Below are 104,371 nucleotides of genomic sequence, written 5' to 3'. Positions count from 1 at the left end.
ATACATAATGTGTAAAAAGAGAAGAGAGAATGGATATCAGATCATTAGAAAATGATGCTGGACGGGTAGTAATGGGAGACAAGGAAACGGCAAATGAATTGCATAACTTTTTTGCATCAGTCTTCAATGTGGAAGACACTTACAGTGTGGTGGAAATTCCAGAGTGTCCAGGGTCAGAAGTGTGTGAAATTGCCATTACTAGGGAGAAAGTTCTCAGGAAACTGAAAGGTCTGAAGGTAGATAAGCCACCTGGACTAGATGGTGTACAACCCATAGTTCTGAAAGAGGTGGATGAAGAAAATGTGGAAATATTAGTAATGATCTTTCAAAAATAACTGAATTCTGGAATGGTTCCGGGAGACTGGAGAATTTCAAAAGTCACTCCACTCTTTAAAAAGGGAGAGAGACAGAAAAAAAGGAAATTATAGGTCACTTAGTCTGACCTTAGTGTTTGGAAAGATGTTAGATTTGATTGGTTTCAGGGTACTTGGAGGCACATAATAAAATAGGCTGTAATCAGCATGATTTACTCAAGGGAAAATCGTGCCAGACAAATCTGCTGGAATTCTGTGAAGAAATAACAAGCAGGATAGACAAAGGAGAATCAGCTGATGTAATGTACTTGGATTTTGATAGGCCTTTAACAAGGTGCCACACTTGAGACTGTTTAACAAGTAAGAGCCCATGATATTACAGGAAAGATACTAGCATTGATAAACAGTGGCCGATTGACAGGAGGCAAAGAGTGGGAATAAACAAGCCTTTTCTGGCTGGCGGCCATGACTAGTGCCGTTCCACAGTGACCGGTGTTGGGAACACTTCTTTTTACATTATATGTCAATGATTTGGGTGATGGAATTGATGGATTTGTTGGAAAATTTTCTGATGATATGAAAAAAACTGAAGAAGCAGATAGTTTTGAGGAAGAAGAGAGGCTACAGAAGGACTTGGGCTAATTTGGAGAATGGGCAATGAAGTGGCAGATGAAATATAGTGTCAGGAAGTGTATGGTCCTGCACTTTGGTAGAAGAAATGAAAAGATAGACTATTTTCTAAATATGAGATGCAAAGAGACTTGAGAGTCCTTGTGCAAGATTCCCTAAAGGTTAATTTGCAGGCAGAGAGTGTGGTGAGGAAGACAAATGCAATGTTTTGATAAGGTGCCACAGATGAGGCTGATTAACAAGGTAAAATCCTATGGTATTACAGGAAAGATACTGGCATGGATAGAGGAATGGTTGATAGGCAGGAGGCAGTGAGTAGGAATAACACAGGCTTTTTCTGATTGACTGCCAGTGACTCATTATGTTCCAAAGGGATCACTTATCGGGACCATTACTTTTCACATTGCTTGTCAATGATTTTGGATAATGGATAATTTTCTTTCAGCCATGATTCAGTGATACCTTCATCACTTCTCACCCTCTCCAACTGTGGCGTAGTCTCCTCCCTCAGCCTCCTCACCGAAGACTCTCAAGCCAAAGACTTGCACTTTTCTCACAAGTTACTTCCTTCTACAAGGCTGCTCCCCTAGAGCAAACCTTGCTTATATTGGCTGATAAACTGACTAATTTGTTTCACTTGCTTACCCCTGCCCATCTTGAAGGTATGTGTTGCAGGCTGGTTCCGCCCAGTTTTTAAATTAACCGCTCCTGAAAACAACAGGAAACAGACTCCCAAGAGCTTACCTTCTCAGCCAATCAATCTATTCTCATAAGGCATGCACCCCAATCCGGGCAACATCCTTGTAAATCTCCTCTGCACCCTTTCTATAGTTTCCACATCCTTCCTGTAGTGAGGTGACCAGAACTGAGCATAGTACTCCAAGTGGGGTCTGACCAGGGTCCTATATAGCTGTAACATTACCTCTCGGCTCTTAAACTCAATCCCACATTTCGTGAAGGCCAATGCCTTCTTATCCACAGAGTCAACCTGTGCAGCAGCTTTGAGAGTCCTATGGTCTCGGATCCCAAGATCCCTCTGATCCTTCGTACTGCCAAGAGTCTTACCATTAATACTATATTCTGCCATCATATTTGACCTACCAAAATGAAACACCTCACACTTATCTGGGTTGAATTCCACCGGCCACTTCTCAGCCCAGTTTTGCATCCTATCAATGTGCGGCTGTAACCTCTGACAGCCCTCCACACTATCCACAACACCCCCAACCTTTGTGTCATCAGCAAGTTTACTAACCCATCCCTCCACTTCCTCATCCAGGTCATTTATAAATATCATGAAGAGAAGGGGTCCCAGATCAAATCCCTGAGGCATACCACTGTTCACCGACTTCCATGCAGAATATGACCCATCTACAACCACTCTTTGCCTTCTGTGGGCAAGCCAGTTCTGGATCCACAAAACAAGATCCCCTTGGATTCCATACCTCCTTGCTTTCTCAGTAAGCCTTGCATGGGGTACCTTATCAAATGCCTTGCTGAAATCCATATACACTACATCCACTGCTCTACCTTAATCGATGTGTTTAGTCACAACCTCAAAAAATACTATCAGGCTCATAAGGCATGACCTGCCTATGACAAAGCAATGCTGACTACTCCTAATAATATTATACCTCTCCAAATGTTCATAAATCTTGCCTCTCAGGATCTTTTCCTTCACCTTACCAACAACCGAAGTAAAACTCACTGGTCTATAATTTCCTGGACTATCTCTACTCCCTTTCTTGAATAAGGGAAAAACATCTGCAACCCTCCAATCCTCCAGAACCTCCCTCAAGTGGTATTGAATATTTCCCCAATCTGACTATGCTTTGAAGTGACTCACAGTGGCTCTGTCGCATCACCATCCAATTGGTCAGGCCAAGAGAGGCTTTTGGAAAGTCTCCGAATATTTTCTGGAATTGGAATTGCCTTATTCATCAGCTGTGGATGATTGTGAATGTAGAGGGTAAAATGAATGCAGAAAAACACAGGGAAATCGTGCAGGAAAACCTGATGTAGTCTGCAAAGAGAACTGTGACTTGGGCGAAGATTTGTTTTCCAGCCAGACAATAACCCCAACATAAAGCCAAAGCTACTCAGGAATGGCTTAAAAACAACAAAGCCAATGTCCCTGAGTGGCCAAGTTAGAGTCCATACTTCAATCCTATTGAGAATTGTGGCTGGACCTGAAGAGGGCTATTTGCTCACAATCCCCATTCAATCTGACAGAGCTTGAGCAGTTTTATAATGAAGAATGGGGAAAAATTGTTTTGTCCAGATGTGCAAAGCTGATAGAAACCTATCCACACAGAGTCAAGACTGCAATTGCTGCTATAGTTGCATCTACTAAATTCTGACCTGAAGTTATGCAATCAATTATTTTGTTTTTAATAATTATAATAAATTCTGTCCAATATGTAGAAATTCGTTTTCACTTTGACATGAAAGAGCATTTTCTGTTGATCAGTGTCAAAAAAGCCAAATAACTTCACTGTGATTCAATGTTGTAAAACAATAAAACATGAAAACTTCTGGGGGGGGGGGGGTGAGCACTTTTTACAGGGACTGTACATAAAAATTATACCAGACTGTGAAAAAAGGTTACAGTTGTTGAAGGAGGTTCAAGTACCTGATGGTTACAGAAAAATAGCTGTTCTGTACCTAGTGGTGTGGGACTTCAAGTTCATAAACATAAGACCATAAGACTTAGGAGTAGAATTAGGAGATCTAGCTCATCAAGTCTGCTCCACCATTCAATCATGGCTGATCCATTTTTTTTATCTCCTCCTCAACCCCAGTTCCCGGCCTTCTCCCCATAACCTTTGAAGCCATGTCCAATCAAGAACCTATCAATCTCCACCTTAAACACACCCAACATCCTGGCCTCCAGAGCAATGAAGTCCACAAATTTACCACCCTTTGGATAAAGAAATTTCTCTGCATCTCTGTTTTGAAAGGACACCCCTCTATCATGAGGCTGTGCGCTCTTGTCCTAGACTCTTCCAGCATGGGAATCACCCTTTCACATCTATTCTATCTAGGCCTTTCATCATTCAAAAGGTTTCAATGAGATCCCCCCTCACCCCACCGTTCAGAATTCCAGTGAGTACAGACCCAGAGCCATCAAGCATTCCTTGTATGATAATACTTTCATACCTGGAATTATCGTTGTGAACCTCCTCTGAACCCAGCACATCTTTTCTAAGATGAGGGGATCAAAACTGTTCAGAATACTTGAGATTAGGCCTCACCAGTGCCTTATAAAGCCTCAGCATCACATCCTTGCTCTTGTATTTTAGACCCTTTGAAATGAATGCTAACATGGCATTTGCCTTCTTCCCCACCAACTCAAACTGCAAGTTATCCTTCAGGGAGTTCTGCACAAGGACTCCCAAGTCCCACGACACCTCAGATTCCTAGATTTTCTCCCTGTTTAGAAAATAGTCCACACATTTATGTTTACTACCAACGTGCATGACCATGCATTTTCCAACATTGTATTTCATTTCCCAATTTCTTGCCCATCCTCCTAAGCTTCTGCATCCTACCCGTTTCCTCAATACCACATGCTCCTGCACCATTAACACTGTAAGTTAGGAAATATTTGAAAATCTTCTCGATAGAATATTTAGTAAAAATACAAAAATCTTGTGGTGTTGCTGAAAAGGGGAAGTTTAAAATCAAATTAATTGTCCTCAGTCAGAAGTAATGTTCATTCCATCAACCTAGGCTGCATTTGAGTTCCTTAGTCAAGGACATTTATCAAACAGTGCTGATGTTACAATAACATAAAAGAGGAAAGGTAAAGTTGTCAAACACATTAACAACAATTTCTGGATCAGTCACATTACTCTGAAAATACAACTCAGCACTCTGTGTTATGAGTCAACCTTACAATCCCAACACAAGTTCCATGTCAGGTTCTCACCGGATGGAATTATTGCCCAGGCAATTCTACTTCTGGAACTTTGTAGGATAATATTGGCCCCAACATCCTGGGGATTCATGTTGCTGAGATAACTTGACTTTAAATGTCAGTGTCAATTTGCGAGATGGACAAGATAAAAAATAACTTCTTCCCTTTCTCCTCTGTCTCCTTCACCATTTCCATCCCCATTCCCTGTCCTGTGGCCAGACTCCTCGATATGCTGCTTGTCTGTCTGCAATGCTCATCTCTCAAGTCCAAAAGTGCTGCTACTGATTTCTCAGGCCTTGCCCAACCTCACCCCCTGACCCAGTTTACCTCCTTCTGATATCCATATTCCTGCTGCAATGTTCTATTGTTTAATATCATCTAGTTCTCAATCCATAGTCAAAGGCCCAATTATCTCCAAAAACATGTAAAAACCTAGGAAGCTGCACTCTAATTCTCCAGGATTGGAATTTGGAGAGTAGAGTCAGCAGCAAAATACATTGGAATTTCTGCATATGTTGTTCATTAATAGTTGAAATATTTCTTACAATGGTAACAACCTGCATTGCCTTAGTGCTTTTAAAAGGAATAAAGTGGAGCTGAATACATTTTGAAGAACTGTATGTCAGAAGAATCCGTGGTCAGTAGAAATGGTTGGATCCAAAATATTCTAACAAGATAAACAGAAATGTTTATGAAGTATGGAGTTTAAACTTCTTCCATGCGACAGCATAGGTTTAAAATGGCTTAAGATAACAAGCAGAGTAGAATAGCTGAAGACATGTAAGGACATTATCCAAGTGTATCAGTTGACTTTCAATGGTATGTTGGACAGAATTAAAACTGAATGGATTAAAGTTTGCTTCTTCCATTGAAAGGTAATTTCTGGACTTCATATAAACATGAGGAGAGGTAATCAGGCTTTTGATGCTGAGATATATCCTAGGATGCGCTGGGACACATCATCAGTGATGTAACCTGGAGACATTGGGTGTTTCTGGTCTTTCACCATCAGACACCCTCACCCAGGTGACCCAGCCAGGATTGATCAGGTACTTACTTGTGTCCCAGCAGCATTGCTCCATGGCTCGCAACCCTTGATCTATAATCATCTGGTGGCTTGCAGAGCAGTCTCTGGGTTGTTCCTATTAGCTCTTTACTTTGCAGCCCCTGTAATGCCAAAGAGAGAGTAGGCTCTGCACAACAAGCAGCCAGAAAAACCACTACACCCAACATTTATAGAGTCGCACTGTGCACTCCACCCCTGTCCCAGGCACTACATTAGTAGCAACTGATATTTAGCTTTCTTACGCTCAAGTGCCTCCTCAATCCAGTCACAGTCAGTTCTACCATGACCAACCGTTTCGAGGTTTCTGACAGAATAACCATGTTAGGCCTCAGTGGTGATGATGTGATGAAGTCAGGGAACTTTAATTGCTTGTGCCAAGATCCTTTTAGCTTACTTTGAACTTTACTAGCATTTCCATCAAGATTCAACCTTCAAGTTTATTTGTCATGTGTACATTGAAACTTACAGTGAAATGCCTTGTTTGCATTAACAACACCCACGGGCTTCCAATTTGGCTCTTAGCCCTTGATCCTCGGCATTGATCCCAGGACACGTCAATCACCAAACACTGGGCCTTGAACTGCAGTGTTACCAATTCATGAACCCAAGGGGTAGTTGGAACTCATTTCTCCTGTTCACATGGAACTCAGACTCCAGAACTCACTTGGAGGTGGGGCAGGAGTGCAGGGGGGACTTGTTCATTCTCTGCTATTCCGACATCCTCACATAGCAGCTCTGAGAAATTGGTACAGGCTGAGTATAACTTATCTGAAATGCTCTGGGGAAGAAGTGCTTCGGATTTCAGATTTTTTTGATTTTGAAATATATAATGAGAAAGCTTGGGACCACAATCATTTCCAACTCTGAGTTTATGTTTCTACTGGTAAACAGTCTTACACTTGTTCATCACATGTTTGTACTTAACAATAAAAATTATTTCATACCATTAATATAATGGAATGTAATGAATGCAGAGTAACAAAAGCAGCAGAGCAGCATCGGGAGAATACCTGAATCAGCTGTTGTACATCAGCAAGCAATAACAGGCTTTCAGTCTCCACCTACACTATTGTGCTTTGATTAAAAAGTTACAGTGCATTGCATTTGCATTTACTTACTTCATCAATTAATTTCTCTGCTGCTTCGTGATCAGCAGACACTTTAAATATTTAGTGCCATGCCTTTTCTTAACTTTCTGCGACCAGCCTGCTGAATATTCACAATTACCTTCAATGAATTCTTTTCAGTTCGCCATAATAGAGCTTTGCTTACTTCATGATCAGAATGCTGTTAAGTGGCACATGGTCACTTTGATGCTGATGAATTCATTTTTTCAATAAACTATATAAACCATATAACAATCACAGCACGGAAACAGGCCATTCCGGCTCTCCTAGTCCGTGCCGAACTCTTAATCTCACCTAGTCCCACCTACCCGCACTCAGCCCATAACCCTCCACTCCTTTCCTGTCCATATACCTATCCAATTTTACCTTAAATGACACAACTGAACTGGCCTCTACTACTTCTACAGGAAGCTCATTCCACACAGCTATCACTCTCTGAGTAAAGAAATACCCCCTCGTGTTTCCCTTAAACTTTTGCCACCTAACTCTCAAATCATGTCCTCTCGTTTGAATCTCCCCTACTCTCAATGGAAACAGCCTATTCACGTCAACTCTATCTATCCCTCTCAACATTTTAAATACCTCGATCAAATCCCCCCTCAACCTTCTACGCTCCAATGAATAGAGACCTAATACACACTCAAGATCTTCAATCTTTGTTTTATGCAGTGTTTTTCTATAGTACGTTAACTTCTGTTCATTATATATGTGAGGTCACTTCTCAGAACTGTCTATGGTACACAGAGAATTGTGCATCAGCTGGGAACCTTCCCAGCACCCTGTAGAATTTTCTATTTATAATGTCATGTCAGTGCTCTAAGAAATTTCGGATCTCAGAGGATTTTGGATTTTGGCATAAGGTGTACTCATCTGTAGAACCACCAATCAAATGAGGAGCGTTGTAGTATCTCTGCCCATTTGCAGCACTTCCATTCAGTTCCACGCAAAGAAATGAGGGGTAAGGTCATAGTTGGAAACATCATAAACCGTTATGTGGACGGTTATCTAGAATTGCAAAGGTAATGGTTTTTGTCACTTGTAGACCTCAGTCAGTTTAGATTGGCAAAACCACCTCCTCCACAATCTTCATTGGCAGAGGAGCACCACAGGGATGTGTATTTAGTCCTCTGCTCTACTCGCTTTACACCTATGACTGTATGGATAAGTACAGCTCCAATACCATCTACTAGTTTGCTGATGACACCACTGTTGTGAACTGTATGAAAGGTGGTGATGAATCAGCATACAGGAGGGAGTTTGAAAACTTGGCTGAATAGTGTTATAGCAAAAACCTCTCATTCAATGTCTATAAGACCAAGGAACTGATTATAGACTTCAGGAGAAGGTAACCAGATGTCCATGAACCAGTAATCATCAGAGGATCAGTAACTTTAAACTCATGGCTGTTGCTATTTCAGAGGACCTGTCCTGGACCCATCATATAAATATTATACCAAAAAAAGCACAACAATGCCTCTACTTCCTCAAGAGTCTGCAGAGGTTCAGCATGCCATTGAAATCCTTGGCAGACTTCTGTAAGTGTGGCACTGGCTGCCTTACTGTCTGGTATGGGAACACCAAGGACTTTGTGTGGAAAATCCTACAAAATGAAGTGGATTCAGCCCAACACTTCATGGGTAACACCCTCGCAATCATTAAGCACATTTACACAAAATATTGTCATAGAGAAGCAGCACCAATTATCCAGGATCCTCATAACACAGGCATGTTCTTTTCTCACTGCTGCCATTAACCATATAACCATATAACAATCACAGCACGGAAACAGGCCATTCCGGCCCTCCTAGTCCGCGCCGAACTCTTAATCTCACCTAGTCCCACCTACCCGCACTCAGCCCATAACCCTCCACTCCTTTCCTATCCATATACCTATCCAATTTTACCTTAAATGACACAACTGAACTGGCCTCTACTACTTCTACAGGAAGCTCATTCCACACAGCTATCACTCTCTGAGTAAAGAAATACCCCCTCGTGTTTCCCTTAAACTTTTGCCCCCTAACTCTCAAATCATGTCCTCTCGTTTGAATCTCCCCTACTCTCAATGGAAACAGCCTATTCACGTCAACTCTATCTATCCCTCTCAACATTTTAAATACCTCGATCAAATCCCCCCTCAACCTTCTACGCTCCAATGAATAGAGACCTAACTTGTTCAACCTTTCTCTGTAACTTAAGTGCTGAAACCCAGGTAACATCCTAGTAAATCGTCTCTGCACTCTCTCTAATTTATTGATATCTTGGTACCATTGGTACAGGAGAAGGTACAGGAGCCTCAGGACTCGCACAACCAGGTTTGAGAACAGTTACTACCCCTCAGCTATCAGGCTCTGGAACAAAAGGGGATAGCTACACTCATTTAAGAACTCTGTTATATTGTTATTTCATGCTTGTTATTTATTGCTATTTATTTATATCTGCATTTGCACAGTTTATTTACAGTTCCTGATGTTTACAGTTACTGTTCTATAGATTTGCTAAGTATGCCCACAGAAAAAGTATCTCAGGGTTGTATGTGGTGACGGGTATGTACTCTGATAACAAAATTTACTTTGAACTGAGAACTTTGAGGTGATATACAAAGATGGGATATCAAATCTCCATGTGTAGCACAGATGTTAAAAATTTGCACATGTGTATAGAAAGAAACAATTCAAATTTTTCTCAAGGAATTTTTGGGTTGACACTCTCCCTCTGCCTCAAAACTAAATACCTCTGCACAAACCATCTTTGGCAAGATGGCGCCAGTGACCAATGGAGACATCTTGCAGACTACTTACAAAACTGTTGGATATTATTTCCCTTCTTCAAAATGTAATTCTGCTCCTGAACTGGGATCAATTGTAGCTTGTAGTTTAAGAATGTATCTTTGTGTGTGGACTGAACAAATTGATCAGGAGATGTGCACAGGTGTCATAGCACAAAGGTTGTCTACTTACCTGGAGAAAAACAACGTCATCGACACACGTGTGCAGAAGGCAGGTTTGCCAGGTCTCTCTGGCTGCTTAGAACACACAAGTATAATTCGACATCAAATATAAACTGCTAAAAGAGAGAAACCTCTTGTTCTTGGACCTAGTCAATGCCTTTGGGTCAGTCTCACATAACCTCCTGTAGGCTTCATTTGAATTCTTCCATGTACCAGTATGTGGTACTACCCAGGTCAAAACCTACTTCTGAGATCTTCAGTTCTCATTGATAACCATAGAGTACAACATAGCCTGGCAGCCTGTGGAGGTAGGCCTAATGGCAGATTGCACCATCTCTCCGCTGGCCTTTTCCATGGCAATGGAAACAATCATTAAAGCTTCTAAGTGAGTAGTTAGAGGGGAATAACTGAAGTCAGGACTATGCCTGCCACCAATTCAGGCATTTATAGATGATTTAGCCATCCTGACAACTACCATCCCATGTCCCAAATGAGAATCACCATTGAAACATCAAATGGACCCAAATGACAATTAGAACAAAGAAGTCTAGCAGCATTTCTAAAGTCAAGGGAAGGCTGGTCGACTATAAGTTCCATGTGGATGGGAAAGTAATTCCTACTGTGTCAGAAATGCCAGTTAAAAGCTTAGGGCATTGGTACAATGTAAACCTCAGTGATACAAATCAAGTGAAACTTCTGAGAGAAGAAATCAGCAAAGGGCTAAAGCCATCGATAAGACCTTGCTGCCAGGTATCCTCAAGCTCTGGTGCCTTCAATTTGGATTGTACCCTTGGGTGTTGTGGCCACTGACTCTGTATGAAGTCCCCATCCCTCATGTTGAAACATTGGAGAGGATAGTTAGTTCCTTCATTAAGATCACTAAGTAGCATCTACCTGTATGGCAAATGAGCTCTGGAGTTCCTGTTGCAGGGCTCTCAGATTATTACCTGTAATCTTAGCTGTTAACTGCATATATAAAATGGCTTCTCTGTAGCATTATAATGAAATGGCTTCTTTGTAGGTAACTGATGAGATAATGCTCTGTTTAGTTGAAATGTTTGGGTTATAATTATTGATAACGGAGGAACTAACCAATGGAAGTGATGTTGTTCTATTTGTACTTGTGGGAACCTGGAGTCAGGCAGCGGGATTTTCAGGAGGGAAAACAAAGAGAAAGGACGTGCTGGATGCGCTCTGGTTGACCACCGAGGATGGTCCCAGGCGGCGGGTCGAGGAGGTTGGAGAAGATCAAATGGTGAACCGAAGGCTTCAATAATTGAGCTCCAACGGTTTTGCATGAACTGATTGAACTCTGATAAGTTTTGGCACCCTTTTCTTTCTATCTATATTGTATCACTATTAATTAACTAGTTCCAGTAAGATTTATAAAGTGTAATCTGTAAAACGTACATTGTGTGCTGTCTGATATTGTATGTGTGAGTTTGTACCAGTGTGCATTACACAGAATCTATGCAAATGGGAGACACGGTTTGGCGGGTGGACGGATTTTCCCCTAGACAAACACAAGCCGATAACCCTAAGTGTTACATTGTCAAGGGGCTGACTGAAGAGTTCAGGTGTGCCAAGGTGAGGCTTGAGATGATTCTGTCAGAATCTGTGTCAGTGTTGTCTAGGATACTGCATCCAGGACCTTAATAGGGAGAAAGTGGTATCCAGAAAGTCAGTAAATCAGGCAAAAAGCAGCACTCAGGTTTGTAGACCTGGTGGGCTAGGTACAATCTGGAAGAGGGGGCCTTGGCACAGGCTCAAATAGGCCCATTTGGCAAAGGTGACAACATAAAAGCAAAGGTGAGCTATGGCGGTGGAGGAAGTACAGTAACAGGAGTAGATGAGGTATGCAAGAGCACTGTCTCAGACAAAATAGGGACAGTAGACAAGGAGGGAAAACGTTGAGAAAGGAAAATTCAGCTGGACAGCCTTATTGGAAAAGTAAGGAAGAAAGATTAGCTACCTTATAAAGGTAGTTTATGATGTTCTCCCAACTCCCAAATATCCAAACCAGTGGCTCGGTGAAGACCCAGCTTGTCCACTCTGTGGAAGAACAGCAAACATCAAGCACATCCTCTCATCTTGCAAAGTGAGCTTCACTTAAGGAGGATGGCCATGGAGGCACAACAGGTCCTCAGGTGCTTGACATCCATTGTGGAGAAGTAAAGGGTGAACAACAAGTCTAAGCCCCATATGACTGGAATGCCACCATCCCCTTTGTCCGGCAAGGACAGTTGGTGTCAGGCATACTGGAGCCTGCTCTTGACAGGAGCCTTGACAAAAGGCTAATATTTCCTCCAGAGATAGCTTCTACCACCCTCAGACCAGATTTGGTCTTGTGCTCCAGCAATCTGAAAGCTGTAGTAATCTCAGAGCTCACAGTACCCCGGGAAAATGTAGTGAGGTGTATGAGCGGAAACATCTAAGAAACACTGAGCTGGCCACAGATGCTGAGCAGTGTGGATGGAAGGTGCAAATTTTCCCAGTAGAGTTGGCTGCAGAGAATTTGTGGCTACTTCCATGGTTAGATTACTGAAAAGATTGGGAGTCCAAGGCCAGGGCCAGCAGCATGTATAAAATAACTCTCAGAGGTAGCCGAGCAAACAGCCATTGGTTATGGATGAAGAGAAGTGATGGCAGCTGGACCCTGAAATGACCCATGGGTGGCCAGGTGTGAAGGGGGGTGCAACTGGGATAACGGGTTGCACTGTTGAGCCCTCTGGAGATGCAGTGGGCTTAAACTGACAAAACATCTAAGAAGGCAGGGTGCCCACCTGATGACCCCTGGGAAGCATCTGCCACCCACCAAGTGGCACCTGAAGATATATATGCTATAACCCGAGTTAGGATCTGCTTATCAAAGGGATTGAAACATCTAGTCCTATGAGCTCAAACTAATCCTTCTAAGTTTGTATCACTTTCTCTGCCTCAAATTCTATTTTATCCCTGTTATGAAAATAGCAAGTATTTGAGGTTACCCTTTCTCTACTTTCATTTCTATTCTTAGGAACGTGGAGAAGAATGTACTTATGCATAACCTTGTCTTAGAGAATATTTAGTTATTAAGCCTCAACAATAATAACCAATAAGGCACAATGAGAATCTCTATTACCTGACAAATACTTTTATTGGTTTAGATAACAACAAGCACATGAAGTTACAAGGCTGAATAACTGTGCATATCATCTTTGGCAAGATGGTACCAGTGACCAATGGAGACATCGTGAAGACAGCTTTCAAAACTGCTGGATATTGTTCTCTTTCTTCAAAATATAATTCTTCTTGTGAGCTGGGATAAGTTTCAGCTATAATTTAAGAATGTATTTTTGTGTGGACTGAACAAAATGATTGGGAGAAGTGCGCAGACACAATAGCTTGTCATCGCACAATGCTGCTAAGAAGATTTTTAAAGCACAGAGTTTCTTTCAGCAGGTGATTTGATTAGGAGAAGAGGGAAGATGTTGCTTAACAGAGTGGTCATTGGAGTAGTGAGAGTCAGAGCAGTAGGGCTTTGGCTCATCGGGACTTCAGCAAGGATGGGCTGAGGCGAGGTAAGGAGGTAAGTTACTTTAAAGTCTCTTTTTCCCTCTAAGTTAAGAATAGTGGGTATGATGGCAAGGCCAGTTATCTGCTCTGTGTGTCAGTTGTGGGATATCCAGGAGACTTCTAGCCTACCTGATGGCCACATCTGCACTAGGTGCATCAAACTGCAGCTCCTTAGAGACCGTGTTGAGGAATGGCAGCTGCAGTTCAAGGACCTTTGTTTTGTTAGGGAAAGTGAGGAGGTGATCGATAGCAGCTGCAGGCAAATAGTCACACTGGGGCCAGAGGAGACAGATAAGTGGGTGACTGTCAGGTGAAGGAAGGGAGAGCAACACACACAAAATGCTGGAGAAACTCAGCAGGTCAAGCAGCATCTAGGAACAGAGTACAGTCGACGTTTCGGACCAAAACCCATTGGCAGGACTGATGAAGGGTTTCGGCCTGAAACATCGACAGAACTCTTTTCTAGATGTGGCCTGACCTTCTGACTTCCTGCAGCATTTTGTGTGTGTTGCTCAGATTTACAGCATCTGTAGATTTTCTCTTGTTAGGGAAGGGAGGGCAGCAGGAAGTGGAGAACACACCTATGGCTGTCTCCCTTAACAATAAGGACTCCATTTTGAGTACTGTTGGACAGGATGACCTACCTGCAACAGTGGCCATGCCTCTGGCAATGTGGCTGGACCTGTGGCCCGGAAGGGTAGGGAATGGAAGAGGATGACAGCAATAATAGGGGACAGATAAGTGATTCTGTGGGCATGAAAAATAAACACCTTCCAGGTGCCAGGGCTAGTGATGTTTCTGAACACGTCCACAGTACGTATCCTGAAAGGGGAGGGTGAGCAGCAAGAGGCCATGGTACACATTGGTACCAATGAGATAGGTAGAAAAAGAGAGGAGGTCCTGAAAACAGATTACAAGGAGTTAGGAAGGATGCTAAGAAGCAGGACCTCAAGAGTAGTAATCTCGGGATTACCACCTGTGCCATGCGACAGTGAGCATAGGAATAGAATGAGGTGGAGGATAAATGCATGCATGAAGGATTAGAGCAGGGGGCAGGGATTCAGATTTCTGGATAACTGGGACCTCTTCTGGGGCAGGTATGACGTACTTAAAAAGGATGGGTTGCATTTGAATCAAAGAGGGAACCAGTATCCTGGTAAGGAGGTTTGTGAATGCTGTTGGGGAGGGTTTAAACTGGATTTTCAAGGGGGTGGGAAGTGAAGAGACAGAGGATGGGGTGGTTGGCACACAAGTAGAGGCAGCTTATAGGGAGTTTGTGAGGAAGGATAGGCAGATGATAGGGCAAAAATGCACTCAGCCTGATGGTTTGAGATGTGTCTATTTTAATGCAAGGAGCATCATGAACAAGGCAGATGAACTTAGAGTGTATATTAATATGTGGAAATATGACATGGTGACCTTTACAGAGACTTGGATGTCTCAGGGGCAGGAATGGCTGCTTAGTGTGCCAGGCTTTAGATATTTCAAAAAGGACAGGGAGGGAGGCAAAAGAGATTGGGGCATGGCATTGCTAATCAGGGATAGTGGTACGGCTGTAGAGAAGGAGGAAGTCATGCAGGGATTGTCTATGGAGTCTCTGTGGGTGGAAGTCAGAAACAGAAAGGGTCAATAACTCAACTGGGTGTTTTTTATAGATTCTTCAATAGTAACAGGGACATTGAGGAGCAGATAGGAAGGCAGATTCTGGATGGTGCAATAATTATAGGGTTGTTGTGATGGGAGACTTTAACTTTCCTAATATTGACTGGCATCTCCTTAGAGCAAGGGATTTTGATGGGGTGGAGTTTGTTAGATGTGTTCAAGAAGGTTCTCTGACACAATATGTAGATAAGCCTGCTAGAGGAGAGGCTGTACTTGACCTGCTATTGGGAAATGAAGCTGGTCAGGTGTTAGATCTCTCAGTGGGGAGCATTTTGGAGGTAGTGTGATCAAACTTTATCTCCTTTACCATAGCACTGGAGAGGGATAGGAGCAGATAATTTAGGAAACTATTTAATTGGGGTTGGGTGAAGTATGATGCTATTGGCAGGAACTTGGGAGCATAAATTGGGAGCAGATGTTCTCAGGTTAAAGCACAGCAAAAGTGTGGCAAATGTAAGAAAAAAAGAAAAGCTTACAAAAGGTTCAAGAAACTATGTACTAATAGAATTTCAGAAAATTACAAGGTTGCCAGGAAGGAGCTTAAGAATTAAATTTGGAGAATGAGAAGGGACCATGAGAAGGCCATAGCGAGCAGGGTTAAGGAAAACCACAAAGCATTTTAGAAGTATAGAAACAAAGACACATAGAAACATGGAAAACCTACAACACAATAAAGGCCCTTCAGCCCATAATCCTGTGCAGAACAAGTACTTACTTTAGAAATTATCTAGGGTTACCCATAGCCCTCTATTTTTCTAAGCTCCATGTACCTATTCAGGAGGCTCTTAAAAGACCCTATCGTATCCGCCTCCACCACCGTTGCCGGCAACCCATTCCATGCACTCACTACTCTTTATGTAAAAAAACCTACCCTTGATATCTCATCTGTACCTACTTCCATGCACGTTAAAACTGTACCTTCTCGTGCTAGCCACTTCCACTCTGGGAAAAAGCCTCTGACTATTCACATGATCAATGCTCTCATCATCTTATACACCTCTATCAGGCTACCTTTCATCCTGCATCACACCAAGGAGAGAAGACCAAGTTCACTCAACCTATTCTTGTAAGGCATGCTCCCGAATCCAGGCAACATTCCTGTAAATTTCCTCTGCACTCTTTCTATAATTTCCACATCTTTCCTGTAGTGAAGTGACCAGAATGAGCACAGTATTCCAAGAGGGGTCTGACCAGGGTTCTATGTAGCTTTAACATTACCTTTTGGCTTTTGAACTCAATCCCATAGTTGATGAAGGCCAATGCACTGTATTCCTTCTTAACCACACAATCAACCTGTGCAGCAGCTTTGAGTGTCCTACGGACTCGAACCCCAAGATCTCTCTGATCCTCCACACTGCCAGGAGTCTTACCATTAATGCTCTATTCTGCCATCATATTTAACCTACCAAAATGAACCATCTCACACTTATCCGGGTTGAACTCCATTTGCCACTTCTGAACCCAGCTTTGCATCCTATCAATGTTCCACTGTAACCTCTGACAACTCTCCACGCTATCCACAACACCGCCAACCTTTGTGTCATCTGCAAATTTACTAGCACATCCCTCCACTTCCTCATCCAGGTCATTTATAAACATCGTGAAGAGTAGGAGTCCCAGAACAGATCCCTGAGGCACACCACTGGTCACTGACCTCCATGCAGAATATGACCCATCTTCAACCACTCTTTGCTTTCTGTGGGCAAGCCAATTCTGGATCCACAAAGCAATGTCCCCTTGTATCCCATGCCTCCTTACTTTCTCCATAAGCCTTGCATGGGGTACCTTACCAAATGCCTTGCTGAAATCCATATACACTACATCTACTACTCTACCCTCATCAATGCATTTAGTCACATTCTCGAAAAATTCAATCAGGCTCATAAGGGACATAAGTATGTGAAGAGCAAGAGGATGAGCCATGTGAGAATACTGAAAATGTGTACATGGAGCCAGAGGAGGTAGTGGAGGTACTTAATGAATACTTTGCTTCAGTATTCAGTTACAGCAGAATTTCAAAAACATTTGCCCATTAGCACTGAGTGGAACAGCTGCAAAAACACAGAACTTCCGTGAAGAGTGGCCATCATGCTGGGTCCAAACTCTGCTGACCTGGCTATGCCATCAACATCGTGGCCTCTGTAAAGAGTGAATACTGACCTCCTCCACATTCACCTCACTGCTTCAGTCTTTCTTGACATTTCCAAAATGGAGTTGATCATGGCCTCATGCCTGATCTCTAGACTTCTCCACGAAGCAGCTCGTACTCTCAATGCTCTCCAGGGACTACAGAGTGCACAAACTGCACAAGCTTCAACAGTTTCTGAAACACGATCAAGACAAAAAGAAGAAGCAGAAGATGTAGAGAAAGTGAAATACTCAAAGAGATTGGCTGTCTGCAAAATGTCGCTCAAGGAATTGCTGTCCTCTGGCTCCATCTTGACTGGATATCTAAAGTTTCTGTGGAAACTAAGGAGACTATGGAGACTCCAAAAAATAACTTCCATTACGAACTCTTAAAAGGTGGTATCATAAAATAAGGTAATGCAACCATTCCAGAAAATATTGATTTATTGGTACAGAGCTATGTCAAGATTATGCAGTTTTACAGATTCTACCCTAGGAAAAAGAACCACAATATCCTCCAAAAACAGTGACACCAATCAAAATAAAGCATGCAATCTTCTGATCAACCCCAATAGGGTAAGCAATTAACTTGGACTGAATTTCCTCCAAGGAAGGTCTTCCATTTGTCTAAGAATGACTACAGATGTCTCAGAAAATCTTCACTCTGCAACAATAATAACTCAGAATAAAGTAAATGTTCAGATTAGTAAGCTCAGCAGTTGCATTGACTATATGCTAATGCTGCTTCTGGCAACCTCTTTCTGCACTTCTTCTGCACAACATAATGAGTAATCCCAATAATCAAACATACAATGATTGCCACTACTACTGCAATCCAAATACTGTGCAGAACCTGTACTTTATTGTCCTCTGGTTCGTTGGACATCAGTTCATCAGGCAGAGGCACAAAGGAAGAAACGCTGGCAACATTGGACATCTCGGAAGACTGATCCTTTTCATCACAAGCACACAAAGCAAAATAGAGTGTGGTTGTGTTTTTAAGTCCTGTACTTCCAACGGCAATTGTGAATGTTTCTTTGGAGCCAAATGGTTGTGGTTTCAAACTTGTCAAATTAACCTGTTCAGCTCCTGAGAAATTGTCCCGTAGCTGCAGCAGTTTCTCGCTCATTCTCATCTCATAGTAGGAGGCTGATTAAGAAAAGAAATAAGGAATTGTATTGACATATTGAACAATATTGGATCAATTGTGAGAATGTGGCGAGTGCACATGCAACAGATCAATCATGTGATGAATTGCTTGGGCCTCCTGTGTTCAGAAGGCTCTGTCTATTTATGCAGGCTTTTGATCTCGGTGGGCCCAGTTTATCGGTCCTTAAGACCATAAGACATAGGAGCAGAATTAGGCTATTCAGCCCATTGAGTTCACTCCACCATTCCATCATAGCTGATTCCAGATCCCATTCAACCCCATACATCTGACCCCTCATCATATCCCTTGATGCCATGACCAATTAGGAATCTATCAACTTCTGCTTTGAATATACCCATGCACTTGGGCTCAACTGCAGCCTGTGGCAGAACATTCAACTTTGGCCCTCAATTTTGATGCTGTGCACTCGATTTCTGGATACCCCGACCAGAGGAAGCATTCTCTCCAAATACACCTTATCTAGTCCTTTCAGTATTCTGTAAGTATCAATGAGATCTAAATTCCAGTGAGTACAAGCCTTAAGCTACCAAATGCTGATATATTAATACCTTCATTCCTGGAATCATCCTTGTGAATCTCCTCTAGACTCTCTCCAATGACAATACATCCTTTCTGGGCCCAAAGCTGTTGACAATACTCCAGGAGCAGCCTGACTAGTGTCTTATAAGGCTTCAGCAGTATATCCTTGTTTTTATATATTCTATTCTCCTTAAAATAAATGCCAACATGGCATTTGCCTTTTTTTTTTACCATAGACTCAACCTGTAAACTAACTTTCTGGGAGTCTTGCATGAGGATTCCTTAGTCCCTTTGCACCTCCAATGTTTGAATTTTCTCCCCATTTAGATAATAGTCTGAACTGTTGTTCCTTTTATTAAAATGCATTATCATACATTTCCCAACACTGTTTCCCAATACATTTCTATCTGCCACCTTTTTGGCCATTCTTCCAGTTTTCTAGGTCCTGCTGTAATCGTATTGCTTCCTCAGCACTACCTATCCCTCCACCTATCTTTGTATCATGTTATGTACCCCTAGGGTTCATATTTTCTGTGGACTATTACTTTAAAATGTCGGGAGAATGAGACTCGCATTTGGACACTGAGCTGTTATTAAGAGAGAGAGAGGCAAAGAATGCTCGGAAAATTGATGTTATGGTTTCTCTGCAAGTTGTTTACCTTTCCATGAGGACACTTGCCTGCTTGTTAAAGTTTCTGCAGAGAGAGAGGAGGGCGGAGCAGGTTGATGGACAGTTGGTGTCCAACATGTGGAGATAAAAACCAGGTCCGCTGTTACACAGGGAGACACGCAATTTCGGACACTGAACAAACTTTGTTGCACCCACAGGAAGGTGGGTTTTTGGAGGATCAATTTGGGGAAATCAATCAGTTGCTCACAGCGTGAAAAGGTACAACCGGAGGGGAATTATTTGTGAGTCCATCCTTGCCTGAGTGATAATTCTACCACTGAAGAATGGTCGTACGTGTTATGGTCATGGTCGGTGACCACAACAGGACTTTGGAAGACAACGGGAAGATTGACGACATCACCTCTCTCCTCTCTTTCTCTCCAACGTTACTCAACTAACTACCTCGAACTGAACTGAACTCCCTTCATCATCGTAAGACTCTATTCATTCAACCCTAGGTTTGAAAGAGCCTAGTTTTGTTCCTATTTCCACACTTATCTGTATGTGTATATATATATCATTGCTAACCTGTTTGATATATTTGCAATTCTAGTACTTTATTGCGTAGTTTACTGATAAACACTATTAGTTTATAGCAATACCAGACTCCAATGTGTTTTCCATTTCTGCTGGTTCTTTAACCTGGTCACGGGGTACGTGACAATTATATGCAAGCTTTGTCACAAAGCCATCAATTCCATTATCCAATCACTGACAAACAATATGAGAAGTAGCGTCCCAATACTGACCCTGAAAAAACTGCTAGTCACTGGCAGCCAACCAGAAAAGGCCCCCTTTACCCCCACTTGCTGCGTCCTGCCTGTCAGTCATTCCTCTATCCATGACAGTATATTTTCTGTAATGCCATAGGATTTTATCTTGTTAAGCAGCCTCATGTGAGGCACCTTATCAAATGCCTTCTGAAAATCTAAGTAAATGACTTCCAATGTCTCTTCTTTGTCCATCCTGCTGGTTATTTCATGAAGAACCGTACAGTCGCTAACGTGACTCAGTAAAAACATTTAATCCATTGTCATTCTTGCTCCATGGACACGTAACACATATGTCTGATAGTCTACTTCAAAGTCATACTGTAACATTTGTTAAATCTTGTTTTATTATCCTGACAAGCAACTTAGGATATTTTACACAGGAAGATGTGCTGATGGTGGAAATCCAAAATCCTGGAGGAACTCAGCAGGTCAGGTAGTATCTATAGAAAAGAATAAAGAGTCAATGTTTCAGGTCAAGACCCTTCTTCAGGACCTGATGAAGGCTCTCAGACTGTAAAGTCAACTTTTCTATAAATGCTGCCTGGCTGCTGAGTTCCTCCAGCATTTTGTGTAGGATATTCGGATATTTTACATTCAACTCAAGTTGTCATTACAAAACAGAACAATGTAATGCATTTTAATGTTGAAACCTTAACTGTTCAACTATTTTTATTCCAGTTCATTAGATTCAGATTAGATTAGCTTTATTTGTCACATGTATAATGAAATACCAAAACATACAGTGAAATGTGTCATTTGTGTCAAATCAAATCAGCGAGGATTGTGTTGGGTAGCCTGTAAATGTCGTTACATTTCCAGCACCAACATTGCATTCCCACAATTCCCTAACCCCGACCATATGTCTTCAGAATGTGGGAGGAAACTGGAGCAACCAGAAGAAACCCACACGGTCACAGGGATTACATACACAATCCTTACAGGCAGGACTGGGAACTGAACCTTGATCAGTGATCACTTGCACTGTAAAGTGATGGGCTACCTGCTGCACCACAACACAGGGAGGATTCCTTGCCTGTAACAATTCCAGCAGAAAGAGAGGCCAACTATACCTACCTTAACTCTCTGGGCCACTGTGTGTGTTAATGTGCACAGGTGTTCATAGACAATGAGTCAGTTTGTGATCTTCAGTACCAGACATTGACTGGAACTGTAGTGTTCCACTGGGATCAGAGTGAACAAAGGCTTCATAAAATGTAAGAGCTGTGAAGATGTATGGCAGAAACTTGAAGGGAAAGACAATTATCTTATCCCCTGTGGTCATTGACTGACTGTGATCTTCCATACTCAGAATGTGGTCATAAAATATGTTAGGGTATATTTTGGGTTCATGATTTATAACAAAATATTAACTTCAGCAAACAATCTTCTGAATATGCATTGTAGATTTAACATAAAAATATAGACAATTATTTTGACATGATGGTGGGAAGATCTAGGCACAAAGTTGTTACATGTAGTTCAAAGAAAGCATAGTAAATGTGGATTTGTTTGTATTGTCCTGCATTTTTCTGTGATCTTTTGCACATAAAATGTTGTGTAGGGTTAGACCACGCAGACCTTCCCCCCCCCCCCCCCCCCAGAATGGTCTTCATTTGATGCCTGCTGTATCTCACTTTGTGGAATAAAGAGACTGCTTCATTTCTACCAGTACTTCTCTATGGTGACTTCATTCCCGCAGCAACAAAATTCACTTCAATAGTAAAGGTACTGAGTCAGGTGCTACACACGCAAAACACTAGAGGAAAAAATGTAAATAGTTGACATTTTGGTCTGAGACCCTTTGTCAGGACTGAGAAGGAAGGGGTAAATGTCAGAATAAAAAGGTGGGGTGAGGGGGAAAGAGGATATCTGGAAGGTGATAGGTAAAGCAAGGTGGGTGGGAAAGGGCAAGGGCTGGAGAAGAAAGAATATGACTGGAGAGGAGAATGGACTGGAGTGAAGGGGAAGAAGATGAGGACTCAGTGGATGTAATATGGAACTGAGAAGTGCAAGGTCAGATTGAGGAGTGGAGGAAACGGTGAGTGGGGGTTGAACTTTGTCGGAAGAAGAAATTGATTTCAAGCCATCAGGATGGAAGCTACCCAGGCGGAATATAAGGTGTTGCTCCACCACTCTGTGGGTGGCCTCACATCATAGGAGGACACCATTGATCGATATGTTGGAATGGAGATGGGAATGGATATTAAAAAGTTTGGTCACCAGGAAGTCCCACTTGTGGCAGAGGTGCTCAATGAAGGATTCCCCCATTAAAATGATTCTCACCACTGTAGAGGAGGCCGTTTCAGGAACAACAGACATAATAGATGACCCCGACAGATTCACAGATGAAGTGTTGCCTGATCTGGAAGGACTCTTTGGGTCCCTAATGGACGTGATTGGACAGGTTTACACTAAGGCCACTTGCAGGGATAAGTGCCTGAAGGGAGATTAGTGGGGAGGGATGAATTGACTAGGAAATTGTAGAGGGAACAATCCCTCCAGAAGTTGAAGATATTTGATCATAGAATAACAAATTCTATTTCCTTTAGAGCCGGTACGGTAGTGTAGTGGTTAGTGATTCTGCTGCTATCTGTAAGGAGTTTGTACCTTTCCCTGTTACTACATGGTATCCTTTGGGTGCTTTGATTTCATCCTATATGCTAAAGACATATGATGGACCAGTAGTTAATTGGTCACATATGAGTAATTGAGCAGCACAAGCTTATTGGGGCAGCAAGGCCAGTTACCATGCTGTACTTCTATATAACTTTTTAACATAGGAATTAATTAAAGTTGCAAACTTTATTTGTTCTTGTTTTTTCTTCCTGGGGAATGTGTTTTAATTGTGTCAACTGGTCAGCAGATTTCCCAACTATTGATTCACTTCATTGCTGGGAAGAAAAATTCCATGTAAGTTATTAAAACACAGGAACATTTACCTGCTCCTTGATCCAGGTCTGCTCCTGGTGCTGTCCACTGCAGCTCAATTTTGTCCTCTTCTATGGTTGCATGAAGATCTGTGACTTTGCATGGTGGAAAGTTGACAGTAGGTGTACCTGGAGGAATTGAAAGTGCTCCTCCTGATTTCACCCTGCTGAAGATACCTATTTGAGCTGCAGAATCTTCATTACTAACTGGAGGCTTTGGAGGATTTGTGTGGATAACACCTACGTGGAATGAAAGGAACTGAAATTGAAATTGGAATTGGTTTATTCTCATCACATGTGCCGAGGTACAGTGAAAACCTTGTTCATACAGATCAATTCATTACACTGCACATTGAGTAGAACAAGGTAAAGTAATGTCAATGCAGAATAAAGTGTGACAGCTACAGAGAAAGTGCAGTGCAGGTAAACAATAAAGTGCAAAATTCTTCCAGAATCTTGTAAACGCCAGCCAACCCAAGCCTTAGGTCATCTTTGACCTGCATAAGCTGTGACTTGAGCTTCCTTACTGGTTTATGGATGGTATAAATCTGGCGTTTTTTCAGGATCTCAGGGATCCTTCCAGAAACTGAAAACATACGAATGACAAGTGGTAGCGAAAGGTTCCTCCTTGTTGTCAGGTTTCCTAGTTTTTCTGTCAATTGAGGGCCCAATTGATTTCCTTCACCTTGTAGCTATTCTATAGGAACATTATGCATAATTTCCTCAGGAAAACTCTCCAGGTCCAAAATTGTTTTCTCATGGTTAATCAAAGTTCTTCCTAACAACAATAAGGAACCCATCGCTACCACCTGTCTTCTCTATATTTCCCCAGTTTTTGGAAGAATCACTAGGATCCTGAAGAAATGCCAGATTAATACCATCCACAAATCTGTAAGGAAGCTCAAGTCACAGCTTATGTGTGTCAAAGATGAACTGGGATTCAGGTCGGCTGGTGTTTACGTGCTTTCTTATGAATGCTGAGCACCATACGTGGGCCAGATGGGACACACAGTGGATGCCTGCATCAAGGACCGCAGGGGATGTATCCATTTGCGTAACCCGGAAAAATTGGTGGTAGCAGAACACTGCATTCGCTATAGCTTTGGATTGAATTCAATGGCACAAAACTACTGTGCCACTTTGGGACAGCCTGGTATAGGAACCATTGAAATAAAACTAGAGGAAAAGAATTTTTGACAAAGATGAAGGTCTCGCTGTAAGTAAGAACTGGAATTTGATTACAAACAAGGTGGGAGAGCAGAAATCTGATTGGATGATATCAAATTAATAAGGAGGGATGAACTATGGTGGTATACTTACCACTGGACTAGACATACCCAAGCATCATACCTGAAGAAGATAGCAGAGTTTGTAATTGAAATGTTGGTTATAATTGATATGTGTACCCGGCTGGAAGCCTGAGAAGTGTTTATTCATCAGGACCAGAAGAGTTTGAAGGGATCATGCCAGTCACTGCCCGAGTAAGCGGGTGGAGAACATGATATATGTCATCGGGTGAGTCCAATATGAAAACACTGGCATTTCCAATTTGACCAATAGCATATTTTCAGAGTTTTACTGTTGGATCCAATGTCTGGGTAACATGGCCTTCACAATGTATAACCATATAACAATCACAGCACGGAAACAGGCCATCTCGGCCCTCCTAGTCCATGCCGAACTCTTAATCTCACCTAGTCCCACCTACCCACACTCAGCCCATAACCCTCCACTCCTTTCCTGTCCATATACCTGTCCAATTTTACCTTAAATGACACAACTGAACTGGCCTCTACTACTTCTACAGGAAGCTCATTCCACACAGCTATCACTCTCTGAGTAAAGAAATACCCCCTCATGTTTCCCTTAAACTTTTGCCCCCTAACTCTCAAATCATGTCCTCTCGTTTGAATCTCCCCTACTCTCAATGGAAACAGCCTATTCACGTCAACTCTATCTATCCCTCTCAAAATTTTAAATACCTCGATCAAATCCCCCCTCAACCTTCTACGCTCCAATGAATAGAGACCTAACTTGTTCAACCTTTTTCTGTAACTTAAGTGCTGAAACCCAGGTAACATCCTAGTAAATCGTCTCTGCACTCTCTCTAATTTATTGATATCTTTCCTATAATTCGGTGACCAGAACTGTACACAATAAGTTTGGAGTGAATGAGGATGAAGGGATGACTTTGACAGAGGTTTACAAGATGATAAGAATCATAGATTGAGTGGATAGCCAGAGACTTTTTCACAAGATGCAAGCAGCTAATACAAAAGGGCATAATTTTAAGGTGATTGGCCTAAAGTTTAAGGGGGATGTCAGAGTTAGGTTTTTGACACAGAGTGTGATAGATGTGATAAAACCTGCCAAGGGTGGTATCAGAGGCAGATACATTATGAATATTATGAACCTGTTAGATAAGCACATGAACGATAGAAAACTGGAGGGTTCTGTAAGAAGAAAGGGTACATTCATCTTACAGTAGGTTAAAAGGTCGGCACAGCATCTTAGCCCAAAGGACCTGTTGATGCACCATCAATAACTCTTGGAGACGAGAGGCGAGATATAGGATTTTATTGGCTGGAAGAAAGAACAAGCAGCAATTGACCACCACACTACATCCTGGAGACTGAGGCTGGGGCTCAGGCTCCAATCGCCTTTATACCGGGGTCTGTGAGAGGAGCCACGGTCAGTGGGAGGAGCCACAGGAGCAGTCAGTGGGGGGGGGGGGGGGGGGGACATGTCCAGACAGGTATATGTAGTTCACCACACCTGTACTGTACTGTAATGTTCTATATTTGATGTTTGGACACACCAGACAGTAATTCATACCAGCCCACATATTGTAAGCAGGCAAAAAGTAATCTGAAAACTGTCCCATTAAACAGGGTAGGTGGCGGTGTGGGGTTTTGCTTTTCCTAATAAGTCATTGGACAAACACAGGTAAAAATGCTGGAGGAATGGGCACCAGTTCACAAAACAGTTGAAAAAGAAGGCAGCCATATCCAGCAGGCAGCCTTAGGAGCGGGCAGCAGAATGAGAGGCAGCAGAGTGAAAGGGCTTTGGCTTAACAGGCTTCGGTGGTAACGGGACGAGGTGAGGCAGTTGTTGATTGCAAAAGGAAGTAGTATGTGTGTGAGGTCAATTTTCTGCAGTCGGTGTCAGATGTGGGAGGATCTGGAGTCTCCCGGAGTCCAGGACGGCCACATCTACACCTGGTGCATCGAGATGCAACTCCTAAGAGACCATGTTAGGGAACTGGAGATGCAGCTCGATGACCTTCGTCTGGTCAGGGAGAGTGAGGAGGTGACAGAGAGGAGTTACAGGCAGGTGGTCACTCCGGGGCCACAGGGGACAGAGAGATGGGTCACAGTCAGGAGTGGGAAGGAGAAGAGTCAGGTAGTAGAGAGTACTCCTGTGGCTGTACCCCTTGACAATAAATACTCCTGTTTGAGTACTATTTGGGGGGGACACCTTACCTGGGGGAAGCGACAGTGGCCGTGCCTCTGGCACAGAGTCTGGCCCTGTGGCTCAGAAGGGTAGGGAATGGAAGAAGGCGGCAGTAGTGATAGGGAACTACCATAGAACCATAGAACACTACAGCACAGTACAGGCCCTTCAGCCCCCCATGTTGTGCCGACCCATATAATCCTTAAAAAAAAGCACTAAACCCACACTACCCCATAACCCTCCATTTTTCTTTCATCCATGTGCCTGTCCAAGAGGCTCTTAAATACCCCTAATATTTTAGCCTCCACCACCATCCTTGGCAAGTCATTCCAGGCACTCACAACCCTCTGTGTAAAAAACTTACCCCTAAAACTCTATAGTCAGGGGGTCAGACAGGTGATTCTGTGGACGCAGGAAAGAAATTTGGATGGTAGTTTGCCTCCTAGGTTCCAGGGTCCGGGATGTTTCTGATCGTGTCCACGATATCCTGCAGTGGGAGGGAGAACAGCCAGGGGTCGTGGTACATATCGGTACCAATGACATAGGTAGGAAAAAGGACGAGGTCGTGAAAGAAGACTACAGGGAGTCAGGAAAGAAGCTGAAAAGCAGGACCTCAAAGGTAGTAATCTAGGGATTAATGCCTGTGCTATGCAACAGTGAGAATAGGAACTGAATGAGGTGGAGGATAAATACGTGGCTGACGGAATGGAGCAGGAGGCAGGGATTCAGATTTCTGGATCATTGGGACCTCTTTTGGGGTGGGTGTGATCTGTACAAAAAGGACGGGTTGCACTTGAATCCCAGGGGGACCGATATCCTGGCGGGCAGGTTTGATAGAGCTGTTGGGGAGGGTTTAAACTAGTTTGGGAGGGGGTGGGAATCAGAATGTGAGTGCAGGGATTAAGGTAGAAGGACAAGGGCATGATACTAAGAACTCTGAGTTGATGAGGAAGGACAGACAGGGGACGAAACATAATTGTAGCCAGTTAAAGGGGTAGAAATGTTTCTATTTCAATGCTAGGAGTATTAGGAACAAGGAGGATGAACTTAGAGCATGGATTAGCACGTGGAACTACGATGTTGTGACCATTACTGAAACGGTTGGAGGAAGGGCAGGATTGGATGATGCAGGTCCCGGGGTTCAGGTGTTTTAAAAGGAATAGGATGGGAGGTAGAAAGGGGAGAGGAGTGGCATTGCTGGTCAGGGATAGTATCACAGCTATAGAAAGGGAGGACGCTGCAGAGGGAGTGTCCACTGAGTCGGTCTGGGTAGAAGTCAGAAATAGGAAGGGATCAATCACTGTGCTGGGAGTAGTCTAAAGGGCCCCAAATAGCCCTCGGGACACCGAGGAGCATATAAGTAGGCAGATTTTAGAATGGTGCACAAAATACAGGGTAGTAGTTATGGGTGATTTCAACTTCCCTCATATTGACTGGCACATCCTGAGTGCAAGGGGGATAGATGGGGCTGAATTTGTCAGGTGTGTTCAAGAAGGATTTCTGACACAGTATGTGGACTGGCTGACGAGAGGAGGGGCTATACTGGATTTAGTTCTGGGTAATGAACCTGGTAGGTGACAGACCTCTTGGTGGGGGAGCATTTTGTTGAAAGTGACCACAACTCCCTTAGCTTCAGCATAGCTATGGAAAGGGATAAAATCAGATGAAATGGTGAAGTGATTAACTGGGGAAGGGCTAACTTTGCAGGGATAAGGCAGGAACTAGCAAGAGTAAATTGGAAACAGATGTTCAAAGGGGAAAGCACAGAAGTAATGTGGGAGAAGTTAGGGACCATTTGAGCTGGGTTCAGGATAAGTTTGTCCCACTGAGGCAAGGAGAAAACAGTAGGAAAAGGGAGCCGTGGCTGACGAAACACGTGAGGCAACTCGTCAAGAGGAAAAAAGGAAGCATATGTTAGATATAAGAAACAGGAAGTAGGAGGGGCTCATGAGAAATATAGGGTAGCCAGGAAGGAACTAAAGAAAGGACTTAGGAGAGCTCGAAGGGGGCATGAGAAGGCCTTGGCATGTAGGACTAAGGAGAACCCCAGGCATTCTATGTGTATGTGAAGGACAGGAGGATGACGAGAACGAAGGTGGGACCGCTAAATGATAAAGAGGGCAACATGTGCCTGGAGGCAGAGGAGGTTGGGGAGGTCCTAAATGAATACTTTGCTTCAGTATTCACAAGTGAAAAGGATCTTGATCAGGGAGAGGTCAAAATAGAGCAGGCCTGTGTGCTGGGCAATGTGGAGATCATGGAAGAAGTAGTGCTGGATCTTCTTAAAAACATTAAGATTGATAAATCCCCAGGGCCAGATAAGATACACCCCAGGTTGTTGTGGGAATTGAGAGAAGAGATCGCTGGAACATTAGCTATGATCTTTGAATCCTCTTTGGTTACAGGGGAAATGCCGGAGGACTAGAGAATGGCAAATGTAGTTCCCTTGTTTAAAAAAGGTAATAGGGAGAAAGCAGGGAACTATAGACCGGTGAGTCTTATGTCAGTGGTCTGCAAACTACTGGAAAAGATTCTTAAGGATAGGATCTACGAGCATTTAGAGAAGTACAGTCTACTCATAGATAGTCAACATGGCTTTGTGAGGGGAAGATCGTGCCTCATGAGCCTGATTAAGTTTTTTGAAGAGCTAACAAAAGAAATTGATGAGGGTAGGGCAGTGGATGTGGTCTACATGGACTTTAGCAAGGCATTTGATAAGATCCCTCACGAGAGACTCATCCAGAAATTCATGAGGTATGGGATAAGTGGAACCTTGGCTGTTTGGATGAATAATTGGCTTAAAGGAAGAAAGCAGAGGGTAGTTGTGGAAGGAAAGTATTCTGCCTGGAGGTCGGTTACTAGTGGAGTGCCGTAGTGATCTGTCCTGGGACCCCTGCTATTTGTGATTTTTATAAATGACCTGGATGTAGAGGCAGAAGGATGGGTGAGCAAGTTTGCGGATGACACGAAGATTAGAGGAGTTGTGGATGGAGCTGTAGGTGGTCGAAGGTTACAAGAGAATATAGACAGGCTGCAGAGTTGGGCAGAAAAATGGCAGATGGACTTCAATCCGCACAAGTGTGAGGTGATGCATTTTGGAAGGACAAACCAGAAGACTGAGTACAGGATTAATGGTCAGTTACTTAAGAGTGTGGATGAACAAAGGGACCTTGGGGTTCAAATCCATACATCCCTCAAGGTCGCTGCACAGGTTGATAGGGTAGTTAAGAAGGCCTATGGGATGCTAGGCTTCATTAACAGGGGGATTGAGTTCAAGAGTGGAAAGGTCATGTTGCAACTCTACAAATCTCTGCTGAGACTGCACTTAGAATATTGTGTTCAATTCTGGTCACCTCATTATAGGAAGGATGTGGAAGCTATGGAGAGGGTGCAGAGGAGATTTACCAGGATGTTGCCTGGTTTGGAGAACAAGTCATATGAAGCAAGGTTAGCAGAGCTGGGACTTTTCTCTTTGGAGCGTAGAAGAATGAGAGGGGACTTGATAGAGGTCTACAAGATTATGAGAGGTATAGATAGGATGGATAGCCAGTACCTGTTTCCCAAGGCACCAATAGCAAACACCAGAGGGCACATGTACAAAATTAAGGCAGGGATGTTTAGTTTTTTACACAGAGGATTGTGAGTGCCTGGAATGACTTGCCAGGGATGGTGGTGGAGGCTAAAATATTAGGGGTATTTAAGAGCCTCTTGGACAGGCACATGGATGAAAGAAAAATAGAGGGTTATGGGATAGTATGGGTTTAGTACTTTTTTTTAAGGATTATATGGGTTGGCACAACATGGGGGGGGCTGAAGGGCCTGTACTGTGCTGTAGTGTTCTATGGTTCTATGTTTCTATGGATGTAAACCAATGAAGACAAAAGGCACTAGCCCAGTCAGACAATTGGGTTAGCATGGACAAGTTGGGTCTAAGGGACTGTTTCCATCCTGTATTGCTCATGATTCTCTGACTATAACCACTGCAATGACAAAGGAAACCTGTGTTGTCTTATTCTGAAATGCCAAATATTTATTACCATTTTCTGTGTATCCTGGTATGTACATGGCGCTCCCATCTGTTCTGTTTGTCTTCGTGGTAGACCCTTCCTTTCCTAATACCCGCACCTTGAAGTTGTATCTTCCATGTCCAATAGCATTCAGGAAATACTTAGAGTAAACCCCATCATTGCTGACAATATCAGCACCTAAAAGTAAGTAAAGGTGAATGATTTTCAGCCGAGGAGAGAATGCAACACTAATAATGCAATTTGGTTAGAAGCTGCCTATAGAAGCTTCCTACTCTCATCTCATTGGTAGTCCATTATGATGTCCTTGGGTCAAGAACAAATTTCTAATTTTATATGTTTTTATTGCTGTCTGGACTTCCAAATGTATGATATATTGAGCAGGATTTATGATAACATACAAAAATGAGAATCTTTTCATTATATTTCTCTGTTCCATCAGATCCACAGAAACTGTGACATCTGAATGAGTTGCAAAATGATCCCAGGCAGACACTATGTGCACACAGAACACAGACACCCGGCTACCCTGAATATTCATCATCGGTCAAGTTCAATGCCTGATTTATTATACAAGGTGATAAATGAATCTGAATCTGAATCACTTCTGAATCTCCCTGGATGGATCGATGAGAAAGTTTCCAAACAGCAGTAGGCCAGCAAGTTTGATCCAGTCAATCACAACCCATAGACGTCTGAAACTAGCAAGTAATTCTTTTATTCTGCCTTCCCGTCCAAATCCATCCTTTAGCATCCAAATTTATTAGCTTTTTTATCTATATGCTGAATAATTCTTTATTTTTAAATAAATTTTTATTCTTCATAATTGTTGAATGTTGTGCTTTGTTGCATGTCATGCTCTGACTAACACACTACAGCAAATTCCTAATGCATGTAAATATATATGGCAAATAAAGCAGGCTATTAATCCTATATTGATTCTTCTCAGCGTTGTCTCAGTTCAATCTGAACAATAATGTAACACACACACACACACACACACACACACACACACACACACACACACACACACACACACACACACACACACACACACACACACACACACACACACACACACACACACACACACACACACACACACATCTAGGGGGATGAAGATAAAGTCCCATTTACTTTGCTGATTTTTTTTATTGAAGTTACGTGAAGCAATATTTTGCTTCCTGTTGGGAATTACCCTCTCCTGTTCCTTTTTTTTCACTGGAACTTGCAGCAAAAATCCCCTGAGGGTGGTAAGTCACTTTGTGTGTTAAATAAATATAATACAGGTACATCTATCTTCCATAATCTCTATGAGCAGCTCAGTTGAAGATTTATGCAACTGATTAAATATTCTTCCTATTTTAGTTGTCACATTGTTGGAAGTCACACCTGGGACAGAATTGTTCTTGGCTTGGCTGCCTGCTCAGACTTCCTTCATCTATACTTGGAAGGCCAAACAAGATGACTGTCTGCACCCCTATAGCTGTCCCACAAGATAGGGAAAGCTCTGTATATCAGTTTGGCTTCAGGGATCATGCCTGAGGTCCTTACCTCACAATGTTCTGATAGCCTTTGACTGGTGTATTTCTAAAACATTCCGATAAAGTAAAAGGATTAGACCTCATCTGCTTTTACATTTTTTTTCCACAGAATTTGTGACCCCATTCAGACAGATGAATCTCTCATTCACACACCAGTCCTCCCTGCCATTGGGTTGTGTTCCAGTCAAGATGGTGCTGAGCTTCGGCCTTCATCGAGATTGTGTCTCAGACTTGGTTGTTTTTGAGGTTTGAGGGGATGGCTTTGGGGATTTGAAGTCAGATTAGTATTTAGGGACAATGATGTGGGGGAGATAGAGGTTGGGTCAGAGTTCAGGTTGGAGTGCTCCATAAGTCAAAGGCCAGAAATCTCTGTGGAAGTCTGTTGAACCTGACACTGAGTGCTTGGTGCAGTAAGCCATTGCTTCATTGAGGTCTCAGCACTGAGGCTGACTCTGGGCTCACTACTATGTGAAGCGATGAGGTGGATTGTCCATCTGACCTTCAGGCTGTCTAAGATCTTCTCATTTGATCACAAGGACATCTTGAGGTCAAATAAGCAGTCAGCCAGTACAACACAGATCAAGGCACCTATAGGTTCAGTAGATCTCCTGGTGGCAGCCGATGGCAAATATCCTTTACATAACCATTTTACTCTATGTCAATAGATCTCCCTCAAACTTATACTTATGCTCACTATATCATTATTCAATTCACAAAAGCTCCAATTCTTTTTCTCATAGAGAATTTTATATGACTTACCTAAACCATTATCTAAAAGCTCCACGTCTTTTTTAGGAGCCGTGGGTGATTCAACAGTGATTATCACACTTGCAGATAAGACTGGTAAAAATCCTTGGGAGACTTTTGCATAAATAACCACTGGAGCAGAGGGATCCTTTCTGATGATTTTTGTGCTGACTGTGACAGGGGGAACATTCTCATCTGCTGCTTGAGATGTTACTGTAACTGTTAATTGTTGCTTATTTCCAAGATTTCTGATACTGTAAGTCCATTTTCCTTCCTGTAAGATGAGTATGGTTAGTCCTATGATAATCAAAGGCAGGAATAACTTTTCAGTGATATTTAAAATCATTACTGTACATATAGAAGAATGATTATCTCTATGTTGGGAACCATTGAGAAAGTTGTGTTAAGTCATTATCTTCAGCACTGTAAAGATACCATAAGATCATAAGTCATTGGAGTAGAATTAGGCCATTGGGCCCATCAAGTCTGTTTCCCTATTCTATCATGGCTTATTTATTACCCCTCCCAACCTTTTTTTCTAGTCCTCTCCATGTCTCCATGTAACTTCTGATGTCTTTGGTAATCAAGAAACTATCAACCTCTTATTTAAATATACCCAATAACTTGGCCTTCACATCCATCTGTGGCAATGAATTCCACAGATCCACAGCCCCACTCCACTCCAGCTTAAAACATTCCTACACATCTCTGTACTAAAGGGACGTTCTAAGTTCATGATTTTGAAGGAACTTTGTGCAAATAAATGTTGTTTGGTAACCTAAATATATTAACCAACATTCTGTTGAATCCAGGCCCATTTCCTACCACTGGGAGATTACTCTTGTCAGTTTGCTATTGAAGAGTGGTGCCAGAGAGAGGAGGAAATTCATTGTATAAAAGAAAAAAGTGCTGGAAATCTCAGCCAGTCAGGTAGCATCTGTGGAGGGAGAAACACAGGTTATGTTACAAGTCAACGACTATTCATTTAAATAATTTCATGGAGTACATAGGATAAAACTTTATTTTTCTATTTTGAGAAAAATAAGGCAGCATCAATGTATCTCTAAATAAATAAAGATAAAATTAACCCCAGTTATTCAGGTCTGAGATGAAGAAGCACGGAGTTAGTGAGATTTAAGGATGTCACTATAAAGGATAGAGTAACTGGGGATCAATTAGATATTGTCTGAGCATGGATATTAAACTCTGGAATCAAAGGCTGAGATTGATGCAAATAACACATCATGCTAGAAGAAGAAAAGAGGTTGAAAAGGTCACAAAGGTGTACAGTACAGAAACGGGCTCTTTAACCCATTCAATCCATGTCAACCATCAACTAACAATTTTCACTAATCCTAAGCCCTATATTATCTTCCTTACATTCCCATCAACCTCTCAAAGTCCCCCTACATTCCCAACATGAGAGGTGGAAATGGGTAAAGCTGTACAACACAGCTGTACAGTGGATACAATGGATTACAGAAACATTGATGATGTCCAACCATTCCATCGGCAGTGAGAAGAGGCACATCATCGAGTGAGCTCAAGATGCCGTGCAGGGAAATTCATCAGGATCCTGCACAGCCGACAATTCTCCTGTCACCAACGTACCTGTAATGTGAGAACCATATACTAAGCAGGAAAATCCACCATCATAGCAAATGGGATGAAAGGGTACAAACTGTCAATTCTTAGACTAAGTGAGACAAGATGGATGTCATCTGCAGTGACTCGACTGACAGACAGGATGAGTATCTTCCACTCAGGTCATCAGAACAATGGCGCACCACATACAGAGGATATAGCCTTCATGATGACAAGCATGCAGAGCCATGATCACACAGGAAGCCATCAGTTCCAGAATCATCACTACTATCTATTATATCTATCACTATCACTACTATCTATCATCACTACTATTGCATTTTGGAAGAACAAACCAGAAGACTGAGTACAGGATTAATGGTCAGTTACTTAAGAGTGTGGATGAACAAAGGGACTTTGGGGTTCAAATTCATACATCCCTCAAGGTTGCTGCGCAGGTTGATAAGGTAGTTTAGAAGGCCTATGGGATGCTAGGCTTCATTAACAGGGGGATTGAGTTCAAGAGTAGAGAGGTCATGTTGCAACTTTACAAATCTCTGGTGAGACTGCACTTAGAGTATTGTGTTCATTTCTGGTCACCTCATTATAGGAAGGATGTGGAAGCTATGGAGAGGGTGCAGAGGGGATTTACCAGGATGTTGCCTGGTTTTGAGAACAAGTCATATGAAGCAAGGTTAGCAGAGCTGGGACTTTTCTCTTTGGAGCGTAGAAGAATGAGAGGGGACTTGATAGAGGTCTACAAGATTATGAGAGGCATAAGTAGGGTGGATAGTCAGTACCTGTTTACCAGGGCACCAATAGCAAACACCAGAGGGCATATGTACAAAATTAAGGCAGGGAAGTTCAGGGGAGACATCAGGGGTAAGTTTTTTAAACAGAGGGTTGCGAGTGCCTGGAATGACTTGCCAGGGATGGTGGTAGAGGCTAAAACATTAGGGGTATTTAAGAAAACAATAAAAAAACACAAAATGCTGGCAGAACTCAGCAGGCCAGACAGCATCTATGGGAGGAGGTAATAACGACGTTTCGGGCTGAAACCCTTCATCAGGAGTGAAATAACATGGGATGGTCGAGGGCGGATAAGAAGTGGGGGGAGGGATAAAGTAGAGAGCTGGGAAGTGATAGGCTGGAGGGCGAAGAAGGTGTCCTGGAGGTGCGGGAGGTACGAGGAAAGGGAGGCCAGGTATCTCCTCATCGCAGAGATGGTCGCTCTCACAGCCTGGCGGGAGAAGCAGCGGGAGGCAGAGTCAATTACATGTGAGTACCTGTGATCCTCTGAAGGTCCAAATTGGGAGGCTTGGAAACGAATCCTGAAGCCCATTGGAGTTAGTTGGTTGCGGAGACACGCACCAAGGAAGGATATGTGACTATAATACCGGGTCTGGGTTAGCATGTGGTCCAAAAGTTTCAGGGCCGAAGAAATAGTAGGTTGGGAGCGGAGAGACAGGCTCTCGCTGAACTCCCGTTGGAGAGAAGATCTGAACTTCTTCAGTGTAGGCATCACTGGAAGAGGCTTCGCAGTAGTGAATTCAAAGGCAACACGAGTGAATCTGCAGATGCTGGAAATAAATAAAAAAACACGAAATGCTGGCAGAACTCAGCAGGCCAGACAACATCTATAATAGGTAATAACGACGTTTCGGGCCTTTCCTACACTGAAGAAGTTCAGATCTTCTCTCCGACGGGAGTTCAGCGAGAGCCTCTCTCTCTGCCCAAAACCAGACAGGCCGGACCAGTGGCAGTTTGCGGGCTGTCAACCAGATAGCACAGCCCTTTTCCCAGTTGTACCGGACACAAATGTTATTTTGGCCTCTATACCATCTGATTCTCGAAGGTACATGCTTATTGACCACCTTCTTCTGGGTCCCTCTGCATGAGGACAGTCAATACACGTTCCCTTTTATGTATAATGGACAACAATGTTCCTGGACAAGTTTGCCACAGGGCTATGCTGAGAGCCCAGTAGTAAATGGAGCTGCAGTACGAAGTGATGTGAATGGTGAATACAGTTGCCAGGTACTAATGCCATTTTACAATATGCTGCTGATCTAGTTCTGGCCTCCAAGACACTGGCTGATTGCCAGAAAGACTGTAGAATTGTTAAACCACCTGGTGGCACATGGACACCGAGCCTCATTATCTAAATTACAGTTCTGCCAAACAACTGTTACCTATTTGGGCTTTGTTCTGCCGCAAGGCACTAGAAGACTTGGTCCTGAATGAGGGTCCACCTCCGCACAATCTCCTACACCAGAAAACTAAAAAAAAACAGATGAATTCCTTGGAATGACAGATTACTGTCGACACTCAGTTCGTGAATACAGAACCTATTATTCTGTGCTATGGGCAACTATACTACAGGACGCACCGTCTTAAATCCAATGGAGCAGGTATATGAGGTTCTAAAGAAGGAATTGCTCCACGCATCTGTCTTGGGCATTCCTGACTACTCTAAATCCTTTCAGTTAGCTACTAATGAAAAGGAGCGATTTGCGAGCACCGTTCTGACTCAGGAACACGGTAGCTTGAAAAGACCAATGGCACATTACACCACCCGTGGTGAGTGGCCTGTCTGGCTGGCAACAAGCTGTGGCAGCAACAGCAGTGATGGTCGAAAAGAGAACGCATTTAACATTGGAACCCTCCTGCACAGTATTCACTCCTCATGCAGTAATGCCACTCCTCAATTCAAAGACTACACAGCACTTCAGAGCAGAAAGATGAACAGGGTTTGCTATTTATCAAAGCCAAATGTGATTTTTCAAAGAGCACCTGCCCTTAATCCAGCCACCCTTGTTCCTATTCACAATGATGCTGAGCGACATGATTGTGTGTTAACTGTAGAAGCTATTACCTTCCCTTGTCCTGATTTGAATTCTACCCCTTTAAATAATCCAGATCTAATTATTTTTTACTGATGTGTCGCTGTGTAAACCTAATGATTTTGAGACACCGGCTGGGTATGCCGCTATGACTCCTCATGAGATATTGGAAGTAGGTTTCTTCCTTTCAAGAACATCAGTGCAAGCATCTGAGTTATTTGCTTTCACTAGGATCTGCATCTTAGCTGAAGGTAAAACTGTGAATATCTATACAGATTTGGATATGTTTTGGCACAGTACATGACTTAGCTACACTGTGGCATCATAGGGGGGGGTTTATTACTTCCTCTGGTAAATCCGCTCAACTTATTAAAATTGCTACAGGGTGTTTTATTGCCCCAGCAGATTGCTGTGATAAAATGTCAAGCCCATCAGTGTAGCTCCGACCCCATGTCACAAGGTAATGCTGCAGCAGAAACAGATGCTAAATCTGCCGCCCTTTCCTGGGAGGCCATAACTGTTTCAATGAATTTACAATAATTTTCACCTGGACCCCCTACCGTAGAGACCTTACTGACTGCACCCATGATGCCGGGGAATTATGGTCGCACCATGATGGCTGCCCTGTTTGTCCCCATAGTCTCCTCTATACCCTTGTTAGACTGTCAAGTGCACGTGGGAAAAGGGGTGTGACACAGCAAATAGGACAGCAGTGGCTTGTGCCAGGGCTAATGGTAGCAGAACAGTGTTAGAACTTGTGAGATTGGACAAAGAAACAATCGGGGGAAGCCTCTGCTAAATTTGATCATCTATTCCACCCCAGAGGCACCATTTATGAATCTGCAGACAGACTTTGTACATATGCCAGCAAGGGGGAAATACAAATATCTGTTAGTAACACTGCACAAGAGACTTATAAATAAGATACGGATGCATGGAGTCAGAAGAAGTGTATTGGCATGGATAGTGGATTGGTTAACCAATAGAAGGCAGAGGGTATAAATGGGTGTTTCTCCAGTTGGTTGTCTGTGGTGATTGGGGTACTGCAGGGGTCAGTGCTGGGCCCACAGCTGTTTACCATTTACATTGATGATTTAGAAGAAGGGACTGAGTGTAGCGTAGCAAAATCTGCTGATGACACAAAACTGAGTGGGAAAGCAAATTGTACAGAGGCTGTGAAGTGTCTGCAGAGGGATATAGATAGGTTAAGTGAGTGGGCCAAGGTCTGGCAGATGGAATACAATGTTGGTAAATGCAAGATCATCCACTTTGGAAGGGATAATAGAAGAGCAGATTATTATTTAAATGCTGAAAGATTGCAGCATGCTGTTGTGCAGAGGGACTTGGGAGTGCTTGTGCATGAATCGCAAAAAAGTTGGCTTGCAGGTACAACAGGTTATTAAGAAGGCAAACAGAATGTTGGCCTACATTGCTAGAGGGATTGAATTCAAGAGCAGGGAGGTCATGCTGCAACTATACAGGGTACTGGTGAGGCCACACCTGGAGTACTGTGTGCAGTTCTGGTCTTCATACTTGAGGAAGGATATACTAGCTTTAGAGGCAGTGCAAAGGAGGTTCACCAGGGTTAATTCCAGAGATGAAGGGGTTAACCTATGAGGAGGGTTTGAGTCACCTGAGACTATATCCTCTGGAGTTCAGAAGAATGAGAGGGGATCTTATGGCAGCATACAACATTTTGAAAGAGATAGATAAGATAGGAGGAGGAAAGTTGTTTCCATTGGTAGGTGTGACTAGAACTAGGGGACATTGCCTCAAGATTCAAAGGAGAAGATTTAGGATGGAGATGAGGAGAAACTATTTTTCCTAGAGTGTGGTGAATCTGTGGAATTTTCTACCCAGGGAAGCAATTGAGGCTTCTTCACTAAATATACTTAAGAAACAGTTCAATAGATTTTTACATAGTAAGGGAATTAAGGGTTATGGAGAAAAGGCAGGTAGATGGAGCTGAGTTTATGGACAGATCAGCCATGATCTTATTGAATGGTAGAGCAGGCTCGATGGGCCAGATGGCCTACCCATGTTCCTATTTCTTATGTTCTTATTAATATTGGACATGTTTTATAAATGGAAAGAGGCCTTTCCCACATGAAAAGATGACACTAGGACAGTAGTTAAATTACTGATGAAGGAGATTATTCCCAATTTGGGATTCCTTGCAAGTTTAATAGTGACAGAGCAACATACTTTATGGGGAAATTAACTAAAGTATTGAGTCAAGCCCTGGGATTCTCCTGTGTCCTACCAACCACAATAATCGGGAATGGTGGAAAGGATGAATGAAGTGCTGAAAAATACTTGAGACAAATAATGCTAAGAGGCCTGAAGTGGCCTGAGGCGCAGCTGATTGCTCTATATAGCTTGAGAACCATCCTATTTCTATTTTACAGGACACTAAATTGACCCCTTTTGAAGTATTGATGGGAGGATGTACGGCCATGGATTCTAAACCCCTTTTGGCTAGTGCCCAAACAGCACTGATACGAACTGATGAGAAAACCCTAGAAAAAGTAAAAGCTCTAGGTGAAGCTATTAGAATAAATCATGGAAAAGTGACTGAGGCCCTACCAAAACCTGGGAGGGAAATACACATCCATTTAAACCAAGTGATTATGTATATATATGAAATCACTGGAAAAACTCTTTCTCTTTCTCCTCGGTGGAAGAGACCCTATCAATTGCTGCTAACTACCTGTAAGGAGATCAAGATGGGTCAAAGCCAATGGGTGTATGGAACCAAGGGTAAGCTGTATTGTCTCTCTCTTCTGGAGTCTGATAGTGTACTGGAAAAGACAGAAAACTTTAGAAAAGAAAATGAAGTGGCTAAAGATATATGGACTTATTAGCCTTATTGCTTTAGCATCTAGACTTGGCTGTGTTTATAATACATATTTAGACTTAGCTTCAGAGTATGCTACCCAACCGGAGACAGACCAGCAATCCGGAGTACGATGAGGAAGCCTGTCTGACTATGTGCTCTTCCCTCCCCTTCACATGAACCCCCTTTTTTCAAGGAGGAGAATTGATCAGAATGATCAAAAAAGGAGGGGACTGTGGAGGATTTTAGCCGACTGGGTTGGGTAAATACCTTTGTGAGACTATAGAATGCGTGTCTGTATTGCTTACTGCCTGGATTAGCAGAGAATCATGGTGTTGCCCTTTAGCCTACTGCTGCAAACACAAGACTATGTGATACTGCCCTCTAGCATACTAATGTACAACACAAGGCTACATGACGTAATTGTAGAAGAAAGTACTGAATACAGAGTTAAACTATCTGCGTGGTTAACAACCTGCATCTTCCTTTAATTAGCAATATGCCTAGTGCTGATCATAGTGCATAATACTACACCATAAACAAAAGGGAGACAGTGAAATTCATACATTTTAGGGAGCACCCTATGGGCTGTCAAGTAAATTAAACTGTGTATATAGTTTTCCTTCATCTGTCTGGTACTAACATATAAAACAAATTATACCTTTGTACCTTTAATGACTTACTGGATCTAAGGATTTCATGAACTTTCTTAGATTATTTATAAAGACTCACCATTTGACCTCGGTTATCAACACGCTTGCAATAATCTATCTTAGTTCCAACGATGTACAACAACATATTTCTGTGTGTTGTAGGCAGAAAAGACACAGTCTCTGGCATTTTTGTGAGAATTGACAAGATGCACAGGATTGACTTTTTTAACTTTGACTGATGTACTGTAATTGACTTTCTGTGTGCATGTATAAAAAAGGCTGTGACCACTGTTCTTTGGAAGACTTGACAATCATACCGTTAGCAAGTCGTTCTTCCTTTATTCATGAATAAAGGTATGCTCTAGTCACTTTGAAGTCCACATCCAATTTACTATTGACCAACTTTAATTGAAATTCCTTAGCAAATTAATTTCCCTAACAATAACACAGCAGAGTTTCACCTTTCCACTATGATCACCTGATGAAGACTGGCTCATGGATGTCCAGCTTCCTCTTCCTGAAATCAATAATCAGCTCTTTGCTACCTGACATTGAGTGAGAGGCTGTTGTCACACCACTCAGCCAAATTTTAATTTCCTTCCTATATGCTGATCCGTCACCAACTTTGATCAGGCAAACAATAGTGGTGTCATCAGCAAACTTCACTGTGGCATTGGAGCTGTAATTTGTCGTCGTCGTGGCTATCCCTCGACTTGAAGAAGTGGCCCACACAGCGAAGATGCCTGTGCATGTATTTGTTTAACGTGTACCTAATGTTGCACTCCAAGAAGCACACGATACTTCACAAATCAACCAACTGATTCCAATGGCATGGAAACCACGACGATTGGAGCTGATGGATTTGTTGCAGCCTTCATCCGCCTTCACAGCCGTTGAGCTCCAAGTAACTTCGTCTGCCTGTTTCACCGTTAAGGTCTTGGTTGGATTGTTCTTTGTCAGGGACCCTCACCTTTGACCTTACTGCCATGGGTGACCCTACCAGGAGCATAGCTCCAGACAGCATCGCTCTCGGGATCTCAGGACCACACAGGCTTCACCACCAGGACAAGGTGACAATCCACAGAGAAGCTGTAATTACCTTCAGCTCATAAGTGTAAAGTGAGTAAAGTGAATGTAATATGATAAAATAAATGTATTGGCGCGTGGCCAAGTGGATAAGGCATTGGTCTAGTGATCGGAAGGTCACTAGTTCAAGCCTTAGCTAAGGCAGCGTGTTGTGTCCTTGAGCAAAGCACTTAACCACACATTGCTCTGCGACAACACCAGTGCCAAGCTGTATTGCCCTTCCCTTGGACAACATCAGTGGCGTGGAGAGGGGAGATTTGCAACATGGGCAACTGCCAGTCTCCCATACAACCCTGCCCAGGCCTGCACCCTGGAAAGTTTCCAAGGCTCAAATTCATGGTCTCCCGAGACTAACGGAAGCCTAAATGTTCAATATTCCAGTTTGATCTGTAAAATAGAAATTGGATGGTAGATAAACAGACAACACTCAATCAGTAAGATCTAAATCAACAAGTCCAAATAATGGACTTGCAATGTTAACAGAAAGTAAAACTAGAAAACACAGAGGAAAGCAGACAGGTCCATCAGCATCTGTAGAGAGAGAAATAGAGATAATGTTTCAAGTACGTAGGAAAATACCTGTGCAGTGCCTTCAATTTCGAGCCGTGCAGTGTGTACGTTCTCTTCTATGATAAAGTCATTGTTTCTGTATACTTTTCCACTGGGGTCACGTACAAATACTTGAGGTGTGGACGCCTCCCAAGTGAACACAAAGTGTGTGTTGTTTCCAACAGTTTTATCGACAACAATTGAATCATTAAACCAACTGTTTTCATCAACACTCCTTCCTGTACTTTCAAGCTAGAAATGAGGAAATAAACATATTATTACAAAACATGTGGTAATGTAAGAATAATTGGAAATTAATTCTCTAAAGTAATTGAACCTCAATTGACTGTTGATTAATGTCACCATCTCCTGATACTAATCCACTGAATGCATCAATTAGTCCATTTCTGTCCTCGTTATCACCGGCTGTAAACTGTAGACCTCCTATTTAATGGAAAAGGAAAAATAATAAATAATTCAGATATTAGCCATGGTTTCCTCTTTTATCCCTAAGTGGTTTTACCCTCACTCTATTTGTCCTCATTTTCATCTCATACTTATGGAACACATACTTCGGTTTTCCTTAATTCTACTTGGCAAAGCCTTCTCACATCCCCTTTGAGTTCCCCTTGGTCCATCCTTAAGCTCTTTCCTAGCTACCTTGTAACTGTAGAGCTCTGCCTGACTCTTGCTTCCTAAACCTTAAGTAAGCTTCTTTTTTCTTGATTAGACATTCCACATCTTTTGTTAACCATGGTTTCCTCAAATTACTACCCTTTCCCTGCCTCAATGGGTCAAACATATCCATGCCACCATGCAAGTGCTCTTACCACTACCCGTAATGAATGTGTACACTCCTCCACATGTCAGCGTGGGTTTCCTCCCACAGTCCAAAGATGCACCAGTTGGTAAGCAAATTATTCATTGTAAGTTATCCTGCGGTTAGGCTAGGATTAAATCCGAGGATTGGTGCATGGCACGGCTTGAAGGGCCTTTTCTGCACTGTATCCCAATAAATAAATAAGCAGTCTTCAGATTTCTGTTGTGCATTTCCTTGAGTACATCAGTTCCCATTTTATGCCCCCAAGTTCCTGCCCAATAGAATCAAAATTTCTCGTACCCCAAATTAGTATATTCCTATTCTGTTTGCTCCTATCCTGTTCAAGGTTATGGTAAGGACAGGGAGTTGTGGTCACTGTCTCTGAAATGCTCATCCACCAAGAGATCTGTCACCTAACCAAGTTCATTACCAAGTACAACATCTAGTATTGCCTCTCCTTTAGTCAGCCTACCTACATATTGTGTCAGCAATCTGTTCTTGATCCACCAAACAAATTCTGCCCCAAACCTTTTTACACTTTTTTTACACCTGGGAGATGCCAATCAATCTTAGGGATATTGAAATCACTCATGAAAACAGCCTTGTTAATTTTGCACCTTTCCAAAATCTGCCTCCCAATCTGCTGCTATTGAGGGTCTATAGAATACTCCCAAAAGAATGATTACTCCATTCTTGTTTCTGATTTGCACCCACACTGACTCAATAGACTATCCTGCCACAAGACATTACTTTCTGCCACTGTGATACTAACACTGATTAGCCATGTCAGCTCTTTTACCTCCCTCCCCGTCCATCTGAAAGATTTAAATTCCGGAAAATCCATTAGCCATTCCAGCCTTTATGACAGCCACGTTTTGTTTAATAGCCACAATGTCATTGTTCCATGTACTGACCCATGCTCTAAGTTCATCATCCTTGTTCTCATACTTCTTGCATTAAAATAGACTCATCCAACATTGTGCTATATCCACTGCCTAGCCTTTCTCACAATCTTCCTGCACACTGCATTTACATTTACATCAACTGCTCCATTCCTGACCTATCCCTTTGGTTCCCATCTCACTGTCAAACTAGAGTAAACCCTCCACAACAGCTCTAGCACACTGACCCACAAGAATATTGGTCATCTTCAGGCTTAAAAAGTTGGTAATATACTACAAAGTTTTATTTCAACTCTGGTGATGACAATGTCCATCCTTCTCTTCAATACACTTATGTGGATATAACAAGACTTTTAGGGGAGTGTGCTACAATGGATGAAGATTAGTTATTGTGTGGAAGACAAAGAATCAGAATAAATGGGTCTTTTCAGCTGAAGGGATATAACTAGACGGTGTGCCAAAGATCAGTTGGTGGACTTCATTTATTTTGACTACGTTCATCACTTGAAGGAGGGCCAGTGAGATCTCCATGGTCTTTTGTAGGAATCACATAAAGTTAACAGGCAGGTGCAGCACATAGCTAGAAAGGCAGTCCTTTACAGTGCCAGCTGTAAGATCAGAGTTCAATTCCCGCCGCTGTCTGTAAAGGGTTTGTACGGTTACCCTGTGACTACGTGTATTCCCTCCAGATGTTCCAGTTTCCTACCTTGCAAAGATATCTGGGTTAGAGTTAGTAAGTTGTTGGTTTGCTATGTTGGCAACTCTTGTGAGCTTCCTCGAGTACATAAAACACAGAACAGTACAACACAGTACAGTCCCTTTGGCTCACAATGACATGCCAACATTTTCACCATTCATACTGAAAAAAATGCATTTCACTGCATGTTTCGATGTTTTGATGTAAATATGACCAATAAAACCAATCTTTCAAATGATTTATTGGCCTTTATTACAAAAGGGACAAAGGTTAGAAATAGGATTTATTACTATAATTGTGTCATCCCTCCTCATAACTCAGGCAACATCCTGATGAATCCCTGCATCCTCTCCAAATATGTTCTCATGCTGGCTGTCCAGTTGCTAATAGTCCAGTTATTTGGTGCTGGTTACCTGTCTTTGCTGAGAGCTGCTCTAGGTTCTTGTCTGCACTTGGCCCTAATGCAATTGTGTGGATTGTGGCTCTACTTTGTTCCACCTCTGTGAAACAACTGTTAATACTGCTGTCCTCTCCGTCTGTAAGGAGAATAATTTCATCCCCACTTGTATCTCCATCATCACCACGAAGTACCTGCAAGACAACGAGTTGCCAACAAGTTGAGTAAAATGTAATCCCTGAAAGGAGTGTGTTAATGAAGTTTTCCAGACCTACCTGAAAGCCAGATCGAACCCCCGCACAGATATTCGTTCCCCCTTCAGTTGTTGTTGGTAGCAGTAGTACAAGATCCCTCCTCGCACTAGGACTATCAATCTTTTTTAAATGTGCTTTAATGCTTGCACCAGAGTTAAAAGTGACAATTCCAACTTGCGATCCTTCTTCAATGATCTGCAGCAAGAATATCTCAGCAGCTTGTCGAAGCCTGCCAATGCGATTCCCCTGTTCACCAACATAAAACACAAAGTATGATGTAAGATTAATCTCAGACCCGTTTAATGGACCAGACAGTGCTGGATACAACTAAATCTTAATGCCATTAGATGTAAACCATGAAGCTGCAACCATTCTGTTGGAATCAAGCTGTTGTTGCAATTCAGCCCCACATTACTGGATGAGCAAGTGACCAGCACATTTACCTATTTGGTAATGTGGGGCTCAACATCCCCAGAGTGTGAAATGTTCATTCGGTGCTGTTTTCCACTGCTGTCTACAACTAAAACTGGGCCAAAAATTGTCTGATATGATTCAATTTAAGGTTGCATATTGTCATTCTTTAGTAAATGTGTATAAAAAATGTGATTGTTTCTTTGGATCTGATACATTAAAAAAGCATAATGATTATAGATGTAAAAGCAATCCTATAAAACAGAATGCTGACTATGTCTGTGTATCGACCATAAGACCATAAAACATTATTCCAGAATAAGCAGCAGAATTAGGCTATTTGGCCCATCGAGTCTGCTCCACCATTCAATCACATTGACCCTTTTCTCCTCACTCAGATGCACTCCCTGGCCTTCTCCCTGTAATCTTTGATGCCATCTCCAATCAAGAAACTATCAAGCTCTCTCTTAAATACACCCAGTGACCTGGCTTTATTGGAGTATAAAAGTATAAATTTACCAAAACTATGAAGTCAGTTTTGAAACTTGCTATTTGCTATGCATGTATCTTAAGAATGTAGAAGACAATGGTGTGTTAATGAGAGGTAGCTACAGAAAGAGCTTGCTATTTGCTATGCATGTATCCTAAAAATGTAGAAGACAATGATGTGTTAATGAGAAGTAGCTAAAAGATATAGATTAGAACATAATTAAGTCACATAATCCTAGGACTATTATTTGCTATGCATGTACCCAATTTGGTAGGAGACTGAAATCCTAAAAATGTAGAAGACAGTGGTATGTTAATGAGAGGTAGCTAAGAGATGTAGATTAGAACATGATTAAGTCAATTGATAGAAACAATAGGGACATGATGTACGTGAGATACGTGTAATACGCAACTATAGATCGATTACATATGCTAATGCAACTGGACCAGGAGATTGCTGGGGGGGGGGGGGGGGGCAATCAGCGACTAGCTCAATGACTGTCTCAGCTTTGATTTGCAAATTAAAGTTTAACCCTTCTTGAAGAATCTTCTGCGTCACTTGGTCATTTGTGAGGCACGAAAAACCACGACAAAATTGGCGACCGCGGCAGGACCGGATAGAGACCCGCGGAAAGGAAATGGCAGATTGGGGACGCTTACCAGTCCTCTAGGGACCTCCACAAGGCTAACAGAATTAAGGGTGCACCCAAACAAAAGGTAAGCGCTTTTTGCCACAATTTGGACTAAGAATTATGTTGGCTTTGGGGAGGTCTTGGAGTCTCAGAAGTGTGGAACCACTGCCAAAGGGTCTCTCCGGTCCAAAGAATCTGGCAGAATTGGGGGTTAACAGAGGAGGCTCAGAGGATTGATCAAGAACACTGCAGTGAGGGTAAGTACAAATAAGTTAATAAGACGTTAAGAAAAAGTCCACGTGGTGTTGGTAAATCCCTGTGGGTACCGCTTCGTATGAAACGAAGGGCTGAACGGGCAGGGAAAGGAAAATAGACTAGGCGTAGAATTAGAGTAAGTTTAGTTAAGAAAAAGTCCATGTGGTGTTAGACTAGAGTAAATAATATTATCCAGTAAACAAACTGTGAATCTCTGAAATACCTTAAAAAGAGAATAACATGACAGGTAAGGAACAGCAGTAGAGATTCTGAACAAAAAATTCCCGTTAATTCAAAATGAGATCACAAAAACTTCAGAAAAATGGGAAAAAAGAACCAAAAACCTGGTTACAAAGTGGCCAAGAGAAGGAACGTTTGATGTAAGTTTGTGCGAAGAAATGGAGGGACTAATTAAAAATTACAAACCAAAAGATAAATCTAAGAAAAGAGGGCAAAAAAGAGAACGAGAAATGGAAGTGCTAAAACTCTTCAGAACGGAGGGGGAAAGGCTGAGGAGGACAGGTAGAATATTGATTACAAGCGAGGAAGACACTAAGGTGCTGGAGAAACAGCCTGTCAGAGAGAGAGAAGGGTACGGTGAGAAGCTGGCTTCGGCTCCGTACCCGGATGTGAAAGAAACAGAAAAGCCCCCTCCCTACAATGAGGAAGGAACCCCTAAGCAGTACCCCCTGCTGACGGGAACAGTAAACATGCAGGGAGAAGTCCAAGTTTGGGATAATGAGGAAGAGAAAAAACAATACGAGAAGGAAAAAGCGGCGATATGGAAGGAGATACAGGCAGAAAGGATAAAGATAGAACAGGTACAGAGAGAAATGAAAGAAGGGATTGAACGGATGAAATACTTAAGAGAGGAAAAGGAGTATGAGGAGTATCGGTTATACTATAGAAATAAGCAGACTAGAAAAGAAAGTGGCTCATCAGGACAGGAAGAAAGAGAAGGTGACTCATTGGAGGAGCAAGAGTTAAGTGGAAAGAGAGAGGATACGAGAATTTGTGGGGAAGAGGAAGGAGGCAGAAACCTAGAAGAGAAGAAGGAGGCAGTAGGGGAGCAACTTGCGGAAGTAGAGAGAGAGCTAGATAAGTTACTGAGAGGGGATTGCCAGGAGAGATGCGAAAAATACTCTAGGGGCCAACCAAGTATTGAATCAAGACAGAAAGGAAGGACTCCACAGGGAGACCAAGGGAAGAAGAGGACCCCGGAGACATTTGTGTGGGAGGCAGTAAAGACATACCCTGAGACAGTTGGGGAGTCAGGTGAGGAGAAGAGCCAGGGCAGGTGGGAAGAAGGAGGGAGAATGATGCCGTTGTTAGTTAAAGGATCAGGACAAGTGCAGTATATCCCTTGGGGATCCTAGGACCTAGAAGGGCTGAAAAACACTCTGCCCAATTTACATGAAGGAGCAGGGAAATGGATTAGAGCCTTTGAAGAAGAAACAGCGGGACGATTATTGGCTATGGGAGATTTGAAGGCACTGTTGATAAGGTTGATGGGAACCTCCAAATTTAACAAACTAATGGAAATGGCTGGCATAGTAAACTCGAATGACCCAAGAACTGATGGAGATGGGTTTGACAGAGTGAGGCAGAGGGTATGGCAGGCCCTCAGAAAGCTTTATCCACCCAAAGTGGACCCCAAAGCCTTAAAAGGGGATCCACTGGGAGACACTGAAAACCCAGCAGCCTACGTAGAAAACCAGTTGAAAAGGTGGAGACTGGAGACTGAGCAAGAGGTGGAGAATAGCTTATTTATGACCTCACTGTTCTGACATAGCATTTTGGATGCAATGCCGCCACAAGTAAAATCCAAACTGGAGGAAGTGGTTGGGCTGACGTCAAAGACCCCACAAGAATTTAGAGACCACGTAGTCCATGCGGTTGAGAAATACCGGAAAGACAAACAAAGGTTGGCTGAGCAGCAGGAAGAGATGCAAAGAAAGTTAATACAAATGCAGCTCGAAGAGCTCAAAAAGAAGGAAAAAGAGAAAAACAAAAAGATGCTGCCAGAAATCACCGGTCCGAGTACAGCCATCGAACTGGACAAAGCACTGCTATATGGAGGGACCGATCATACTGTAAGACAAGGGCTGGAAAACCCCATGCCAATAATTGTCTTTGAGGGAGCATCCCCACAAATGCCCTATCAGGAACAGACTAAATTCAAACAGCCCAGACAGGACTGGAAGTCCCAAGGAGGGGGACAGAGGAGCTATGGGCAAAGGGGACCAGTGAGAAAACAGTGGGAAAGAGAGGGAGAGAGATTGTGCTGGGAATGTAATCAGCCAGGTCACATGAGAAGAGATTGTCCGTTTATACTATGGCCTGTCACACACCAGCAGGAACCGATAAGAAGGGAACTAAAGTTTAGCCAAAGACCAGCCCCCACAGGCCCAAGCGGACCTGTGAACCCCTATGCGAGGAATTAGGGGTGCCCCGAGAACTTGAGTGGGAAGGGACATTACCCAATGATAACAAGGGAGGCAGATGAAGAACCCATTGTTCAGGTTATGTTAGAAGGGCAACTGACACCAATGATGATAGATACTGGAGCCACGTACACTTGTGTACAGCCACAGTATGCCCTTCAGCTTCCCATGTCAGGAAAGTTTATTAAGATGGTAGGGTTCTCGGGGAAAACACAGTTGACACAGTGCACGACTCCAGTGCGGTTGAGAATGGGAAATAAAGAAATTGTTTTGCCGGTGCTAGTATTTAAAGGAACTCCGATTAATTTGTTAGGCAGAGATGCCTTATTGAAACTGGAATTAAAATTAGAATGCTCCAGAAATGGGCTGAGTGTGGAAAGAGCAGGGGCTCAATTGATAGTGCGAGAAGACAAGAAGGCTAATGTCTTTTGGATAGGAGACATCGCAGATCAGATTCAGGAAACCTGGGAGAAATGGAAAAAGGGCGTGCAGGCTATATTACCCAGGGCTGTAATGCCCAAATCTGAGCTACGTTGTACAGTGATTTTTGACGAGACTCAGAACAGGGAGTTAGAGGAGAAATGGCACCTGGAGGTATGTACCCAACAGCACCTGGAAGGGGAGGCTGTGATAATTGGAAAGCAAGGGGCAGCTTTACAAGTTAAGTGGAACACCTTTTTAGAAAAATGGTACAGGATACCGGAGGCTGCGCCCCACATAACGTTGTTGGTAAATAAGGGATATCAGTCTAAAGACTTAGGACCTTTAGTTAAGAGTGCTGAAACCGTAACAGTGTGGAGGAAAATCATGCCAGAGGTGTGGATATCAGAAGACAACAATTGTATTAAAATAATGGTAAGTGTAGATATGGTAGGGACAGTGAGAGAGGTCGAAATAACTCCCCAACCACACATGCCCTTGCTGGGAAAGGAAAGAGGCCAGCAGAAAGATAAAAGGTTAGATGAGTTGCCGTCTATTCTGTGGTCACGGCATGACACGGACGTAGGGAAAATAAAAACAGCTAGTCCGGTGGAAATAAGGCTGAAAAAAGGAGCAATTCCACCCAGGAGACCACAATACCCACTAAGACCAGAAGCAGAAGAGGGAATAGCGTCGACAGTGCAGGGGTTGCTTGAAATAGGAGTGCTTGAAAGAACAAACAGTCCATGCAATACCCCGTTGTTGCCGGTCTTAAAAGCAGATAAATCTAAGTGGAGATTGGTGCATGATTTGCGAGCGGTAAATGATGTGGTAGAGGACTGGCCAGCGGTAGTCCCCAACCCACACACGCTTTTGACTAATGTTCCACCAGAAGCAAGTTACTTTTCAGTGATTGATTTGTGTTCGGCTTTCTTCAGCATTCCTCTAGCAGCCGATCAGTGTCAGTATTTGTTTGCATTTACTTACAGAGGTGCTCAGTATACCTATACCAGAATGCCGCAAGGATTTAAACATTCACCACACATTTTTAATCAGGTATTGAAGGCAGACCTAGAGGGCATGCCATTGGAAAGTACATTGTTACAGTATGTGGATGACCTGTTGATTTGCTCCCACAGCGAGGAACAGTGTGAGCAGGACACTATAACTCTGTTAGAGAAGCTAGCGCGCGGAGGACATAAAGTATCCAAAAAGAAACTGCAATTTTGCACGCAGCAAGTGGAATACTTAGGCAGGGTAATATCCAAGGGAGTGAAGGTGATAGCACCAGATCAGATTGAGGCAATAACTAAGGTCCCCAAACCCCAGACTGTAGGGCAGATGATGACGTTTTTGGGAATGGCAAGGTACAGCTCAGATTGGATAGGAGAATATGCTGAGATTGTGGCACCTTTGAGAAAGATAATGAAAGAAGCAGGACACACAAATTTGAAGAACGGCTCACAGTGGAATGGAGAGGCGGAGATAGCTTTCAATACTATTAAGCAGGAATTGCAGTCAGCACCAGCATTAGCTTTGCCTGACTATGAGAAGGTTTTTCATTTGTATGTATCCAACCGACAGGAGGGTTATGTCACAGTGGTTCTAACACAAGAGACAGGCACAGGAAAAGCAAAGCAGCCGATAGCATACTACAGTACGAGACTAGATGAGGTGGCTCAGGGGTACCCACCCTGTTATCAGGGATTGGCGGCGCTGTACTATGCATATGAAAAGGCATAATCTGTAACCCTGGGCTATCCTGTGACTCTGTACACACACCACAAAGTAGCAGAATTGCTAGAAAGGGGGAAATTTGTGCTGACGCCAGCCAGGATAGCAGCGTACCAGATGCTATTGACATTTCCTGACATAACTATACAGAGATGCACTACCAGTAATATAGCCGATTTTGTCCCTTTAGACTATGAAGGAGAACCCCATGATTGTGTAGGGAAGACGATGGCATTTGCCAAATTGAGAGCAGATTTACGGTCAGAGCCACTAGAGGATATAGATAAAAAGGTTCTGTTCGTAGATGGCTCTTGTTACAGGGATTATGATGGAAATCACGCAGGATTCTCAGTGGTGCAGCAGGATCAGTCGAGCTATAAGATTATTAGGATGGAGTCCTGTCCCCAACCGTGTTCCGCCCAACTAGCAGAAATCAAAGCCCTGACAGCTGCGTGTGAAATGATAGAAGGTGAGAAAGTAGATATCTATACTGATTCGGCATATGCTCATGGAGTATGCCATTTGTTTGGGGCAGTGTGGAAGCAGAGAGGTTTTTAAAAAAGTAGCGGAGATCCCATACAACATTGTCAGCAAATTCTAGACTTAATAAAAGCCATAATGAAACCTAAAGCATTGGCTATAGTAAAATGCCAGGCCCACAAAAAGGGAAATGATGTAATAACAAAGGGAAATCAAGCTGCGGACGAGGCAGCCAGAAAAGCGTCTGGGTGTACGTCAGCTGTCATTGCCCCCCAGGTAAGCCTAACTCCAGAACCTAACGTAGAGGACCTAATTGAAATACAAGGTAAGGCAACTTTGGCAGAACAGACAATGTGGAGAAAAAGGGGGGCCAAGCAGAACCCGGAAGGCTTGTGGAGCACGGAAGACGGTTTGTTGGTAGCGCCCACCCCTCTACTGACGTTTCTGATTTCAGAAGTGCATGGGATGGACCATTGTGCAAGGGGGGAAGTGATAAGGAAAATAAAGAAGGATGGTTTTTGGTCACCTTATTTACAGGCTTCAGTGGACTTTGTCTTGTCACAGTGCGAGGTATGCACACAGAATAATGTTCGGAAGGGAATTACAACCCCAATAGGTCACATTCCTGTACCTGAAGGACCATTTAAACATCTAGTGATTGATTACGTAGACATGATAAAGACAGTGAGAAGGAAAAGATACATGCTGGTAGTAATTGATCGATTTAGCAGATGGGTGGAGATGGTACCTTCAAGAGATCAAGGGGCAAAGACAGTGGTAAAATTTCTGACAAATGAAGTGATCCCAAGGTTTGGAATACCTACAGAAGTTAGCTCAGACAATGGTTCAGCTTTTATCCAGAAAGTGGTCAAACTGGTACTACAGGCGCTGAGGATAAAGCAAAGATTTGGATGTGTATACCACCCTCAGTCGCAGGGCATGGTAGAGAGAATTAATGGAACCCTGAAAGCCAAACTAAACAAAATTTGTGCAGACACTAAACTTAATTGGGTCGATGCTTTACCGTTAGCATTGATGAGTTACCGCATGCAAACTAATCGAATGACATGCCTGACACCGCATGAGATGCTCACTGGGAGGCCCATGCCAGTGCCCCAGTGGAGAGGGCCGTATAAGGGACCTAGCTTGGAACAATTGGAAATAGAATTGAAACAATACATGCAGCAGCTAACTATGATACATAGGTCTATTTATGCCCAGGAAAAACAGAAAGAGCCGGAGACCGTACAAGGGGAAGGACCGATTAAACCAGGAGACCAGGTTTACCTGCGAGTTTTTCGGAGAAAGTGGAACGAGCCAAGAAGGGAGGGACCCTTTACGGTGACTAAGGCATCACCCACTGCAGTTCAGGTAGAAGGACGCTCCACCTGGTACCACCTGAACCATTGCACGAGGGCAGTCCTGCAAGGGCAATCAGGTGAAGTGTCCGAGGTAAGTGATGCGGAAGAGCAGTTAACAGGAGACAGACAGGGGGAACAAGAAGCTGACACTGCACCGCAGGAGTTTGATCAATTAGTAAGGGAAATTTTTGATTCTGAGGATGGGTCTCAAGACCCTCAGGATGTGGTGGTGGATATTAGGGCTTGTTCAGATAATGGGGATGAGCTGGGAACGACCAGTCATGCCCCTGGGGACAAAGCACCCACATACTCCAGTGCAGACTTGGGAACCATTAGTGGGGCAGATATGGAATGGGACTGGTAACCTGCAGAAAAGAAGTTAAGAGGAGTACAACACTTACCTCCTCGCCATGGTTAAAGACACATACTAATCAGTGGTATCAATGGGCAACTTACACGGCAGGAATGATGAAGAGTGTAAGATTCAAAATTAAGATGTGCGTTTCTGAAAGAGGTCTGGGTTAAGGTCAAAGGACAAAGGTGATTTAATTATGTCCGGGGACAAATGTGATTTAATTATGTCTGGGTTAAAGTCTGTAAACAAATGTGATTTAATTATGAATGCAGAAGCCCTGACAAGATTAACTGTTTGTGGAATCATTGAAGTCCTGAGATATGGACTATTGTTTTATAGAAACGTGTAAAAAAACAACTCCAAATATGGAATGGGAAAACACTATGTACCTCCCGAGTCAGGGAGGAGGGGTGGTAAGGAAGAAGGATAAAACCTGCTGCCCTGTAAGGTTCAGGGTTCCCTTCTCTGAGGGGGCCCAGCTCTGCAGAACTGTTAATAAACTTTGTTTCCTTGAATTTGTCTTGAAGCCATTATTCGGGAGCGTGACTCGTTTCTGACAACTTGGGGTGCTCGTCCAGGATCCACACTCCAGCCGTGAGGGGGGCAAGGAAGGACATCGGAGAAGGTGCACCCTGCCGAGTTCGGCAGTCCCTGATTCCTTGCTCGTCGCCCCGCGAGGCTTGAGCGAGTGATATCCGGCGGACTTAAGGAAACAAAGAGGGGTTGTCGAGGCAGTTGAGACAGTGAGCGATCGAGTAATTTCTGTGCACAGGACCCAGGTAAGAAATTAAATTCCTGTAGAGACGTAGTACACAAGAATCGTGGAGCTGCAGGGTTCCTGCAGGTGATTCCTCCTGTAGAGACGTAGTACACAAGAATCGTGGAACTGCGGGGTGCCTGCAGATGATTTCTCCTGTAGAGACGTAGTACATGAGAATTGTGGAACTGCGGGGTGCCTGCAGGTGAATTCCTGGGCGATCGCGGGAATACAGGTTCCGGAATTGGACATTCAAATTAAATTCCTGCAGAGACGTAGTGCACGAGAATTGTGGAATTACGGGGTGCCTGCGGGTGGATTGGAACCGAGCAAGTCCTCGAGATGGGGAATAAGGGGTCTAAGAGAGAAAAGGGTAAAGGAAATCCAGGCGCCAATGATGAAAAATACCCCGGGGTACCCCCTTATAGTCTGTTGGGATGGATGTTAGAAAATTGGGATTACAGGAGGCGAAAAGGGAAGTCAAAAAAAAAATGATACAGTACTGTGAATTCTGGTCCCGCCAGCCGATCCAAGGGTCGGCTGTGTGGTGGCCTAAGTTCGGGTCTAGCGAGGATTGGGTACAACAAGCCCTTAATCTGTACGTGAATTCAAAACCTAACGTTAAACCCGAAGAAAGTGATTATGCCCTATGCTGGTTACCAACGACAAATAGTTATAAATTGAAAATGATAAATGAAGGGGGACAGAAAAAAAATACATGGGAGGTGCTTGACCACCTGCCACCCCCATATGTGCCCCCTACCGCTCCGCAAATCGAAGACCCTGAGACGGAGGTTGGCCAACAGCTGATTCGTGTTGAATTTGTATCAAAGGCATGGCCAGATATAAGAAAAAAAAACTGGAAAAACTAGAAGATTCGAATACTAAACCCTTAAGTGAACTACTTAGGGAGGCACAGAAAGTGTTTGTAAGAAGGGACGAAGAGAAACAAAAGAAGACTGCAAGGATAATGGTCCAGACAGTGCGACAAGTAACCGCAGATAGTAGAGAGAGACAGGGACCATGGTTGGATCGAGGTAGTAGCCAGGAGCAAGGAGGAGGGCTAAGGAAGGCTTTAAGATGTTTTCACTGCAACGAAGAGGGACACTTCAGGCGCGAGTGCCCCAGATACCGACGGGAAGTGCGCTCGTATGCCATGATGGAAGATGAAGACTAGGGAGGTCGGGGGTTCCACCCCTTGGGGATGAATTATCGGCAGGAACCCCTGGTAAATTTAAAAGTAGGTCCCCAAGGGTCAGATACAACCTTTATGGTAGATTCGGGTGCCGAAAGATCTAGCGTAATCCAGATACCTCCCGGTGCCCGAACTGGAACAAAGGTAATGGGAGTATCCGGTATTGGAGGCAAAATAATACAAGTACCTGTTATAGAAAACGTGAAAATTGAACATGAGGATAGGGTAACGGGACAGGACCTACTTTTGTTACCCTCTGTGAGATTCAACCTGCTCGGGCGGGATCTGCAAGTCAGGCTAGGCATCGGGACTGTGCCCAGGAATGGGAAGATAATGGTACAGCTGTTTGCCCTCAGGGAAGAAGACGATAGGAAAATAAGCCCGGAGGTATGGTACCAGGAAGGGAACCGGGGGGGTTTGAACGTCCCCCCTTGCAAATCTCACTATTACCTAACAGTTCACCAGTACGGAGAAAACAGTACCCTATTTCAATGGAAGGAAGAAAAGGGCTGCAGCCGGTGATTGAGGGATTGATACCTGATGGACTACTGGAGGAATGTATGTCACCATATAATACCCCAATACTCCCGGTGCGAAAGCCAGATGGGACTTATCGGATGGTACAAGACCTGCGGGGCCTAAGTGCAGTAGTCCAAACCCGATACCCGGTAGTGCCCAACCCTTACACGCTGATGAGTAAGATCTCCCCTGACCATGAATGGTTCAGTGTAATAGATCTAAAAGATGCCTTCTGGAGTTGCCCGCTAGAAGAGAGCAGTCGTGACATGTTTGCGTTCGAATGGGAAAATCCTACGACGGGGCGGAAAAGACAACTCCGGTGGACGGTCCTGCCACAGGGGTTCACCGAATCACCTAACCTATTTGGGCAGGTCTTGGAGCAAGTACTAGCGGAATTCCAATGTGCTCCAGAGAGCCAACTGCTACAGTACGTGGATGACCTATTACTATCCGGGCCAACACAGGAAGGGGTGCAGGAAGACACCATCAGACTACTGAACTTCCTGGGGAAGCAGGGGCTACGGGTCTCAAAGAAAAAGTTACAATTTGTAGAAAAGGAAGTAAGGTATCTGGGACACCGGGTCAGTAAAGGACAGCGATGCATTACCCCAGAAAGGATAGCTGGAATAACGGGAATGTCACTACCACGTACCAAGAAGGAGATACGCACCAGTTAATTTGCGATGCACTTGATATCGAATGGAAGTACCATACCCCGTGGCATCCCCAGAGTTCGGGACGAGTAGAAAGAATGAACAGCACACTAAAGGCACAACTGACCAAGTTGATGTTGGAAACCAAGCTATCATGGACCAAGTGTTTGCCGATCGCTCTCCTGAGAATACGTACAGCGCCCCGCAAGGATATAGGAATATCTCCTTATGAGATGCTCTTTGGACTGCCATATTGGAATAAAATAGAGGGGTATCCCACACTACAGGGGGGTGATTTATTTGTAAAGAACAATTTACTGGCCTTGTCCCGTTCCTTTGCAGAACTGCGGAAAAAGGGTCTCTTGGCCCAGACTCCGCCGCTCGACTTTGCTTTACATCAGATCGTGCCTGAAGATTGGGTTCTGGTAAGGACCTGGAAGCCGGAGAAGTTACAGCCACAGTGGGAAGGCCCTTTCCAGGTCCTGCTAACAACAGAGGCGGCTGTACGGACAAAAGAAAAAGGGTGGACACACGCATCCAGGGTAAAAGGACCGGTGAAGCCCGAAAGCCACACTGAGTGGACCTGTGTTCCCGGTGAAGAACCGTTGGTGGTGAAGCTAAAAAGGCAGCAAAAATGAACTCTATGTGGACTGTAACATTATTGACTGTAATATATTTGATTCTATATGTCGGGGAAATTGAAGGGAAATGTGACAAGTGCAGAACCGTGGTATGAGTGGGGCAGAGGGTGTTCCCAGGATCCTTCATATCCCACTCGCATGTAAATGACCGTTGTTATGATAAAAGCAGAAGAGTGTTGGGAAAATGGTAAGCCGTACTATCAGGTCTATAATAAAGGCGGTTGGTGGCGAACAGTACTCTGGATGGTGGGAGGTGGATTAATGAGTTTGATGCTTTTACCCTGCCTCATTCCCTGTGTACAAGCACTAATAAGACGAAGTGTGTCACAACTTCAGGCAATAGCAATACCTCAGCACGGCACTGGCATTGGAGCTGTTGGCAAAACAGCAGAGTCAGATGCGAACAGCAATATACCAGAACAGGCTGGCTGTGGATTACCTATTGGCCTCTGAAGGCAGGGTATGTGGGAAGTTCAATCTTACAAACTGTTGCCTTAAGATAGACGACAGTGGAAAGACCGTGTTAAAAATATCCGACAAAATTCGGAAACTGGCCCACGTGCCAGTACAAACCTGGAGATCCCTGGGGAACATGAGTTGGCTAGACGGGCTACTAGGAGGTAGTTGGTGGCGCACCGCTCTCCTAGTAGCAGGCGGGGGTCTAATGATTCTCTTACTTTTGCCGTGTGTGATTCCTTGTATACGAACACTGATCAGGCGCAGTATATTCCAGCTCCAGGCAGTAGCGATACCCCAACATGGGACAAACGAGCTAAAACTTATGCTATTAAAGAAAAAAGTTGACCCTCCACGGGGGGCGGAGGAAGGATGGTGGGCCCCCTGGGAGTGAGAGAAATGCTAGCTGAAACGCACATCTTAAAAAGAAAAAGGGTGGTATTGTAGGATTCAAAATTAAGATGTGCGTTTCTGAAAGAGGTCTGGGTTAAGGTCAAAGGACAAAGGTGATTTAATTATGTCCGGGGACAAATGTGATTTAATTATGTCTGGGTTAAAGTCTGTAAACAAATGTGATTTAATTATGAATGCAGAAGCCCTGACAAGATTAACTGTTTGTGGAATCATTGAAGTCCTGAGATATGGACTATTGTTTTATAGAAACGTGTAAAAAACAACTCCAAATATGGAATGGGAAAACACTGTGTACCTCCTGAGTCAGGGAGGAGGGGTGGTAAGGAAGAAGGATAAAACCTGCTGCCCTGTAAGATTCAGGGTTCCCTTCTCTGAGGGGGCCCAGCTCTGCAGAACTGTTAATAAACTTTGTTTCCTTGAATTTGTCTTGAAGCCATTATTCGGGAGCGTGACTCGTTTCTGACAACTAAGAGACAAAATTGTTACCTGTGCTCAAGGGAAAGCCTCACTCAGCATGTAGTTCCCATGCCTTATAACTCCTCCACCTGCACGTGGTGGCGAAGAGAGCACAGGGAACAATGTGAGCAACAGTGTCCAGGTCCGGTTAGGGCTTGTTTCATGAGGATTTGCGTTAAAGCAGATTCCTGCTATCAAAACTGTATGAACAATGCACCAATGTGCCCCTATTGGTGTATGTTATATCAGGCTTCCTCGCAGTTTGACCAAAACAAGCTTGCCTATCACTGTAATTATAGCAGACCCTGGGCTATAAACAAAAGAAGCCAGACACCTACACTGCAACAGCTTATAATGCAGGACCATCTGAATTATGAATGTTTCATGCGGGTGGGCACTCACCCGGTTGGCCATTTCCGAGGCAACTGCACTCAGACGTGGGATGTAACCCCAGGTAAAAGACACTTGACGGGTTCCCTTCCTCCTGAGGGTGCAATGGACTCTCAGACTATCCCATTAGCAGACACTTGGTGGCTGTGTGGACAGGAAGGAGGTCTGAGATCTACGCTCCCCCTCAGGTGGGCAGGAACATGTACGCGTGTCATGCTGCTTCAGGAAGTTATAATGTCCCCTGAAGTACAGTCCAATGCTAACTTCCCTGAGCAGCGGACTCTGCTACGGCAGAAGAGAAAATATGTCCCGGACCCGACAATCCGGATTGACAGTATAAGGCAGCCGAGAGGTATACCTAATGAATTCAAGGCACGAAATGAGATTGCTGCAGGCTGGGAAGCTATCATACCTGTGATAGGGGTAAGCAAAAATGTTGAATGGATAAACTGTATATACTACAATCAACAGAGGTTCATCAACTACACCGATGATGCACTGGAGGCCTTAGGGCAACAGCTAGATGCAACTAGCAGGGTGGCGTGGCAACACAGACAGGTACTGGATTGGCTTTTGGCAGAGAAAGGGGGTGTGTGTGTAATGTTTGGAGAACAATGCTGCACTTTCATACCGAATAATACTAGCCCAGAAGGGTCTTTCACCAGAGCAATGAATAAATTAAAAAATCTGTGGACGGAGGTCAAACAGAATGCAGGGTTCGGACATCAGTTCTTTGATTGGTTAGAAAGTAGACTCGGAGGATGGGGAGCATGGCTGACTAAAATAGCAATAACTGTCAGTATTACATTGTTGAGCTGTGCGTTTGTGCTGTGCTGTTTTCTTCCTTGTCTCAAATCTCTTGTAGTGCGTGCTGCAACCAAACAATTTCCAAAGCTTGTGGCAATTACTGAAGCAAGCTTAGTGGAGAAAGAAAAACCGAAAATGTATCGTTACAGCCTACAACACCTGCAGGATGAACAGGAGCAAAACGACAGTGTGGGAGTAGATTGTAAGGGCTGCTGAGTCTTTTTCCCTGTCTCAGATACAGAGGGACAGGTTTTTGGCTCAGCGGCCCAGGATAACAGGGAGAGAATACTTTGAGGTCTTGGCGCAGAAAATTATAGTTTAACCCGAGATTTGGGAATAAGTGCTTGAGTTTATTGGGGCTTTTGTGCGTGAACTCTTGGTCTTCTTTCTCTGTGTGAGACCCTCTAGGTCTCAAAGGGGGGATATATTGGAGTATAAAAGTATAAATTTACCAAAACTATGAAGTCAGTTTTGAAACTTGCTATTTGCTATGCATGTATCCTAAAAATGTAGAAGACAATGATGTGTTAATGAGAAGTAGCTAAGAGATATAGATTAGAACATAATTAAGTCACATAATCCTAAAACTATTATTTGCTATGCATGTACCCAATTTGGTAGGAGACTGAAATCCTAAAAATGTGGAAGACAATAGTATGTTAATGAGAGGTAGCTAAGAGATGTAGATTAGAACATGATTAAGTCAATTGATAGAAACAATAGGGACATGATGTACATGAGGTACTTGTAATACGCAACTATAGATCGACTACATATGCTAATGCAACTGGACCAGGAGATTGCTATAAAAATGCAGTGTCCAGGGATCGGGGGGGGGGGGGGGGGACAGTCAGCGACTAGCTCAATGACTGTCTCAGCTTTGATTTGCAAATTAACGTATAACCCTTCTTGAAGAATCTTCTGCATCTCTTGGTCATTTGTGAGGCACAAAAAACCACGACAGCTTCCACAGCTGTCTGTGGTAATACATTCTACAAATTCACCTCCCTTTGGCTAAAGAAACTTCTCTGCATCCCTGATTTAAATGGACACCCCTTTATCCTGAACCTGTGTCCTTTTGTCCTAGACTATCCACCATGGAATCATCCTTTTCACATCTTCACTGTCTAGGCCTTTCAACAATTGAAAGTTTTCAGTGAGATCCAACCTCATCCTTCTGAATTCCAGTGAGTACAGAGCTATCCAACATTCTTTGTCTGATAACCCTTTCATTCTCAGAACCTCCTCTGACACTCTCCAATGCCAGCACATCTTTTCTTAGATGAGGAGCCCAAAACTTTTCACAAATGCTCAAGGTGAAGTTTTACCATTTCCTTATAAAGCATCAGCATCACATTCCTGATCTTGTATTCTGGACATCTTGAATTGAATGATAAGTGCATTTGCCTTTCTCACCTTGCCTTCCACCACTGACTCTACCTGCAATTGAACCTTTAGGATGTTCTGCATAAGGACTCCAAAGACTATTTGCGTCTCAGATTTTTGGACTTTCTCCCCATTTAGAAAATAGTTTGCACATTTATTTCTACTACCAAAGTGCATGGCTATGCATTTCCCAACATTGTATTTGATTTGCCAATCTCTTGCCCTTCTCCTAATCTGTCTAAGTTCCCTGCAGTACATCACTAGTCATTAGCCGTCTAGAAAAGGATTCTTTTATTTCCATTCATGGTCTCCTACCAATCAGCCAATGTTCTAAACATGCCTGTAACTTCCCTGTAATACCATGGGCTCTTAACTTGATAAGCAGCCTCGTGTGTGGTACCTTGTCAAAGGCCTTCTGAAAGTTCAAATATACAACATCCACTGCATCCCTTTTATCTATTCTATTTGTAATATCCTCAAAGAATTCCAGCAGGTTAATCAGGCAATATTTTCCCTTAAGGAAACCATGCTGTCTTTGTCCTGTCTTGTCCTATGTTACCAAGTACTCCATAACCTCATCCTGAACATTTGACTCCTACATCTTTCCAAACACTGATGTCAGGCTAACTGATCTATAGTTTCCTCTCTGATGCCTTCCTCCTTTCTTAAAGAGTGGAGTGACATTAGCAATGATCCAGTCCCCTGGCACCATGCCAGAGTCCAATGATTTTTGACAGATAATTACTAATGCCTTCACAATGTCTACCACTCTCTTTCAGAACCCCAGTGTGTAGTTCATCTGGTCTGGGTGATTTATGCACCTGTAGGTCTTTCAGCTTTTTGAACACCTTTTCCCTTTTAATAATAACTACACTCACTTCTTTTCCCTACACCCTTCAAGATATGATCACTGCTAATATCTTCCACAGTGAAGACTGAAGAAAAATGCTCCTTTAGAACATCTGCCATCTGTTTGGCCCCTTTTACTCTTTCTCCAGCCTAATTTTCTTGCAGTCCTGCAGCTTTTACTTTGATATTGATATTGTTTGCTAGTTTGCTTTCATATTTCATCTTCACTTACCTAATGATTCTTTTAGTTGCACTCAGCAGGGTTTTAAAAGCTTCCCAGATTTCTGTCTTCCCAATAAATTTTGCTTTGATGTATGCACTCTCTTTTGCTTTAGCTTTGGCTTTGACTTCCCTTGTCAGCCACGGTTATACGATTTTGTCATTCGAGTATTTCTTCATTTTTGAATATGTCTGTCCTGCACCTTCCTCATTTCTCCCAGAAACTCACACCATTGTTGCTCTGCTGTCATCCCTGTCAGATCTTCTTCCAATTTACTTTGGCCAATTCCTTTCTCATACCACTGTTATTTCTTTTACTCCACTGAAATATTCCTATGTCAGACTTTGCTTTCTGCCTATCAAATTTCAAGTTGTATTCAATCATATTGTCATCACTACAAAAGGTTCTTTTACCTTAAGCACTCAGATCACCTCCAGTTCATTACATAACACCCAAACTAGTATAACTGATCCTCTAGTAGGCTCAATGACAAACTGCTCTAATAAGCCATCTCATTGGCATTCAACAACCTCACTCTCGAGATCCATTTCCAATTTGATTTTCCTGATCAAACTCTATATTGAATTCTCCCATGACTATCACAGGATTGCCCTTTTGACATTTCCTGTTGTAATCTGTGGTCCACATCCCATATACTGTTGGGAGGCCAACTGCTATCAGGGTCCTTTTACCCCTGCAGTTCCTTAACTCAACCCACAAGGATTCAATGTCTTCCAATCCTATATCACATCTACCTACTTATTTGATGCCATTCTTTACCAGTAGAGTCATGTCTCCCCCCTCTGCGTACCTTCCTATCGCTCTGATACAATGTGGACATTCAGCTCCCAACTACAACCATCCTTCAGCCACGATTCAGTGATGGTCACAACATCATACCTGACAATCTGTAATAGTGCAACAAGATCATCTGCCTTATTTCTTATGCTCCATGCATTGAGATATAACACTATGAGCACTGTATTTGCTGCCCTTTTCGAATCTGCATCCCTAATGCACTGATACACAGAATGAGAGGTGACCTGATAGAGGTGTATAAGATGAGGAGAGGCATTGATCGTGTGGATAGTCAGAGGGTTTTCCCCAGGGCTAAAATGGCTCACATGAGTGGGTACAGTTTTAAGGTGCTGGAAGTAGGTACAGAGGAGATGTCAGGGGTAAGTTTTTTATGCAGAGAGTGGTGAGTGCATGGAATGGGCTGCCAGCAACGGTGGTGAGGGTGGATAAGATAGGGTCTTTTAAGAGACTTTTGGATAGGTACATGGAGCTTAGAAAAATAGAGGGCTATGGGTAAGTCTAGTAATTTCTAAGGTAGGGACAGGTCCAGCACAACTTTGTGGGCCTAAAGGCCTATATCGTGCTGTAGGTTTTCTATGTTTCTATGATGTTACTCATCCTGCTGGCTGCAATTACGTCTTATCATCTGTCTGCCCGTGGGCCTAAAGGCCTATATCGTGCTGTAGGTTTTCTATGTTTCTATGATGTTACTCATCCTGCTGGCTGCAATTATGTCTTATCATCTGTCTGCCCTTCCTGACAGTCTGGCTGCATGGTATCTTTGCTTTAGTCAACACGTACAAACAAGCTGGATGAACTCAGCAGGTCGGGCAGCATCTGTTGAAATGAGCAGTCAACGTCTCGGCCTGAAACATTCACTGCTCATTTCAACGGATGCTGCCCGACCTGCTGAGTTCATCCAGCTTGTTTGTACATGTTGGTTTGACCACAGCATCTGCAGTGTACTTTGTGTTTACTTTGCTTTTGTGCCATCCATACTATCCTGAGTCCCTTTACTCCAGTTCCCACATCCCTGCCAAATTAGTTTAAAACCTACCTGTTACATACACACAACCCTGTAAAAGTATTAGCAGCAATAGAGCACATCTGGAGTCTGGTTTTGCTGTTAACAAAACACTATTTTATTAGTAACTATGTCATATAGTAACTTAAACCAGGTAAATCAAGAACTAATGGTGTTATGCATATATTGAGGTAAATATAAAGTTCCCAAACTTATTCAAGCTCAGGTGGCAAGAGTTACAGTCTTACGATGGTATGTAAGAAAAGTTCAGTTCAAATGCACAGGTTAATTTATGCGAGATTATTGTAATCCAAAGGTGAGTGTTGTGAGAAGGCAATTATGTCAATATTCCACAGATTCCACAACAGCAATACAAAATAACAATAGCAGTTGGTTTTATCTCTGAAGTTGTTCCACTCCACACATGAAGTATCACTGACAGTGATCTTCAACGAATATCCTTTCAACACAAGTGGTACCACTCTCGAATTCAGCTACGGGACATCTCAAAGTAGTAGCCACAGGATACTCAAACAGGATTATCACCAACAGTAGCTTATCACAAAGTGGAGCATCTTCAAGTGAGCCACCACCCAGACAAGGGTCTACACACTGGTAGATTCCACAAGTTTACCCCAATCATACACAACGTGATAGCCACTTATCCAGTTCCACGACATACAAAATAACTCCAACAGTGATTTGTCACAGGGGTGCCTTTCTTCAGTGAACTACCACCCCCAGACAAAGGGTAAACACACACATGGTATTCACAAAGGTTTTCCCCTCACCAGAGAACCCACTTCTGTGGATTAACTATGTGACAATCACACTTCCTTATCCAAACAGAAACAAGCTCACTGTTACGGGCTACTTAGAGAGAGAATACAAACAGTGATCTCTTTGTCACTAGGTTTCTTCTGTTTCAAACCTTCCTCTTCTCTCTTCTCTGCAAACTTCTTCTAGTTGCAGCACTTGTGAGAGTCATTTATCAATACTCTGAATTGATCTCAACTTACCCCTTTTGGCTACTGAAAGTTAAACCAGCAACCGACTCACTGGTGTCTTTCATTGACCGAATCCATCTTGATTCTAACTGTGTGTCTGTGACTGCCCTTGTAAAAAGTGAACAAGCTGCAGAGAAACCATAAACATTCATTGTCCATCAAATAAATCCACCTCTCTATCTCTCTCTCTCTGGAGCAACGCAAACAATGTCCAAAAGTCAATCTCATTTTCCCGGCATTTTAAAGTGACAGTCCACAGAAAAAAATTAACCCTAGGGGTATATAACACTCCCCAACAACTCTAACAAACCTGCCTGTGAGAATATTGGTTCCTCTAGGATTCATGTGCAACCTGCTACATTTGAACAGGACATATATATACATACAATTAGCTTATATATATAGACTGTATGTACATCAAATGACCCTAGGTGCATCACATTGTTTCTGTTCATTAAACCATAGTCCAATGAGAATCTTGTGGTTCTGTTGTTTATGATGTGAGCGTGAACTAAAAATGTTGGTTAGAATTTTAATTTTGTCAGAAACAAGTCTAACCCTCGGAAGGGTCATGCTTCTGTGCTGGTAAACTAATGTTAGCATTAAGCCCCTTGGGCTCTGGAAGGTGAATATCTAGCACAAACTCTGGCAGGACCTTTGGTCTGACCACCTCACTGAAATGCTAACTATAATAGTCTTTGCCTCCTGTACTCTCCTCACTGATCCAACTGCTGCTCCAACTATCCATACAATCTGAGAGAAGCTACAGCTGGTAAGCACTGGCTGCAGAAATTGTCCTCAGTGGCACCTGACTGTTTCCTAATCTCCCTCACCACAGAGAAGGAACATATAGTGTTATTATGTGTGCATAATAAAGAATTTCAGTTCCCAGTGGTCAATGCAAGAGGTTCACCTGGAACCAGAGACAATGATGGTGATGGGGGTTGCATGCCCAGCATTAAGCAGTTCAATAATGAAATATTTTAACATAAAGACACATCAAGTATGTCTTCATTTAAACAAATATGAAGTGACATCAGAAGTCAGAGTGAGCTCTAAACACAGAGTAAATGAATGCTGTGCACAACTGAGAAAGAGACTGTGAGCACAAAATGTGCTAGCAGCAAGTGACAGCAAGAAGCTAGCCAGCGATGTGAGAGCTCATGTTATTCCCAAGGTTCACCAAGAAAGATTCAGGTAAGATGTCTAGACTTCCTGTCACGGATAAGCTATGTCCTCCTGCACCTATGCAGTTTACTGACAATCTAACTGATAGCTTCAAAAGCTAGTAGAGTGTGCGGGACTGATGAAAATTTGAAAACACTTTTTTTTTGCATATATTTGGTAAAGATGCTTTGGACAACTACAACAGCTTCAAAATGATGAGACAGCTTTTACATTAGACACACTGATGACAAAATTTGAGCAGTATTTTTTCTCAATAAAAACATCATGTTTGAGAGATATAAGCTCCCCCCTCCCCATAACCAGAAACAAGGTGTTAGCCTCCATCAATATTAGCTGAGCTTCACAAGCTGAGTAAGTCCTGTGAATTTGGAGATTGGAAAAACTCAGCAGTTATAGACAGAATAGTTTGTGAAATTCCAGATAATGGACGCTATGTGAAAAAGAATTGATGCTGGAAAAGGCTGTGAACATGTGCAGGGCAGAAGAGACCAAATGAACATAAGCTAAGGAGCTGCCCAGGACAAACACAACAGAGGAGCAGTGAACAAGGCATTTCCCAAAGCAATAGCAGAGCAAAAGTACACTTTCAATTGCCAACACAGGAGGAGATCATGTGTTGGTTTGCAGGTACCAGGTGGTTTAGCAAATTTTATGCGTCAACTAGGTTTTGACAGGTGAAGCTTGATGAAGCAAGTTCGAGACTTTGTACTTTTAAGAGACCACAGGAAAGATATCACTTTAAAACTATCCACATCATCTTTGAGGGCATACCTACTGTCAAGACCATGATAGATGACATCACGATCTGGAGTCCAGCAAGGATCAACATGATACACGACTGAGACAAATGCTTGACATGGCACAAAATATCAATTTGAGATTAAATAAATTGAAATGTGAGTTTGGTGTTAAGATGCTGATCTTCAAAAGAGATGTCATATCTGAAGAAGGAGTGAAGCCTGATCCAAAACAGACATCAGCCATTGAAAACATGGAGAGACCCAAATACAAAGAGGAGGTGAGATGTATCTTGGGGCTGGTGACTTACCTGGCTAAATTCATTGCTCGAATGTCAAATGCGTCAGCACCACTTAGGTCACTCCTTGAGCAGCAAAATGATTGAATTTAGTGTCATGAGTAAGAAAAGTGTTTCCAGATGCTGAAAAGAATTATAACTGAAGCGCTCATGCTTAAGTTTTATGACCTGGAAGGATGTACTCTGATCTCAGCTGATTCATCCCATCGTGGCCCTGGAGCAGTACAGCTGCAGCAGCATGATAAAACATGGCAAACAGTGGCCTTGGCATCAAGGGCTTTAACAAGTGTGGAAGCCAACTATGCACAGACAGAGAAAAAGCTTCATACCAACATATATACATGCAAAACGTTAACATCTATGAACAAGCTTTTGAATTGCACCGACCGTAACCCACCACTCTCAATTACGTGCAAACCACTGACTGACTGTTCCATGAGGATACACAGCATGTTGATAAGGCTGCAGAAATATAAGGTGAAGATGATCTACACACTGGGAAAATATATACTTGCTGGTCATGCACTGGCTTGAGCAGTTGACAAGAAACCAAAGACTGACCAAGACTTTAATGTAGATATACAGGCCTATGTTTACATGATTGTCATGTGTAGTCCAGTGTCAGCTGATAGAACACAGAAGCATCAGGGACAGATGAAACAATGAAAGAACTCAAAGATACAATACTGAAAAGATGGCCAGAAGCAAAGAATGGCTGTCCATTGAATATTCGGGGTTATTGCACATGCAGAACCGAACTGTCTGTAGTGAAAGATATGGTCTTCAAAGTGATTCCACTAATGCTGCACAAAGAAATGCTCTGGAAGATACATGAAGGGCATCTTGGTGAGGAAAACTGTAAACATAGAGTTTGTGAGGTGATTCACTGGCCGAGAATGAACCAAGAAAGACATCAGCCAGACCTCTACTTAATGTGAAATACATCCTACTTAAAAACCAAAGCAGAAAGCTGAACGACGTCTGCCACACACTTTACCAGCCAGGCCATACTCAAACTTGGAGTAGATTTGTTCGATTGTAATGGAAGACGTCATATTGTTATAAAAGACCACTTTTTCAATTATCCAGAAGCTGCAACACTGCAACCAACATCCAGCAAAGAAGCCATCACCTTCCTGAAAATATGTTTGTGAGGCATAGAAGTAGTGAAGTAGTAGTAGACAATGGTCTACACTTTTTGAGCTGTGAATTTTCATCCTTTGCCAATTTTTGGGAATTTCAACATATAACTTCAAGTCCATATCACCCAAAATCTAATGGCCTAACAGATAGTTCAGTCAAAGTTGTGAAGGCTGTCATGAAGAAAGCTCAAGATGGACGAGAGGATTTCCACAAAAGTCTAATGATCTACAGAAGTCCCCCACTAAAGAATGGCCTTTCACTAGCCCAAATGCTGATGGGTTGATGCATAAATATTAACCTTCCAGTCCGTGAAAACCTGTTGACACCTAAAGGAGCAGATAAGTCAAATTGGCTGAAGTGAAAAGGAAAGAAATATACTAACAGTATCACAATAAGACTAAGAAAAGCCAACCTGTCTTGAAGCCTAAAGATCAAATTTGAATCTGAGATTCTGGCACGTGATCCATGCAAGGATCCACATTCCTACTAGACCTAAGCAGAGTGAAGGACATCTCTGAGAAGGAACTGCGTGGATCTATGACCATAAGACCCAATCCATAGCTGTGACGCATCACATGTCAGTTCACCAAAGGAGCCAGCATATGTAAAAAATGAACATGCTGGTCAGAGTTCTCAGAGAGGTGCAAATATTAACACAACAACTGCAAGCAATACACCTTTGGAAACGAAGAGCAGATGAAAAAGGATCAGAAAACCACCTCAGAGTCTGATTGAAATATATTGAGTGGATGAAATTGTTCATTACAATTGAAATAGAAATGTTGAACAGTTAAAAATATTAAAGAAAAGAAACTGGCTAAGGAATGTAAATCTCTTTGTTGCAAAAGATTATTGTCCTTTGCAGGTTGTGTTTGTTTTTCTTTCAAGGCGGGGAGAAGTATTCTTATATGCATAATAAAGAACCTCAGTTCCCAGTGGGCAATGCAAGTGGTTCACGACAATGGTGACGGGGGTTAAGCATGCACAGTAATAAAATGTTCTAACATAAACCCCCATAACATATACCAAATATATCCATACTATCCATTGGCCTTAACAGTTGAGGAAAAAGGTAAAATATTACCTTGTCTGACCTCACTGCTGCTCACACCCCTCACTGACTCCCAGTGTTCACCAATGCCAGCACTTTGACATACTGACAGCACTTGGTGATATCTGCACAATTACATTGAAGGGCTGAAAAGTGAACACAGAAAGCTGTCCATTTTATCCAAGCATCCCAGCTTCTAGTTGAGGGATCAGGTTGGATGAATTCACCTATGTAGCTGTTTGGATTGTCTAAAGGTGTGTCCTCAGCATAATAAAGTTTGCTACACTCTCCTAAGTATCTAATTGTTTTGAGTCTCTGTATTATTCATGGCTGGTTAGATAAAAGTTAGATTTTCTTCATATCCACAACTCCATTCAAACATTGACAATCCCCCCCCCCCCCATTTGATTACAAAGTATCACTGACCATTTGGGTCCAAGGGATGGTCCATGCATTAGGGTTATAGTTATGTGCTTTTTCTGAGTGGCACTAAGGATTATAGTTTTGAAGAAATGAAGGGGAGGAAGAAATAACATCAGCTCATGTAATCAGAAATGTAGATACATTATTGATCCTAAAGGAAATTACAGTGTCACAGTAGCATTACAAGTGCACAGATCTACAAATATTAGAAGAGATGTAAGAAAGAATTTAAAAAAGTTACCTCAAACAATCTAACAATCATCACTTCCCTGGCTATAGGTTGACTCATTATAGACCCTAATAGCCTAGGGTGAGAATAACTTCATATAGCACTTTTTGGGGCAGTGCAGTTATTTTAGTCTATTACTAAAAGTGCTCTTCTATTCAGCCAAGGTGTGTGCAGAGGGAGAGAAACATTCTCCGGAATTGCCAGGATTTTTCCAAAGGTCCTTTGTTCTACCACCACCCCCAATACATCCAGTTTGATTCATATAACAGAGCCAGCCTTTTAATCAGTTTATCGAGCCTGTTGGCATCACCCATATTAATGCCATTGCCCCAGCATACCATCACATAGAAGATCGTACTAGCAACAACAGACTGGTAAAGTATTTGAAGGAGAGGCTTGCATACTCTAAATGATCTCAGTCTCCTCAGGAAGCAGAGGCAACTCTTGCCCTTCTTGTATACAGCCTCTGTGTTGGTGCTCACCTCAAGTCTGTCATCCAAGTGCACTCCCAGGTACTTGTAGGTCTTCACCACATCCAAGTCCTCACCATTGATTGTAACAGGGAGCAGTGCAGGCTTAGTCTTCCTAAAGTCCTTAGCTCCTTTGTCTTACTGATTTTGAGCAGCAGATGATTCAACTTGCACCATTTGACAAAGTCCTCCTCCAGAGCCCTGTATTCATCCTCCTGTTCCCCTTTATACACCCAACTATTGCTGAGTCATCAGAAAATTTCTGCAGATGACTTGACTCAGTATTGTATCTAAAGTCCGAGCTATACAGGGTAAAAAGAAAGTGCCCGGTGAGTGCCAATGCTGCTTATAGCTATGTCTGACACACAGCTCTGAAGCTGCATAGGCTGTGGTCTGCTATTCAGATAGTCCATTATCCAGGATACAATGGAAGTACCAACTTGTATTGAATGGAGCTTCCCCCCACCCCCAGCAATGAGGGCTGTATGGCATTTAAAACACTTGTGAGATCAAAAAACACAATCCTCACAGTGCTGCCCTGTTTATCCAAATGGGAGTAGGCTCTGTTCAGCAGGTAAATGACAGCATCGATGACTCCAATGTGCTCCTGGTAGGTAAACTGCAGGGGATCAAGGGCTGATCTGACCAGAGGTCAGATGTGAGCCAGGACCAGCCACTTTAGAGTCTTCATGATATGTGATGTCAGGGGCACCAGATGGTAGTCATTTAAATCTTTCAGTTGGTCCTTCTTAGGTTCTGGGACCATAGATGTTGTTTCCAAAACTGTCAGGACCCTTTCCAGGCTGAGACTAAGACTGAAAATGCACTGGAGAACTCCACACAGCTTGTCAGCACATTCCCTCAAGACCTTGGGGTTCACACCATCGGTCCTGATGCTTAACTATGTCTGAGAATAAGATGGTAAAGCTGCCTAGCTGTTCACTTTACACACATCAGCCAAAAACCCACCCCATCACTAAATGAATGTTGACTCTTAGTCCAACAGGAATGGTAAACCCACTTCAACATTTTGCATAAATTTGAACCAAATGATGACCTTATGATTGTTTCTACACACATAGAGTAAATTAAAGTAAAATGTTATAGACAAGGGACTGCAGAGCTTCGACACTGAGGCTGCTTTCAAGGATCAAGGATTAAGAATCAAAGTTCTACTTTATTTGCCATATTCATTTACATATTTTAGGAATTTGTTCTGGTGTGTTGCTCAGGGCATAACATGCAACAAAAAGCATTCAATAATTATAAAGAATTATATAAAAATAAAGAATTATACGGTATACAAATAAAAACTGATGAAGTTAGAGGTTAAAGGATGGAATGGAATAAAATATGCATAGATAAGTAAATAAGTATCAGCATGCATTTGCAATACCTCTCTTATTACTCTATCTACACAATTCATCAAATGACCTGATCATAGAAGACCTTACCCCCTGCATGCTTCCTGAAACGTCAAGAACTAAGCAAATTACACGGTCCTTGGCCTGTAGAAGTGTGAATGTTGGGATGGTTGAACCAGTGTAGGGCGAAGAAATGCCTCTGAAATCTTCTGACTGGCTGATCACATCCCAAGTGCTCCTGTAACTGCACATTCTGTTCTGCATGTTGGGTGCTTCGGTATTGTGAGTCTTGTCAGTGCAGAATTCAGCCACCTAGAAAACATATAATCTGTTAAACAGATGAGTAGCTAAAAGGAGGTCCTTCCCTGAAGATCACAACTGATCTCTGAGACCTATTTCAAATAGTATGGGGATTAATACTATTTTACCTGATAGTTATACTTCAATCAACATCATAAACAACAGGTCACCTGATCAAAGACAGAAATGTGCCTTTTGACCTACCATATCCATGTAGTCTTTTTCCCTTTTACACTAATCCCATTTGCCCCTATCTGAACCATACTCTGTAAGACCATAAGATACAGGAGTGGAAGCAGGCTATTCGGCCCATTGAGTATACTCAGCCATTCAATCATGGGCTGATCCAATTCTTCCAGTCATCCCCACTCCCCTGCCTTCTCCCCATACCTTTTGATGCCCTGGCTAATCAAGAATCTATCTATTTCTGCCTTAAATACACCCAGTGACTTGTCCTCCACAGCCACTCATGGCAACAAATTCCACAGTCTTACTACTCTCTGACTAAAGTAATTTCTCTGCACCTCTGTTCTAAATGAACGTCCTTCAACCTGAAGTCATGCCCTCTTGTCCTAGAACCTACATGATTCTATTCTATTTAAACCTCTTTTTATGTGTCTAACACTAGGTGTATTTAAAGTGGTGATTGATAGGTATTTAATTAGTAAGGGCATTAAAAATTATAGGGAGAAGGTAGGAAATCAAGTTGAAAAAATTAATCAACCATGATTAAATGGCAGAGCAAAGTCAATGTGTCAAATGAGCTAATTCTGCTCCAATATCTTATGGCGCTATCAGATTTCCAAAAATGTTCAGGATTATGAGTTAAGGAATATCCTCTTTAACAAAACAAGAGATACTGTGTAGTGAATAAAGATGTTGCCTGGATTTCACTATACTTGCTGAAAAATAGAGTGACACAGTTATGTGAAAGATAGTGTAACACTATTACGTACAGTGCAGAAGAACCTAAGAAGGACCCAGGTTCAATTGCCACTGCTTTCTTTAAGGATGTTCTATGTTCTCCCTGTGATCACATGGGTTTTATTCACATGCTCTGGTTTTCTCGCACTTTCTAAAGATGTATAGGTAAGTGGGTTAAAAGTCATGTGGTGCAAGCCCTTTGGGCCAGGAGGGCCTGCTGCTGTGCTGTATCTTGAAATATCCAAATATAAACAAATACATTTTTTAAAAAAGGTCAGACAATCTTGGAGTAGTAGAAGAACATGCAATAGCATTGTTTAAGAGGTATTTCTATAGAACCATAAACTGACAGGAGGTGGAGGGATATGGACCACGTGTAGACAACTGGGATTAGTTTAGATTGGCATGGGTATCATGGACTGAAGTGTCTATTCCTGTGCTGTACTATTCTATGTTCTATCTTCCATGAGTCGCTGCCAGCATCCTAGCAATATCATACATCCCATCCCCCTACTTATTTTCCATCTCAAGGGTCAGGATCAAATACAGATCCATGGAGCTGAGAGGCAGCTGTAGGCGTGTGTTAGAAGTACTTCGTCAGTGTGATGTCCTAAGAAGTTAGTGATTCAGCATGACCTCTGGCCAATTGATCAGGAAGACTGAGTTCTGATCCCACCATAGAAGATGGAAAATATAAATTCAGGAAATTAAATAAAAATGTAAAATCAGAGCTGGTTCCAATAACTGAACCATGAAGTTCCTGATTTTTTTAAAAATAACTTATCTGGTCCACTGAAATCCTTCAGTGAAATAAGTCTGGTATCGTTACCTTGTCTGAGATAGATGTGGCTTTGTTCCAAGACTCTTAGGAGAGACTTAACCCAACACCAATCCCATTTTTTTCTCCCAACTTTCCATCAACAGATTCACCTGCTCACTTATACAACAGGAATAATTTAGAATAGCTCTTTAGTCAACCAACTATATTGGGACATGGGAGGAAACTGGAGGAGAACATGGCAAACTCCACACATTCAGAGACTGAGGTCATGACTGAAGTCAGATCACTGGAGTCATGAGGCTGTAGTTCTCCATATCAGGGGCATTTATCAGAGGTATTACTAGCTATGATCACATCCCATGCATGAATAAATACCATCATATGGCACGAAGGGGTGGATGCAGTTATTAGGGATTCTGACCTACCCTGTTCTGTTTGAAATCAGTAAACATCTGGGTGTCATTCAGGAGTGCTTTAATGACTGAGGAATAAATTCACATTGAAGAATGTACAAGCAGCAGCAGTAATACAGTGAGGTTAAGGTCACTGATGAAGCTTGAGTAGATTTGGTATGCAATCAAAGACTGGCAAATTTATGACTGATTGCATCACTGTCTGGTATGGAGGTGCCATTCCACAGCACTGGAGAAAGCTGCAGAGGACTGTCCATACAGCCAGCTTCATCATCTGCACCATCCTCCTCCCCATTACAAGAAATCCAAGTACATTCTCTAGAAAGCCATCTCACATGTGATGTGGCAATTCCAGAGCAAACGAAAACCACACGAGGATACTCAACAGACATGAAAGGGCTGAATGCTATCACCTTCTACATAGTAAAACAACTGACATATGTGACAAAAAGGTTTCACTCCAAGATGAGCTCAATGTTTTATGTTTGTTATGACCAACAGAACATGGAGGAACCTTCACAAACTCCCACAGTCCCTGCTGACCATGTGAGTCCTTGAGGCCAACATGGGAGCATCCTTAAGGAAAGTGAACCTACAGAGAGTATCTGGCCCAGTCGCTGTACTTGAAGAATAAATTCACTTTAAACTTTGAAGAGAGGATATCTTCAAAAAGTGCTGCCTAAAGAAGGGGGCATTCATCATTAAGAACTCTCACTATCTAGGTCATGCCCCACTTTTCATTATTACCATCCAGGTAGAGGTTCAGGAGCCTGAAGACCCACACTCAATATTTTAGGAAAAGTTTCTTCCACCCCATCTTCATATTTCTAAATGAACATATGAACACTACTTCACTATTTTCCTTTTTTCAATATTAATTTATTTTTATACATTATATTGTAATTTATAATTTTTTTATGTAATGCACTGCCCTGCTGCTGCAAAATGACAAAATTCACAACCTATGTCAATGCTTATAGCCTTTATCCTTGTCCCACCTGGAAAATGGTGCCTCATATGCCAGGGTGCTGTTTATTGACTTCAGCTTCGTGTTTAATGTGATCATTCCCTCAGAAGCTGATGGGTAATCTGGTCTTGTTGGGTTTCAGTACCTCCCTCTATAACTGGATCTTGGACTTTTTGACACAAAGGCAACAGACAGTCTGTGTTTGCAGCAAAACCTCTAGCTCCATCACGCTGGGAACCAGCACTACAACCTCCCCCTCCCCCCCCCCCCCCCAAACCCTATGGCTGCGTGCTTGGTCTGCTGATGTTCACACTGCTAATCAAGTTTTAACGGAGCACCGTTAGCGTGTCCTGACAAAATGCATCAGCATCTGGTACCAGAATTTCAAGCCACCTGACCGCAAGGCCCTACGAAGGATTGTGAGGACTACTGAGAAGATCGTCGGGGTCTCTCTTCCACTCCTCTGAGATATTTATTAGGAGTATGCAAGGTGCTTGGCATTGTCAAGAGTACCTCCCACCTGTCCCACAATCTCTTTGATCCCTACCATTAGACAAGAGGTACTATAGAATTAGGACAAGGACTGTTAAGATGGGAAACAGTCTTTCCCTGTGAGATGACTGAACTCCCTCCTACTACTATGCTCTCATCACTTATGAAATGTCAGTAGCGTTAAACATCTTTCTTTTTGACTTGTGTTGTAAATGCACCTTATGTTAAATGTAGATCTTCTGGAATATATTTTATTAATTGTTAATTTATTTGTGGTAAAGCTACTTTATATGTTCTGAGTAAGTTACATGTACTGTGCTGTGCACCTTAGTCTGGAGCAACATGGTTTTCCTTGGCTGATTATACGTATATACAGTTGAATAACAATAGATTTGAAATTCAAGCAATAAACCTGATTTTAAAGCAGCTGAAGTTAGGTTGGCCTGGGATATTGCATTGACGATGCTCTGCAGCGATCAACTGTGGCTGAGGAACAATCACCTGGTACAGAAATTCATCAACATTCAGAATGCAGTCCGGTGACTCCACTTACATTTTTCAATCCTTGATTATACATTATTGAAGATGATGTATTCTGGTTCTTCTCTGGATAAAATGTACAATATCCATCTGGCAATCCTGTCTTTTTATTAATGGTACAGTCTGAACAGTCACCACCACTGCAAACTTCTCTCCTTCCTTCTACCTCCTTTGAACACCTGAAAGACCAGTGACAAAAATAAATCAGATTTGTTTCTGAGTGATGTTTATATCATTAACCATTGAGTAATTGTGTGCCAGCTTTATTAGAAGAGGTTGAGAATTGGAATTTCCCTCAAGTGGAAGGTATACATAGAACACAGAAGAGCTCAGCCCAGGAACAGACACTTCAGCCCACATTGTCACTGCCAAACATGATGCCAAATTAAACAAATCCCATCTGTCTGCACATGATCTCTACCCCCTCCAATGCCCACCTGTCCAAATGCCTCTCCAAGATCACTATTGTATCTGCTTCTGTCAGTTTCCCAGCAGAGTATTCCAGGCACCCACCATTCTCTATGTAAAAAAATCATAATTCACGCATCCCCTTTGAATATTCTCCCTCAAACCTTACATCTGTGCTCGCTATTAATTGAAATGCTCACCCTGGGAAAAGACTGACAATCTACCTCAGTGCATGTGCTACCGGGCTGCGAGGCAACGATATGATTTGGCGATATGAAAAGATATGAGTCAGCTGCACCTTTCCTCATTCCCTGTCACACCCACTGTTGAACTTGAACGCACGCGAGGTCATCAGTCGTCTAACAGCAGTGATACCCTCGTGTCGGGGCTCACTGGTTGGCCTTCCGGGAAGTGCTGCTGGTACTGGCCTGGAGCGCGGACAGATGGGCACCGTCTCTAAACCTGTTTAGCGCACCGAATGTTTGTGGGGAACCCTGTGCTAAAATATTCACAGACGACCTAATTCGGGCTTGGGTTTCCTAAGTAGCAGAGCCACTACCTCGCTGCAATCTACTGAAAGTTACCCTCGAGCCAAACTTTTGTTGGCCGATAGATCCTACAAGGGGGGTGGGCGTGTGTCCTGTCTCACTCGTCGCTCGGTCGGTCGGTCGCTCTGTCTGGACTGTGACCTTGGCACAGGGACCTCCAGCCCTTACTTTGCCCTCTCACCCTACCCACGATCAGCCACACCTGGCCAAGGCGTCAGGCGGGCGGGGGGCTGCCTAATGAGGCAATGAAGCCCTCAAAACTGCTTCGGCACCTTGAGTCTAAGCACCCTGCACTTAAAGACAAACCCGTTGAATATTTTGAGCGAAAAAATCGTGAGCAAGCAGGACAGAATCAAGTGCTGAGAGCTACGAAAACTAAATTGCGGAATAGACTAGACATAAGGAACCCCCTTCGAGTATCGCTGTCTCCCATCACCCCTCGGTGGGACCGTCTTGTTGCAGGAAAACAAGCCTAGGGCTCCACTGATTCAGTGATATTGGTATGTTGCAATGGTTTTATATGTTCATACAAGGAAAATATGCGCTGTGTATTTAATATTAAATTCATTAGATAAGCCCCTTTAGAAACGAAATTGAGTGTATTAGCCATTTATAAGTGACTTCTAGTTGACTCACCATCTATATTCCGGTCTTGATATTTGCCCCCCGTCGGCCGGTCCGCAAGAATATTAAATTGGTCCGCGGTGCAAAAAAGGTTGGTGACCCCTGATCTACCTTATCTATGCAACATACACACAAAATGCTTCAGAAATTCATAGGTTAGGCAGCATCTATGCAGGGATGTAAACATTCGATGCTTTTGGCCAAGACATTTAATCATGTTCAATAAAGGTGCCCCACAAGACATTGAAGCAGAATTAACCATATGACCCATCAAGTCTGCTCCAGTAATCTATCCTGGCTCTTTTATTATGCCTCTCAACCTTATTCTCTTGCAGCTTTTGGTGTTCTTACTCATCAAGAACCTATCAGTCTCCACTTTTATTATACCTAATAGTCATATACCTAATAGTTGCATGTGGCAACGATTCAACAGATTCACCTCCCTCTGGCTAAAGAGATTCCCATTTATCTCTTCTAATTTCATGGCAATACACACAAGATGCTGGAGGAACTCAGCAATTTTGGTCTCAAACTTCAACTGCTTACTCTTCTCCATAGATGCTACCTGGCCTGCTGTGTAGCTTTGGACTCCAGCATCTTCAGACTTTTTCGTGTTTGTAATTCTAATTTCATGGTTTTGAATCAAGATCCTATCAACATCCACTTTAAATATATCTAATGACATGGTCTCCACAGCTACACGTGGCAATGATGGCCTGAAATATAAACTGTTTCATTTTTGCCACAGATGCTGCCTGACCTGCTGAGTTCCTCCAGCATTTTGTGTGTGTCCAGGTTTTGCCATCCATAGGATCCCTTGTGTAACCTGTCTGTGCATCTCATAGTTTTCTATATTTCTATCTGGTCAACTTCACATAAAATAATCCAAATTTTCCAACTTACATTTATAGATAATTCAGGGAACATCCTGGCTAATGTCTTCTACACCCTCTCCAAAGGCTTCCTTTGTCTGGTGACCAGAACTGCACACAATATTCCCAAATTGACCTATCCAAGCTTTTCTACAGCTGTAACATGACTTCCCAAGAGGTAGAAGGTAGAAACATTCAGGAGCTAGAGGAAGTTGGGGAGGTACTAAGTGAATCCTTTGTGATGGTATCCAGCAAGAAGGAGGACATGGAAGACTGTGAGCTCAGTCTGGGGTAGGTTAATAGTCTCGAGCATTTTGATATCAAGAAGCATGAGATGTTAGGTCTCTTGAAGACCATTAATGTGGATAAATCCCCAGGGATGGTATCTATTCTAGATTATTGACAGAGGAAAGAATGGAGGTTGCTGGGGCCTTAACAGAGATCTAGTCCAAGTCATTTATATAGATCATAAATGACAGAGGTCCCAGCACTGGTCCCTGCAGAATAGCACTACTCACAGACTTCCAAACAGTGAAATTCCTAGTCTATATCCATGATTTATTGCCCTACCATGATCAATCATCTTTCTCCACTCCTCAAGTAACTCCTCCATCACCACCATTTTGGTCAAGCCAATTTTGAATCCAAGCTATATGTCATGAACTCTGCATTCTGGTCGATGGTCTGGTCCATGGAGTTTTCCCCAGTTTCTGTTGAGGCAGCTGATTCTCGTTTGGGCTGGCTTCATAAATAGCTTCAGGATTCAGCCTCGGGCTGTTGGGTTGTTCCTGTCCAAACCCCCTGTCTGTATCCCTTCCCTTCACCTTCCTCCTCGAGCCTTGCCTTCACTGCTGTCAAGTTCAACCACCGGAACAAGATAGGAATTGTCTTTCGTTGATTTGAACTGTTTCTGTGTCCACGGCTTCACTAGGTGGGTTCGGCTGTTTGCCGCTACCTTGTGTTGGGAACCATCTCGTTGTATTCTGCATTCCATGTGTGAGTCCCGGCCCTATGTCCTGTCCCCAAGGAAGGGTCCCAGCTCTGTGTTCAGTTTTCCCGTGCTTGAGTCCAAGGCTCAGTAGGCAGGCCATTTGCTGCTACTCAAATGGACTGTCATTGTTTGTTGTTCCATGTCCAAGTCTAGTCCAAGTCATAGCCTAGGCCCTGCGTCCTGGTCTCGTCCAGGGCTAGTGTCCGTGTCCAGCTAAGCCTTCCCTGCTTCTACATTGCTCTCCCTCAACCTCGTACAGTCCTAGCCACGTCCTAGCACCTTGTCCTGTCCAAGCCACGGCTTTGTGTTCTCATCTTGTCCATGTGCCCCGCCCAGCCCAGGAATACCTTGCCCAGCCCGGTGCTGGGATTCCCTCATCCTGTGCTGGGGTTCCTTTGTCCTGTCCAGGAGTCTTCACCTAGCTCTGGAGCTTGAGCCCGAGTCAAAACCCAGGTTCTGTGTCCTTGCCTAGTCTCTGGCTTGAGGTCCATACCCAATCCTCATCATGTCTTCGCCTAGTTCCGGGGTCCGAGCCCGAGTCAAGACTCAGTTTCTGGGTTCTTGTCCAGTCTCTGGATCAGAGTCTTAGCTCAGGTTCCTAGTTTCCAGTTCCATATCCTGGTTCCACTATCCTAGTCAAGTCCTAGCCCAGGTCCGGAATCTTTTTCTTGTCCAGGGCCTGTGTCACGTCCAGCATCCTTTCTTCCCCACTTTCTTTGCTTCCTTCTCACCCCTAGTCCTGTTCCTGGTTGTTCAGTGTCTGTGTCTTGCATTTGGGTCTGTTCCCATCGCTCCCATTATGACACTATATATCTCCATGAATGCTATGTGTCTTAATCTTCTGGATCAGAATAGCATGAAGGATTTTTGTCAAAAGATTTCCTAAACTCCAGAGCCACACAAAATGTTGTTCTTTCCTGGGAACTTGCTCTACCACCATCAGCACTTTGTTTGTGTGTTGCTGATTAACTAAAATCCATGTGGGCAACATTCACTGCCCTACCTTCATCCGTCATCTTTGTCACCTCCTCTAAAAGCTGATTCAGGTTCATAAGACAAGGCCTATTCTACCCAAAGCCATGCTGACTACTTTATAAATCCGCACTTTTCCACATATCAGTAGATCCTATACCTAAGAATCCTCTCCAATAGCTTCCCTGACATTGATGGTGTCAATGTCTTTAAAGATGGTGATCGGTTGGAGCTTAAAAGAGTTCAGAAGGAACTCAGAGTACAGATAAGGGGGGCAAAGGAGCAGTATAGGAGGAAGCTAGAACAAAAGCTGCAGAAAAAAAGCATGAAGGAGGTGTGGGATGGGATGAAGATCATCACTGGATGCGGTGCAAAGCGGGGGGCGAACATAAGTGGAGATGTGGAGAAAGCGAACCAGCTGAACAACTTCTTCAACAGGTTCGACAGCTCAATCTCATCCTCACCGCAGAAATCCACACCAGGCTTACTTCCCTCACAGGAAAATAGCCACTCACAGGAGACCTTGCCCACGCCCAGGATTACGGCTGCACAGGTGGAAGGTCAACTGAGGAAGATCTGTACCAGCAAGGCGGCTGCACCGGATGGAGTTTCCCCACGATTACTGAGGGCCTGTGCGACTGAGCTGGGAGAACCACTACAGCGTATCTTCAACATGAGCCTGGAGCAGAGAAGAGTACCCAGACAGTGGAAAACATCCTGTATTGTCCCGGTACCGAAGAAACCACAACCAAAGGAGTTGAATGACTTCAGACCTGTTGCCTTGACGTCGCACGTGATGAAGACCATGGAGCGGCTGATAATACAGAATCTGAGGCCACAAACCAGGCACGCCCAGGATCCTCTTCAGTTTGCGTATAAGGAGAAGGTGGGAGTGGAGGATGCTATCATGTATTTGCTGCACAAATCACTCTCTCACCTAGATGGGGTCAGAGGTGCTGTGAGGATTACATTCCTTGACTTCTCTAGTGCCTTTAACACCATCCAGCCCAAGATCTTAAGGCACAAACTAACGGAGATGGGAGTAGACTCTCACATGGTGGATTGGATAGTGGACTACTTGACAGATAGACCTCAGTATGTGCGGTTGGGAGACTGTAGGTCTGACACGGTGGTCAGCAGCACAGGAGCGCCGCAGGGAACCGTACTCTCTCCGGTCCTGTTCACCCTGTACACATCAGATTTCCAATATAACTCGGAGTCCTGCCATGTGCAGAAGTTCGCTGATGACACGGCCATAGTGGGGTGTGTCAGGAATGGACAGGAGGAGGAGTATAGGAAACTGATACAGGACTTTGTGATATGGTGCAACTCAAACTACCTGCGTCTCAATATCACCAAGACCAAGGAGATGGTGGTGGACTTTAGGAGATCTAGGCCTCATATGGAGCCAGTGATCATTAATGGAGAATGTGTAGAGCAGGTGAAGACCTACAAGTATCTGGGAGTACAGTTAGACGAGAAGCTAGACTGGACTGCCAACACAGATGCCTTGTGCAGGAAGGCACAGAGTCGACTGTACTTCCTTAGAAGGTTGGCGTCATTCAATGTCTGTAGTGAGATGCTGAAGATGTTCTATAGGTCAGTTGTGGAGAGCGCCCTCTTCTTTGTGGTGGCGTGTTGGGGAGGAAGCATTAAGAAGAGGGACGCCTCACGTCTTAATAAGCTGGTAAGGAAGGCGGGCTCTGTCGTGGGCAAAGTACTGGAGAGTTTAACATCGGTAGCTGAGCGAAGGGCGCTGAGTAGGCTACGGTCAATTATGGAAAACTCTGAACATCCTCTACATAGCACCATCCAGAGACAGAGAAGCAGTTTCAGCGACAGGTTACTATCGATGCAATGCTCCTCAGACAGGATGAAGAGGTCAATACTCCCCAATGCCATTAGGCTTTACAATTCAACTGCCAAGACTTAAAAACTTTTTAAAAGCTATTATTAATGCTTTTTGAGATAGTGATTTAGATGCATATCATATTTCTTACTGAGTTAAGTATTGTATGTAATTAGTTTTGCTACAACAAGTGTATGGGACATTGGAAAAAAGTTGAATTTCCCCATGGGGATGAATAAAGTATCTATCTATCTATCTATCTATCATGTGTGGCTCACCTGCCTATAATTTGCTAGATTAGCAAATGCTATTCTTAATCAAAGGAACAACAATGTCTATTCTCCAGTTTTCTGGAACTTCATATACAGCTATAAAGTATACAAAGATCTTCATCAAGGCCTCCAAGAAATTAATTTGAAGTGCCTCACCTTGTTGCCTCAATGATTCCATCACTAGATATGTAAAAGGGCATCTGATCATCATATTCATTAAATACACCCCATTGGAGATGGGCCCATTCATGAACAAACGATCGTTCTGTAGGAAAAGAAGTGTATTTGTTCAATACAATGCATTAATTTTTTAAAAGATATTTTGAGTAACAGCACAGTAATGTAATATTCTGTCCTAGTAAGCCTGCACTGCCCAATTAATCCATGCAACAAATTAACATACTAACCCATACACCCTTGGAATGTGGGCAGAAACCACAGTATCAGGAGGAAACCCATACAGTCACAGGAAGAGCGTACAAACTCCTTGCAGTTGTTAACAATACTTTTCAGAATGCTTAGCTATTGGTATGATATCTCTCCTATCTCTTATTTCTTTCTTTTTCAATCTTTTTATTAAATTTTTCAAAGACAGATACATAGTGGTCATAATAGTATAAAGGGAGTGGGAGTGCGTTGTTGGCAATTAACACATGTGAGTAGAAACTATAGGTAACACCAATATAATTGACCTCCCAAACTCTTAATATAGACAAGATGCAAGAAAATAAAAAGATGGAAAAAAAACCCAAATTGAAAAATCAAAAACAAAGTAAACTAAACAGAACTAAAACTAAACTAAACAAAGCTGGGTTATTCTATTATATTAGATAAAATCATTAATGTCATCAACTCCACTCCTCTACTCAAATTAATAAATAATATAAAGGAATTGAAAAAGGTCAAATTGCATTCTATGAAAGTATTGAGTAAATGGGCTTCAAGTCTCTTTAAATTTAACCGAGGGATCAAAGATACCACTTCTAATTTTTTCTAAGTTTAAACAGGATATGGTTTGGGAAAACGATTGAGATGTAGTTGGAGAATTCATCTCTTTCCAATTCAATAAAATAGATCTTCAAGCCATTAAAGTAGCAAATGCAATTATCCGCCGAGCTGAAGAGAGCAGATCAATCATTGGTAAAACAAAAATTGCAGTGATAGGGTGAGGTTGTAAATCAATGTGCAAAACTGTAGAGAAAGTATCAAAAATATATTTCCAAAATTTTTCCAAAAGAGGACAAGACCAAAACATATGAGTCAGAGAGGCTACCTCAGAATGACATCTATTGCAGATCGGATTTATATGAGAGTAAAAGCATGCTAATTTATCTTTAGACATATGAGCCCTATGCACCACTTTAAATTGAATCAATGTATGTTTAGCACAATTAGAAGAAAAGTTAACTAATTGAAAATTTTTCTCCCATTTCTCTATAGGTAAAGAAAGTTGAAGTTCCTTCTCCCAATCATTTTTAATTTTATTGGATATATCTGACTGTATTTTGATAATCATATCATAAATGATTGTTATTAAACCCTCTTGATAAGGGTTTAAGCCGAAATTTTTTTTCGTGATATCGGTTGCATATGAAATCGGAAAAGTAGGTAACATCGTATTCAAAAAATCTCTGATCTGTAGGTAGCAAAAAAATTGGGATCTGGGCACATTATATTTATTAGACAACTGCTCAAAAGACATGAAACAGTTATCCAAAAATAAATCACGAAAACATATTATACCCTTCGTTTTCCATACCAAAATGGCTTGATCCATGTCAGAGGGTTGAAAGAAAAAATAGATATAATAGGAATTGATGAAATAAATTTATTCAAGCCAAAAAAATTACAACTGAAACCATATTCATAATGTATGTTTAATTATTGGATTAAACATTTGCTTATTCAATTTAGAAAGAACAAAGAGAAGCGAAGTCCCTAAGATTGGAACCAATGAAAATCCTTGTGCAGAATTGCATTCAAACTTAACCCATTGCAGACTGACATTAATATCCACATCTTGTGTCCAAAATATTAAATATCAAATATTAATTGCCCAATAATAAAATCTTAAATTTGGTAGTGCCAGGCCGTCGTTCTTTTTGGATTCCTGCAAGTATTTTTTATTTAACCTAGGATTTTTATTCTGCCATATATAAGACAAAATGTTAGAGTCAATAGCATCAAAAAAGGATTTAGGAATAAAGATTAGTACCGCTTGGAAAAGATATAAAAATTTAGGTAAAATAATCATCTGAATAGCATTAATTCATCCAATCAGTGATATAGACAGTGAGTACCATTTAGTCAGTGATTGTTTGACCTGGTCTATTAAAGGTAAAAAATTGACATTAAATAAATCCTTATGTTTTTAGTAATTTTAACACCTAGATAAGTAAAATAACCCATAATCAATCTAAACGGTAAATGTCTATAAATTGGAACTTGCATATTTAAAGGGAAAATTTCACTCTTATTAAGATTCAGTTTGTAACCAGAAAAGTTAGTAAACTGAGAGAGCAAGGATATAACAGCAGGAATGGATTTCTCAGGATTTGAAATATATAATAACAAATCATCTGCATATAATGATAGCTTATGTATTACATTCCCACGGGAAATGCTAAGTATAGTAGGTGAGTCATGAAAAGCAATAGCTAAAGGTTCCAGGGCAATATCAAATAACAATGGGCCAAGAGGACAGCGTTGCCTAGTTCCACGAAACAACTGAAAAGAAGGAAATATGGTATTATTGGTAAGTGAGATTCCGGATTTTAAGCCGCTACTTTTTTCCCACATTTTGAACAGCTTTGAACTTTGCGGCCTTTAAAACGGAGCGGTTAATACATGATTTTTTTTCATGCCGCCTCGTAAACATTTTGCCTCGTAACAGTAGACCAATAAAATTGATGAGTAGTTCACAGAGGTCCAATGAAATTGTACGATAAATCAAGCGCACTTTCACAATTAAATTATTGTAAATCAGTCATTTGTACTCACCCTCATCAACATGGAAAACACTCGAAGAAAAGCATTGTGCTGCCTTTATGGCAGTTACTTAGTTTATAATATTTTCGCTTAGTAATTCATTTTCTAGTTAAAGTTAGAAGAGTTTTAACTATATTTGTTTTCTGTACTACATCGCGGGATGCTATGACGTCACACCCGGTTTCGCGGTGTCTTGTGGGAAAAATGCCGTTTGCGATAAAACGGGACGGAGGGAGGGAGCGCATTACGCGAGCGGCTTTGGATCTGAGCGAACGCTGCTTTTAAGTTAAAGGCGATCAATAACTTTTCCTGGTAGGCTGCAGTATATATATTTTTTACCAGTCGTTAGGAGATATTGGAATGTTGTTCAGTAAAGAAGTATACGCAACGTATATTTAAAAGTAGCCGCGTTACGGGCACGGTTCGAAAAAAAGCATTTGCAATATGTATTTGTTTTTGTTACCATATGGATTTAATTAAAAGTTAAAAAATCCTCACGTGTAATATCTTTCTGTGTAAATATCTCATATTACAACGTGGGACACCTGCGGCCGAAAATCCGGTGCGGCCTGTAAAATTAAAAAATTGATTTTATTTCTAAAATTAGAGCCAGCGGCTTTTAATCAGGTGCGCTCTGTAGTCCGGAATCTACGGTGGGTATAATATATCAATTTAATCCAAGATTAAATCCAAGATTTTTATTCAAGAAATAAAGGCACCATAAAAAGATTGTGGTAATTTACCTATAAATAATGCATCCTTAAAGATTCTATATAACCAAGGAGAAAGTATAGTAGAGAAGGATTTTAAAAATTCTACTGTGTGGCCATCTGGGTTAGGTGCTTTACCTGAATTCATCGAAGAAATAGCATCTTTTATTTCTTGTTCTGTAATAGGAACATCTAGTACTAAACGTTCATTAGGTGATAATTTTGGAACATTCAATTTTCTTAAGAATTCATGCATTATAGTGGAGTCATCAAGAAATTCTGATTGATATAAGGAGGTGTAAAATTCTTGAAAAGATTTGTTTATCTCATCATGATCAACCATCATAAATCCATCTCGTTTACAAATTTTAATAACCTGATGTTTAACCGAAGCAGATTTCAATTGACGAGCCAATAGTTTACCAGATTTATTACCATGTATATAAAATTGACTACTAGACTAATTAATTGATTTTCAATCGAGGATGTTAAAAGTAAACTAAGCTCCATTTGAAGTTCGACCCTCTTTTTATAAAGCTCATGACTAGGAGCAACAGAATATTTCTTGTTGATTTCTTAAATCTTATCAACCAACATACAAATCTCTTTATTATTTCATTTTTTTCAGCCCAGCAGAATATGAAATAACCTGCTTTAAAAGTATCCCATAGAATCCCAATGGAAATTTCTTCCATAGAGTTTGTTGAAAAGAAGAAATCAATCTGTTCCTTAATGAAATTCACAAAGTCCAAGTCCTGTGGTAATACAGAATTGAATCGCCATTATCTAAAACTAGAAGGTGTATCCATTAATTTAATAAAGAGTTTCAGGAGCACATGGTCAGAGATTACAATAGAATTGTAATTGCAGTCAGTAACAGAGGGAATTAAACGAGAGTCAATAAAAAGTAGTCAATTCTAGAATAACTGGGGTATACATGGGAAAAGAATGAAAGCTATCCTTTGGATGTAAAAACCTCCAAATTTCTGAAATTCCAAAATCAAGCATAAAGGAATTAATAAAGGTAGCCGATTTATTCGGAAGTACCTGATTAGACTTAGATCTATCCATTGAAGGATTTAAACAGCAATTAAAATCTCCACCCATTATCAACATATAGCTATTTAAATTGGGGAGAGATGTAAATAAGTGTTTAAAAAATTCAGGATAGTCAACAATTGGAGCATAAACATTAACCATAACCACTTTTTTGTTACAGAGTAGGCCAGTAATGAACAAAAATCTACCATTTGGATCCGAAATTGTTTCGTAGTGAACAAATGAAATTGAAGAATCTATAAAAATAGAGACTCCTTTCACTTTAGCCTGAGAATTTGAATAGTATTGTTGATCCTGCCAAAACCTAAAAAAACGCTGATTATCTTCTTTCCTCACCTGAGTTTCTTCTGTAAAGATAACATGGGCATTCATTCTATGGAATTCTTTGATTTTTTTTTCCATTTAATTGGATGGTTTAAACCGTTTGTATTCCACGAAACAAAATTAATAATCTTATCCATTATAGTAAAACCAGTAATATGGTATGTAAAGGGTTAACCAGAATACAAACTCATGAGCCTTGAAGAGGAAGAAAGGTTCAAGGAGGAACCAGAAGTTACGACATATCAGACATTTCAGTAGTTTCAAAAAAGTCCAGGTGAAAAAATCTAATTTAAGAAAAGAAATACCCCCTTCCCTCACCCACAAAGACCCAGAAATAGGCCAGAGATTGGCCAAGAGATAAGCTAAAGCTAAATCTATCCCATCTCTCCTGATGGCAGCCCAAAAGATAAACGTTTTTAAAGAAAAGCCACCCATAATCCAAAAAAATATGAAGAAAATTATCAATAAAAGAGAACAAGAAAAATAAACTACCGCGATTTATTTAAAAAAGGTTTAAGTCATAAAACAGAGTACTAAAATACTAGTATTTCAAAAAAAAGAGAAAACAAATGCCAATACATGTAGTTGGCTATTTTCACGCATAAACAATTGAAAATAATGCAGCAAGAAAATAAGATCTTATGGGAAGAAGAAAGCAGGACGACATCTTAAAATGCAAAAAAAGAGAGAGAGTGAATGCACCCCCGTTCAAAAAAAAAAGAAATCGAACACCAAAACATCTACTAAATAGTTTCAAAAAATAAAAAAGCAGTATCCCAAAAGGAACAGAAAAGTTAATCTAGAAATACTAAAAATTCCTTTAGTACAGAGCAAAAAAGAGACCCCTCGCATTCTAACTGACCCGAACAGTAAGTTGGTAGATAGCTTGAAAATTTAAGTAAAAGCCAAAAAAAAAGCGGAACCTTAATTAGGCCGTAGCAGAGGAAGTTTGCTGGTTGAGAAATTTCTGAGCTTCATTTAATGACTTAAAGAGACAATGGGAATTATCAGAGAGGACAATTCTTGATCTGGCAGGGAACAGCAGAAGTGGTCTGAGACCCATTCGAAAGAATTCCGACATCAGTAGCTTAAATGCCATTCATTCCTTCAGAACCTTCGGGCTGAAATCTTCAACAAAGTGGAATTTGAAACCTTTAAATTCGAACATGCCTTTCCACCGAGCAAAGCAAATCAATCAATCCTTAGTATGAACGTAATGGAGATGAACAATAACTGGTTGTGGTTTAGAAGATTTTGGACGTGGTGTGCGATGAACGTGGTCGATTAACGGAGAGGCATCCAGAACTTCTGTGCCAAACACATCGAATAAAAATCAAGAAAAGAACTTGATAGGATCACCTTCCTCAATATCTTCAGGGAGACCGATAATCCGTAGATTCTGTCTTCGAGATAGGTTTTCAAGGTCGGTAACTTTAAATTTATAACGATCCAGCTGTTGAGACATCGAAGCTAAACTTTGTTCCAGAGTTGTAAATCTTTGGTCTCTCTGCCGAGCTCCTTCGTCAAGTTCTGAAATTGTTGCTTGCTGTAGTTCAAATTCACCTTTAAGCGATCTAAAATTATCCTCAACCATCTTTAAAACTCCTTCGAACACGGCAAATTTTTGAGTAAGTTTATCATCTAGAAGTTTCCATATTGTTTCAAAAATTAAAGGAGGTTGCTTAGATGGCTTCGAATCACCAACTTTTCCAACGACTTAAAGTCAAAATCCAAAAATATGTCTATAACATAAGTCTTTTAGTGTAGGTATAAAACAAAGTACCGTAGATTCCGGACTACAGAGCGCACCTGATTAAAAGCCGCTGGCTCTAATTTTAGAAATAAAATCAATTTTTTAATTCTAAAGGCCGCACCGGATTTTAGGCCGCACCGGATTTTCGGCCGCAGGTGTCCCACGTTGTAATATGAGATATTTACACAGAAAGATATTACACGTGAGGATTTTTTAACTTTTAATTAAATCCATATGGTAACAAAAACAAATACATATTGCAAATGCTTTTTTTCGAACCGTGCCCGTAACGCGGCTACTTTTAAATATACGTTGCGTATACTTCTTTACTGAACAACATTCCAATATCTCCTAACGACTGGTAAAAAATATATATACTGCAGCCTACCAGGAAAAGTTATTGATCACCTTTAACTTAAAAGCAGCGTTCGCTCAGATCCAAAGCCGCTCGCGTAATGCGCTCCCTCCCTCCGTCCCGTTTCATCGCAAACCGGCATTTTCCCACAAGACACCGCGAAACCGGGTGTGACGTCATAGCATCCCGCGATGTAGTACAGAAAACAAATATAGTTAAAACTCCTCTAACTTTAACTAGAAAATGAATTACTAAGCGAAAATATTATAAACTAAGTAACTGCCATAAGGCAGCACAATGCTTCGAGTGTTTTCCATGTTGATGAGGGTGAGTACAAATGACTGATTTACAATAATTTAATTGTGAAAGTGCGCTTGATTTATCGTACAATTTCATTGGACCTCTGTGAACTACTCATCAATTTTATTGGTCTACTGTTATGAGGCAAAATGTTTACGAGGCGGCATGAAAAAAATCATGTATTAGCCGCACCGGATTAAAGGCCGCAAAGTTCAAAGCTGTTCAAAATGTGGGAAAAAAGTAGCGGCTTAAAATCCGGAATCTACGGTAAATAAGGGTGGCTACAGGAAATAGAAGTAAAGAGAATGGAGCAAAGTCAAATTGAACCTCATGCCATGAGCACCACCAGGAGACCTTCTCCTATCTCTTATTTCTATAACATAGGAAAAGGACATTTTATCCATTTTGTCTATGCCAGGTCTCAGATGAATACCATCTGTATTTCCCCATTCCCAATCCACTTCTCACATGCTCCAGTCATACCGATCAACTCCAACATTATTCTCTGGGGTTGAAGGTGTCTGTGTCCGCGTTTGTGTCTATGTCTGCGTGTCCATGTCTATGTCTGTAGGGGGGAGGGGTGTTGGCAAAGGTGTTTGTTTCATTTTTGTTGCTTGTTAAGTATTGACTTCATGTTGTACTGCTGAACATAGTGAGCAGTCATGCTATGTTGGTCTTGGAATGTATGAATTACAGGCAGCTTCCAGCACATCCTTAGATTGTTTTGGTTGTTAATGCAAATGACACATTTCATTGTATGTTTCGATGTACATGTGGTTAACAATAAAGAAATCTAAATCTAAATCCTATCACCTACCTAGATTACTAACATTCATCACAGTCCCAATTCATCTATCTTGTACTTTATTCACACCCAGCAACTCCAGCATAATCCTCCTGACGCCCACCAAAAAAGTGCATTTTTCCAGTGTAATACTTTAATTTACTGCTACTAAAAATCGCATTTCTGAATGTTTAAATACTGCAGTGATATGTCTCATTTCTCTTAAGAGGAGATTTGGCCCAGTGAAATGTGCCGGTTCTCAGATTAGTATCACTTTTCCATGTCCTAGTCAAGCCCCTCTCAACTCCATCCTTTTTCTCCTGTCACTCACCCAAACAAAGTTTGGTTTATAAGTTCTCACTTCATGTACCAACAGGCATAATTTTTTTCATGAAACTGTTAATTTCTTCTTAGTTTCTCCAGGTTGTTGTCACTGGAAACCTAAGACACAATACCATCAGCTTCAAAATATATGCTGTAAAGACATTAACTTACCTTTTTTGCCATAAACTTGAACCAGACTGTCATTTAGTAGGAAGTTCGGCGTAAGGTGAATGTAGAGGCCCTTCTCCCCACATCCTCCATACTGCAGGGTGTATGGAGTGTCTCCATGCAGAGGATTATGTTCAGCAATAATTATGTTTGCCTGTGAAAGACAATTCCACATTTCAATGTGAAAATCCTGTAATAGTTACACTGTGCACAATGTGCCCGTCGGAATAAAAGGTAAATTTATGAAACCTCTATCTGGGCCATACCTTCCAAATATCCGGACCTGACTTGCACTACCTTACTTTCCCTTTTCTATTTTCTAAATATGACTTATAATTTTTTTTTATTTTGTGATATCTCTCCAGAGGAACATTGTATCATTTCTTAATACATGTATGCATTTCTAAATGACAATAAACGAGGACTGAGTGTCCTCATAATCTAATAATCTAATCTAATTTAAAATTTTATTATATTTACTTTGATTTGTACTTCAGGGAGTGTGAAGCGCAGAATCAAATATCGCTGTGATGATTGTACGCTCTAGTATCAATTGTTTCGTGACAATAAAGTAAGTAAGTAAATATACATCTTGAAAACAAAGATTCCCTACACATGTTGTAGGGAACCTTTGTGTTCAAGAGGTATCGAGAACTTGGTTAAGGGAAAAAAAGAGGTACATAGCAGGTAAGGGCAAGCAGCATCAAATGAAGTGCTTATAGAAGTTAAGAAATGCAAGGGAACACTTCAGAATGAAATCAGAAGAATAAAAGAAGGCATGAAGTTGCTCTAGCAGACAAGGTTCAGGAGAATCCTTAGGAATTCTATAGATATGCTAAGAGCAGAATGATAACAATGGACAAAATTGGTCTTTTGGAAGACCAGAATGGTAAACCAAAACAGATGGTGCAGATCTTAAATGAATACTTTGCTCCTATATTTACAAGGGGTGATTGATAAGTTTGTGGCCTAAGGTCCATTTTCTCAGACAGTGCTTACTTGCAATTTTCAATTATCTGAAATAGAAATACCACAAATGTTATTAACTTCAAACTTTCTGCATAATCACTCAAAGAGTTGAACTTCACGTTCATGTAACGAGAGCTGTATAACTCATATCCTTCTACATTCGCCACAAACTTATCAATTACCACTCATATTTTGGAAATCAACACAGAGTCTGTAGAAGTGAGACAAAATGGCATCAACTTCATGAATCCTGCACAGATAACAGAAACAGAGGTGTTTGTTACCCTGAGGTAAATTAGGGTGGATAAGTCACTAGAGCCTGAGAAAGTGTTCCTTCTGACCCATAAGACCATAAAACCATAAGACATAGGAGCAGAATTAGGCAATTATGCCCATCAAGTCTACTCTGCCATTCAATCATGGCTGGTCCTTTTTTTTCTACTCTCCAACCCCAGTTCCCAGACTTCTCCCCATAACCTTTGATGCCATGTTCAATCAAGAACCTATCTCTGTCTTAAATACACCCAATGACCTGGCCTCCACAGCTGCATGTGGCAACAAATTCCAAATTTCACCACCCTTAGCCTAAAGAAATTTCTCTGCATCTCTGTATTGAAAGGGTGCCCTTCTATCCCGAGGCTGTGCCCTCATGTCCTAGACTCTCCCATGATGGGAAACATCCTTTCCGCATCTACTCTGTCTAAGCCTTTCTACATTCAAAAGGTTTCATTGAGATCCTCCCCCCATCCTTCAGAATTCCAGTGAGTACAGACCCAAAGCCATCAAACATTCCTCGTATGATAACCCTTCAATTCCTCGAATCATCCTTGTGAAACTCCTTTGGATCCTCTCCAATGCCAGCATATCGTTTCTAAGATGAGGGATTTTAAACTGTTCGCAATATTCAAGGTGACCCCTCAGGAGACAAGTGCAGAAATTGCTAGAGTCCAGGCAGAGATACTTAAATCATCCGTTGTGACAGAGCTGATGGGAGTTGTATATACAGACTCCAAAACAGTAGTATGTATATGGCCTACAAATTACAGTAAGAGAAAATGCATGCCAAAAGGGGCAATGTTACAATAATCAAGGGAGGATTCAATATGCAGGTAAATTGGGAAAATCAGGTTGATGCTGGATTACATGAGAGGAATATCAAGAGTGCCTATGAGAAGTGCCTAGAGCAGCTTGTGGTTGAGCCCACTAGAGGATGAGATATTCTGGATTTAGTGCAATGAATCAGTGCAATTAATCAGATTTGATTAGAGAGTGTAATCAGAACACCGAAATACTGTTTATTGCTCAGTGTATTTCAGTCCTGTGTGTTCACCTGTTCATTGCCAGTTTGTTCCAGTGTATTTTCCTGAGCCTTTCCAGCATTCATATCTGTACTCTGTCTGTTTGAATATTGGCTCTGCCTGTTTCCTGATTCTGGTTTTTGGATTTCTCTGGATGTTTTGATCTCTGCCTAAACTTTGATGCTGACTCTGTTTGCAGCTTGGGATTTGTAACTCAATTAATATCTCTGTGTGCACAGTACTAGGTCTGTGATTGGATCCCTACTCCAGTGATCTGACAATATCAATGATTGGATGATAGAATTGATGGCTTTATTGCCAAGTTTGCAGCCTATAGGTGGAGAAACTGATAGTTTTGTGGAAGTAGCAAGGCTACAGAAACATTTAGTTTAGGAGAATGGGTAAAACACTGGCAGATGAATAGAGTGTTGGGAAGTGTATGGTCATACACTTCAGTAGAAGAAATGAAAGGGGTGACTGTTTTCTAAACGGGGAAAAAATACAAAAAGAAGTGCAAAGAGACTTGAGAGTCCTTGTTCAGGATTCCCTGAAGGTTAGTTTACAGGCTGAATCTGTGGTAATGAAGGCAAATGCAATGTTAGCATTCATTTCAGCATGGACTAGAAGGGCTGAGATGGCTGTTTTCATGCTGTAATTGTTATATGGTTATTTCAAGAGGGCTTGGATATAAGAGCAAGGATGTAATGTTGAGACTTCATAGAGCACCAGTGAGGCTTCTGAGCAATTTTGGGCCCCTTATGGTGGAAAGGATGTGCTGAAACTGGAGACGGTACAAAAAAGGTTCACAACAATGATTCTAGGATTGAAAGGTTTGTCATATGAAGAGCATCTGATTGCTCTGGCTGACCCTGTATTAACTAGAATTCAGAAGAATGAGGGGTGACCTAATTGAAACCTATCGAATGTTGAAAGACCTTGATAGAGTGGCTATGGAGAGGATGGTTACTATGGTGGGGAGTCTAAACCCAGAGGACACAACTTCAGAATAGAGGGAAGTCCTTTTGGAATGGAGATGAGAAGAATTTCTTTAGCTAGAGAGTGGTGAATCTGTGGAATTCCTTGCCACAGGCAACAATGGAGGTCTTTATGTATATTTAAGGCAGTGGTTGATGGATTCTTGATTGTTCGGGGCATGAATGGATACAGGGAGAAGGCAGGAGATTGGCACTGAAAGGGAAATTGGATCAGCCATGATTACATGTCAGAGCTGACTTGATGCGCCAAGTGGCCTAATTCTGCTCCTATATCTTAAGGTCTTATGGACCAAGTGGTACCAGAGAACTGAAGGATTGCCAATGTTTTGGTGCTGTTTGAAGAAGGAAAGTATAGGCCAGTGATCTGACATTAGTTGTGGGAAAGTAATGGAAATTGAAAGGATCGGATATATAAGTATTTAGATAGACGTAGACTGATTAAGGGTAGTCAGCATGACTTTGTTTGGTAGGTCATGTCTAACCAATCATATAGAGATTTTCGAGGAAGTTACCAGGAATGTGGATGAAGAGAAGGCAGTGGATGTTCTTTACATGGACTTTGGCAAGGCATTTGACAAGGTCCCTCATGGGAGGCTGGTCAAAATACTTTAGTCACTCGGCAATCAGGATGAGGCAATGAATCGGATTAGACATTAGCTTTGTGGGAGATGCCAGAGAGTAGTAGAAGGGAGTTGCCTCTCTGACTGGAGGCCTATGACTAGTGGTGTGCTGCAGGGATCAATGCTGGGTCCTTTGCTGTTTATCATCCATATCAATGATCTGGATGATAATGTAGTTAACTGGATGAGCAAATTTGCAGATGACTCCAAGATTGGGAGTATAGTAACAGTGATGAAGGCTATCATGGCTTGCAGAGGGATCTGCATCAGCTGGAAAAGTAGGCTGAAAAATGGCAGATGGAAGTTAATACAGACAATTGCGAGGTTTTGCACTTTGGTTGAACTGACCAGGATAGGTCTTACTCAACGAATGGTAGGGCACTGTGGAGTGTGGAAGAACAAAGGATTTGGCAATGCAAGAAAGTGGGTCACAGAAAGATAAGGTCATAAAGCTTTTGGTATATTGACCTTCATAAATAAATGTGTTGAGTACAGGAGATGAGATGTGACGTTGAAGTTGTATAAGATGTTGGTGAGGCCTGATATGGAGTGTTGTGTGTGGGTTTGGTCGCCTACTTAGAGGAAAGATGTAAACAAGGTTGAAAGAGTATAGAGAAAATTTGTAAGGATGTTGCGTGGTCTGGAGGATCTGAATTATAATGAAAGATTGAATAGGTTAGGACTGCATTCTTTCAAATGTAGAAGATTGAGAGGAGATTTGATTGAGGTATGCAAACAAAAGTAAAGGATATAGATAGGGTAAATGCAAACAGGCTTTTTCCACTGAGGTTGGGTGGGACAACAACCTGAAGTTGTGTGTTAAGGGTGAAAGGTGAGAAGATTAAGGGGAACATGAGGGGAAACCTCATCACTCAGAGGTTCATAAGAGTGTGGAATGAGCCACCAGCACAAGTGGTATAAATGAGCTCGATTTACAAGAAGTTTGGATGGGTACCTGGATAAGAGGTATGGAGGACTATGGTAAACACAAAGTACACTGCAGATGCTGTGGTCAAATCAACACGTACAAACAACCTGGATGAACTCAGCAGGTCGGGCAGCATCCGTTGAAATGAGCAGTCAATGTTTCGGGCCGAGACCCTTTGTCAGGACTAAAGAAGGAGGGGGCAGGGGCCTCTCTCATGATTCTGTCTTCTTCTGCTACCCATAGTGCTTTCCCCTTACATTCCTTCTTCACCTCTCCTGCCTATCCCCACCCCCTCATCTTTCCTCTGATTGTTTTTTCACCTGGCACCTTCCGCCCTCCCTCCCCCTTCTTTATCGGGCCTCTGCCCCTTCCTCCTTCAGTCCTGACGAAGGGTTTCGGCCTGAAACTTTGACTGCTCATTTCAACAGATGCTACCCGACCTACTGAGTTCATCCAGATTGCTTGTACATATGGAGGACTATGGTCCTGGTGCAGGTTGATGGGAGAAGGTATTTTAAATGGTTTTGGCATGGATGAGATGGGCCAAAGGGTCTGTTTCTGTGCTATACTTCTCTATGACTAATCTAACCCTTCCCTTCCATATAACTGTCCATCTTTTTTATCGATGAGTCTATATCAGTGTCTCTTAAATGTCACCAATATATCTGCTTCTACCACCTTCCCAGGCAGTGCATTCTACACATCCAACAATCCCTGTCAAAAACTTACCACTATACACTCCTCCAATCAACTTACAATTATGTCCCCTCATATTAACCACTTTTGCCCTGGAAAGTCTGTTTGCTCTGTTTTTGCCTCTCATAATGTATACACCAGAGTCAAATCATCCAAAGCACAATATTCCATTGTAACCTACAACAACCTTCCACACTATTCACAACACTATCACCCTTTTTTGGATAGTCAACAATTCAAAGGATGCAGGTCAGCAGGGATGAGTTGGACGAATGTCCTACTTCTATGCTGTGTAAATCTATGGCTTTAAGTTATTCTTATTTATATTTGGCCTCTCCGTCGTAATGGAGGAGGTTGATGACAGACACGTCAATGTGGGAGTGGAATGGAGAGTTAAAATGACATTCAACTGGAAACTTGTAGTAGCCACTGTGGACAGAGTACAGGTGCTCTGCAAAATGGTCACCTGCTCTCTGCGGACAGGCCAATGAACACCTTCACCTTCATACTCCTGATGAAGGGTTTCGGCCTGAAACGTTGTCACTACCTCCTCTCATAAATGCTGTCTGGCCTGCTGAGTTCTGCCAGCATTTTGTGTTTTTAAGGATAACTGGAAGCTGTTTGGTGAAGCCAGGTGGGTAGGAAAGAGGATAGAGAGAAAAGAATCTGCTAGGTGAGGAGAGTGGAAAGGGAAGGAGGAGGGCACCCAGGGGACATGATAGACAGGTGAGAAGAGGCTAGTGAGGGTAATAGAAGAAGTGGAGAGAAGAGGAAAATTGTTTTACCCGCAGGAGACATTGACGTTTATGTCACCAGCTTGGAAGCATGTAAGTTGCAGCACCTCCTCATGGCACAAGCGGACACCAAGGAATGACATTTCGGAATAGGAATCAGAATTAAATTCTGTTTTTTGGCAGATGGAATGGAGGTACTTGATGAGACAGTCCCCCAATCTAAGATGGGTTTCAACAATGTAGGCATCTTCCCCCTTCTTAGTCATTAAGAAGGGTCTCAATCCAAAATAACAACTGTTTACTCTTTTCCATAGATGTTGCCTGGCCTTCTGAGTTCCTCCAGTATTTTGTGTGCTTCTCGAATCTTGTTTTCATCAATATTAGAGTCCACATCACAAGCAGTGAGTGACCAGGTTGGAAGAGGAGCAGGTGCAGATTACAGGTAGGTGTAGGTAGGGAAACCAAAAGAACTACTGTACTCTCGTAATACAGTATTTAAAATTTATCTTATGAATATTTCATTGCCAATGACCTGGTCTCTGTAAGTGCGGTTGCTATAAATAAGTACTTGACAGAGAGCCTGGCAAAATTTGAGGGTCTGTTTCTGAGTGTAATTGTCAATGAATGTTTGCATGCCAGACTCTCTTACTGTAAACAGGCTCAAACTGAATGGATAATTAAACTCACATAATTAATTTCAGCCTTGCCTCTAGAGTACAATGCAAAGACTAGATTAATGTGTTATAAAACAATATTTATCCCATTTTTAGATAAATTCTAGACTCTGGCGGCATAATTATTCACTACAGAGTATCTTTTGTTTTGTCCAAGGGGGTTTTCCCTGATTTGTAACCTAAACATTTTGGGAAATCTGATATAAAATCAATTACTTCCCTCCAAGCAGTCAGGCTAATCCATTAACCCACTGCACCACCCCTAGCCATCACTACACACACATCAGCCACTCCTTTCTGAAGCCCCTCAGCACCCTTCATCCCACCCAAGCACTTTACTTCTACTATGTATTTATAGGATTACTTTTACAACTATATTCTATTTTATGCTTATTGTGTGCTTTTTATATGCTGCATCAGATCTGAAGTAACAATCATGTTGTTCTCCTTTACATTTGTGTACTGAAGAACTATAATAAACAACATCGAATACCATGAGATATAGAACAGAAGTTAGCCATTTAGCCCGTTGTGTGTTCTGCCATTCGAGGGTTGGCGAGTCGGAGATCCTGGAGTTTGAGGATTGTCATCGGCTTGCGTGGAGGCTGATGACAAAAATTGAGGTCTAAAGGTCGATCAGAAAATGAAGTGCAATGGCTGAAATCTAAAGAGTGGAGACTGGAGACCCAGTGATGTGAGGCCTGGAGTTAGGGGTCCCATCACTGGCTTACGTGAGGGTCAATACCAAAATTTAAGGCCTGAATGTGGATCGGTAAACCAGAAATCAAAGACCGATAGCCGAAGTCTAGAGCCTAAAGGACTGTCCACGTATGAGAATGGAAAGGAGAGAAGAAGGGGGGCTTGTTGTGATGCAGTTTTGTTGCCTGTGGTGTTCCGTGGTGTTTCGCCAGACATGGTGGGCATGCTAGCGTGCTATACTGGTGCCAGAATATGCAACAACACTGGTGGGCTGCCCCTAGATTGTGTTTATTGGTAATACATTAGACTGTCTGTTTCAGTGTACAAATGATAAATACATGAATCTGAATCTGAGGTGCTATTGATTTTAAAGAGATCACATGTAACAGAGTCCCAGTGAGTTGAGGAGGAGGACAGAAACCAGGACTGGGTGAGTTGAAAGGGAGAGAGCAGAAACTGGGTTTCAGTGCAGTGAAAGGGAGCTTTGGAAATGGGATCCCAGTGAGAATAAAGAGAGCACAGGAAAAGGAATTCTAGTACATTCAATGGAACACAGAAACTGATATTCTGATGAGTTGAAGGGAGAACAGAATGGGAACTGGTGAATTTTTTTTTTTTGGGGGGGAGGTGGCTGGAGGGAAACATCATCAGTGAGCCAGGTGCTGAATTATTAGGATTTAGATGGCTAGGATTTAACCATTATGGTTGTAGACGGGTCATATTCTGCATGAAGGTTGGTGACCTGTGATGTGCCTCAAGGATCTGTTCTGGGATCCCTACTCTTCATGATTTTTATAAATGACCTGGATGAAGAAGTGGAGGGATGGGTTAGTAAGTTGGCTGATGACACTAAGGTTGGAGGTATTGTGGATAGTGTAGAGGGCTGTCAGAGGTTACAGCACGACATTGATTGGATGCAAAACTGGGCTGAGAAGTGGCAGCTGGAGTTCAACCCAGATAAGTGTGAGGTGGTTAATTTTGGTAGGTCAAATATGATGGCAGAAGATAGTATCAATGGTAAGCTTTTGGCAGTGTGGAGAATCAGAGGGATCTTTGGGTCCAAGTCCATAGGACGCTCAAAGCAGCTGCACAGGTTGACTGTGGTAAAGAAGGCATATAGTGTATTGGCCTTCATCAATCATGGAATTGAATTTAGGAGCCAAGAGGTAATATTGCAGATATATAGGACTCTGGTCAGACCTCACTTGGAGTACTGTGTTCAGTTCTGGTCACCTCACTACAGGAAGGATGTGGAAGCCATAGAAAGGGTGCTGAGGAGATTTACAAGGATGTTGCCTGGATTGGGGAGCATGCCTTATGAAAACAGGTTCAGTGAACATGGCCTTTTCTCCATGGAGCAACTGAGGATACGAGGTGACCTTATAGAGGTGTATAAGGTGATGAGAGGCATCGGTCGTGTGGATAGTCAGAGGCTTTTTCCCAGGGCTGAAATGGCTGCAACAAGAGGGCACAGGTTTAAGGTGTTTTGGAGTAAGTACAGAGGAGATGTCAAAGGTATGTTTTTTACTCAGAGAGTGGTGAGTGCATGGAATAGGCTGCCGGCAGTGGTGGTGGAGGTGGATATGATAGGGTCTTTAAAGAGACTTTTGGATAGGTACATGGAACGTAGAAAAATAGAGGGTTATGGGTAAACCTAGTAATTTCTACAGTAGGGAAATGTTCAGCACAATTTGTGGGCCAAAGGGCCTGCATTGTGCTGTAGGTTTTCTACGTTTCTGTGATTTTTGAATTAGACAGCAGATTATTGGTGTTATATTTTATATACCTCAGTCATTCTCTTCACCTGTAACTTGCTGCCTATTCAGCAGGTCCATCTACATCAGTGTACATTATCACCCTCTCACACTTTACCACTCCTTCATCCATAAATTTATAAATGTTATCCAACACATCCATTTCAGTATTGAACCCTGGGCAACTAGATACTAGCTCTCTACCATTATTCAATCTGATATACAACCATTTACTATCATATCACTCTCTGATTTCTTTGTTCTTACCTTCTCATATGATTGATTAGTTGGTCTTTGAACCAAGCTGGAGCTAACTGAACAGGTTTTAGGCAAAAGGATTTTAACATCTGAAAAATAGAGCTTGTGTTTGGTAGCTTGATGCAGGTAGGAGGAGGCTTCAATCATCATTGCCTAAAGGAAACAAAAGTTTAAAATCAATGTCTCATTGTATTTTAATTATAATACCAGAGCAATTATGGAGGCATATTCTTTTAACTCTTACTCCTGTCATCAAATCCTAATTTCAAGGTAAAACAACATAACATTGACAAAAAGCAACAGATATGAATCATTTTATATCTTACCTGGATTTTTTCAAGAAGCTTCTCATCACATGGGATACCCGGTTTAATTGCAATCACAATGTCTTTGTATCCATTATTCTCCACATGTATTCCATAGCTCCTCTCAACATAAACACAGAGGACATAGGTGAACACCAAGGCAAAATTTTTTCGCAGAACCATAGTTTTGCTCCACTCCACTTGCTTCCTGTGCCAGCAAATGCACCTTTGCCAGCAAATTCAGAGTAATAAATGAAATATTATACCTTCAGCACAAAAAGGGTGTGACATTGGCTCAACATTTCACATATGGCAGTCTTTCAGCATCAGCAAATCTTAACATACAAGCAATTGCATCAGACACAGAGCTGCAAGAATAGGTCATTGTGAAATGAACCCTTCTGTGAGTAACATGTTCAGCTTGCTTTGTGACTTTTCGGGTTTAAGGCGTGAGAACCTGAGGAACATTATGTACTGTAGATGGAATAGAGAAGGCAGGTCCTTCTTGCAATAGAGATATTTCTGTCCTGGAGGAAACAGAAGAACAGATGGAGAGATATACTGTCATTGAGTCATAGAAAAGTACAATGGAGAAACAGGCCCTTCAACCTACTTAGTTTGTGCTGATCTATTAATCTGCCTATTCTCATCGAACTATGTTCAGATCATATCCCCTCAGTATTTCACATTTCACTCTCAACCCATGACCTCTAGCTGTAGTCTCACTTAACCCCAGTGGAAAAAGCCTGCTTGCATTTACCCTATCTATACCCCTCATAATTTCATGTACCTATATCAAATTTCCCCTGATTCTCCTACGTTCTACAGAATAAAGTGCTATCCTATTTTCCCTATAACACAGGTCCTCAAGTCCAGTTAAAATTATTGTAAATATTCTCTGCATGCTTCTAATCTTATTTACATCTTTTCTGTTGGTGGGTGACCAAAACAGCACAGAATACTCCAAATTCAGTCTCAACGACATCTTATCCAATTTCAACATAACATCCCAATTCAACATAACATCCCAATTCCTGCAGTCATTATTTTGATTTATGCACTCCAATGTGCCAAAAGTTTTCTGTACAATTCTGACTACCTGTGATACCATTTTCAAGGAATTATGCATCTGTATTCCCAGATCTCTCTGTTCTACCAAACTCCTCAGTGCCTACTACTCACCGTGGAAGCCCTACACCCTGGATGGACCTCCTGAAGTTCAGCACCTTACTCTTGTTTGCATTAAATTCCATCGGCCATTTTTCAGCTTATTTTTTTGCAGCTGAACCAGATCTCACTGCAAGTTTTGATAGTTTTCCTTGCTGTGCACTTGGTGATCTGAGTCAGAGTATCTTTTGCAAATTTGGTGATCCACATTATTACATTAGAATCCAGATCACTGATATAAATGACAAACAACCACAGACCCAGCACTGATCGCTGTGGCACACAACTAGTCACCAGCCCCCAGTCTGAGAGGCAACCACCTACAACCACTCTCTGGTTTTAAACATAAAGCCAATTTCTAATCCAATTTACTACCTCATCTTGAATGCCGAGTGACCGAACCTTCTTGACCAACCTCTCATTTAGGACCTTGTCAAAAGTCTTGCTAAAGTCCATGTAAACAACATCCACTGTCTTGCCTTCATTAATGTTCCTGGTAACTCACTCAAAAAACCCATGCTTAAAACTATGTTGACTATCCCTATTCTGTCCCTGTCTATCCAAGTACTTATATATCCGAATAGAATGCCTTCCAATAACTTTCCCACTACTGATGTCAGGCTCACTGACCTATAATTTTCTGACTTATTTTTAGAGCTCATCTTAAACAACAGGAAAACATTAGTTATCCTCCAGTCC

The 104,371-nt window shown here is 42.2% G+C and overlaps 1 protein-coding gene across 1 annotated transcript; it reads right to left on the bottom strand.

Annotated features, from left to right (window-relative positions):
- Nucleotides 1-17,788: 17,788 nt before the first annotated feature.
- LOC140736731 (calcium-activated chloride channel regulator 1-like) lies at nucleotides 17,789-102,779 on the bottom strand. Its single transcript, XM_073062611.1, has 14 exons — nucleotides 102,527-102,779; nucleotides 102,210-102,353; nucleotides 92,579-92,729; nucleotides 83,967-84,075; nucleotides 77,288-77,453; nucleotides 72,948-73,169; nucleotides 45,822-46,046; nucleotides 45,563-45,740; nucleotides 43,068-43,174; nucleotides 42,761-42,982; nucleotides 33,192-33,453; nucleotides 30,901-31,068; nucleotides 23,423-23,650; nucleotides 17,789-18,499 (listed from the first exon to the last, which is right to left on the bottom strand). The coding sequence occupies exons 1-14, from the start codon at nucleotides 102,686-102,688 to the stop codon at nucleotides 18,063-18,065; spliced, it is 2,781 nt and encodes a 926-aa protein (XP_072918712.1). The 5' UTR covers nucleotides 102,689-102,779; the 3' UTR covers nucleotides 17,789-18,062.
- Between the last annotated feature and the right edge of the window lie 1,592 nt (nucleotides 102,780-104,371).

Source organism: Hemitrygon akajei, chromosome 12, assembly GCF_048418815.1.
Source record: "Hemitrygon akajei chromosome 12, sHemAka1.3, whole genome shotgun sequence".
Lineage (NCBI taxonomy): Eukaryota > Metazoa > Chordata > Chondrichthyes > Myliobatiformes > Dasyatidae > Hemitrygon > Hemitrygon akajei.
This window is presented reverse-complemented; position numbering and strand designations above follow the sequence as displayed.

Bases quoted from the DNA above. Each gene is read 5' to 3' on its own strand.
- LOC140736731 (XM_073062611.1), bottom strand. From the start codon at position 102,688: ATGGTTCTGCGAAAAAATTTTGCCTTGGTGTTCACCTATGTCCTCTGT. The intron at 102,354-102,526 runs GTAAGATATAAA...TGTTTCCTTTAG, and splicing joins AGCTTCTTGAAAAAATCCAG to GCAATGATGATTGAAGCCTC. The intron at 42,983-43,067 runs GTTCAATTACTT...CCTCATTTCTAG, and splicing joins TTAATCAACAGTCAATTGAG to CTTGAAAGTACAGGAAGGAG.